Source organism: Miscanthus floridulus, chromosome 9, assembly GCF_019320115.1.
Source record: "Miscanthus floridulus cultivar M001 chromosome 9, ASM1932011v1, whole genome shotgun sequence".
Taxonomy (NCBI): Eukaryota; Viridiplantae; Streptophyta; class Magnoliopsida; order Poales; family Poaceae; genus Miscanthus; species Miscanthus floridulus.
In genome coordinates, this window is record NC_089588.1 from 30,540,334 (window position 1) to 30,684,512 (window position 144,179).

General features: G+C 47.1%; 4 protein-coding genes and 1 pseudogene across 7 annotated transcripts in view; 1 reads left to right on the forward strand and 4 right to left on the reverse strand.

The window, feature by feature from the left end:
• LOC136483613 (protein CELLULOSE SYNTHASE INTERACTIVE 3-like) overlaps positions 1-3,529 on the reverse strand; it is a 10,763-nt gene extending 7,234 nt beyond the window's left edge. Inside the window, exons 1-3 of the mRNA XM_066480724.1 lie at positions 3,336-3,529; positions 1,235-1,362; positions 1-1,076 (exon numbers count right to left, since the gene is read on the reverse strand). The exon at positions 1-1,076 is cut by the window's left edge and continues 1,976 nt beyond it. Coding sequence (XP_066336821.1) covers positions 1-1,076; positions 1,235-1,317 — 1,159 coding nt within the window. The 5' untranslated portion in view covers positions 1,318-1,362; positions 3,336-3,529. The remainder of the gene's footprint in view (positions 1,077-1,234; positions 1,363-3,335) is intronic.
• A 17,746-nt stretch (positions 3,530-21,275) lies between these two features.
• Positions 21,276-26,627, forward strand: LOC136481646 (eukaryotic translation initiation factor 2 subunit gamma-like; annotated as a pseudogene).
• A 998-nt stretch (positions 26,628-27,625) lies between these two features.
• On the reverse strand, positions 27,626-33,567 carry LOC136483614 (SWI/SNF complex subunit SWI3C homolog). 2 transcript variants are annotated; one of them, XM_066480726.1, is made up of 9 exons: positions 33,420-33,567; positions 32,795-33,328; positions 32,138-32,703; positions 31,107-31,461; positions 30,912-30,976; positions 29,381-29,472; positions 29,088-29,158; positions 28,839-28,981; positions 27,626-28,373 (listed from the first exon to the last, which is right to left on the reverse strand). In XM_066480726.1, the coding sequence occupies exons 1-9, from the start codon at positions 33,445-33,447 to the stop codon at positions 27,888-27,890; spliced, it is 2,340 nt and encodes a 779-aa protein (XP_066336823.1). In that variant the 5' UTR covers positions 33,448-33,567; the 3' UTR covers positions 27,626-27,887. The 2 variants fall into 2 exon arrangements, with proteins under 2 accessions (XP_066336823.1, XP_066336822.1); XM_066480725.1 differs by having other exon boundaries at positions 30,912-30,985.
• A 20,050-nt stretch (positions 33,568-53,617) lies between these two features.
• LOC136481647 (protein ACCELERATED CELL DEATH 6-like) lies at positions 53,618-77,707 on the reverse strand. The gene is made up of 3 exons (XM_066478977.1): positions 77,396-77,707; positions 55,188-55,697; positions 53,618-55,083 (listed from the first exon to the last, which is right to left on the reverse strand). Exons 1-3 carry the CDS (start codon positions 77,616-77,618, stop codon positions 53,819-53,821), a joined length of 1,998 nt encoding a protein of 665 aa, XP_066335074.1. The 5' UTR covers positions 77,619-77,707; the 3' UTR covers positions 53,618-53,818.
• A 7,695-nt stretch (positions 77,708-85,402) lies between these two features.
• Positions 85,403-98,369, reverse strand: LOC136481648 (ankyrin repeat-containing protein At5g02620-like). Of its 3 annotated transcripts, XM_066478980.1 has the most exons (5): positions 96,768-96,825; positions 96,546-96,689; positions 87,799-88,308; positions 86,943-87,694; positions 85,403-86,334 (listed from the first exon to the last, which is right to left on the reverse strand). In XM_066478980.1, the coding sequence occupies exons 3-5, from the start codon at positions 88,298-88,300 to the stop codon at positions 85,651-85,653; spliced, it is 1,938 nt and encodes a 645-aa protein (XP_066335077.1). In that variant the 5' UTR covers positions 88,301-88,308; positions 96,546-96,689; positions 96,768-96,825; the 3' UTR covers positions 85,403-85,650. The 3 variants fall into 3 exon arrangements, with proteins under 3 accessions (XP_066335077.1, XP_066335076.1, XP_066335075.1); XM_066478979.1 differs by lacking the exons at positions 96,546-96,689; positions 96,768-96,825 and adding an exon at positions 98,039-98,369 and having other exon boundaries at positions 87,165-87,694; XM_066478978.1 differs by lacking the exons at positions 96,546-96,689; positions 96,768-96,825 and adding an exon at positions 98,039-98,369.
• Positions 98,370-144,179: the final 45,810 nt, after the last annotated feature.

Genomic DNA, 144,179 nt, shown 5'->3' on the forward strand with positions numbered 1-144,179 from the left:
ATTTACCATCACAGCCATCAAAAACCATCAATGAATAAGCAAGTGCTCCAAGAATGTCAGCAAGGGGAACAGGTGACCGGGGTGCTTGGCAGAGCTCACCAAGGTAAAGCAACAGAGAAGTTGTTCCCCCACAAATATTTGATAAAGCACGGACAGCATGGCTTTGTAGAGAATGACATGTCTCACCCTGCATGCATTCTTTTGAGGGCGCTACAACAGCTCCAATCAGAATAGGAAGGCCTCCTGCATCCACCACAGCTTTCTTTGCAATACCAGACTTGGAAGACAGGGCCTCCAAAGCATCAGCCGCACTTTCACGAACAGAAATGATATTATCTCGGTTTAGAAGGTGAAGGAGAGCCTTAACAGCCCCAGCATCTATAACTTTGGGGATGCTATCACCAAAAGCAGAGATAAACCGTGCCAATAGAGAGGCAGCATTCGACTGTGAAGCAGCATTCTTGGATGAAAGAAGACCAGTAATAATTTCAACACCTCCAGCTTCAAGTGTGGCCTTCCAGTAACCATCTTTGTCCCCACAGAGATTCCTTAAAGCCCCAGTCACAAAGCCCTCAACTACTCTATCTTGGCGAGACCTAGGATTAAGCAAGTCCCACAGAGTTGGCACAACACCTTCAGTCACAAATATTTTCCTGCCTATGTGATCATCTGAAAGCCCACCAGAAGACACTTCATAAATAGCTTCAGCAGCAGCCTTCTTCGCTTCAGCAGATTCAGACTTCAAAAGAGAGATTAAGGGTGGTATACAGCCTCCTAAGAGGACCCTCACACGCAGGTCCTCTTCCTTACAGAGTGCACTAAGTAGAGCTGCAGCATTTACTTTTGCTGCAGATGACCCAACTCTAAGGGTAGATATAAGTAGTGGCATTGCCTGAGAATGGCTACCTATCAAAATCCTTGCCTCCTTTTTTGCTCTGGCCAGTTCAAGTAACCTTCTGGTTGTAGCTTCCTTCCCTGATGGAGATACCATGCTAGCATGGAGGTCTTCCAACAATCGAGCAACAGTGGACATTGCACTTTCAGGATCATCAACTTCTGCCAGGTCACCTTTTTCCCTGTGGAACAACAAATAAGTAACAAGTTATATACTATAGTTAATGTTCAAAAAAAATTTATTTCAAACTGCAACTAGTCAGCTAATCCGTACTCATATGAGTAAGCTATTTCAAAACATTGGGAATGAGTAACAGGTTAAAACAGGAATATGTTATACCTTGATATAGAAGACGATGTTGATGGTGCGGGTGAAGTTGGTTCTCTAGAGTCTCGAGGTTCTGACGAGTTGAAATTTGCCATGATTAGATCTATACCAGCTTTACACCTTGAATTGTTTTATAATTCCTACAGGATAAAAATGGAAGTAATTAGCATAATGAATAATAGTGCCAGCCTGTGTCATTTTTGCATTGACATAAAGGAGAAAGAAGGAAGCAAAAGGAAAAGAGGCATTCCCACTTAATCGTGCAATTACCAAGAGAATAATGAATTAATGTCCGTTTCAAAGCATGCAGCCAGATCCTGTGGAATAATGCATTAATGCATCATAGCACAGTCAGATCCAGTTCTAACAGCAAAACGAAAAGGAGATAGTAGACCCTCTCAAAAAAAAAAAAGGGGATAGTAGTACCATAGCTTAAACATAGTTCAAGGAAATACTACAAAATTCAAGATTGAACCAACAAACTCTCTTGTGACCGTGGCTAAAAATTTCAATCCAAATCTTCTACAAGATCTTCAATCTCAACTACAAATGCATTAATTTTGGTCCATGTAAAACATGAATAAAAGGTTCTTTTTAACCTCAAATCATCAAGTTTCACAAAATCTGGCACGCCGCTTCTGAGTTCTGACAATGAGATGTAGTTGCTTTTATAGGAAATGATCACCGGGAAAGTAGTCAAACACATGAAACATACACGATAACCAAAAATCATGTGAAATGGAGGCATGAAATGAAATTCCACGCATGGTAGGTTCCATGGTAGGCTGGTGGCTTATATCATATGTTGTATCACAGCCACCAACAAGCCCACCATTGCATGGATGGGAAATGAGTCACGTGCAACCACTTTTACGTGCAATTGTATAATCATGCATCCAAACAATCTGATACAGTTGGATCATGACTTGCACTTGAGTTGTACTCAAATGTTTGCACATGTAGCAGCACTCACAAGTAAAGGAGATGAGAAGCACAAGCCCCAACGCTTCCTCCAAGACAGTCCTTTCAAGTAGAGTGTTAGATTTGTTATGGGACAGAAGGTATGTGGATGAGACTTATTGAACTATCTGTAGTTATACGTTCATCAACCAAGCTACTGATTCCACAGGCAACACTTCCTCTTATATACCTTAACTTCAAGAGCACTATGACTATGACAGAGCCAATCCCCCCAATTCTTGAGAGACAGCAATCTCGAGCCCTCACTCACCCAAATTCATGAGGCTAGAAGGCAGGAGCAGCATCTATCCTGGACTCTTTCATTCTGTATTTCTTTCTGTAGATTGTACCATTCTAACTAACCAAGGAAAAAGACTTGTACATTTCCTTAGATGAGGGCAACCGCACCGACAGACACCTTCAGGAAACAAACAAATATACCTTCGCTAGCTATAGAATTCCTGTCCAATTGTGCCTTCCCCCTCCTGAATCCCAACCATCTCCTCCCTTAAATCACTCCACTCTGGCACAGTGCCAGTGACACCCACACCCACCACCGTCCACCGAATCGGTCAGGATCACAGAAACGGCCAAACATCAAGCCCTCCTCCACCTCACCCCTACCGACAGAGCCCCCAGGCGTGAGATCTCGGCCGCCGCATCCAACATTCGGCTACAAGAAAGTCCAACGCGCGTACCGTCGCGCGTTGAAGGTACAGCGCGACCCCCCGACGCCGGGTTAGTGGTGGGGCGGTTGGGCTCCGGGGGCTGATCTCTCCCCCAGACCTTCAATCCCCGGCGGTGGGTAGGTGGGGCGGCGGGGCGCCGCCGGCCGCGGGTGGCGGATGCGGCTGGTGGGCGTAGTCAGGGCGGGAGCAGCACGTCGGGCGGGCCAAGGGAGGGCGGCGAAGCAGTGGCGGTGGGCGGCGGGAGCGCTGGCGGAGGCTGGGATGGCGGTGGTCGGGCGCGAGGACAAGGGCGACGGCGACGGCGAGGCAAGAAGAGGATGGTGTCGCGCGGCCCGTGAGAACCCAGACGGGTCGAGCTCAGCGAAGGCACGGTGGTCCCAGGCGAGTTGCTACAGCTACAATTGGGCGAGCCCGCCCCACACGAGATCGACGGACGGGAGATCGAGAAGGGAGCGTGGACTCACCGTCGGGGGGTGGACGGCGGTGCCCGGCGCCGGCGAGTGGCGCGCGGCGGTTCGTCTGGCTCCACTCGCTCGCCCACTGCGCTGGCGGGGGAGTGAGAGATGTGAGGAGCTGAGGAAGAGCGAGGACGGGACGGGGGTGCCTTTTTTGCGGGTCACTCCTGTCGTTGTCGCGTTATTTCGGAAATGGACAGCCACCTAGGTGTTCAAGGGCCAATTAATTACTGTCCACTTTGGCCGTGGACAGCTCCGATACGGTGTAGTACCTGTAGCACAACTGCACAAGTAGTATACGGAGTAACTTTCTTTGGAGGAAGCTCAATAGTCACATAGTAGAATGGTACGTAGTTCTTCAATACTTATTACTCTGTTCCACGATAACTTACATTCTAGAGTCTTCACGTTAATCAATGCTAGAAGAAAAAAAAACGTAAATACCCTTACTCCCTCCGTCGCACACCACGGCCATCTCCGCCTTCTCCACCGTGGACGTCCCATCGCTGCCGCCCTCACCATGCGGCAAGCAAGATCCGCGTCTTCAACTCCTTCCACATCGGCGCCGTGGATGAGGACGGCGCCAAATCGCCGCCGCCGCGCCATGTGACCCCTCCACACCGAGCAGTGTGGATGAGGGCCGAGCCGGATCTCCGCCATCGCGCCATCCGCGTCCCCTCCGCATCGGTCGTAGTGGATTAGGGACACGTTGATGAAGGAGAAGAAGGGGGAGGGGGCACCGACGAAGGAGAAGAGGAGGGGCGCCAATTAAGGAAGAGCATCTCAACCCCATATCTTATCCTCCAAGCAGTGCCGCCTCCACGCCAACGAAGGACAAGCGGAGAAAGGAGGCGTCGGATCTCGTCGCCCGTAGCCTCATCGGTGGAGGAGAAGAGGAGGGAGTCGCCAGATCTCGGCCACCTTAGCCGCACCACACCGACGGAGGAGAAGAGAAGGGGTGCGTCGGGGTGTCCGCTGGTGCAAGAGAAGAGGAGGGTGGCGTCGGTGCGGGTGAAGAGGAGGGCGGCGTCGATGCAGGTGAAGAGGAGGGCGGCGTCGGTGCGGGTCAAGAGGAGGGCAGCGCTGATGGAGAAAATGAGGAAGGGATGCCGATAATGGGAGGGGGCGATCGAGCGGATGGCCACACGCGATGCTGTAGTCGTACGGTTGTTAGGTGGGACCCACGCCTATAATGACGCTCTTTCTAGGACATCTTTGAAATGCTAGAACGGCGAATACTGTGGGACTGAGCGAGTACCATAGAAAAGATACTATATGGTATTTAGGACACATTAGTGATGAAGCAAAATGATCTAAATGATTCCTAAAACATTGATGAATAGTGTCAAACAGTATCATATAATACCTCCGCAATGCTAAACGGTTCTAACATGTCTTCTTTTTGGGGTTAAATTTTGAATAATATAAAGTCTTACTTTAGGGGACTAAGGGAATATGCCATTAAGCGTACGTAGGCATCGATAAAAATAGGACGATGGCTAAGTAACAACTCTCTCTCCATTCTAAAATATCATTATTTTGGTTTTGTATGCTAAATTTTAAGTTCACTCAAGTCTAAAAAGAGAAAAGTACAAACATCTGTTGTATCAATAGGTAAACTATGGAAATATATTTCATAATGAATTTAATTTTACATATGTGATATAGTCAACATCATTATTTTTCTTAAAAAATTTGATAAACTTAGTGTAGTTTGGTGACCTAGGACAAAACTAGACTAGGGATATTTATATTTTAGAATGGAGGAGTATATACAAAGTAAAACCTATATATATACTCACTTTTTTAGGGAAAAGATTATACTCGGTAAGCTACCCCAATATATTTTGCTGAACTCAAAGCACTAAACGGTGGTTTGTTGTCCCGATGATGATGATCATGGTCTCAGCTAGTAGAATAGTGAGATGAAGGAGTATAACAAGGGCAAAATATGAGTAAGCGAGGCATATGCTGCCATGGTTCCTGTTTGGATTTACATAGCTAATAATTAGCTGCTAAAACTTAGCTAAGATTGATCTAAATAGGCACCACTAATAACCAGCTAATTGTTAGTTAGGCACCTAGCTAACAACTATCTAAGGTGGATCTAAATAGGCACCACTAATAGACCAGCTAATTGTTAGTTAGGCACCTAGCTAACTATCTAACAGCTATCTAATCCTTCTAATACCAGCTAATAAATGCAAAAAGATATTGTTTACCCTCTCGCATATCTATATCTATATCTGTATATGTATCTGTATTTGCAGTGGCGGACCTAGTGGGTAGTCCATGTAGGCTCAGGACTACCTACAAATTTGGCCCAAAATTCTATTACTACTCTTCAGAACCCGGCCCATGGTCACTCTTGTCTCAGCCCAGGCTGAAGACACCGCAAATCCATGAGCTCTTCAAAAAAAAATAACGCGCCCAAGAGGGATTGAACCGGGGACCTCTTGTCTCGGGTTGCAGCGCGCTTACCAATCCAGCTACGAAAGTTTGTTGGATAGGTGATACCCGCAACCCTATTTAATAAGGGAAAACAGGAAAAAATACCCCTCAATTAATCACTCATTGGTATGCTAAATCATATCCTAAACGAATTTCTTTACCAGTACGGAGGGAGTATTTATGTAAGTTTTGAACCTTTTAAATGTATTATCGTAATTTGGTTAATTTATAGCTATGTTTGTCGAACTTTTTGTTTGGATTTTATAGTATTACACATGAATTTTTTTTACTAGAACTACCCTGGTCTTAGATCCTGGGTCCACCATTGTGTATTTGTATCTATATGCTCTGCTAATAACCTTACTTTTACCCTCCCACATATCTATATCTATATGCTCTGCTAGGGCCTCTAAAAACCGAAGAGCATTGTAGACAAAAAAAACATAAATATATTAACATTTTAGCTCTTGCATCCAAATAATACCTAGCTTGAACTATTAGCCAGCTAATATTAGCTACTTTTGAGAAGCCCATTTAAAGAGGCTACAACAACAACAAAAAATAGTGATAGATTCTCGATCACTCATCCGTGGACAGTAGCATATCATGAATCAAACCGTTGGTCCTACTAGCGAGGATGAACGAACTGATCTTTGTTTCATGAATGGATATAGGGGCTCCGTGTTCATCGTTCCATGCTCAGAGTCAAATAGGTATCATGTTCGTATTTCAAGTATACCAAATGCATCCTGATGAACTTGCTCATGCATATGGCCTTAGCAACCATGTTCCCACGAGGGAACGGGAACATGAACATAAAACGAAAACAACTTGGAGCGTTATTTTGTAACGTGGGTGGGAACGTAAATATTCTCGTTCCCAAAACGTGGAATATGGGGGACGTGAAACGTGGCCATGTTCCCCTTCTCAGGTGTGGATAGCTCGTGTAATTTTATAAGACTATGGGAAATAACGAACTTCAAATAATAGATGCAAAAGGCAAGCCTTAGATTTCATCTCCAACAACCAAAAAAATTCAAAGCAAGGTCTCTTCACAACGAAGCAAAGGGAGGGAGGGATGTTCTTGCTGGTAGAAACGACAAATCGTTGGTTGGTAGGCCGATTCCGTGTGATTAGCACGCCTCTCTTTGCTCTAACCTCGAGCATGATCGCGTGAATACCAGCAAAGCAAAGGGCCGCTTCGTAAAATGCGCCCCGAGCCTCACGCAGCGGGAAGGGAAGGAACGGCCCGCGCTGGCGACCAGCAGCCCCGTACGTACTGGACTGGTCGGTGAGACATCCCCCAACGGGTCTAAAACTGACATGTGGGGTCCACCTGGGCGCCCGTTGACGTGGGGACCGAGTGTCAGTGTCTCCTCTCGGGAATTCACTGGGCCGAATTGTCTGCGGAGTGGCCGTCAGGCAGGCGGCATGTGCGACCGGGAATGGTTGTCCTGAAAAGCTGTGGCCAAAGGTACGTTTGGTATAGCTTATTTTTATAGAGCTTTTCTGCAGAGCTGGTTATACTGTAAAGCTATGGCCAAAAGAAGCCGTGGCTAAATTAAGTTGGGTATTTGGCAACCCTGATTTTTTGCAAGAAGCTTGTGTGCCACAGGTGTGCAATGACCTATATGCTCCTGATGTGTGTAGCAGCTTGTTTTAATGCTGAATAAGCGTAGAATACATTTGCAATATCAGTTAATTGATATTTTCATTTGAATTTCCCACACAAATTTAAGAAAAGGAAAAAAAGGCACAATAGTTTAAGAAAAGGAAAAAATGGAACAATAATTTAAAATTACATTCTTCAGGTTCCAGGGCGAAAGCACATACGCCAATTTCTCCAAAATACCAAAAGTACCTATGCCCAGGCAAGTCTCTAACCTAGCTAAAGCATCTACATCAGTGCAATAACAATAGAATCACGAAAAGCACCCATGTCACTGTCATCTCTTAGCACACTTGAGTTAACCATGGAAGACTGTGAATCTCCTACACTATCTTCGTTACTATAGTTTTCAAAGTCTGCATCATGTATGGCACTGTCTCTAATGAAATTATGAAGAGCCATCATTGCGATTATGATTTTCGATTGCTTCTTTACTGAATACTTACGCATGTTCAACAGAATGCGCCATTTCATCTTGAGTACTCCAAAGCTACGTTCAATCACATTTCTAAGGGATGAATGTGCATAGTTAAACACCTCCTTTGATCCCGTTGGTCGGTGGTCATGTTGCCATTCAGACACATGATATTTTTGACCCTTGTAAGGTGCAAGAAATCCCTTTCTATTAGGATATCCTAAGTCGACAAGATAATACTTACCTACATTAACAATGTGTTAGTATAATAGATAATTTATACACAAGTACAAATAGTCTTTTATGTGTGGTGCTTGCTAGCTTTTTCCTCACGTGCTCGTAAAAGCACTGGCTCTGTGTGGACCCGGGTTGTCAGTGACAGCGGATGTATAGTTTTTGCCACTTGCCACAGACTGTTGTCGGGCCTGCTTGACAAACGGAATAACCTTTTTTTATATATAGTATATAGTATATAGTATATTATAACTTTAGAAGGGAAACCCGTAGTAATCTTTAGGAAAGGCCTAAAAATGCCCATGTCTCTTTTATGACATTTACTTGCCACATTTCTCATATTTAAATCCATTAGCTGCTAATAGTTAACGAGCTAAATAATTCACAGCTAATATTAGCTGCTATCACAACTACAAATTTGAATTCTATAGGCATGTTATATTATTGGTATGAATGAAATCAATGGAATATATGGATATACAACACATAGGTCTTGTTTGGATCATATGCGCCCTGTTCTGCAGCCCATGGCCCTGTACTTTTCAGCGAACGAATAGTATTTTCCTCAACGAACAGTGTTTTCCTCTCACAACAAAGAGGAGGAAAACACAATTCATTCGCTGAAAAGTTTTAAGTTCGGCCACTAAACTTTAGACCATAGCTCTTGAAGCTCCAAACATATAGTCTAAAGTGATCTCTAAAGTTTAGCTAATCTCACAAAAAAGTTATTAATTCATTAGACCACACAAGTGAAACTAAAATGATCTAAAGTTTAGCTATTAACTTTAGCCAACTAAACTTTAGACCATCGCATTCAAACAGGTCCATAGTCTTTCTAGTATCTAAAGGGTACGATATTGTTTTTTTAGTTTCGAACCGAACATGCTCTTCTATTGATACACCTCCATCGGTTGTTAACCCACAATGTTCACTACTTAACAAAAATACAAAAGATATGACGGAATATTTATGTTGATTAGTTCAATCGTTTGCTTGATCGTTGCATAGAAATAGGTCCAAAGTGGTATTTTGATACAAAGTTGAGAAAAATCATAATATAGGTCGTCTTTGGACAAAATCTCAATCAAGAACTGTGATATTAAAGCCCTGTTTGGATCAAAAAGATAGTAGTTAGCTACCAATAATTAGTTCCTTAGATCCAAACAAGTCTAGGTAATAGTTTAGCTAATTATTAACTGGGTACTCAACTAACAATTATTTCATTAGTTGAATCAAAGTAGCTAATAATAGTTGTGACCTATTAGCTAGATAACTATTAGTAACTAATGGATCCAAACAGGCCCTTAGTTGGGCAATATGCATGGATTGCATATTTGGATGATATATTAAGGTCCTGTTTTGAATCAAGGAGATAATTGTTAGCTACTGAAAGCTTTAGTTTGGTTTTGGTGAATTAATGAAACCCTAGGTACTAACATATGTGCTCTAAGTGAATATGAGATAGGTTAAGTACTTTTCAAGTGGTGGAGCAAATTATGAAGATCATGATGATGGTGGTGTGACCATGGTGATGATCAAGAGCTCGGACTTAGAAAAGAAGAAAGAGAAAAACAAAAATCTCAAGGCAAATGTGAAACTTGATTGGAACTTTTGTGTTTTGGTGATCGAGACACTTAGCGAGTGTGATCACATTTAGGATAGATAGCCATACTATTAAGATGAGTGAAACTCGTCGTGAAATGCGGTTATCAAAGTGCCACTAGATGTTCTAACTCATTGCATATGCATTTAGATTCTAGTGAGTGCTAACACCCTTGAAAAATGTTTGTGAAAATATGCTAATACACGTGCACAAGGTGAAACACTTGGTGGTTAGCACATTTGAGCAAGGGTGGAGAAGTCAAAACGGCGGAGCGAAAAACCCTCTCTCTTTCCCATTTAATGCAGATGAGACGTGCCCTGCCCGATGAAACGGCTCCTGATCAGACGGGACGTGGCCTTGGTATGGCCCACCACTACCGTACGCCAATCACTACCACACGTCGGGCACAAGAACCAAAGCGCCACCACACACAGGGGCGGCTCTCCGCATACCCAGGCAGGACTTAGAAAAAACCCAAAACGAGATCTCCGCCAGGAGAGACCGTCGGGCTTCCTAAGTCGATCGAACGGCTCAGGAAAAATACCGAGGGATAGGTAAGGAGCAAAGGGACGCCCTATGTAGGCCATGCCGACTCCATCACGAACGACAAGCATGGGTCCCGGTCGGACATTTCCGACTGGAGCTCTCCAAACCCCGTCACTCGAGTCATCAAGGTAACACTACCGACCCCCTCTATTTCTTTACAAATCATTTCATACATCCATACGTGCATTCATTCCATACGCCCGTACCCCTCGGACGATTTGGGCCCTGAACCGCCCAAGGGCTCGGGAACTAAGCATCGCACATGCAGCGAAATGCATCACAACGCTCCGTGTTGCGTCACGAAGCGGTAGTTGCCTCATTCGACATGAGCAACGACCGATCGGGGTTCGAAGGCCAGCCCACGAAGGGCTCGAGGCCAGCCCACGTCAAATAGAGCCAGGGGAGAAAAACACAGATGAGCCCCGTGCGGCCCTCGCCCAGTCTGGCAGACTAGGTCATCTCAACCTTCTCTTTCGATCCTAAGCCTCTGCCAAGCCCACAGAATCTCCATCGAGGGGAGGCCATTAGGCCACCCGGGTCGATCTTCGAAAAGACCTAGGCATCTGCCGGGTTGTAGGTAAAGGAGCAGTGGAATGTCACAAAAGGGCTATGCCGACCCCATCACGAACGACGGACCCGGATTCCACTCGATCATACCTGTTAGCGAACTCACCGAGCGCGTCACTCGAGCCCGAGCGATCGGGACAAGCGACAAAACTCAGCCCCTCCGGTTATGAGGAACCGAGGACGGGGTAACGCGCACAACTCAAACCGACCCCTACTAAAGCCCAAACGGGGCTCGGGGGCTCAAGACACCAAATGCCTAGGTCTGCGAACCCGAACTCGCCTATCTGGCTATGCTTCGACTGCACTCCAAAAACTACCTACGTCTGCGACCCCAAACTCGCCCCATCCGGCTACGCTTCGACTGCACTCAAAAAACTGCCTGGGTCTACGACCCTGAACTCGCCCCATCAGGATCCACGACTCCGACTCGCCTGATCCCACGGCGCGCACCGATGGCAGGATCAGCGAGCTCCATCTCGACCGATCCCTAAACTAACTAACTAACTACCTCAGCTGCGCGGGCTGCACCAAAGCCAGGATCCATGACTTTGACTCGCCCGATCCCACGGCACGCACCGACACCAGGACCCACGAGCTCCATCTCATCCGATCCCTAAACTAACTGCCTCGCCCGATCCCACGGCGCGCACCGACGCCAGGATCCACGAGCTCTACCTCACTCGATCCCAAAACTAAAAACACCTTGGTTGCGCAACAACGCCTTGGTTGAAAATTCTGTCTCGACTAAAAACACGCACGCACGCCCGCTAAATAGCCCCCAGACGATTCTGCTCGAATCGCCCAGGGGCTCGGGGGCTACACTCGCGGGTGCGCTCATGCGCACCTGCTGACAAAACAAAAAACCTCCCCCACAGGCAGCACAAACCCCCCCAGACGATTCTGCCCGAATCACCCAGGGGCTCAGGGGCTACACCCACGGGTGTGCTCGCGCGCACCCACCGTCAAGACAAAAAAATCCACCAGACGATTCTGTCTGAATCGCCCAGGGGCTCGGGGGCTCCTGTCGGGTTCATAAACCCGGGGTCCCTCATGGACCCGCTTCCCAACAAAGGCTCGGCCCAAGCAGACAAACGCGAAATTCATGGGCCGGCCCAGGTATCTAAACAATAGGCCAGAAGGGTGATCCAATCACCGACCGGAAGGTCTGGCCAAGGAGGAGCGACGCCCGTTTTCCGACTCTGGCCCACCTCTCCAACCAGAGGGCTCACTTCGGTCTCTAGCCCACCTCCGGACGGCCTCTCCGACCGGAAGGCCTAGCCAAAACACTACTTCCGACTCCGACCCCACGTCTCCGACCGGGGTACGCAAAAACCCTGCTCACTGCTCGTCTCCGACTAGCGCGATCAGAACTGACTAGGACCAACCAACCGGGGACGCCCGCTCAAAAAGGACTAGGGAACAAACAGAGAAAGCAAGGCAGAGCGCACAAGTCAAACCACGATACCAGGAACTGTACCCTGTACACCTGCAGAAATAGTACTCTACAACCTCCCTGACACAAACAATGTTGTAGGCGCTGACATTTTCCCTGCAGTATTGTGGGCGCCATTAACTCCCATACGGTAAGGCTCCCCCACATGCCCCTAGGCATTGATAGTGTTGTGGGCGCCGGTATTTACCGTACCGAGTGAACATGGTGAAATTCCTCACATGCCTCTGGGCATCAACAGTATAGCAGGTACCGACATCTGCCATACCCGAACAAAACGACGGAACCTCCCACATGCATCCGACATCCAATAGTGTTGTGGGTGCCTACCATCATCCTGTACCCGCCGGCGTGGGCAACAAGGCTCAGAAACATACATACTCTCTCCCTCTCACTTGTAAGGCCATCCCCTTCATCTAGGGATGTGCTCTCTCCCAAGAGACTTAGTTATGCCAGGTCGATTCAAGTGCTTCTAGATTCATTAGATCGATCAAGTTCACTAGCTCACAACCACAGAACCGCCAGGTTCGGACCTCAAGCACACGCTTGAACACTTAGCCCACAGTGGAGCTCCTGTCGCTCTCATCCCTTCCGACCAGAGCCAACCGGACCTCTTGTACCCCCCATCTTTCTTCTTCTCGTTTGTAACCCCACTCCAAACTTCGAGCACCTGAGCTCAGGAATAAAGTCACCAACCGACTCAAACTGGACGTAGGGCACGTTGCCTAAACCAGTATAAACCCTGTGTCATTGAGTGCTAGGCCACCTCCGATCACAACGTACGGTAAAACTACAAATATTTACTTATTGATCACTTTCTGCACCGACACTATTCACCCCCTCTAGCTATTAGGATCTTTTAGCTACTAATAACTTGTACTTGGATCAAAATAGATCTAGCTAATTGTTTGGCTAATTATTAGCGAGTACATAACTAACAACTTTTTCACTATTTAGACCAAACTAGCTAATATAAGCTAATATTAGTTGTGACCTATTAGCTAGATAATTATTAGCATCTAATGGATCCAAACATGCCCTAAGTTTCCTTTAAAAAGCTATTTTCCATTAAAAATATAGACATATGGGTATGAACTCTTCGTATTTTCAATTTGATTTGGCGAGAATCCTTAAACTCAGTGGCGGACCCAGCCAAAGAATGGAGGTACAGGGCGAACTATTAGACTGTAAAATTTTGGCAAAAAAATGACAATATACATATGAAAGTTATAGAACGACAAACAAAACTCAATATGGTACTTTTATTTGAGAGAGAAATCTGCAATAATACATGTCTGAATTAAAAATTATAGTACAAAAGCTATCAAGCGAAAAGATAAAGGGGAAATTTGCTGGAGGACATCGTAAAAACATGTAATTGGCCGGCACACACTGCAACGATGAGAATTTGCCCAGTACCATTACAAATTTGTGGTTGTTTGCTGTAACACACCGTGCCTATTATTTTATTTATTTCTCAGGTTTGAAGAGAGAGAAGGTAGGGGAAATGACTTCTTTACCCTTGTCTTCAACCTTTGGCCATATCGTTTGGCCGTAACACACCACTGTGCAAAAGTGGCTGGCTCACCCACGCCGGTGCACTGGCTGGTTGCGCCGGCCTGGGTGGCCACCGGCCACCGCCCCCCAGCCACGCTGGCCAAGGAAGTCGTGCCGGCTTGGGTGGCTGTGACACCCCCAGCTCCTTCCTCTCTGCTCGCCATGGCCGCCAGCAGGCCGAGCACCGCCGCCCTAGCTCCTTCCGTGCCTTGCGCCGTGCCTCCTCCGCCCAAGCTGACCGCGCCACCTCCTCCCTCGGCTCATGTTGCGCCTCCGCCGCCCCTTTCCCGGCCAAAACGGCCTCCGGAACGCCGCCGTCGTCGGGCCGCTCGACTCCACACCGGCGGCGCTCGTGGCCCCACCACCTCCGACCACGCCAGCGCAGGCCACGGGCACAAGAGGGTGCGCCCGGCGATGGGGGTGCTCCACCGCAGCACCCCGTCCGCGGCATGGCCTCCTCTCGCCGGAATCGCAACTCAGTGAACAGCAAGCCAAAGGTTGAAGACAAGGGTAAAGAAGTCATTTCCCCTACCTTCTCTCTCTTGGAACCTGAGAAATGAATAAAATAATAGACGCGGTGTGTTACGGCAAATAACCACAAATTTATAATGGTACTGGGCAAATTCTCGTCGTTGCGGTGTGTGCCGGCCAATTACATGTTTTTGCGGTGTCCTCCAGCAAAATTCCCCAAAGATAAATCAATGAAATGACATTATTGATCACTATTCACTAGTACTTGGTTTGAAGCAATACCTTTATTGAACAGACTTTTTTTAATGTTATTTGGGCCAGGATGATGTTTTTGGTCCGTAACTGGGAACTGAAGCCAATCTTTATTCTTCAAAACTCAGAAAGGTTTATGCATGTTTGTTCCTTGGCTTGGGTTTGGCTTTATCTGAATTGGATTTGAGGTGAACTGAGCTCTCTTCGGAAGAATAGTGTGAAAACCTTTCTTTTGTATGTAGGATATAAATAAAGGAAAAAGTTCATATTACCTTCTTTAATTTTTGCGAAAGTCTGCTTTTCCTTCCTGAACTCTAAAATCAGGTAAACCACCTGAAGGGGACCGTGACGCCTAAGAGGGGGGGATGAATTAGGCAACTTAAAGACTCTAACTCTCAACTATGGTCTCTTTTTCTATTCTTAGCAAAACCTATGCAAAAAGATAAACTATCTAAATGTGCAACTACGATTTTGCTAGTGTGTTGCTATCTCTACCGTAAAAAGAAGTTATGCAAACAATGTAAATGCAGAAGCTAAGGAGTAAGATAGAGATATGCAAACTCCCGTCGACGACTCCAGTACTTTTACCGAGGTATCGAGAAGCACGCAAGCTTCCCCCTGGTCCTCGTTGTAGCCCCTCATAAGGAATCCCTCGCAAGGGCAAAGCTCCCGGTTGGGTAACTCCGTGGATAGCCCCGTGCCTTCCCCACGCGCAAGTGGATCTCCGGTGTGCTTTCCGGCAAGCCTCTCCCAGACCGCTCCCCGTCGTCTTCACTGTCAAGCTTCCGGCTGAAACGCCGCGGGCCTTGTTCCCTCCGGTACATGGTGACGACCACACCACAAACACGGTTGGTGTGATCTCTCGCAATACTATAAGTCCCTCCGATGTACAACAATGGTGCACGCAAGCACCGAGTGGTAAGAGGTATGCAAACCTCACTAAACACTAGGCCTAAACCTAGAGCAAGCGCATAAGCGGTGGTCTAATCAACCTAGGCACTTCACAAACCACTTATGCTAATCACCTAATGAATCACTAAGCACTATGCAAGTGGAGATCACTAAAATGGTGTATCAACACCCTTGGTATATTTTCTCAATTCTCCACAACTCAAATGGCCAGTTAGGGGTTTATTTATAAGCCCCATGAAGAAAGTAGCCGTTAGGGGCGAAATCCAGCTTTCTGCTACTGACCGGACGCTGCTATCGTCCTGATCGGACGCGTCCGGTCGTCCCGACCATTGGAGCGTGCGCGTTGATCGAACGCACTGTCGAATTCGGTCATTGTTGATCGGACGCGTCCGGTCGAGCTGTCACCGCTCTGGAACCTCTCTAGATTCGATTGGACGCTGCAGTTCCTACATCCGGTCGATTATCCGCCAGCATCCGGTCAGTGCAGAATGTGTTGCCGAGATGATGAACAGTGCCATCGTCGTGTCCGGTCACTTTTAGTCCTCAGTGTCCGGTCGCTGCTGCTGACGCCTGCTGTTGCCGAGCATCTTGATCAGACGCGTCCGGTCACTATAAGGGCCACGTCCGGTCACCTCTGTGAAGCTCGTTGCTTCACGATCTTGCGTCTGGCTTGGTTTCCATCTTCGTGCTTAGACTTTGTTTGATATCTTGGATCCTCTCTTGTGCTTCCAGGGTTTTGCTTATGGTGTTGATCGTGGGATCATCATATCGTCTTCGTCCAAGTCACGTCTTGCACCCTATTGAACTATAAAATAATTACTTGCAAATTCATTAGTCCAATTTGGTTATGTTGGTCATCAAATACCAAAATCCAAAGTAAATGAGCGAAGAGTCCATTTTCCTTACACCACCTCCTTGAACTTTTGAAACCGTTCGTTTTACTGATCGGTTATAAGCGGTTTTCAAAGACGGTTTTATCTTTATCTTTTTTTTATTTAGGCTAAATCTTTAAAAAATTATAGTAAATCATAGAAAAATCATAAAATAGAAAATATAATTTTATTGGACTTCACATGAGTAGATCTACACTGTGAATATATAATATAGTATACTTTAGTACAAATTTTTTGCTGTAGCTTTAGATCTATGCTTTTTCTATAATTAATTCATAGCTACAGTTCTATGGTCCAATTGTGGTGAAATTTTTATGGTGGCCTAATTATTGTATGCCTGAATTATAGTAAAAAATTCATACTCATTGGATCATGTAACTTAGTTATAGATTTATAAATACTTTAAATACTTTTTAACGAGCATACACCTAAATAAATGTATAACTAAGTTATACATGAAAAACATAGATCTAAAGTTTTACTACAGTTCAAGCATACAATAATTAACCCACCATAAAAATTTCACCACAATTGGACCATAGAAATTGCAGTTATGAATTAACTATAGAAAAATATAGATCTAAAGCTACAACAACAAAATTGTACTGAAGCATACCATATTATATGTTTATTATGTAGATCTACTCATGTGGAGTCTAATAAAATTGGATTTTCCATTTTATGCTCTTTCTGTGATTTACTATGATTTTTTAAAGCTTTAGTCAAAATAAATAAAAAAGAAAAAGACAAAACCGCCTTTGAAAACCGCTTATAACTAGTCAAGGAGGTAAAACGAACGGTTTTAAAAGTTCAGAGAGGTGGTTTACCGGTTTTAGAGTTCAATCAGAAAAAGCAGGCTTTCACAAAAATTGAGAGACGAGAGCATGGACTTTATCCATAAATAAATCCCCTTCTTTTCCCTAGCCAGCCTATACGGGCCCGAAAAACAGCCTGCCAGGTTCGATCTCATCTCCCTGCTGAAACGTAACCAAACTCAATCGGCAACTGCATAAGATTGCCCGCAGCGTGCCCTTCCAACCGATGCTGAAACGTTCTCTCCCCTGACCAGGCATCGATTTGCACATGCTGAATACAAAAAAAGCAAGCATCGGTGATTCTACGTGCCTCGATACTTGTCATTAATATGTAGTTGCATGTGTCTTCTAGGTAGAGTAAAACGGATTGTTTCTTGCATTTTAAATGTTCAGTGGTCCCTACAGAATCGACGCCGAACGCTGTGAGCCGAAACAAGTTCTGGCATCGCATCCAGATAAAAGTTCCAGACCTCGGTAACACGGTGGCTAGTCTATCGGCCTGTTTAGTTCCAAAAAATTTTGTGCAGTATTCATCACATCGAATCTTGCGGCACATGTATAGAGTACTAAATGTAGACGAAAAAAAACTAATTGCACAGTTGGGTGAGAAATTGCGAGACGAAATTTTTGAACCTAATTAGTCCATAATTAGACACTAATTGCTAAATACAAACGAAAGTGCTACAGTAGCCTAAACCCAAAAAATTTTGCATCTAAACGCGCCCTAAGGCACCACCGCCGGCACAACGTGGAGCTCGACCTGGACTGTATGCTGGGTAAGGGTGGCCCACACATCAGCCTACGGAATTTTTTATGGTAATATAATCGCACAAACAATCAGCCTGTTCGTTTCGGCTGAATTGGCTTATAAGCCATAGCTGAAAGTACTGCTGGTTGGTTTGGTGTGAGAGAAAAATACTACTCAAGCCGTAGATTATAGATCAGATACGAGCGAATAAGCCGAAACAAACAGGCTGAATGTAGCCGTATCAGAACTGTCCAACCCAACTTGACGCTCAAGTAACCCGCGGCACATAAAAACACCCCCGATTTCACCTGATGACTTTCAATTTCAACGTTCAACTTTCAAGCGCATACAGCCGCAGCCCTGCACCAAGACCAAGGAGGCCACCTCGAGTCGTCCAGATGAGCCCAACTGGCGGACCAGCAGACCCCGACACGTCCACACCACCCCGCACGCCGCACCAGCACCAGCGCCCGCCGCCAGCCCGCCCCCGCTGCCCGCACTAGCCGTCACCGCCCAGCCCTACTAAAACCCCAGCCATCGCCACCTCACCGTCCGAGCCCACCCCAGCCGAGCCTTCCTCCTCCTCGTCGTCCCCGACTCGCGGCGCCACCACCACTGCCGCCGCTTACGGCCAAGGTAATAAATAGCATATAGCGGGTTGGTAGCGGATTGACGTCGAGGTAGCGGATTGCAGTGGATGATAAGTTCCAATAGAGGCACTTGATAATCTCACATAATTTTAAATACATATATCATAAATAATGAGTATAGATAGACATTTAATTGCACTCAAAGAACTGATGTCTCACATATTTAAATTAATAAAACAAACATGGTGTTCCACGTATTAAATCATCACATTAAGAGTTTGCAAAGAAACATATTATTTGCTTCCATGCTACTGCGGCTTGCTACATGCAAATGCGGCCCGCAATATCTCTTGCTATTTAGAATTGCAGCCGCAAAGTTTCAGGCTGCAAAGTTTGGAACGCCACCTCGTAGCGGTAGCGGCAATGGGATGCTACCGTTGGGGCTGCTACCACCGCTATTTATTACCTTGCTTACGGCCTACCGGCCCCGTCCGCGACCGCCCCAGGTGAGAGCCTCCTCGTGGACCCCTCCCAACCTTACCGTCCCGATGGGGCCTCGCCGCAGCTGTGAACCGCTGTGTGCCTGTGTGCGGCGTGTGATTCTGATTCCTTGTTGCTTGCGGTACCTGGATGGGTTGATTTCGTTCGTTTTGATTTGGTTTTGGGAGGGTGTCATCGCCGCATTGGTGGGAACTGTCGGAGGCGATGCGGTGCGGTGTTTAGAATTGGTTGGGATGATGATTTTTTTTAAACAATGGCAGGAGCTCCGTCTTTCAATTAAGACGAATGAAGTTTATATACAAGCAAAGGTAGTCAAGCGTGGCGCCAAACACCACGAAAGGTTACCCACCCACGCAACGCGGTAGAGTACACACTACCATGAGTCATTGTTGTTGAGCATAGTTGCAAAGCAGCCAGCAGCTCCAACTTCCCATGGCAAAACACCGACGACCCATCCTAAGCTGTCAGACCAACGGACCCGAAGCAGGAGGCTGCAACAGGTCATCGTTGCCGAGCTCAACGGCTCCGCGAAGAGCAGCTCCGACTTCCTGCCTTGATCCCACACCCCGCTCGCGGCGATTGCCGAGCCTCTAAAGCTGAAAACCCAGCCGTCGGAGAAGGAGGGTTCGACACGCGTCATCGTTGCCGAGCTACATCCCCCTATGCAGCAGCTCCGACTTCACGATGCAGAACTCGCCGTCTCGCATCAACTGGGCGCCGAGAGGCGGAGGACATCCGCCGAAGGAGACATCACGGCCGAGATGAATTTCCACAGCGATGCCTTCAGGAAGGGTACGACGCCGATTGTGTCGCCGTCGCTTGTCTAGGAATGGACCGGGTTTTCACCCGTGGAAGACATGGCTGGGGCACAAGAACATGACGCCCCCAACAAGGAAATCGGCGCCCACAGGCGTCGCCGTCGCCAAGGCTTTCGCCCACGGTGCCCCTAGCACATACGTCTAGCCAAGATGCTGGACCGTAGCCTGTCGCCACCGTTGTCACTGCCATCCCGCAGAAGCTTCTCCAGAGGGGCATCGACGCGCCGGCTGCTCACAACAGCCGCACAGCTGCGTCGGCCGCCACCCCCTCCGATCAGGCAACATGCAGAATTGGACTTACCCTGCCATGCGCGTCACCCTGCCGCACGCCGAAGCCGTCGCCAGCTACCATCGCCGGCTCAAGCACCCGCCGTCGACGCTGCCGACCTCCGCCAGCCACCGTCAGGCGCATGCCCCACCACGGGCGCCGCCCTCTGCCCCGGGGGCATCGGATCTGGCCGTGGCGCCAGACCCAGTGCCCTAGCAGGCGCCGCCGCCTCCACGCCATGGTCGAGGAGGAAAGGGGGAAGCAGAGGAGGAAGAAGGAGCCCCCGCCACCGCCCGGCGCCTGCACGGGCACTACCCAGCGCCGCCGTAGCCGCAGCAGGTTGCCCCGCCGAGCCCCACGTAGCTCGCGTGAGGGCACGCCCCCACCGTCCCGCTACAGCGCACGCCGCCAACACTGCCGAGCGCGAGGAAGAGGAAGAGGCCCGCCCCAGGCCGACGCAGCCGCCACCGCGCACGCCCCTGGGCGCAGTGCCCCGCACCACGGGCGACGTACCCCGTGGATCCGGTGACTACGCGGTGTCTTGGACAGGAGTCGCCGCCACCGTCGCCCAGCGCCCGCCCAGGCGCGGCCCGCCGGAGATCCTTGCGAATCCGGTCCATGGACCGCCGGATCTGGTCGCCGAAGCGAGGAGACCGCCCCAAACCGCCGCTGAAGATGCCGGCGCCGCCACCAGCCACAGTGACCTCGCCGAGCCCCAGGACACCGCATGCAAGCTCGTCCTTGACCGTTGCAGCTTCCACCGCGAAGAAGAGCCTCGCCGCCGCCCTCCCGGCAAGCCGCACGGCCATGCCGGCGGCCCGCTCCGCCGACAGCGCGGCTGGAGAGAGGGAGGGAAGGAAGAGAGGCGGCTAGGGTTTGGGTCGCCTCCCGTGTCGCCTGCGTGGGGGCGACGCGGGGGCCTTCGGCTTCTAAAGGGCATTTTTGGTTGGGATGATGATGAATTGATGATGGTTATATATGTTATTGTTCCAGCTGTTGTTGCTGGTTCGGTCACTGTTGTGGCTGTAGAAGTAACTGATGACAAGCTTTATGTTCTTACTGACACATTGTAGCTCTGTCCCCCGAATTGCCCCTTGTTTCTCTGTTGGCGGGAACAACGATCTCTGTACTGATTTTTCTTCTTTTTTATTTATTTTCAGGGCCCAGTGTTACTCAAACAGAGTCGAAGATGTCGCGCCGAGGACTGATGGAGCAGGACCTGAGCAAGCTCGACGTGACGCAGCTGCACCCTCTGTCGCCAGAGGTGACTTCACGCCAGGCAACGATCAACATCGGTAATGCATTGCTGCTTATGCTGTTTCTGTAGCGTCTTTTTTATAAGGCAGTTTTTGTGGCATTGCATTGGCATTAGTGTTGTGGTACCAGTTTGTGCCTATAAGGCCCTGTTTGGATCTTAGTGGATTATAGTAATCTAGATTATGAATACGATTATAATATTCTGGATTATAGATTATAACAATCTAGACTGTTTGGATCCCTGGATTATAGTGGGTTGATTATTGTTATTAGAGTACAAATGATGAATAATGCCCTTGCGTGCCTATAACAATCATGCCATGAGTGATGTTTTTCTGATTACTGCTGTAGTACATAATAGGATGTTACATCTGCTCATTGAAATCTTAATTGGGCTGTAGAATCTGAATTTTTTACTTGACTTTTGGATACAGTATCTTGCTTGTCTATCTTCAGTCTTATTTTGCTTACGTGAAGCAGTGAAGGAAAAAACTGCTGCTCTAATATCCTAGGTTTATGTGCATATTCTAAGTAAAATATCTCTTTGGAATGTGCAGGTACCATTGGGCATGTGGCCCACGGGAAGTCTACAGTTGTCAAAGCAATCTCAGGTGTACAGGTAATAACTAATATTGATACCATTGAATCATCACATGCTGACATGGATGTCTGTTTGTTCCTTTTACATGTGCAGTAATAATCTACATTTGATTCTGTATCTGGAGATATATTTGTTTCATATATTATGTCTGAGTTGATCATTTTCCTTCGGGATTTGCAGACTGTTCGTTTCAAGAATGAACTGGAGCGCAATATAACTATAAAGCTTGGTTATGCTAATGCAAAAATCTATTAATGTGAAGATAATAGGTGCCCACGACCAATGTGCTACAAGTCAGTCAGTCATAGAGATATCTCTTTTATATTTATCCCAATGTTTGTCATTCATCTGTTGCAAATGATTTAGCTGCAGCTCGTAATTGTGGAATGTCTTCAAGGATAGTGTTATGTGGCTGGTAGGATTGAGAGGGAGAGACGGCGACGGTCGGCTACAGTACGCACGCACTGTTTACGCGAGGGAGAGAGGGCAGGGACGGCTGGCTCCCAAGGGAAGCCAGCAACTTAATTATCGCTTTCTTCTTGCTTGACTATAAATGATACAGGGTTCTCTTTTTTATAGAGATGACTGACTTAACCCCTAAGAAAATATCCTAACCGAATCAATCTAACATATCTCTTTCCTATGAAAGCCAAACCAATCTAATCTAATCTGTTCACGCGCTACAGTACCATGTGGGCCCCTGGGCTGGCTCCACTTGCCATAACACTACTCCGCCCCTCCAAAATAGCTCGTCCTCGAGCTGTGGCGATTGCTGGAGCAGAAGACCTTGCAGTCCAGAGAAGATCGCCATGGCAGACCTGCTGCAGGAGACCAATGCTGCACTTGTAGCCGAGGCGGAAGGCATATGGTTCCCCAAAATCAATTCCGTCCCATGGGATCTGCTTCTGTATTGGTGCACGATCCATACCTTCCTCCTCGAGGTGCCAAACTTGGCTGCTCCATCTGATCTGCCTGGAATCGAATCCGCCCGGCTCGAATCCATGGAGCATCTGCACGTGGAGTCGATGGTGCCCTCCATGAGCAGCCACCCCTGCTATGGGTGCAGGAGAGCGGGGCTGTGCTGGAGGCGTACTCCAAGCGACCGATGGAGCTTTGAAAGCCTGATGCTGAGCCGGCGGAGAATAAGCGCATGCAAACAGCCACGGCCCTGCTCGAGGGATCGGTGCTGCGGCTCGTAGAGGCAGCGACAAAGGCACCATGTCCGCCAATGTCGGTGCATGGATGATCGCCTGCATTGGTGACACTAGTGCCTGCGGGGTTGTTGGCGAAGCTGGTGATGAGACTGCCGGAGTTGTGGCAACCGGGGCCTTCATTGGTGATGTGACCATGGTGGGGGAAGAGGAGCGCAACGACGTAGCTGACACCATCGTTGTTGGTGATGGCGCCGATGCAGCAAGTGGCGTAGCAGTGTGGAACTGCACTGGCACCACTACGGCTGCCGATGGTGCTATTGGCGACGTCGTTAAGGACGGCGGTGCAGCAACCACAGCGGAATCAATCCGATCCGATTCGGCGAAGTGGACGGCCGTTGGTGCCTCGTCGAAGCCGCGCAGCTGGTTGCAGTCGGTGATCTGCATGAGCTCCTCCATGTGCAAGGCGTGCTCGAGAGTCTCGTCGGCGGCGGTGGCATCGACAAGATCATGCTGATCTATGCCATCCACAGCCACGGACCCCCTGTTGCAGCACAGGGTCCTCCACCACGGCTACGGCTGGGGTGCATAGGGCCCGACGAGGAAGGCTCTGATGTCCGCCATGGCCTGCCCTAATTCCAGGATTGCGGCCGTCATCTGCTCCGGGGTGAGGATGAGGGCGGCGGGAGACGACGGCGCCGGGGCAGAGGGCGCGATCACCCCTGAGGACGCCAGCGCGCCCAATGCCGGCGCGCCTGATGTGTGGGGCAGCAGTGCCGACGAAGACGCTGGTGGCGGCGGGTGGGTGTGCGGCGGCGGCGGGTGGGAAGAACTCGGTAGAGGGCTGGACATGATCGAACCAGAGATCTCTGATACTAGATTGTTATGTGGCTGCTAGGATTGAGAGGGAGAGACGGCGACGGTTGGCTACAGTACGCGCGCACTGTTCATGCGAGGGAGAGAGGGCAGGGACGGCTGGCTCCCAAGGGAAGCCAGCAACTTAATTGTTGCTTTCTTCTTGCTTGACTATAAATGATACAGGGTTCTCTCTTTTGTAGAGATGACTGACTTAACCCCTAAGGAAATATCCTAACCGAATCAATCTAACATATCTCTTTCCTATGAAAGCCAAACCAATCTAATTCTGTTCACGCGCTACAGTACCGCGTGGGCCCCTGGGCCGGCTCCACTTGCCATAGCAGATAGTGTTTTCATATTGTGTTATTGTTGCATTTCTAGTGTGATTGTGTGATTTGTGAATGGGGAGTTAGTTTAGGTTTAAAGATATAAGTAGTCTTAAATGTTCATGTTCTTGACAAGGAAGCACCAACGAATTCACTCTTTCTAGTTCGTATCTAACAATAACTTGCTAGTGTTGTGATAGTACTTGTAGCTCTTTTTTGAACCTTGCCCAGAATCAATCATGAAAAGCTGTTATTTTGGTAAACGAATGAGAAATCAGAAATAAATACTATCAATTTCCTTGAGTGAAATGTTAAAATTGTTGGTACTTCCTTTTGTTGGAAATCTAAGAACCTGAGGTGGCCTTGTGATCTTGTGCTGATTTCTATAATAATGTTGAATATGGCAGCTTTTCAATACTATCTATGGATATCGCTTTGTTTACGCTGCCAAATGCATGTATTGTCCTGAATTTCAAATGTCAATGCTATCTGGTGATCCGCTAGAAATATTGTCCCTTTGTCAGATGCTTGCATGTGTTGTGAGCCTCATAACTTAACCCTTGGGGCTGCCACATGTATACTGCATATGTTATCATGTTGATACTTTTCATCTAACCATTTTGTTTGTTATATATACAGGGCTTATGGCAGTGGCAAAGAAGATAGCCCTCTCTGTGACGTACCAGGTTTTGAAAACTGTAGGATGAAACTCCTGAGACATATTTCATTTGTTGATTGCCCGGTATGATGAAACTTTTCTCATATCAGTTCTGTTTCACATGTCTACTTAGGGTTCAGATTCACAGATTCAGATCAGTTGCTATGCTAGATGTCTGTATCTTTTGCACAAAATTTTGGACTCTGTTTGCCTCCATCAATGTTGTTAATTCCTTCATGCTGCAACAGCATTAAGCGATGTAATATGCTATATGAATCATTGTTCCCTCAGACTGACATGTTGATTATCAGTATATTTTTTTTCTTTGAGAAGTAATGAAAAAGTTCATTCTCATTAAGCATTTGACTAGCAGTCTTACCAGCTTCATTATACAATGTTTCTTACTTTGACATTTCCATAACGATATATTCATCTTGTGAACAGGGGCATGACATTCTCATGGCTACAATGCTTAATGGAGCGGCTATCATGGATGGAGCACTGCTTCTGATTGCAGCAAATGAGAGCTGCCCACAACCCCAGACATCTGAGCACCTTGCAGCTGTTGAAATTATGCGTCTTCAACATATTATCATTCTGCAGAACAAGATTGATCTTATCCAGGAAAGTGCAGCAATGAACCAGCATGAAGCAATCCAGAAATTTATACAGGTCAGAGCTGCTCCTTGTCTCTTAGATAACAGCAAGTATTTTATGAAATTCAGTTTGTCATGATTATATTCTTGTGCTCAGGGAACAATAGCTCAGGGTGCTCCTGTGGTGCCAATCTCAGCACAGCTCAAGTACAACATTGATGTTATCTGTGAATACATTGTGAAAAAGATTCCTATACCAGAGAGGAATTTCACCTCTCCTCCCAACATGATTGTAATTCGCTTTTTTGATGTGAACAAACCTGGTTCAGAGGTTAATGATATCAAGGGTGGAGTAGCAGGTGGCAGTATCCTCAAGGTATGTAATTTGATATCTAAACATACAATAATCCATATTTGCATGCATTATTTCGTTCTGTGGAAGTACATGATGACTGAGTTCCTTTGTGAAGGGAGTCCTGAGGGTGAACCAGAAAATCGAAGTGCGCCCAGGCATTGTGATGAAGGAAGAAAGTGGCAGAATCAAGTGCACACCCATCTACACGAGGATCGTGTCCCTGTATGCTGAGCAGAATGAGCTCCAGTTTGCCGTTCCTGGGGGCCTAATTGGAGTTGGAACTACCATGGACCCGACACTGACTCGTGCTGATAGGCTGGTCGGTCAGGTCCTTGGTGAAGTTGGATCGCTGCCTGATGTTTACATTGAGTTAGAGGCCAGTGATTTCATATCTTTGGGACCACCAATGTACCATATCCGATACCTCTGTTTGCAGGTGAACTTCTTCCTCCTCAGGAGGCTGCTGGGCGTGAGGACAAGTGGAACTGAAAGGGCAAGCAGGGTCTCAAAGCTCACCAAGAGTGAGATCCTGTTGCTTAACATTGGATCGATGTCTACAGGAGCCAAAGTTGTCGCTGTCAAGAATGATCTTGCTAAGCTAGCGCTCACCACTCCAGTATGCACCAACAAGCTCGAGAAGCTGGCCCTCAGCCGGCGCATTGAGAAGCATTGGCGTCTCATTGGCTGGGGCACAATCCGGGCTGGCATTACACTCGACGTCCCACCCTGCCCGCTCTAAATCTATATACTCCCTCCGTATTAAAAAATAAAGGCCTTTTGAATAAGGCTTGGGTTAAACATTAGGAATATAAATCATGAATAACTTTTAAGTTGTTGAGTTTGGAAATGTGAAAGCCATATAAATAAGCTCTAAATCTATATACTCCCTCCGTATTAAAAAATAAAGGCCTTTTGAATAAGGCTTGGGTTAAACATTAGGAATATAAATCATGAATAACTTTTAAGTTGTTGAGTTTGGAAATGTGAAAGCCATATAAATAAATTTGTCTTGAAAAATACTTTCATAAAAATATATATATATCACTTTTTGATAAATATGTTTATAAAAACAAGAGTCCAAGTAATACTTTGGAGACCGTGTCGCTGTCCAAAACAACTTTATTTTTTAGTATAGAGGGAGTACTAAATACACCACACGTTTGACGATTTGACGCAAAAAATAGAGTTTGGAGATGTGGCAAGGTATAGAGTTGTTGGGAACGATTTTTGTGAGGTGGAGAAGAAAACCTGAAACCAAATAATAATAATTGTTTTTGTTTGCAAATCTGTGCCCCTGCCATCTTATAGATGAGCTGATAAATTGTGTTGAATAAGTTTTCAACCAGTTGGTTTAATGATATGCTTGAATTTAAATCGTGTACTTTTCATGGTAAGTTGCTGATGCTGTGCAGGTTGACATGAATTAGTAGTTCATCTGTACAGTGATAGTTGATGTTTCCGTGTCGTTTTCTCGTTTTACATAATTCAACTTATACTTTAATGGCCGTCATTTTCTCGTTTTACATAATTCAACATATCCTTAATGGCCATGAATACATATGGCAAATATTACAGTGAATCTTTTATAGTTCTGATTAACAGTAGATTAAATATTTCAGTTTGGAAAAAATGAGTACCATTTTTAGATTTTTTTGAAAAAAAATACCTTAATAACACCATAAACTTATTGAGTTGTTATATACATATATTCAATGAAAAAGTACTCAGGGATACATAGGAATAAGATCATGTTCAAAATATAAATTTATTTTGACTGGAGCAAGTATTTTGCATCTCCCCTGCACTGGGAAGAAGAGGTGGCCTGGTAACAAAGGTACACAAGGGCGCAGCAATATGGGGACAATATAGGACCTAATAAAAAACTTATATGACAAACACATACATCACATAAATGAATTACAGTGATGTGTTTATAAATGATATAACGCTACATCTGACAAATCTAAGCTGAGTAAAAAAATTCTTATGAACAATTCCCCTATCCTGCACTAGAATTGTTTCCAGAAGATGATCTCAGCAACTGATGGTGGTTAGGAGCAATCGAATTGGGCATGCCAGAGTTGAACATGATGTTTGATGCCTGTTGCGATGGTTGAGTCTGGATGGCTGAGAGTGGTAGGCGAGGGCCGAAAGAGAGCATCTGTGGCCGCTGATGTAGGAACGGCATCTGAGGCATCTGAGGATGCCCATGCCCCTGCATGTTGTTGGCATATGTGGCTGGCATGCTGGTCTGTGGCATGGAGCCTGGCACACCGACTGGTCTGGGGCTCATGCCTGCTGGATTTGATGGCATGGTGCTACTGCCCCCTGGTAGACCGCTTCCGGTGGGACCTAATAGGGCTGACCTCATCCTGACTCGTTCAGCTGAAATCCTCTGTCTAACCCTTTCTACTTGCTCACATTCCTTCAAGAGCAAGGTCTCAACTTCCGCAAACTGCTTCAGCTTCAACTCCAATCTCTTTAACTGCAAATTAAGTGTTGCAATATCAATAAGCCATCCTCAGCAAACAACATACTAGAGTAAGTGTGAATAAGGGTCTATCAAAACAACTACCATGCTGGTACCAGAAAATTTAACCCTACTCTGACTTGGATCCAGCAAAAAAGCTCACTCATACTATATACTATCAAGCTAGGCTAGGAAACAAAACTTAGTTCCAGGAGTGCCAGACTGCTTTTCTAATTTAATTAAACAGGCAACTCAGATATCAAGGGACCCGAAAGTCTTAGCCGACTTCTAGAACCTAATACCAGTTTTCATCTAACGATAAGTCAGATGTGAAGGGACTCAAACAAGTCCAGCGCCAACATGCAACAACAAATGGTCCAGTTCAGTAGAAATCTACCACACCTAAATCAACGGCTTGACTCAGTCACAACAAATGGAGACAGCTGTGAATGCAAATCAGATGGCGAAACCCATACTAACCTGATGATTTATTACAGTAGCAGCTAGCCTTTGAACTTCACGTTCCTCTTGATCGGCAAAGAGCTTAGACTTCATTGCTGCTGCTGACAGACCAAACATGGCAGCATGTTTCACATTTTCTGGAGAAACGGATGGTGAAGCACCTGTTTGGAAAATTAATGATTCTTTTAACATTCATGTCTAGAGTGAACTAATCAGGATTTTGCTAGCAACATTGACTGTAGCAGGTATTAAATACAAAGCAGATACCATTATGGTTCCGAAATTTTGGATTTGTACCATTGCCCATACCATCAGCATGCATGCCTTCTGAAGTCACCCTTCAATGCGTAGCAAAGATAAGTCATACTTAGCTCTAGCATGATAATGCAAAAAGGAACTAGAAACAAATGAAAGGTCTGGATAGTAGACACGACGGGGGAATTTCTGCCTCACGAATGAGGAAATGTTGAATATTTGAACTTTGAAGTAATAAAGCATTTACTAATGTATCTGAACTAAAGCATTCAGTAATAATAAAGTAAAGAATAAAGATGGCTAACCTGGAATCATCATCTCTAGTCAAAAAAGATAATGCTGCATGTGCGCATGATGCTGCAACTCTTGGTCCAATTGAAGAGGCCAAAAATGCAACCTATAATATTTATAAAGCGTTAGACTGCATACATGCATACATGCATACATACAGAACGAACAGAAGCCTGACTTTTCATTGTTATGTCATGAAGCAGTGAAGTGCATAGCGCATAGCCCTATGCCCCTATGTACGCAGTCTTACAATATGAAATCATTGTTATGTCAAGAAGCAGTGAAGCAGTGAAGTGCATAGCACATAGCCTCTTTCAGGTTTGACCTTAAGATGGCAAGGAAATTCCTGGGGAACTAGTTTAGGGAAAGGATGGTGGCAAGAATAATGATTTCATATTCAAACTCAACCTAGAGGAAACAGGAACATCAAAAAATCAGGATGCTGACGTCTGGTCTTACAGGAAGCCAAAAATGTAACCTACACTACCGTTCTAAATTGAAAGAGCATCTACTCCAAGTAGCAATTTAGGCTTTTATTTCCAAAAATTTTCTGTTGATAAAACTTTAAACAAAAAAAATGCTTAGTGAAACTTAAATATAAATGCAAATATAGATGTCATGTCAAAAGAGAATGTCAGGCAACCATTGGTGCTGCCGACTACCAGAATAGCAAATTATACTTCTATTATGTCACTTAAGCTTGAATGGCAAATCCACTTTTCTCAGTTCAATAAATGGCGCACTGGTTCTCCAAACAACAACAACAACAACAACAACAACAAAGCCTTTAAGTCCCAAACAAGTTGGGGTAGGCTAGAGTTGAAACCCAACAGAAGCAATCAAGGTTCAGGCACGTGAATAGCTGTCTTCCAAGCACTCCTATCTAAGGCTAAGTCTTTGGGTATATTCCAACCTTTCAAGTCTCCTTTTATTGCCTCTACCCAAGTCAACTTCGGTCTTCCTCTGCCTCTCTTCACGTTACCATCCTGACTTAGGATTCCACTACGCACCGGTGCATCTGGAGGTCTCCGTTGCACATGTCCAAACCATCTCAACCGGTGTTGGACAAGCTTTTCTTCAATTGGCGCTACCCCTAATCTCTCACGTATATCATCGTTCCGAACTCGATCCCTTCTTGTATGACCGCAAATCCAACGCAACATACGCATTTCCGCGACACTTAGCTGTTGAATATGTCGTCTTTTCGTAGGCCAACATTCTGCACCATACAACATAGCAGGTCTAATCGCCGTCCTATAAAACTTGCCTTTTAGCTTCTGTGGTACCCTTTTGTCACATAGGACACCAGACGCTTGCCGCCACTTCATCCACCCTGCTTTGATTCTATGGCTAACATCTTCATCAATATCCCCGTCCCTCTGTAGCATTGATCCTAAATATCGAAAGGTATCCTTCCTAGGCACTACTTGACCTTCCAAACTAACATCTTCCTCCTCCCGAGTAGTAGTGCCGAAGTCACATCTCATATACTCAGTTTTAGTTCTACTAAGTCAAGAAAAAAAAAAGAAGGGCGGAGCTACTCACCAGTGACATGACCGGATTAGAAGAATTAATGAATGGAAGCTGATTTCCTTGTTGAATATTTTGAACTGGAGCTCCTAAGAACACACTTATCAATATTAAGCCATAACTTACAACAGGAGCAAATTACCAAAAGCTAAAAAGTAAATGGACAAAAAATGAATTCAGCTGATAGGGAAACTTAGTGATGTAAAACACCTGAAGTGCTGCCATTGGAATCTGAATGTTGATAACCATTGCTTTGTGGTCGAAATGGAATGGGTGCATTAGGTATCTCAACATTCTCTAACAAACCATCTTCCACTGGCAACCGAATAAAATGGTAAATACATTGTGCCTTTGATTTTGTTCCAACATGACCTGCAATGTCATCCCAGTTGTCATTGTACTTCTCAATGCCTTCCAACAGCAACAATGTTTCTTCATCAGTCCATTTATCACTATCATTTTCTGATCCATCATTATCCCCATCGACTCTCTGGAAATCTAAGCTAGAATGCCCAGTAATATATCTCGCATCATGGAAGCAATCAGAACATAGAAAAATATCTGCCTGCTCAACCAGTTAAAACACACTTGTTATTGCTAACGTTTGTCGCACAAAATAAGAACAGAGGAATCACAATAATACATTCAAATGGGTAAAAACCCAATGGAGTTCAAAGAGTTATACTGCACAGCAAAAGCAGATAGCCTCGCATCAAAATTGGACACTTAATAATATTTGTAACTAAGGGTCTGTTTGCTTTATAGGGCCCTGAAGCCATGCCATAATTTTTGGAGGCACCAACCAAACAGCCCCTGAATGTTCTTTTCCCAAGTACAGTAGTCAATCAACTAGTAGAAACATTAAATTGTTAATACACGTTTTCAGCATGTGCTGCGTATCCAAGGTTTAACAAAAAAAATGTGAGTAAAATAATAATAAGTAGGCAAAACCCCAAAACAAGAAATAATTAGGGTTTAATTAGTCTACCACACTCAACCAAAACCTAAGCAATAACATGCTAAATTGTGAAGCAAGACTACCTCAGCAGCTTACTGTAATGTAGAATCAAAACCTTGGAGGAAGGTCCTATTTTTTAGCAGGAGTGAAATGGAAGTGCAACTTCCAAAATACAGATACGGATTCTCTACACAGAAGTGCAACTTCCAAAATACAGATACAGATTCTCTACATAAAACATTTAACATAAAACATGTAAAATGGATGTTACAAAGAAGCGCACCTCCTTTCGTGACCGGTAATGTAAACTTGGCAAAGGCTGTAAGCAATAATTGCAAGAGCTCTCAGACAAACGCTCCCTGATCTTTGCATCCAAGTCTGCAAATGCAGCATCAAAATCCACAGCCTCCGAGTTCGACGAAGACGCTGCCATAGAAGAAATGTCCTCCGCTGGGAGGCTGCATTTTGGCCGGTCAAACAAAATTAGACCATCGATTGATTTCAATGGCGCTGTAAGCAACTGCAGTTCCCCTGTAGGTTCCTCTCTTAGAAGCGAAGTTGCCATCCTCAGGCCACGGTGCACAGACCCAGCCGCAAGGTAATTGATGATACCCCAAGTGTCCAGGAACCTAACAATCCTACTCAGATCATACAGTTCAGCTGTGCTCCCAACAAGCCCCTGGCACTCAGCAAAAGCAAGCCTCTTGCTTGGGTTCTCTAAGTATTTGGCAATGACTTTATTCCTTAACATGACATACTTCTCAGGAGTGTGCCCTGGAGACTTGCCTGTAAAGAAGTGTGGCACTACCTGCCTTTCCAGCCTATGAACTGTCCCCGGGGAGAACCAATCTATAAATTACAAAGCAAAATGCATAGGTTACTTAAATTAGCGCATTTTTCTAGTACAGCTCAGTGATCCATGTTTACGCAGAGAGCGAACCTGAGTGCTTGGGAACCACATGGAGGCGACCCTGGAACTGCTTGGGCACCCCGTGCCCCTCCATGAGGGGAGGCGGCGTGCACACATACAAGGACGGCTTGTCGGGGTCTGTCACAAGGGACGGGTGGTCCGGAAGCACCCCGGACAGCACCTGCAGCTGCCCGTGCGAGATGTTCTCTAGCACCGGCAGTGCCACGGTCGGGACATCGCCGGAAGAAGCGGATCGCTCGGCCTCGAGCAGCGCGAGGACGGACGGATGCGGCCGGTTGACCACGCGACGCTTGGCGGCGGGGAACCCAGAGATGGCCTCGGCCGAGGGCAGCACCTCGGCCTCGCGGAGGCAAAGCGCGGCGGGGTCCTCGGACGCCGCGGGGGCCTCGTCGTCGTCGCCGGCCCCCGCCGCGCCGTGGACGGCGGCGACGTCCTCGTCAGCGGAGTCGGAGTCGGAGGAGTGGTCGGCGGCCGCCGAGGTGGAGGGCTTGGACGGGGACGTGTCGGGGTTGCGCTTCCGCTTGCGCCATTTGAGGCGCGAATCTGGGGAGTTAGGGTTACCGAGGCGGAGGCAAGCGTTAGGTCCGGCGGTAGAGAGTTTAAAGGGTTTCGAGAGGGGGATGGACGCACGGACCTGAGGTCGACGAGGCCTTACGCGGCATCGGCGGCGGCGGGGACGACGGCGGCGGAGGACGACGAGGCGCGCGGGAGTGACGGGGAGTGCGACGAGACGAGACGCGGGCGTGGTCGGAACGAGTCGACGGGGAAGGAGGTGAAGCACGTGCGAGGGAGGCTGCTCTTCTCCCAGCGACGGCATCGCCTAACCACTTCGTCGCACGCACCCAACGTTCCATTTTGCGGCCCAGTGGGCTTTGATTGATTAGAAATGGCCCAAGTCCGCGCGTGGGAGGTAACCGAAGCTGGCCTGCTTCGATTATTCATGCACACTGATGCGTTGTGGGCTTGTGTCCTTCTGAACTGTTAGAAGGCTGAGAAAAACTGCAAGCAAGGGTTCCTTGTTTCAAATATCGGTTGTGATAATTTGACGACCTGTTCCGAGCAATGATTTTAAATAGCCGAACCTAAGACTAGGGATGAAAGCAGATCAAAGCGAAGGGGACAATGCTTTTCCCGTACCTTAATCCAATTTCCTTTGTTGGATTCAGATGGGAGCGGATAATACACAGTTGTAGATATGGATTTTTTTCGAATGCCGGAATTCATACGAAAATAGAGTGAAATCAGATCTGAGACCAATTTAAATGAATAATATGTGCATAAATGGAGAAGTATATGCTTGTTAAGAATTAATTTAGTAAAGAGTCAATAACAAGCAATAGACAGTAATCTTCCATTACTTTCCATGTTGTTTTTTTGAACATGGAAGATATCTCCATTACTCATAAACCAAGGTCAAATCTTTGGCTACAAGCGACCGAATACAAAATGGAATACTGTCCAGAACTGGATCAGTACCCTGACTCAAACTCGCCCAAAGGGCAGCTAAACTGTGGGCTACCATATTACAAGATCGAGGGTTATGAGCTACAGCATAAGCAATGAAATTGCTGACCAAAAAGTTCTTCAATTCCCATATAAGACCGCTCGCCGAGCACCGATCAAACTGATGAGTTCACCGCCTGAATCACCATCGAAGCGTTCGTTTCCAAGGTCACTCTCTGAATCCCCAAAGTCGGCAGCTCTCTGCACGGCGTGCAAACAAGCACATATCTCTGCATGGAACGCCTCCCGGCCCCCATGTTTGCCACAGCCGTACCTGGAGCTGATCACTCCTCCATCGTTGCCTCTGATTACATTCCATGTTGTGGCTATACACAATTAACACTTAACAGGATATCCTTACTCAGAAATGATAAGTTATTAGACTATATATAAGTAACAAGAGCAACTCCAAGAATCAGTGGCGAACCCACGATTTGAAATAAAGGTAGTCTTAGTGAAAATTTTCATATTCAATATGGTAAAATAAAAAAATCAATAACAAGGATATCACTACTACAAAAAGCATTTTTAGGGACGGCTGGTAACCCTTTGTAGGGGCGGTTTGCCCAGCCGCCCCTACGCAAGGGTCTCTACAAATCATGCATTTGTAGGGACGGTTCCCAGGCCGCCCCTACAAATCGATTTATAGGGGCGGCTCGTATTACCAGCCGCCCCTACAAATCGATTTGTAGGGGCGGCTGTAGTACCAGCCGCCCCTACAAACAAGTATTTGTAGGGGCGGTTCAATCTAGAACCACCCCTACAGTACGATTTTCCGCAATTTTTTTTTTAAATTTACAATTCAAAATCACGTTGCCGAACGTCCCACGACCAACGTTTCGAACCGCGTTCGCGTTGCCGAACGCCCCGCGACCAACATTCCGAACCGCGTTCGCGTTGCCGAACGCCCCGCGACCGCGACTACAAGCACACGAGTATTCTATAAACTACAATTACAAGTCCAATTCACAAGAATATATACAATCCATCATTAAATATATAAATTACATACACATTGTTATCAACGTCCTAGAGCTAGCCTTTCAGTCTCACGAAGGTGTTGGTACTGAGGATTTATACCTAACTCAGACTCTCGGTCATGGTAGGCGCCTCTGACGTGTACAATCTGGTCCAATATGAAGTTGCAAAGGTCGCCGACGAGCTCTAAGAGTTGGTCATCCTTGTATGGGTCTCTTTTCATTCCTTTCTCTTCTCTGCCACTACAAGAGAACAAGTTTCGGTTTAGTATTTCATACCATTTACGAAGTTTTTATACTACGGATGAAGAGGTTCAAACTTACCCTTAAGGGGTGTCTCCTGTAGGCACCGGTGTTACTCATTATAGAACATATATAGTATTCCACAATGTACACTCCCAGGCTTCTGCTTGGGGCACTGTGTGTTTTGCATATGAAAATGTTAAGTAATGCTTTTGACAGCCATGTAATGGAGTACTGAAGAAGTAAGTTACACTTACCGCACATAGTATTTTTATAGCCAGCTTTTTCCTTCCTTGCTGGATCATGCCTTCCATGATGATTAGTGACATAGAACCTAAATGCCATGTTCGAATTATTTTAGCAAATACAACTTGTTAGTATCCAAAAGTGAACGTTACAAGTATGTATACAAACATATAAGCTAATGAGGATTGTCGATATGTATACGTCTTGAGAATCGATATGAAGTCTTTGTATGTCACCGTGTCCTTATCTAATGAATCAAAGACCCATGCCATGCTCCTCCCGACATCGACGGCTATACAAATCCAGTGGTTGCTGCATGGATTTAATCATAGAACTAGATAAGCTCTTTTGCATCGAATAAAATATATCGAACAAAGCTTTAAGTATAGAGTTGAGCTTACTCGAAGTTGTATGGTAGCCATATAGTAGAGTGTTGTTGGAGATTTTTGAAAGCCAGGGCAATGTATGCCGTAACCTTAAGGGACTCTTCCCTTAGTTTCGCCGTACGGATGTGCTCTTTCTCCCTGAAGAGTCTTTGCAGCAGCTAGCTCTTTGGCATCAAGTGTCCACCGTTTAGGGTAATTGAAATTTGTTTGGGCTATAGCTTGAGGGTCCACATACCCGGCTTTCACACTTGGCATTTGTTTGACAATGTGCACTTGCATTCTACAAATCACGGCGTGGGTTAGTTACAACAAAATTCAAAGATTACATTCATATCATATCGGGAGGACAAGGACTTACAGGCACCACGTGCGAATTAGATTCATCTCCATTTCTCCCAGGTGAAAGCATGTTTGCATGTCATTGAAGTCAAAGACAATTTTCCCGGCTGAGGCTTCCAAATGTGCCGGTGGGAAAGCATGCTTGTATGATATTTATGCTCGTTGGGAGAACACGCAAGTACCAATCATGGAACCTTCTCATTCCAAGTGGTAGGCGCTGGATGTCCCGATTTGGTAGGAAGGGCTTGCCTCTTTCATATGTTTTCAGGGCAATCCTTTGACCATTTGATGGCATCAACATTTGGATACTGCTTTGCAATTTGGTGGAGTTTGCTAGTGACGGCCTCCTCAGAACCCCATGATGGGACTTTTTTAACTTGGTTCTCAGGCTTGAACTGGTCATGGGAATACCACTTGGACACCGACGAGACGTCTTTGATCGGAACATAAACTGGCCTTATGGTGATTGGATGCTTCTTTCGAAGTTCCCATACAGGCACGTCCTCATCTTCTTGTGCTGCAGCTTCTTTCAGGAGGCACTCGTTGTTCATGTATCGGCTGTGCTTGTTGAGAAGACTGTGGTATCTCATGATGCACTTGCTCGGTACGAGCTGGAGAAGGTTGTGGCATCTCATCAGGCACATGCTCGCTAGGAGGCGGGGAAGAATGTGGCATCTCAGGAATGTGGGGGTCACGAGACGGTGAAAATATCTCCCCGACCTCAACAACTCGCTCCAAATTTGGGAGAGGGGGAGGCGGCGAAGAAGCAGTCAATATAATGTCCCGTTTGTGCTAGAGGATGAACTGTCCCATAACGTCTCCGAGTAACACCAGCCCTCTGGGAGTTGCATAGTCTATCCTCCACTGCATGAACTCGGGCTTCACTGTATGCACCTCGACCCTAGTGTAGTCCGGAGGTATCTTATTATTGTGGTGTAAGCCACCAGGAGGATGTGCCACACCCGTTGCCACCTCCATCACAGTGTTCTGTCGGCCGCTGAGAAACACCAAGGTGCAACTAGTTGGTTCCCGTATGCGATCGACTGGGGTTGTGGCTGCAGTGGAACCTTGGCTGCTAGGAACTTTCGGAGGGCTGCCAACTAATGCCAATTCTCCCAGCGGTGTCTCTAATATCCGTGGCTCTGTAGACAGTCCTTGCTCCTCCAGTGCCTTTGCAACTAGATCCTTCACTTGGAGCTCAAGACTAGTCTCCCGGTCTCGGCCATGTTTCTTGTACATGTGCCTGTCCTCTTCGAATCCTTGCTTCCAGGTCGTCCTTTTCCCTAGCTCCCCTGGTATGGCCTGTGTGCTCCTTGTTTCCTAAGCCAAGGCTAAGCTCATCCCTCTCTCTAGAAGGATTGAATGAGCCCTTCTCCTTGTCTTCAGCATATTTCAGTATCCTTGATACCGCCTCTTGGGTCTCTGGCTTATCAAACTTAAGATTACTACCGGATGATTCTGTACTCCTCGCATATATCCAGTTCCTTGAGCGTACCTTCAAATTCGTCACATCAATATTCCTAGCAGTTGCGGCCTCTTCGTCCATCTTCCTAAACTATTCTTCCTTGGCATAGTAGCCACCGGGGCCTAGATGATGGTGGTGTTTGTTCCTCTTCGCCAGCTCGGTGTTACGGGCACTAAGCTCTAATGCCTCCGGTGAAGTCTTCTGAGCCACGAGCTCCTCCCATTGACTAGGAGTTATTTTGCCGAACTTGTTGAATGGAGTTAACCCCTTTTGGATATACTTCGTGTTGAGCTCCGACCTCCAACGTCGGAATGACTCTCCCATCATCCTAATAGCATTTTTTTACCAATTCGTGCTTACCCTCCGGAAATCTAAAATTGACCTTCGGCTGCCTATCCCATAGTGCATTCTTTGTGTTCTCTGGTACCTCTTTCCAGTTAGAGATTGCTGGGTTCAATTTATCTCTTACTAGGGCCCCGATCGCATTACGGAATTTTCCTCTTAATTCTTTCGGCTCAAGGATCTCCCCTGCTGGCCCGACCTCCGTTATCACATATCATGCCTTATCTGGATATAGATTTCCTTTTCTATCCCCTCGTTTCCTCTTAGGCTTGGTAGTCGTGGTTGTGTCTTGAGTTTGTGGAGCAGAGGAATCATGATCCGTCTCTGTGGCTGTTGCCTCTGCTCTCCTTTCCTCTACTCCATCTTGTCCAGCGAGATGTCGTGGACGTCGACGTCGTCTTTTCCGAGTTTTAGGAGGGACCTGTGTATATGATAGTTCAAAGTGTTAGCAGAGGTAACACAGCCAAAGCTTTAGCAAAATTTACAAGCTAAGGCTTTTTCCCTACCTCCTCGTTCGGGTCAAAATCCTTGTCCAAATCTTCCTCCGTTGGCCTCCTTCTGGCTTCACGTGGGAAAGGATCCTCGGGACTTTCATATCCCTCTTCTGAGTCATCATCATCATCATCCTCTTCTTCTTCGCCTTCAGCAGCCTCTCCTGCTCTTCCTTCTGCTCCCCCTTCCTCCTCGTCACACTGCTCCTGAGTAAGCATCACTTCTAGATCCTTTTCTAACTCGTTATCGAACTGCTCCTGAGTTAGCTGGTCCTCTAGTGCTTGCTCCTCATTGGTTGGGTGCTCATCATGCTCGGAGCATCGGGCTGCACTGTCTGGTGTCCTGCGACATTATTTCGCGCTTTGTTCTAATAGATGCAAGAAAGTGTGCTTTAGGTACGCGAGAAGGTATAAGAAATCAAAAAGGGCTATAAACCAAAGTAGTCCTATAAAACAACAATATATCAAAAAAAGAGTAGTAGCAGTGGTAGAGGCCTCAGAAACATGTCAATCATCATCTGATCTTGAACTTGGAGCATCAAGGCATCATAACAGAGAAGAGAGGAGAAGGTAATGTAGGGGCGGCTGCTAATGATGCCAAGTTCCTCACAAGTTCTTGATCATTCAGCTCATATTCCATATAATGTATGGACTTGGACAATTTCATCATCGGCAAAACAAAGGAGAGGAGAGGAGAGGAGAGGGAGATTTGGCAAAAAAACCAACAGCTGCTTAGCAAACAAAGTGCAGCAGCTGATGGCAAAAGACAGGACAACAAGTCCTGGGCGAGTCCTAGGAGATTTGGCAAAAAAGCAACAGCAGCCAACAGTTAGTAGCTAGAAGTAGCCACTTAGGAGTAGTAAGTAGAAAGTAGTTGAGTAGAGTAAGTGTAGCAGTAGAGTGGTAGTAGTAGAGTAAGAGCAGCAGCCACTTAGGAGTAGTAGTAGGAGCATCACTGAAAGAAGAGCAGCAGTAGGAGTAGCAAGTACAGGGAGGAGTAATAGGAGTAGTAAGAGGAGGAGTAGTAGGAGTAGTAGGAGGAGTGGTAGTAGTAGTAGGAGGAGTGGTAGGAGTAGTAGTAGTAGTAGCAGCAACAACAGCCACTACACACCAGCAGTATATAAGCAAAAAAACAGAGAAGGAGTAGTAGTAGGAGCAGGAGGAGTACTAGTAGGAGTAGTGGTAGGAGTAGTAGTAGTAGTAGCAACAGCCACTACACACCAGCAATATATAAGCAAAAAAACAGAGGAGTGGTAGTAGTAGAGTAAGAGCAGCAGCCACTTAGGAGTAGCAAGTAGTAGTAGTGAGTAGAAAGTAGTAGAGTAGAGTAAGTGTAGCAGTAGAGTGGTAGTAGTAGAGTAAGAGCAGCAGCCACTTAGCAGTAGAGTGGTAGTAGTAGGTGCTATAATGACAGATTATATATCAAAAAAAGAGTAGTAGCAGTGGTAGAGGCCTCAGAAACTATGTCAATCATCATCTGATCTTGAACTTGGAGCATCAAGGCATCATAACTAAGAAGAGAGGAGAAGATAATGTAGGGGCGGCTGCTAATGATGCCAAGTTCCTCACAAGTTCTTAATCATCAGCTCATATTCCATATAATGTATGGACTTGGACAATTTCATCATCGGCAAAACAAAGGAGGGGAGAGGAGAGGGGAGGTTTGGCAAAAAAACCAACAGCTGCTTAGCAAACATAGTGCAGCAGCTGATGGCAAAAGACAGGACAAGTCCTGGGCGAGTCCTAGGAGATTTGGCAAAAAAAAACAACAACAGCCAACAGTTAGTAGCTAGAAGTAGCAAGTAGTAGTAGTAAGTAGAAAGTAGTTGAGTAGAGTAAGTGTAGCAGTAGAGTGGTAGTAGTAGAGTAAGAGCAGCAGCCACTTAGGAGTAGCGAGTAGTAAGAGGAGTAGTAGGAGTAGTAAGAGGAGTAGTAGTAGTAGTAGGAGGAGTAGTAGTGGTAGGAGTAGTAGTAGTAGCAGCAGCAGCAGCAGTAGCCACTACACACCAGCAGTATATAAGCAAAATAAAAACAGAGAAGGAGTGGTAGTAGTAGAGTAAGAGCAGCAGCCACTTAGGAGTAGCAAGTAGTAGTAGTAAGTAGAAAGTAGTAGAGTAGAGTAAGTGTAGCAGTAGAGTGGTAGTAGTAGTGTATTTTTAATTTTTACTAAAACTTGAGGATCATCATAATACTGACAAATGACAATGTAAGAAGAATAATATAAATGCAAATAGTGCATAGCTCCTACTTGCGTAAAGCTGGACAGCAAGCGACGGTGCAGAAAACCAGATCAGGACACTGCTACCGTTGGGCCTCGACAAGCAGTGCCGGTTTCCGCGCTCCTACTTGTGTGAATCAAAGGGGCCAAGAAGAACAGTTGTCTACTAGATTAGTAGTCAGGAGAAGTGGGCGGGTGGCTGCCTATCCGGCGGGATGGCCGAGCACCGAGGACGTAGCCACACTGGCCTTTGCCCTAGCGTGGGAGGAATCGCATGGCCCGGCCACACGGTCATTGACCATTAGCAACAAGCCAGCAACTAAATACCTGAGGCCGATTTTTAATAGGTAAAAGTTTATAACATTCTTAAATCTAAACTCTATTTTATATTGTCATATCACAAAGTTCAGAAACATTGATGACCAGAGTTCTTCTCATAAAACAAGAGGTAGCAACCATATATTAAAGTATTATTAAACACACATGGGTTGCAGCACATAATCTAATGTCTCGATACGAGTGGCAGTAGAGAATGACAGTTATGTTCACCTTAAATTGAAAAAATAAAGTAACTGATCGGTTACTCATTGTTGGGAACTGAAGTTTCTAAAAAGTGAGGAATTAAATTGGATGTCTTGGTAACAGCGTAATGCAAGCAGGAATATAGACAAGCCACTGCGTTAAAAAATATAGACAAGCCACACCTCAATCAACCAATGGCACGAGAAAAAAATTGTGGTTGCAAAGAACATTGAGAAGCATGCAAACTCTTCAATGAAGTCAGAATCAGCAATAATAAGCACATAATGAAGTTTAGTAGTGACTAAAAGAAACATCAATGCATAGCACGTAATACTCATCATCTTCATATTAGCATGTATCAACTAAAAATTACCAGATAAGAACCAAAACAAATTGATAGAGCTTTGGGATCAGGGAAGGTGGCCTCACAAATAACTGCATTAAGTACTAGTGGTAACACTATAAGTGCTATTTCTTCCTGTATATGAATGACATCAGCATAAGAGGAGAACATCCTATGTAAGCCATGCAATCAATCAAGTCAACTTATAAAAGCATCTATTTTCTTCTGTTTCATTTCTATACATCAAAAATAAAAATGCTTCAAGCATGGGCCACTGGGTCAGGGCATCAGGTATATTGTTATCAGGCTGGGATTATCCAAAAGCAGCACAAAAAATTAGATGCATCCATAAAAAAAATTAGGTCAAGTGCAGACACATCAGCAAGAGCTATCTATCAGCCCATGCCTCCATTATTCAGCTACAAATGCATTTGGCTGACCGGGTTTGTTGTTACTTGAACTAGTTCAGCGAGTAAACTGTGCATCTCCCATTTTTTGGTAAGCTGACCGCTTGAGCAGAAAGGAAGATATGATTAAATGTGAACATTAGGTGCTAGCTCCAATTTGGACATGTGATGGAAACACTGTGATTTACTGTATAATTGATTGATGATTGGTTTTGGAGGAAGATACATTACTGCCCAATCAAGACAAGGCACTGGCTGGGCATTTCATCAAGCATATGCAAGGCGTCAGGCGATGGAACCTAGCTACCAGAGTTCGTAGAGCAACCAGAGTTCGTAGAGCAACCAGAGATCGTACTTCATAGAGCAAGCAGAGTTCGTAGAGCAAGCAGAGATCTGACACTTACCGGTCCAGATGGACGATGTGCACTGGCGTACGGGGGCAAGACGCCGAGGGTCAGCGCGCGAGGGCGGGCGCCGGGGGCCGGGACGCCGGGGGCGTGCAGGGGCGGGACGCCGGGGGTCAGCGCGCGGGGGCGAGCGCCGGGGGCTGGGCGTGGGACGCCGGGGGTCGACGCGCGGGGGCGGGCGCCGGGGGCCGGGTGCGGGACACCGAGCATCGAGGGCTGGTGTGGGTGGGCGCGGGACCGACGGCGAAAACCCTAGGCGCGGGTAGCCTGACGGCGTCGGAGGAAGAAGACAACGCCCAGACGATGACTCCCGTGCGCTTCTTCCTATTTATACTCGGTACTATTTGTAGGGGCGGTTCCTGATCCAGCTGCCCCTACAAATGCATTTTTAGGGGCGGTTCCTGATCCAACCGCCCCTACAAATATTTTCTATTTTTTAAATTATAAATTCTATATTTTTATATCATAAAAACACAAAGTAATATAAAAAAATTGTGTATATGCACAAATATAAAATTTTGTATTATTCTATATATGAAGAAATATATATATAAACAATTGTAGTCAAAACAATATAGCAAACAAAAAAACAAAAATTAAAATTTTGATTTTTAAAACTTCAACTATAATTTTATGACATTAAATGAAATAAAATGAAAATGTTGTAAACATAAAAGTTGTATAACTCATCAACATGTACAATTTTTATTTTGGTCATCTTATCATGTGACTTTGTTTGTATGATTCAAATTTTGAAATTTAAATAATTTCAACTTAAAACAATATTTTAAAAGAGTAAATGATTTCAGATGAAAAACTCATGAATATCAAAGTTGTAGAACTCATCAATATGTACAACTTTTATTTTGATCATATTTTTATTTGACCAAATTTGAACAGTTGAAATTTTGAATTTAACTAAATAACAACTTCAAACAAGATTTTGAAACCTTAAATGATTTCAACAATAAAAGTCGTGAACATAAAAGTTATTGAAATCCTCACTATCTACAACTTTTATTTTGGTCACTTCTTCATGTGACAAAGTATTAGTAAACATTGTTCATAAATTCACATATGACTCATAGTTTCATGAACTATACGAGAAACATGTTGATTTGTGAATAATGTTTACTATCACTTTGTCAGATGAAGAAATGATCAAAATAAAAGTTATAGATCTTGATGAGTTATACAACTTTGGTATTCATCACTTTTTCAGCGGAAATCATTTAATGGTTGAAAATCTCATTCGAACTTATCATTTTTTTAAATTTAAAAATTTGAAGTGCTCAAACTTTGTCAAATGAAAAGAATGACCAAATCAATACGCTAACTTAATAGGGCAAGATTTTAGAAAATTTTAGGAAAAAAATCATCATATTTGGAGTTAGTATGAGGGAGAAAGACTAGTTACAAATTTTAACAAAAGATTAAAAAGAAAAATCATAGCTGTTCATGATGATCAACGATGAACAAGTGTGATTTCTTTTTTTAATCTGTGGCTGAAACTTGTAACTAGTTTTTCTCCCTCATACTAACTCCAAATATGACGATTTTCCCTAAAATTTTCTAAAATCATGCTTTATCGTTTTAGTCTAGTCATCTATCTTTGTCACTAATTTTGAACAATTCAAATTTTAAATTTCAGAAAATAACAGCTTCAAACCTAATTTTCAAACACTAAATGATTTCAGCTGTAAAGGTGATGAATATAAAAGTTGTATAACTCATCAAGATCTCCTACTTTTATTTTGGTCATTTCTTCATTTCATAAAATGTTAAGTGATTTCATAAAGTTTTAGTAGTAATGGAGTGGATGTTCAAATAGAGTCATCTGGATGTTGCAAAGGGTAGTCTCACACACATGCATAAAATATAGTCCCACACACATACAAAAATATGTAGTCTTAAATACGTACATAAATATATAGTCTCACATGTATGCATAAATGAAGTCTTACAAACATACACTTACACAAACACTACACGTTCAACAACTAGCTAGCCCGCTGTAACAACTTTTCCCTTGATACCTTTTCGTTCCTATGGCATTATGTCTTTGGGGAGGTTCTTTTGCACAACACTGATCTTTTTAGGAAAGTCTGTGAATAGCGGCATCTCATCGTAGTTATTGTAAGCTTCAACATCGTCCACGCCATCAACTCCAATAATGTGCTGTTTTCCGGAGGCAACCACGTGCTTTGTCTTCTTCTTCGGGGGGAGGTTACTTTGTGGGTCAGACATATAGAAAACTTGTGTGACACATGAAGCGAGCACCCAAGGGTCATCTTGGTAGCCTAGATTCTCGAGGTCCAGGACTCTCAATCTGATCTCGTTCAGTTGGTGTTGTTTGATCCAGCGGCATCGAAATAGGGCCACCGTTATATCCCTTCCATAGTCAAGTTCCCATATCTCTTCAATGATGCTAAAGTATTGGATCTTTCGCCCCAATCCATCGATAGCCTCTATTCGAACGCTGCTGTTTTGGTTCACATATTTACTATCCTTTGCGTGGGTATAGTACGTATACCCATTGATGTCATAAGCATTCCAAGATGTCACTTGTCTCGATGGCCCCTTCGCTAACCTACTGATGGTAATAGAGTCTATGGTTGCTCTAGGCGGTATGTTTTGGTCCTTCAACCATGTAGTTAGTCGTTGCTTGTGTTGTTTCATGACCCAATCATCCGAACGGCTATTTCTCTCCGCCATAATGATAGCCAAGTGTTCATCAATGTACGGTTGCATCAGTTGTGTACTCTGCAAGACACTGTAATGCACCCGACTCACCTCTTTGTAATCATGGTCGATGAACACTTTTCTACCACTGGTGCCCTTCCTAGCCAGCCTACCATTGTGAAGAGAATCGGGTTTACCAATCCCTTTCTGTACTTTTAGGTACTCTTGACAGCACTCGATGACTTCTTCAGTACTGTAACCCTCTATCATGGAGCCTTCTGGGTATGCTCGATTATGCATGTATCAACTTAGAACCGACATGAACCGCTCATAGGACCACATTTCATGCAAGTAGCAAGGGCCCAATGCCTGTATCTGATGAACCATGTGAATCATGAGATGTGGCATTATATCAAAAAAGCAGGAGGTAAACACATCTCCAGTTGATTTTGTGTCTTCACCACAAATTCATGTAGGTCACTCAGCTCTTGCTTGCCAGTCGTCTTCTGTGAGATCTTCGAAAAGAAGTAGCACATGCGGGTGATGGCCATTTTCAAGAACTCTGGCCTTATAGCCCTGATTACAATAGGTAGAAACACTGTCAGCATCACATGGCAATCGTGAGCCTTGCAGTGTGTTATTGACAAGTTCTTCATCGACACTAGCTTCTTCACATTTGCTAAAAACCCAGTCGGGACTTTGATCCCCCTCAGGAAAGTGCATATAGCTCTCTTCTCGTCTGGTGTTAGGTTGAAGCACGCCGCGGGCAGAGTGTATTTTCCATTAGCCTTAGGTACCGAGTGAAGCTGTGGCATCACGTTTAGCCGCACCATGTCTTTCCGTGCTTTCAGACCATCCTTTGACTTGCCTGTGTCCATCAAGGTAGCAATGAGACTCTCAAAGACATTCTTCTGCACGTGCATAGCATCAATGGCATGGGGGACCTCCAAGTCTGGCCAATAAGGCAGATACTGAAAGAAGATCGATTGTTTTTTGAAAGGTACTCCTTCGATAGGAGGTGTGCTTCTATCTCTGTTCGTCCCATCCAGATTCTTCTTTCCATAGACGACGTGTATGTTTTTCACCATTCTGTACACGTGTTCTCCGTTATGACGTCTCTCCGGAGGGGGTTCAATCTCCGGGGCGTTGTCATAAAATCTAAAGAACAATTTGCTATGGTACTTATGACTTATCTTTAAGAAGCATCGGTTCCTTAGGTAAACTATCTTCTTGGATGCATCCAGGTACACCCATGTAGTACCATCCAAGCAAACCAAGCATCCCGTCTTCCCTTTGATCTGTCCGGACAAAGCAAACAGCGTGGGGTAATCATTGGTAGTAACAAATATTATTGCTCTACATATGAAGTCCTTCTTTCGGAACGCATCGTACATCTGCTCCCCATGCCTCCATAGCCTCTCCATTTCTTGCATCAAAGGCTCGAGGAACATGTCTATATCAATGCCTGGTTGTTTAGGGCCAGAAATAAGAATAGTGAGGAGAAGGTACTTTCTCTTCTGACACAACCATGTTGGGATGTTGTACATGGTCAAGATCACTAGCCATGTGTTGTGGTCGCTCATCCTCTCATTGAAGGGATTCATTCCATCGGTGCTCAAGCCAAACCATACATTCCTTGGGTCATCGCTGAATTCTTTGTGCTTCTCATCAAACCTTTGCCACTGACTACAATCAGTCGGGTGTGCAATCTTATCATCATCCACCTTGCGCTCATCATCCCACCATGTCATGAGTGCGGCTTCTTTAGGGTTTAGGAAGATACGTCTCAAGCGGTCGGTCACTGGCAGGTACCACGTTACCAAGGTAGGAATTCTTCTCTGCTTTGCATCATTGCCTAATGGAGTGTCCTCTGGGGGCTGAGATTCTTGTACCACCTTTTTTGTACCCTTCTTATTCCTCTTTTTCCCCATGGAGGCTTCATCCCTGATGAGGACATGACACCCATGCATATGACCATGTTTGGCACATGGTATGGAGGGGTAGGAGGCTAGCAAGGGTGTCCAAGTCAAGAAGGAGGTCCGAGGCTAATTCGGTTCGAGTCCCCGAGATGGAGGCCCAAAGCAACTCAAGTTTGAGTCTGCCTCGGCCTCCAGGACCAGTCTGCCTTAAACTGGTCACCCAGGACGTATCCGGACTCTGTTTTCGATGATCCACATATGGATGGAAAGCTAATTGGATAAGGAAGCCAACCCAATTGGTTTCACATTAAAAGCCCTTCGGAATCAACAGGAATTGTCGAAACAAGTTGGTGTCCAAAATCTGTCAAGGTGTTGCGACACCGTCTTTTGGTCCGTTGGACCGTGTATCGTGTTTGGGCCCATTAGGGGGCGCGTCCAGGAGGGGTGACGCCCAAGACTCTATAAATACCAGCCGTCGCTCTCCTTAGGGTTTGGGTTTTGTTTAGTTCTTGATTTCCTCATGAAACAGATGTCGTTTTACTGCAACTGTCGCCGCCAAGGCCGCTTGCTGTGAACCAGGGCCCCAGTTCTTGATCTTGTTCGCCTGTGGCGATTAGTCCTTTCGAATAAAGACTTGAACTCTTTCTCATTATCATAAGCCTCATATTTATTTGCAATTTCAGATTGCGTTTATCTCGTTTTTGCTTATGTTCTCGATTCGCTTGTAGGAAAGCCTTCTCGGCGAGGTCAATCGCGTTTGTGTGGTTGATAACCAACGGAGCAGTGGTGTAACGGTTGTGGGGGTCCGAATCAATCTTGGTTCGAAGCCTAGATCGTGAACGTCGAGTCTCCACCAATCGACGTTATCATACCTTTTGGAAGATCGGGCCTAGTCTACATCCAGTGGTATCAGCGACCTTGTTGCCCGTTAGGTATAACTTTGTTTTTCCCTTTAGATTGTTACTGTTTTTGCATTACCTATAGTCCACAAAAAGCTAATAAAAAATATGCATCGTCACATATTCCTTGTCCTATAGCCTCATTGTGCCGTGCAATTTTGTCTCTGTTTCGTGTTGTTGAGTTTGTGCCCTAGGTCAAGTTCTGGTTGCTGGTTTTAGATCGTTTTTGAGTCCAGTTTGTGTTTTCCCCTTTGTTTTTCATCATAATCCATGAACATCTCCAAGTCTTGTTGAGTTTCCTTTGTATTCATCAAACCCTAGTCCACGCCATCTTATTTGTTACACTTGTCTTCACTGTTTCCATCAAATCCTTGCTGCCGTGACCAATTTTTGCGTGCATTGTTTCCGTTTTGTCCTCTAATTCGGAGTCCGTTTTTAAAACTGGTCTAGTTTTCGCATACGAACTCGGATTTCGACGTTACATATATCAAAATCGATCAGAAAATTTGTTTGGATCCGTCCAACCCCCACTTTTTCGGGGTCGGAGATTTTTATTTTGGTCAAAAAGTGATCACAAGATCCTCTTTTCGTGGTCACAATGTCTTTGTCGATTTCGAGCACGTCTTCTAAAATTTCCACAGGCCCCGTCTTTCACTTGTTTAAGCTCATATTTTCTATGGTTACTTCTTTTGTGCTCCTAAGTGAAGAAAAAATATCAAAAAAAAGAAAAAGTCAAAGAATCTCAAAAAAACAACGACAGCCCAAAAATAGAGAAAAAAGAGAGGGGCAAAAGTGGAACAATATATAGAGGGGCACATAGAGAGCGCCATTTGAGCTGTGTTTGCGTGTGCTGATTTCTACCTTGTTCCTAATCATATTCTTGCTGTTCACATCACTTGATACATCTGGTACTTGGAACGTGAGTAGGCCAGCAACTAAGACAAGTACTTGGGATACTTATTTAGCTTTGCTATTCAGTTGCGAATTTTGCTATTCCTTGCTACTATATTGTGCATGTCCAAGCTCCACTTTCTTCTAACCAAGTACATGTTTGCCTTGCAACTGTTACACTCAAGCTACAACGGTATCACAGTCACCGACCGATTGCACCGCCTGCTGCTTTGGTAAGAACACTTGTAAGACCGTGGTAAGACGCTTGAGAGTTGAGTGCCTTATTTTTTCCTTGTCCACAACCTAAGTAGTTGATAGGGATAATACTTTTATGTTGTCTTTTGCTGTCTTCTAACAATGACAGGTTGTTCGTATCCACCGACTTATAATGGTATAGGTGCTGATGAGTACATGGAGTGGGAAATTGCCATCGATAACATATTTGCTACTCGCTTTATGTGTTCAAGGAGGAAGGTAAAAAATGCAGTTAGTGTTTTGCGACATTCTGCTTTTATCTTGGTGGGAGTCTTTAGATCCTTCTGGTAAGCTTCAAACTTGGAATGATATGAAAGATCTTATGAGAGAAAATTTTGTTAATCCATCTCTTGTAATTAATTCAAATGCTGAGGTGCACCATTTAGAGGATGAGTCTGTTGTTATTCCTCTTGCTATGACTAACCTTCTGCAGGATAATGTATATAAGCGAGAGGATGACATGAAAGAAAATGAGGAACTTACAACCTCATATGCAAATTCAGAACCATCACTTCACAATGCACCTATTACTCCTGCTGAGAACACAGGTACTGCCCATGGTGCTACACTCACGGGAGGTGAGAATAGTTTTAATGTACTAAATTCTTCTAGAAACCATGCTATCATAGAGCAATTGTTAGTGGAACTCTCTCTTGATTCATCTCTATCCCATGATAATTTGCTTGAAGTTCCTTATGATAAAGATGAATTGGTTGATGATGCCTCAGTTTTACATGTTTTGGAACCAGTCACTTATGCTGAAAATAAACATGTTATTCATATTGCTACTAAAACTGATGAGTTCAAACTGTTGTCTTCTTTACATACTTTGGGTTACATTGAATTTGATATTTTGTGTAACCTATATTGTTTGGAGGAGAGCCTATTTAAATATGTTGATTTGTCTTGGTTTTCTAAACATACATATCATGTTATTGGCAAATATAACAACAAGGGACAATATATGATACATCTAGTATACATTCGTAGTAATATGAATTCTCCTTTTGTTGTACAAGATTATGATCGTTTAGAGGGCAGTCATAATAATACAAACATTTTCTCATGTTCCTCAAAGAAACAAGTTCACTTTCAAGAAGGGGAGCATTGTTGGTTGCTACCTATGTCTGCTAGATCATCTATTCCTACATTGTCTTTGGTTAGTTCTAATCTTTTGTAGGATAGTGTTGACATACATCGTGTGTATTCGGATCATGGAGTCGACATGCTTGCTGAAATTTTTATGCGAGATGAAATGCTATAAACTTGGAAACATGGTCACGTTCCTTCTCATAATTATTTCAGTCCCCTTTGTTTTTGCAACCCCGTTCTCCTTTATGTTGTGCAGGATCAATTTCAAGCACAATCGACGCCGAGGACGGCTTTTCATCAAGAAAGGGAGGATGATGAGGACATGACACCCATGCATATGACCATGTTTGGCACATGGTATGGAGGGGTAGGAGGCCAGCAAGGGTGTTCAAGTCAAGAAGGAGGTCCGAGGCTAATTCGGTTCGAGTCCCCGAGGTGGAGGCCCAAAGCGACTCAAGTTCGAGTCTGCCTCGGCCTCCAGGACCAGTCTACCTTAAACTAGTCACCCAGGACACATCCGGACTCTGTTTTCAATGATCCACATATGGATGGAAAGCTAATTGGATAAGGAAGCCAACCCGATTGGTTTCACGTTAAAAGCCCTTCGGAATCAATAGGAATCGTCAAAACAAGTCGGCGTTCAGAATCTGTTAGGGTGCTGCGACACCGTCTTTTGGTCCGTTGGACCGTGTATCGTGTTTGGGCCCATTAGGGGGCGCGTCCAGGGGGATGACGCCCAAGACTCTATAAATACCAACCGTCGCTCTCCTTAGGGTTTGGTTTTTGTTTAGTTCTTGATTTCCTCGTGAAACAGACGTCGTTTTGCTGCAACTGTCGCCGACAAGGCCGCTCGCTGTGAACCAGGGCCCCAGTTCTTGATCTTGTTCGCCTGTAGCGATTAGTCCTTTCGAATAAAGACTTGAACTCTTTCTCATTATCATAAGCCTCATATTTATTTGCAATTTCAGATTGCGTTTATCTCGTTCTTGCTAGTGTTCTCGATTCGCTTGCAGGAAAGCCTTCTCGGCGAGGTCAATCGCGTTTGTGTGGTTGATAACCAACGGGGCAGTGGTGTAACGGTTGTGGGGGTCCAAATCAATCTTGGTTCAAAGCCTAGATCGTGAACGTCGAGTCTCCACCAATCGACGCTATCATACATTTTGGAAGATCGGGCCTAGTCTACATCAGTCTCCACCGTAAAGGTCATTGTTCTTGTACCGGCTGGCCCCACACTGGGGACATTTATCCAGTGACTTGAACGTTTCGCCATGAAAAAGTATACAGTGGTTGGGGCATGCATGGATTTTTTCAACCCCCATTGTCAATGGACTTATGACCTTCTTTGCTTGGTATGTGTTGGTGGGAACTGAGTTTGGTTGTGGCAGCACCCATGACAGGAGATGCAATAGATCATTGAAACTACAGTCTGACCAGCCATACTTAGCCTTCAGGATGAGCAGCTCAAGCACAAAATGTAGCAATGTCCAATGTGTCGGACAACCCTTTTCAACACCATACACAGTCTCCTTCGATGTTTTTGTCACCCTTTCCAAATTTTCTAGATCTTTCGGGCTATTTAGTAAAATCTCTGGTCCAAGGGCTCGTATCATGTCCTCCAAATCATCTTCATCCCCGACACGTGCTCCACCATCATTATTGGCACCACCTTCGTCGTTACCATCCCAACCACCAGCATCACCACCTTGTTCATTGCCAAACTCGAAATCCATTCGTGCATCAAGCTCTGCTGAATATTGGGACCGGGATTCTATGGTTTCGTCATCGTATTACTCCTCATCCTCGTCGTTAACAATAACCGTTTCACCATGATGAATCCACACTGTGTAGTCCTCAACAAATTCTCGCATAATCAAATATGATATGATGATAGTCACATCTGTCCATGCCATACGGTTCTTTCAATCTTTACATGGGCAAATAATTGTATTGTTATTCTCTTTCAATGTCGTTGCATGCTTCTTTGTGGCTTCAATAAATTTATCCACCTCTTCACGGAAACCTGCCTTGAACCTTAACGAATCATACATCCAAGAGTTCCTATACTCCATCTTTTACAACAACAACAAAACAAACATTAAAGGACTACTTATTCAGATATATATAAAAATGAAACAAATTAATAATTACTTGAGAATAATTGTATATACTTCAGATATATATGAATATAAATCTAATATAATTACATGAAGCATACAAACACACCATGGTAAATGAAAATTAATTAATGGCCCATTTATCCATAAATAATTAAAATATATATTTATTGATTACAATAAACAATTTCAAAGACAACAATTAGCAACAATTATACTTTACCCAATATCTTTCATACAAACCCTAGTCCAATTTCATCAAACATAAATTTACAAAAATGAAATTAATAAAAAAATCAAACCTAGATCTAGATCCATATGCACATGAAACATCCATAAAACTAACTAATTGTTCACTAAAATCAAGAAACATGGACCAAATAAGGGTATGATCTTGTTTCCCTCCCAAATTTACCCTAGTACATTTAAAACTTGGGTCTAATTTGCTTCATAAGTAGCTCAAGCACCATAGAAGAGAGAGAAAAACAAAACTCTAATTACTCACTAACCAACCATTAAAACTTCAAAAAAAAGTATGGAATAGCATTTTCTTACCTTCTACAACCTCTCCACCAAAGGATTTGAGACCAAAATCTTCCCCCCTTAGTAGAGCAATTTTTGGGAGGTGCCCAAGGCCTCCCCACCTTTCTTTCACGGGTTGGAGTGAGTGACCCGAGGAGGAAGAAGGTGCTGCATCTGTTTTATATGGGGGCATTTGTAGGGGCGGCTGGTGATTGAGCCGTCCCTACAAATCGGAGCTATAAATACAGGGCCATTTGTAGGGGCGGCTCAATCACCAGCCGCCCCTACAAATAACATTTCTAGGGGCGGCTGGTGATTGAGCCGCCCCTACAAATCAGACCCCATTTGTAGGGGCGGCTCGTAACACCAGCCGCCCCTGCTGTTCCATTTGTAGAGGCGGCTATTGTCTAGGCACCTGAGCACGCCACTGTAGGGGCGGCTCCATCACCAGCCGCCCTTAAAAAATCGAACCGTTGCTAAAAATCATTTTTTACGTAGTGTATACAACACGACTATGAATTAACCAAATTGCGACAACACATTTAAAAGGTTCAAAACTTACACAAATATACATACATAAGATAAGGTCTTACATAAACACGAGACTACAATACTAATTCTCATGTCTAAGTTGCCCTTTTAGATTTAATGCACACCTCAACGTAAAATCCTTTACGACTGCGGCTTTTTACTTAGTTCACGCTACAGTAAACAGCCGCAGCCACAGGGCTGCGAAGAAGTGTAGCCGAGCAAACTCAGAGTGTCTCTAGCTAGCTAATCAGATATGCGTTATTTCTCTCAAGTCTCAAGAGGACTCCAAAAACGAAAGACACCAGGAAACTTGCAACTGAAAAGAGGCAGAAATTGAGCACGAAAGCGCCGGCGAGCGGATACTGCCGCTTGATCGCATGCCTTCCTTTGGAGTGAAAGCACTGCCACTGAAACCTCAAGATGGTGCGCCACGTCGTCGCAGGCTTGATCCAGTTCGCGATGATGATTTGCACGACACTGATAAACAGGTATATAATCGTCAAGACGTTACGGATGCCGGCATCCGCCGCGTACAGAGCCGCGTAGAAGGCCATCATCAAGCTGAGGAGCGACACCCACATGCACTGCAGCGCCCTCACGAAGCTCTTCCACGAGCGGCCGTCGGCGGAGTGCGACGCCGACGCCGACGCCGCCTTCCCGTAGATGAGCAAGATCACGGCGACCACGGCCGTCGCCAGGGCCAGGGTGTCCAGGACGAGGAAGTACTTGAACGAGGCCCTGCCCGCCGACGAGAGGTTCGACTTGCCCGTGTTGCCGTACCCGCCCGGCAGGTTGAACCCCGCGGCGAAGGCGGCGCTGGCAATCAGCTGCGCCACCACCGCGAAGCTGTCGGACGCCTTCCCGATCCTCTCCACTACGTGGCGGTCGCTCCACTGCGTCTTGTTGCAGTCCTGCCTCTGCGGCCGGAGCAGTGCCCCGTAAGCGAACAGCGTCACCACGAGGCTCACCGTGGTGAAGAAGCTGGTCGATCCCTCGACGAGATCAAACGGCGTGCGCCCGTCGTGGTTCAGGACGTCGGCGCGCACCTTGCCCTCCCGGAGAAGGGCTTCCGCGACGTCGGGCGTCCCCGCGGCCACCGCGAGGTGGAGCGGCGTGTTCCCGTCCCTGTCCTGCGCGTCCAGGAGCCCCCGCGGGCAGAGCTTGGGGTTGTTGATGGCGAGGGACACCACCGATGAGGAGCGCTTCTCCCTTGCCGCGGCGTGCAGGAAGGTCCCTCCGTCGCCGTCGCGGAGGTCGGCGGCGTCGGGGCAGCTCTTTAGCATGTCCTTGACCACGCCGTGGTGCCCCATTCGCGCCGCGACGTGGAGAGCCGACAGCCCGCTCGAGTCCTTCTTGTACACCGTTCCCGGCGGCCCGACGCGCAGGATTGCACTCACGATGCTGCGATCACCGTCCGACGAAGCAAAATGGAGCGGGCCGCTGCCGCTGCTGTCGACTTGGTCGGCCAGAGTTGGCCTCCATTCCAGTAGCAGGTGAACCATTTCTGCAGGCAACGCAAATGCTGAACACATTAGTTCACTGCATTATTTGTTTTTTCTTTCAGTAATCCTTATTATGCAACCATTAAGAATCCAACAAGCAACTAACCTGAGCTCTGGAAAACGGCAGCGTGCAGAGCATTCTGTGCGCTTGGCCCCATCGATGACGCGTCCTTGCACTTGGTAATAATCGCTCTGACTGCTGGCACCGAGCCGCTGATTACTGCCAAGTACAACGGCGACACGCCGGCGTTGTTCAGCTCGGCCGCCGGTTCTGCCGCCGCCGAGACCAGTACCTCCACCGTAGCGCCGTGCCCGTGCCTCGCCGCCAGGTGGAGGGCCGTGTCCCCTGCATCATTCTTGCACCCCACAATGTTCACGCCACGGTCCCTGGCCAGCTCGACGAGGACCGCGACTGCCCTGGCGTGCCCAGCCCTCGCCGCGCAATGCAGCGGCGTGTCCTGCGCCGAGTTCTGGCGAGAGAGGAGGCCCTGATCCCTGAACCTGAGGTAGAGCTCCCGGATCAGCTCATGGTGCCCTTGCTCCGCAGCCACGTGTACAACGGTTTTCCTCTCCGCAGTCAACTCAAGTATGTCGCACTGTCCGTGCATAACAGTGCCTGAAACGGGTACTAAGGAAATTAGAATTTTAACTGAATCCGTGTGTCAAATGACGAGCTCAATTGAGTCAGGTTATAAATTCGTCGGCTAGGTTAGGGACTCTGGTTTTCCCGTGCCTTGTTTGGACACACTTGCATCTTAACGTGTGTTGGAGTGGATTGAGGTTACTCCAACACACTTGAATTAAGGTAGATACAAGTGTATCCAAACAAACCTTTATTAGGGTATATATAGGAGGATGCCAGAGGGAGGCAAGGACACTAGATAGGAACCGCTGGTTGTACCTACTATACAAGTATACCAAAACGTTTCTAACAATTGCCGACTAAGAGCAACTCCAGTAGAAGCCTTCGAATCATGGTTTCTACTTTTGATTTGAGGCCCTCTAACTTTGAGGACATGATTTTTTTTGCATCTACAATATAAGGAGCTCTCAAATCTATTCTAATAGACACTATTGGCACATGTGACCCACTCGTCATTCCCTAATCTTCCCTCCTAAGCTACGCGAGTGTGTGCGGGAGGGAGGAGAATAGTGGGGGAGATGGATCTGACGGTGTTTCTACATGGAAGAGGAGCCGTTAGGGGAGTAGGCTAGGCAGAGGCACGCCATTAGCGGAACCGAAGGGAGGACGACAACAGGAGAGTGGGAGGGGTAGCCACTTGGGGAGGCCACACGGAGCGTTGGATGGGTGGGAGGGGCATCAGACAACAGGCGCACCAGGTCAAGAGGAGTGTCAAGAAGCATAGCAAGCACTCGGGCGTGCACGGTCTAAATTGGTCGGGGAGATAAACGACTGAAACTGAAAAGTAAGGTCCTCGTCTAGATTCCTAGGAGAGTTTAAGAGCCTCCTACTTTTAGGGGTCTGTCGGTACAGAAAGTGACCAACTAGTGAATATTTGTAGTTTTGCTGTACATTGTGATCGGAGGTGGCCTAGCACTCAATGACATATGATTTATACTGGTTCAGGCAACGTGCCCTATGTCCAGTGTGGGTCGGTCGGTGACTTTATTCCTGAGCCCAGGTGCTCGAACTCTGTAGTGGGGTTACAAACGAGAAGGAGAAATGTGGGGTGTACGAAAGGCCCGGTCGGGTCCGACCGAAAGGGCCGAGGGCGACCAGAACTCCACTATGAGCTAGGTGTTCAAGCGTGTGCTTGAGGGGTTTGTGAGCTATCAATCTAGTGAGTCTGAACTTGAAGAATAGACCTCCTTTGCTGGAGGGAGCGCATCCCCTTTTTATAGATAAAGGGGATGGCTTTACAGGTGAGAGGGAGAGAGAGTACGGATGTTACTAAGCCTTGTTGCCCAAGCCGACGAGGGTAGCGATGATGGTAGGTGCCCACAATACTGGTGATGTCACTGTAGAATGTTAGGTGCACATGGGAGGTTTGTGTTAGCTTCTTCAGGAAGGGTGGATGTCGGTACCTGCAAAATACTATTGGTATGTGAGGAGCCCTACCCTGTGTACCAGGTATGGTGAACTCTGGCGCCCACTATCGATGCCTAGAGGTATGTGGGAGGCTTTTTGCCATATGGGAGCCCAATGGCGCCTACAATACTGTAGACACAAATGTCGGCGCCTACAATACTGTTTGTGTCAGGGCGGTTGAGGAGCACTGTTCCCACAGGCGTACAGGGTATGGTCCCGGTATCGTGGTTTGACTTTGTGTGCTGCCTTCTCCGTTCGCCCCTGGCCCCTTCCGAGCGGACGCCCCCGGTCGGATGGCCCAGTCGGTCCTGGCCGCGCCAGTCGGAGAAGAGCGGTAAGCAGGCTTCCTACGGGTCCCCGGTCGGAGTCGCGGGGTTGGAGTAGGAAGCAGCGTTTTGGGCCAGGCCTTCCGATCGGAGAGACCGCCTGGAGGCGGCTGGTGCCCGAGGCGAGCGCTCCGGTCGGAGGTGGGCCGAAGAAGTTGATGAGCGGGCGTTCATTCTTTCGGGCAGACCTTCTGGTTGGCAACCGGACTGTCCTTCCGGCCCGTCGTATTTTTAGACTTTTGGGCCGGCCCATGAACTACATGCTGTTCTCCTAGGCCGAGCCCGGGCGTGGAAGCCAGTCCCCGAGGGACCCCGGGTTTGTGAACCCGACAGGAGCCCCCGAGCCCCCGAGCCCCCGGGCGATTCGAGCAGAATCGTCCGGGGGATTTTTGTCTTGCCGGCGGGTGCGCGCGAGCGCACCCGCAGGTGTAGCCCCCGAGCCCCCGGGCAGTTCGGGCAGAACTGGCTGGGGGGTTTTCTGTGTTGTCAGCGGGAGAAGTATTTTGCGTTGTGTCGGCGGGTGTGCGCAAGCGCACCCGCGGGTGTAGCCCTCGAGCCCCCGGGTGGTTCGGGCAGAACCGACTGGGGGTGTTGCTTCGGTGGACGTGTGTGTTTTTAGTTTTGAGACGAAATTTTGTTTAACCTTGGCGTCGCTGTGCAGCCGAGGGGATTTTTAGGCGTGGGGATGAGACAGAACTTACTGATCCTGGCGTCGGTGCGCGCCACGGATGGAGATAGCCTGGTTCGGATGCGACAAAGCTCACTAATCTTTGGCGTCGATGCGCACTGTGGGATCGGGCGAGGCGGAGCCGCGAACGGACCCAGGCGTCGGTGCGCGCCATGGATCGAGAGAGTTAGTTTAGTTAGTTCAGGAATCATACGAGCCGAAGCTCGTGGATCCTGGGAGCGCAGTCAGAAGTGAAGCCGTTACGCGAGTTTAGGAGTCGCGGTCCCAGGTTTTATTGGAGCGCAATGAAGCCGTCTGAAGCCGTTACGCGAGTTTAGGAGTCGCGGTCCCAGGAGCCATAGCCGGATGTCATAGATCCTATCGATGCGAGTTCGGGGTCGCGGTCCCAAGAGCCGCAGCCGGATGTCATAGATCCTGTCGACGCGAGTTCGGAGTCGCGGTCCCAAGGTTTTTTGGAGCGCAGTCGGAAGTGAAGCCGTTTTAAAGCCGAAGCGTAGTTAGTTTGGTTAAAGATCGGACGAGGCGATGCTCGCGGATCCTGGCATCGGTGCGCGCCGTGGGACCGGGCAAGTCGGAGTCGTGGATCTGGCGAGTTCGAGGTCGCCATCCTTGGAGTTTTATCTTGAGCCCCCGAGCCCTATTGGGCCTTTCATGGGGGTCGATGTGAGTATTGTGCGTTACCCCATCCTCGGTTCCTCACAACCGGAGGGGCTGAGTTTCGTCGCCTGTCCCGATCGCTCGGGCTCGAAGACTAGCTCGGTGAGTTCGCTAATGGGTGTGATCGAGTGGAATCCAGGTCCATCGTTCGTAATGGGGTCGGCATAGCCCTCTTGTGACATTCCACTACTCCTTTACCTGCAACCCGGTAGATGCCTAGGTCGTTCAGGAGACCGACCCGGGTGGCCTAACGGCCTCCCCTTCGATGGAGATTCTGTGGGCCTGGTGAGAGGTTTAGGATCGAACGAGAAGGTTGAGATGACCCGATCTACCAGACCAGGCTAGGGCCGCAAGGTGCTCATCTACGGTTTTCTCCCCTGGCTCTGTTGGTTGCCCTATGTTGAATGAGGCAACCGCCGCTTCGTGACACAACACGGAGCGTTCTGGTGCATTTCGCTGCACGTGCGATGCTTAGTTCCCGAGCCCCCGAGCGGTTCAGGGCCCAAATCATCTGGGAGGCGCGGGCGTATGGAATGAGATGCGCGTATGGATGTATGAAATGATTTTATACTGAAATAGAGGGGGTTTTTGATAGTGTTTACCTTGGCGACTAGAGTGACGGGGCTCGGAGAGCTTCAGTCGGAAATGTCCGACCGGGACCCATGCTTGTCGTTCGTGACGGAGTCAGCATGGCCTACATGGGGCGTCCCTTCGCTTCCTACTTGTGTCCTGGTGTGGATACTGAGCGACTCGATCGACTCAGGGGGTCGGTTGGTCTCTCGACGGAGATTTCGTTTTAGGTCTCCCCTGGCCTGGGGGAGCGGGGAGCTGTCCGCGTGCGGTGGTGCTTCGGTTCCTGTGCCCGTCGTGTGGTAGTGGTTGATCGTGCGGTAGTGGTGGGCCACGGCCAGGCCATGTCCCGTATGATCAGGAGCCGTTCCATCGAGCAGGGCGCGTCTCATCGGTTCAGGGCACGTCTCATCTGCATTAAATGGGAAAAGAGAGAGAAATTCTTGCTCCGCCGTTCTACCTCCCCCGATCGGAGCATCCTTCTTTAACCGCTGTTCCCTTTCCTTTAAGTAGGAGCAGGGAGAGGGTTTTTGTTTCGTTCTTTTGCCTATTCCTCATCTGCCGGCACCTTCTTTCTTCCTTTTTGCCGTGAGCGTTCCTGAGAGCCGTGGAGGTTTCTAGGGAAGAAGGGGAAGAGAGCGAGGGAGAAGAGAGGAACTCACCGATCCTTCGTGATTTGGAGCAAAATGTCTGATTGGCGGTCGTCCACCATGAAGAAGTTGGTGCTGGAGGCTTTCGTCGCGAAGGGGTTCCTGCCGCCGCAGGAGGTGGCACACTGGAGGGTCCCCGGGAAGGAGGAGTTCCCGCAACCTCGTCCCGATGAGGTGGTTTCTTTCCTCACTTTCCATGAGCGCGGACTAGGGTATCCCGCGCACTAGTTCCTGCGCGGGCTCCTCAACGAGTGGCGTCTGGAGCTACAGCACCTCAACCCGATGGGGGTGTTGCACATCGCTGGTTTCGTCACCGTCTGTGAGGCTTTCCTCGGGATGGAGCCGCACACGGATCTCTTCTGGCTTTTCTTCTCCAGGAGAGCTATGGCGGACTAGAGTTCGGCTGAGATCGCACCGGTCGAAGGCTTCACCCTGCAGAGGAAGCCGCGTGCGGGAGGCTCGTATCCCGCATACACCCCATGTGACTCCAACCGGAGATGGCATGGGGAGTGGTTTTATATCCGGAATCCGGTGGGGGCGCCGTTTCCCGCGTTTACCGGCGGGAGGCCGGTGAAGCAGAAGAGTTGGTCGTGGGGCTGCGCCCACATGGAGAAGCACAAGGTGGGGGTCATCGAGGAGGAGCTGCAGAAGCTTGTAAGGGGCGGCCTCGACGGGGTGCAGGTGTTCCGCACCCTTTACCGCCACTGGGTTACGCCGTTGGCGGAGAGGACGCACTCGATGTGGACGTACGGTGGCCGGTCGGACCCAGACCGAGCGTCGCCGGAGGATCTACCGGACGATGAGATCTGGAGCTGCATCGGCCGAGTGCTGCAGCTGAGGCCCGGAGAGACGGTTGAGGGAAAGCCCATACCGTTCAATGCCTCGATCGTGCCCACACTGATACGCTCTTTGTTCGTGCTCTTTCTCTGCTCCTTTCCCTTTTCTTTGATTTTGGTTCAATCGTTCCATAGGGGCTCGGGAGGTACAAGTCCCGACCGCACCTTCCCAAGGGTCCGGAGGGCCGGGCCCGGCAGGCCGTCCGGAAGGAGGCGGCTGACGCCCGGAAGAAGAAGAGAACCCAGGAGGTTCAGCGGAAGGAAGAGAAGAAGAAGGAGGTTGCCCGGCGCACGAGGTGATGAGGACATCACTTCTTCAGAGGTACCTGCTGATCCTCCAACCGTCATGCAAGGTCCAATGACCCGGGCTCGAAAGCGACAACTCAATTTAGAGGTGAGCTCGTTCTTAAGCGATACTTTTCACACTTTTGAGAATAGACTACTACCTAATGATGTTATCTTGCTTAGGAACATTGGAGAGGGTCATGAAGGACTTAGAGGAAGTGGTGGAGGTGATGATGACCAGCAAGGACGTCCAACACAAGCCGGAGGCCCAGTCCAACAAGAATTCGAGTCTGCCTCGGCCTCTAGGACCAGTCTGCCTTAAACTGGTCACCCAGGATGTATCCGGACTCCGTTTTCGATGATCCACATATGGATGGAAAGCTAATTTGAAAAGGAAGCCAATCCAATTGGTTTCACATCAAAACCTCTTCGGAATCAACAGAAATTGTTGAAACAAGTCAGCATCCAGAATCTGCCAGGGTGCTGCGACACCTTCTTTTGGTCTGTTGGACCGTGTATCGTGTTTGGGCCCATTAGGGGGCGCGTCCAGGGTAGGCGACGACCCTAAGACCTTTATAATCATACGCCGCCGCCGTCATTAGGTTTTGGGTTTTGCTTAGATTATTCTGTCAAGAACAGTTTCGTCGCCTACCCTGGACTCGCCCTGTGAGACCCCAACTTCGTGAGATAATCATTCATCTACAATTTGGTTGCGTTCTTTCTTGTTCTTGCTTGTGTTCTTCGTTGCACAGGCAGGGATTAGCCTTCTTGGCGAGGTCAACCTGGTCCGTGACTTGGTTGATAACCAGAGGAGCTGTGGTGCTAAGATTGCAGGGTTCCATCTTTCGATCTGAAGCCGAATCGGTGTGTCATTCTCCGCCACAACGATAGTTACCATCACCTGACAGAAAATTAGGATCTCCGTCTCCATTATGAGGGCCGGGGAACGTAGGAGCGACGTCGAGTCGGAACTCGCGTCGAACGATCCTATGGACTTGGACGACATGGTCTTCTCCGACAAGGAGGAGAGTCGGGAGGTCGTTGTGACCTCGGCGGTGCGTCGCGACCCTGCAGTGACGTCCGTCGGTGAGGAGCAGGAGGCCGCACGGCGTGCGGAGGTTCCTGCATCGAGGAAGCGTGCAGCGAGTGCGGACGCCGTTGGCAAGCGAGCAGTGAAGCGGATGCGGTCACCGCGCCTCTTGGTGGTGCCGCCGGTCCCGTCGTCGCCTGCAGCGGACGCGGCTGAGCGAGCCGGGCGGTCCGAGGAGCGGAGTGGTGCTGGCGTGGCGATGGGACCGGCGCCAACGCCAGACTTGCAGCCGGAGGAGGCCCCGCCTACCATGGGTACGGTCAAGCAGCTCAGGCGGTCTGAGGGGCAGACTAGCGCCCGGTCGATACGCGACTCGTAGTCGGAGGACGCCCCTCCTGCTGCTCCGGTCGGGGAGTCCCGAGCCAGAGGTCATAGCAACCCATAGGCCGGGCAGGAGCTGGTCGGGATGACTCTGACCCCGTCTGAAGTGAGGGGGCGCAGGTCGCAGCCTAGGAGCGGCCCTCGTCCTGTAGGTCCGTGGTCGTTGGAGTCTGCCTTCTGGGTCGTGCCGCTCGCCACCCGGTATGTTTCCTTTTGTTGCTTCTTCGATTCTTGCTGGCCGAGTCTTTTTGGAGTGTGGCTTACCCGTGATTTTTGTCAGCGGCTAGGGGATGCCAGGGTTGAGCATCGCCCTGACCCCCGTGCGGGAGGTTTGGAGGCCCACTCTACAGCATGTAGCGGCGAGCGAAGGGGGGAGCAGGGTGGCGGCGGCGAAGCCTTCCCTTCCGGGGGTGGTGCCCCTAGGGGTGGCTGCTGATAACGTGACAGCGGCAGCGATGTTGTTGGCGGCGATCCTGGTGCCGATGGCGGGGGTTGCGTCGGAGGTAACCCTCGCGGCCCCTCCTCCGCCGGTCGCGATGGAAGAGACGAGGGAGGGCGTGCTCCCTTCCTCGCCGGGTGGAGGGCTGCACGACCTATCCTTGCCGTCAAAGCCGAAGGCGCTGGAGGGAAGTGTGGCCGGGATGGAGTTGGGATGCGCGGTGGCATCCTGCGTGAATGAGGTGGTGGAGATTCTGTTTGACGACGAGGCAGATGCCGTGGCAAAGCCACCGGTGTCGCCGCGGGAGTTGGAGGTGTCGCCGCGGGAGCTGGCGGTGGTCCAGTCGAAGGCTGGGCCTTCCGGCGGTTCGTCGGAGGGTGACCTAGAGTGGCCCTTCCCAGAGGACCCGTCAAAGGCGAGGTTCGTCCTCCGGGATTCCCGGGAGTGCCATCTCTGGGACATTTTTGGGGGGTAAGGGCATGCCACGGTGTCCGAGCTCACCAAGCTGTCCGCGAGGCTCGAGAGCACCCGGAAGCAGGCTCAGTTCTCCCGGCAGTTGGTTGAGGTTGACCTATAGCTCACCACGGAGGTGAGTTTCTGGTACTCACCCTTACCCTTTGAATCTTTCGTCGGTTGTTTTTAGCATGCCTGTTTTTCATAGGAAATAAGGAAGGTGTCGTCCCGCAAGTCCTACTTCCTTCGGGTGGAACATGCCCGGACGACCGAGCTTGAGCATCGGGTGGAGTCTGCCTGCCGTGAGTCCCAAGTCCGGGCGGCCGCGGCACGGGTGGAGGGACAGCATGCGGCAGAGCGGGCAATTGCTGCCGAGCAAGGGCTCGAGGCGGCGAAGGTCCGCCAGGAGGAGACTGAAGCGGGGCTGTGGACGTCCCTGGCGAATACTGAGGCGGCGCTTCAAGAGGCCTTGGCGGCCCTTGAGCCAGAGCGGGCCGCCCTGGAGAGGGCACAGAAGGCCCTGGAGGTAGAGCAGAGGACCCGGTCGGAGGCAGATTAGGAGGTGCTCGCGCTCTAGAGCCAGGTGATGGGGATGGAGGACGCGAGTGCTCGGCTGCACGAGTAGGTGGCTCGGCAGGCAGAGGATTTCTCCACCCTTGAGGCCTCTCGCATCGGTGCGTACCTTTTTGTTTTCTCGTGGTGTTGATTTTTCCCTCAGCCTGTTTCTAAGTTTGTCACCCTTCCTCCAGAGCTGGGTGAAAAGGTGAAGGCACTGGAGCGAGACCTAGAGACGTCCAAGGTGAGCTTCAGCCGGAACGCTGAGGAGCTAGCCAAGTCCTGTGAAGAGCGACGTGCTCTCGAAGGGGAACTCGACCAGATCCGCAACGCTGCCCGGCTTGTCATCTCCGAAATCTTCGGGTCGGCGCCAAGTACCAGCGCACCCGCGGTCTAGCTGGCGAAGGTCCTGGACGTGGTCAAGGACCTTGTTAGGAGCGGGCTATTTTATGGAGCGTCGGGGGTGCTGACCTCGGTGGTGACGCACCACCCGAACCTAGACTTCGACGCTATCTGCAGTGGGTATGCTGAAGGTCTGAGCATGGAGGACATCTAATCAATCGGGGTGAGCTTGCTGCCGTACGTGCGGTCGGTGTCAGAGCAAGTCTCCGCCGAGTGGGTGATGGACGTTCGCCGTCAAGACATGGCCCGAAGCATGCGTGGAGAGAATGCTTCTGAGCCTGCGGATAGCCCGGAGCCTGGTTCAGGGGGAAATGTCGCCTCGGCCTCGATCAAGCCGAACGTTGTGCCACTAGGGAGTGAGCAGCCTACGCCTTCGTCGGCCGCGTCGCCAGCAGATGCCGTCGGGTCGGTTTAATAGCTTGCATAATATAAGTAGTTAGTAAACATAAAAAGTTTTAAGTTCGTGGGGGAGCCCCCCGTGTAAGACGTTCGTGGTGTGTTTTAATGTCTGCAATCGGTTTTTGTTTTTGTGATGGAGTTGCTCCGTTCGGGGAAGCTTGTTCCCTTTCGTTCCTTAGTTTTCCCTCAGCATAATTTTGTTTTTTACTTCTTTCTTTCTCATACCTGCCCGTTTGTCCCGTAGGTTGCAACCTTGTGAGCCCGGGGCGTGGCCCGTGAGGCTCGGCTGCTCGTAACCATAGGAAAGGGCGGGGTGCGATCAGTCGGAATGTTTTAAAGCAAAGCTACGTAAGGCAAATCAAAAGAATGAACCGCCCTTCTGTTCGGGTGGGAAGGAGTTTTCTCCATACGACAGTGAACAAAACAGAGAGGTAGTATTGCCCCCTAGTGGAGCCCCCGAGCGCCCCAAGCCGAAAAGTGTTTGGGTCGGGGTGCTCTTACAGGAGCGTACGTTTAGTGAATAATGGTAAGACTGAAACTTAGGGAAAGGAAAAAATGACATAGCTGTTCCAAGCATTCGGAGAGAACGTCGTCGTCGTTGTCTTTCAGTCGGTAGGCGTCCGGTCGGATCAATTCAGGCTTCAGTCGTCTGGATCCTCGCCCAATGTGCCCCCTTCTTCTGTTGCCTTTTTCGTTCCTTGGCCTACAAGTCTACCTTAGCAGACGCTTGAGGAGCTGGCAGTCCTTGTAGAGATGGTTGACGGGATAGTTGTGGTTGGTGCACGGGCTTTCCATGAGCTCGTGGAAGTGTCCTGATCGGTCCTACTGGGGCTGCGTGCCCAGGTGATCGGCTGCGGCGACCGACGCGGAGTTGGCCGGTCGGCGGCGATCCTTTCTGTTCTTTTTTTACCTCTGCGTGGAGGGGCCCTCGTCTTGATCCTGGCATTTGGCCTTTCCTTTGCCGTGGCCCCCATCGAAGTGCGGTGAGAACGGCGCTTGCTGGGGGAGTCGGGCAAAGGTCGGTGGTCCTGGGCCATCAGTGCTGGGACTCCGGTCGCCGCTGCACGTGCCTTGGTTTGGTCCGAGCCGCACGTAGATAGGCGGTTGGTGCGAAGCGGTCATCAGGTCAAGATGAGGTGCCATTGCGGCCTCATGTGCCACGCTCAGCGGTTGTTGCGGTGATAGAGTGTAGTGCCCCATCTGCTGCGTCCCTGTTCCTCAGACGGGGAGCGGGGCCGCGAGTCGGCGTCGCGATACGGAGCATTCCGCTTGCTGAACGGCGGCGGTCTCCACCAGTGCCCGGAGGTTCCGGTGGATGGCCCGTTTGCGAGGGTCGTTCGGCTCGAACAGGCCGCACAGGAGCATTGCCGCGGCGGCAATGTTCTGACTGGCCCGAGCGAACTGTGGGGGATCGGTCCCTCTATCCAGGGTGTTGCGCTGGACCTGGCGGGCGCGACCCCGAGCGCCGTTCGCCGGTCCACGCGCCCGGGGCGCGGCGTAGCGCACCGAGCGTGCTGTCGCAGTTGGTGGCTGATGCGGCCACTATAGTCGTAGTTCCTCCTCGTGCTCATGTGTGAGCTCGGGGGTCTCCGTATGAGGGTCCGAAGGGGCGTGAGTCCGTGAGGACTCCGTTGCCCCTGGCGGCTGTTCCGAAGAGTCCGTCATGGTGCACTCCCTGGGTGCCACATCGCCGATGCTGGAGCCATCACTCCCGATGTCGTCGTCCATGATGTCGAGGAAACAGGTGGGACCGTAGCTCGCCATCCCCACGAACTCAGACGTGGGAGGAGGCGGCGCCATAGTCTTTTGGAGCCCCCGGGCGTACGCGTCCACGAGAGACACGAGGCCGTAGGGGAATCGGTTGTACGGTGGCCGCGATGGGGACAACGGTAGCCCTCCGGGTATTTGGCGAAAGATAGAACGTAGTAAGTAAATAACGACATGTATATTACTCACAGCGGGGTTTGAGCAGAGAGTTTGCTCGGAATGAAGTGCAGATGCCGCGCCGTTGAGATCGCGCGTCCCGGAGTCGATGGAGGATGTCTCTTCGACGGGTGCCGGGTCGCGAGTCTCCTCGCGGAGGTGGAGTACGCCGAGCTGGTCGGCGACGAAGTCCAGGCTTCCGAAGAGGAAGGCCTGGGATGGCCAAAAAACGAGTGGAACCCGCATCCCCGCAGGCGAGAGTGCGGGATACTCCAGTGAGCCGAGGCGAATCGTATCGCCCGAGCCCGCCACAGTGGGGGTGGCGGAAAAATGGGCTATCCGATGACCAAAAAGTGTTGAACGTACAACGTCTTCCCCACGGACGGCGCCAACTGTCGGTACAGAAAGTGACCAACTAGTGAATATTTGTAGTTTTGATGTACATTGTGATCGGAGGTGGCCTAGCACTCAATGACACAGGATTTATACTAGTTCAGGCAACGTGCCCTACGTCCAGTGTGGGTCGGTCGGTGACTTTATTCCTGAGCCCAGGTGCTCGAAGTCTGTAGTGGGGTTACAAACGAGAAGAAGAAAGGTGGGGTGTACGAGAGGCCCGGTCGGGTCCGATCGGAAGGGCCGAGGGCGACCGGAACTCCGCTATGAGCTAGGTGTTCAAGCGTGTGCTTGAGGGGTTTGTGAGCTATCGATCTAGTGAGTCTGAACTTGAAGAAGTGGACCTCCTTTGCTGGAGGGAGCGCATCCCCTTTTTATAGATAAATGGGATGGCTTTACAGGTGAGAGGGAGAGAGTACGGATGTTACTAAGCCTTGTTGCCCAAGCCGACGAGGGTAGCGATGATGGTAGGCGCCCACAATACTGTTGATGTCATTGTAGAATGTCAGGTGCACATGGGAGGTTTGCGTTAGCTTCTTCAGGAAGGGTGGATGTCGGTACCTGCAAAATACTATTGGTATGTGAGGAGCCCTACCCTGTGTACCAGGTATGGTGAACCCTGGCGCCCACTATCGATGCCAGAGGTATGTAGGAGGCTTTTTGCCGTATGGGAGCCCAATGGCGCCTACAATACTGTAGACACAAATGTCGGCGCCGATAATACTGTTTGTGGCAGGGCGGTTGAGGAGCACTGTTCCCGCAGGCGTACAGGGTATGGTCCCGGTATCGTGGTTTGACTTTGTGTGCTGCCTTCTCCGTTCGCCCTTGGCCCCTTCCGAGCGGACGCCCTCGGTCGGATGGCCCAGTCGGTCCTGGCCACGCCAGTCGGAGACGAGCGGTAAGCAGGCTTCCTACGGGTCCCCGGTCGGGGTCGCGGGGTCAGAGTAGGAAGCAACGTTTTGGGCCAGGCCTTCCGATCGGAGAGACCGCCCGGAGGCGGCTGGTGCCCGAGGCAAGCGCTCCGGTCGGAGGTGGGCCGAAGAAGTTGATGAGCGGGCGTTCGTTCTTTCGGGCAGACCTTCCGGTCGGCAACCGGACTGTCCTTCCGGCCCGTCGTATTTTTAGACTTTTGGGCCGGCCCATGAACTACATGCTGTTCTCCTGGGCCGAGCCCGGGCGTGAAAGCCGGTCCCTGAGGGACCCTGGGTTTGTGAACCCGACAGGGTCTAAGTAGGAGCCCTACTTGACCTGTGTTTTTTACCTGAGCTTTCAAAATATGGTTTAGGAGCCTATTGGAGGAGCCTACTAGAGTTACTCTTATTTGTCATTCCACTGCCAACTCATCGAACAACTATCCTCGAAGCTTGCCCCTGCTTTAGTATCCAACTCTCTGTTCTGTCTCATATTCACCCTTATCCGCTTCTAAGCCACCTAACTACATGCTTTTTATTTTTCTAGAGAGTTATATTTCTTTATTAGTGCGTTATAGCTAGATGATGATTATCATGGTAGCTCCAAAATGAGTGTCCAAAAGTAATATTAAGATTGATAATAACAGACATTTTGCCTTGGTGTTTTATTTTTTTTAGAAAAGTTAAAACAAATAAATAAAGGTTAAGATATAGAAAGATTTGAAATTTGCACAGTAGCAAAAACTTTAATTTGGTTTATTTCAAGGTTGATGCAATTTATTTGTTCTCACCTAAAATTATAAGATTCTTTTATTTTAAAGAAAGGTGGCGTGTCCCGTATTTTTTGTGGCGCACTTGTGTCGCCGTGAAATCAGTTATTGTAAGTACAAGTGTTAGAAGGCATCACGACGGGGACATGCTTGGAAAGTCTCTTTGACGTTGCTTTCCCAGAAGAAGCCATCTACGTTTGATTTGAATATTGACCGTTCAAACACCCAGCAAAGTCGCCACACGGGTATAGTTGGTCAAAAGGTCCGTGGGCCAACGGTCCGGGCATGGCATTCTGGCTCGGCCTAGGTATGGCATGGTCCAAAGGCCATCTGGCCTGTGTCGGCCCAGCGTGCCTAAGCTTCGTCGCCACGGTGTGCTGATCTGGCCCGGCCTGACGAGCCAAGCATGCTGTGCCGCCCCGACCCTCATCGAGTCCTGCCCTCTGTGGGCCCGTACCATGTCAGGTCGAGCGGCGCATTTGGTTGTCTATACATGGTGTACGATTGCAGGCGGGGCAAGTTGTTATCGTAACCAGCCCCGTCCGCCCCGCAAAATTTCCCTTTGCGGCTGTTGTGGACTAACTACAATTTTTTTTGGTCCAACGCGTTTGAACCCACCAAGCCCGTTGGGCAAGAGACAAAGCCGGCTAAGAACCCGCAAGGCCCGCAAGAATCACAACAGACGAACGTCGTATCGCGTGCCGAAGACGTTGCCCATGATGTTGTTGAGAGCGGCGGCATGGAGGTGCGGGCGGCGGACGACGGTGCCAGAGGTTTACTGCTCGGCGGCGACGGAGTGAAGCATGGTCTCCACGTCGCCCCGGCGTCCTGGCTCGTGCACGGCGACGCGGCGCGGGGAGAAGAGTGTTGGAATGTGATCGGTTCGGCTAATCCCGAACTTAATTACGGGATTAATTAAGAGTTAAACTTTCGGTCCACCTACTCGTCACTTATTTTCAACTAAATAAGAACTGCCGTGATCGGCGGCAGCCCTTAGAATTCTAAGGGTTTGGCCTCTGGCCCACGGCGCGATTATAAATAAGAGAGGCGCCCCTCGCGTCACGCTCTCTCTAATCCACATGACTTTTCACATAACCGATCACTTAGGCGCTGGAGGGTCTAGGAAGGTCCGTTTCCTGTCCAGGTCAGTGCCGGTGGCAACCAGAAGGGCGCTGCTACCTGGCACGTCGAGTTCGTCACCTGCAGAGGGTTCCCAAATCCTCGGCCGGTGATCTTCCGTCATCTACGTCATCACCAACAACTGCATCACCACCGGAGGCGCTGATGGCGACTGCCAACACTGGTCTGGCACTGGTCTCGTTCGGCTGGTGCTAAAAAAGAGCTGGCTGATTCATCTCACAAATTCCTCCAGATTCATCCAGATTCCTCCAAGCGAACGGGGCAGTAGTATTTCCGCATTATATGAGTTGTGGTCATGTGTTAGACTATGTATCAGATCATGTGTACATGTGCTACATGTTTTATGCTAAGATTAGATTCAACAATCGGTATCAAGAGCCTACTTAGATCTACCATGACCCTGTTAAGTGCTAGTTCATGATTAGTTCATGGGCCATTTGTTGGGCAAATTTTGTTTTAAGTGCCGAAATTTGAGTTTTATTTTTTCCATAATTAAGTTTCATTTATTATTTATTATCAACGCATTATTTAAGCATTTTTATTAAGTTTTGAGTTAATTAGTGTTACTTTCCATTATTATGAATTTATTTTCTATTTATTTAAACTTGCACACTGAGATATAGATCCACCCTGTACTTTTAAGATGGTCTCTGATTAAATAGAACCAACGCAGAAGTTTGATCGGAGATTTCGCTCATAATTAATTCTGACTAACGTTGATTTAATTATGAGCTATTTAAGATGAATTTCATTTGTTTTCTGCCCAACGGTGATGCAAATTGAAGTTCTTAAGCATGATTTTATTTCTAACCAACGTTGACTTAATTTCAAGCTTTTAAGTTAACATCTTTTCTGTACAGTATTAACTGAGACATTTTTGATATAATTTTCCAGTGAGCAATGTTGCGGGCCTCGTTAACACCATCGATCCCATCAATGGCACCAACTTTCCTGTATGGAAGGAGAAGGTGTTAGTCGTGCTCGGGCTCTCAGAGTACGACCACGCACTATGTGAGGATAGGCCTGTTGCACTCGATGAAAATGCAAATGCTGATGCATTAAGAGAGTACCAAACTGAGGTTGAAAAGTGGGAAAAGAGCAACATGATTGCTAGCATGATCATGAAGGCATTGATCTCGCCTGGCATAAAGGGAGCAATCCCTGATAAGAAGGAAGATGGTGAGGAGCTGACTGCAAAGGAGTTCTTGGCCTCTGTTGAGGAAAATTTCAAGAGCTCATCTAAGACTTATGCCACCACTCTCATCATGAAAATGTATACCTCACGCTATGATGGGCAAGGTGGGATTAGAGAACATATTATGAGCATGTGTGACATGGCTGCTAAGCTTAAGGCACTTGGTATGTCTATTTCTGAGGGCTTTCTTGTGCATTTTATTATGACTTCACTGCCAGCTCACTACACCCTGTTTAAGATAAGTTACAATACTCAGGAGGGGAAGTGGAGCATTTCTGAACTCATCAGCTATTGTGTTGAAGAGGAAGAAAGGCAAAAGTCTGAGAAGAAAGACATGGCTAACCTTGTTGCTTTTGGCAAGGGAAAGCATCAGGCTGATGCTAGCAACAGCAAACAGCCTAAGAAGAAGTTCAAGCCAAATAAGAATAACAACAATAATAACAAAAATAATAATAATACTAAGAATTTTGGCAACAACAATGGCAAGAACAATGCTAAGAATCATGCTCAAAATAATGACCCTAATGTTTGCAGCTTCTGTGGCTTGCCTAAACACTTCCAGAAGAATTGCCCCAGCTTCATGGAGTGGCTTAAGAAGAAGGGTAATGATTTTATCTCTTTTGTTGATGAATCATTTTTAGCTAATTATTCCCCTGATACTTGGTGGATTGACTCAGGTGCCACTGTGCACATTTCCAATTCATTACAGGTGTTCAGTACGATGAGAACTATAAGAAGGGGGAGCGAAGTCTTAGAGTCGCTGATGGACACGAAGTTGAAGTCAAAGGCATTGGGAGCTTCTCATTAGACTTAGCTAGGCTTCAATCTTCAGCTTGATGATGTGCTTTATGTTCATGGTCTTAAGAGGAACCTTATTTCAGTGTTAGCACTAGATACTTCTGGATACATTACTAAGTTTGGCAATAATAAATGTGTCATCGAGTTTAATTATATTTAGATTTTTGTCGCTCCTCTTGTTGATAAGCTTTATATGATATCTCCTGATTCTATAATGAATGTGTGCGATAAGTCAAATAAGCGCAAGTGTAATAATGAGACCTCGTTGAAATTATGGCACTGTCGTTTAGCCCATATTTCGAAGGGAGAATGGAACGTCTCATTAAAGAAGAGATAATCCAACCATTAGATTTTTCAGACTCAGAACAGTGCATCGACTGTATTAAGGGAAAATTCGCTAAGACAATTAAGAAAGGAGCTACTAGAAGTCCGGGTCTATTAGAAATAATTCACACTGATATATGTGGGCCCTTCCTAGTAACATTAGTGGATGGTTTTGATTCTTTCATTACATTCACAGATGACTTCTCTCGTTATGGACATATTTACCCCATCTGCGATCGTTCTGAATCATTAGAAAAATTTAAGATATATAAAGCTGAAGTGGAAAATCAGCACAATGTTAAGATCAAAGTTGTAAGATCAGATCGAGGTGGTGAATATTATGGGAGACACGCTCCATATGGCCAAATCCCAGGACCTTTTGCTAAGTTCCTCGAGGAGAATGGCATAATTGCCCAATATTCAATGCCGGGCGAACCTGAGCAAAATGGAGTGGTAGAGCGTCGCAACCGTACTCTTATGGACATGGTGTGTAGCATGATCAGCAATTCTAATTTGCCAGTTGGTTTATGGATGGAAGCATTAAAGACAGCAGCACACATCCTAAATAGAGTTCCTAGTAAGTCAGTGCCCAAGACACCTTATGAATTGTGGACGGGGAGAAAGCCTATACTTAATTATCTGCGTGTGTGGGGTTGTGCTGCTGAAGCTAAGTTATTTAATCCACAGCTAAAGAAATTAGATCCTAAGACCGTGAGCTGTCAGTTTATAGGATACCCTGATAATTCTAAGGGATATTGTTTCTACTGTCCTGATCGTCATACTAAGTTTGTTGAGACCAGGCAGGCTGTGTTCCTAGAGGATGCAAAAATCAGTGGGAGCTCACAGAGGCGTGAGGTTAATCTTGATGAGATACGGGCCGAATTACCTGTACCTATGACTCAAGAAACAACACCAATAATACATGGCTTGTGCGAGAAGTTAGTGCACCTTCGCCTCAAACTATTAGCATTGAAATTCCTGTTGAGAATCCTAATGTGCAAATTGATGAACCACAGCAGGATGAGACAATAGTTGAGAATGAGATTCAGGCACATGAGCAGACTCAAGCCTCAACTGACAATAGTTGAGAATGAGATTCAGGCACATGAGCAGACTCAAGCCTCAACTAGTCGTGATCCCTAATGAACCCGTAAGGAGATCACAGCGGGAGAGGAGATCTGCTATCCCAGATTACTATGAGACTTATCTAAGTGAAGATCTATATGATGTTGGGAAAGTGGATGATCCAGCTTCTTTTAAAGAGGCAATAGCACATAAGAATTCAGATAAGTGGATTGAGGCTATGCAAGATGAGCTTAAGTCTATGAGCACTAACCAAGTATACGAATTAGTTGAAATTCCTGATGGGGTCAAACCAGTTGGCTGTAAATGGGTCTACAAGACAAAGCGTGATTCCAAAGGAAAAATTGAGAAATTTAAGGCTAGGCTCATAGCAAAAGGTTTTACACAAAAGAAAAGGGTTGATTACAATGAAACTTTTTCCCCTGTCTCAAAGAAAGATTCGTTTAGAATCGTCATGGCGCATGTAGCTCATTATGACTTAGAGTTACATCAGATGGATGCTAAGACTGCATTCCTAAACGGAGACTTGCATGAGACAATTTTCATGGCACAACCGGAGGGTTTTGTTGTGAAAGGCAAGGAGCACAGAGGGTGCAAGTTAAAGAAAGCTATTTACGGACTTAAGCAAGCGTCACGACAATGGTACTTGAAATTTGATGATGTCATTAAGAAATTTGGGTTCATTAAAAATCAGAAGGATAATTGTATCTACATTAAGACAAAAGGTGGACGATTCATTATCCTAGTACTCTATGTTGATGATATCCTATTAGCGAGTAATGATAAGAATATGTTATATGAGACAAAGAATTTCTTGTCATCTAATTTTGACATGAAAGATCTTGGTGAAGCCTCTTATGTTCTTGGCATTGAGATACATCGAGATAGGACCAAAGGAGTATCAAGATTATCACAGAAAGCATATATTGAGAAAATGCTTGCAAGGTACAATATGGATAAGTGTTCTGCCACACCTTACCATTGGCCAAGGGTGCTAAATTTGATGATTACCAATGTCCTAAGAATAAGTTGGAATTAGATGAGATGAGAGATAAGCCATATGCTTCTGCCATCGGAAGCCTTATGTATGCACAAGTTTGTATGCGTCTAGACTTGGCGTACGTATGCTTGGCAGATATCAGAAAAATCTAGGCTTGGTCCACTGGAAAGGTGCTAAGAAAGCTTTACGTTATTGTCAGGGCACCAAAAATTTAATGCTCACATATAGGAGGTCAGATACTCTTGAAATTGTGGGTTATTCAGATGCCGATCTAGGAGGGTGTGTGGATAATAGGAGGTCCACAACAGGCTATATTTTGACCCTTGCTGGAGGAGCAATTTCCTGGAAAAGTTGTAAGCAAAGTATTGCAACATCGTCGACGATGCAAGCTGAAGTTATTGCTTGCTATGAAGAGCTAGGCTGTTTGGCTTAAGAATTTTGTCCCGGGCCTATGAATTGTAGACAGCATTTCAAAACCTCTTACTATGTACCGCGACAATCAGGCTGCAGTACTATTTTCCAGTAACAACAAACCAATTGATGGGTCAAAACATTTAGACCTAAAGTACTATGTAGTGAAGGATAGAACCCATGATCAGACTATTAAAGTTGGGCACATAAGTACTAAGCTAATGCTCGTGAATCCGCTTACGAAAGGCTTACCATATAACCTGTTTAAACAACATGCACTAAGTATGGGTTTAGTGGAGAGCCTCTGAGACTGGGTAATAGGGCCATGTACTCCCAATAAGTAATAAGTGTTCTAACAAGGTATTACGGTGAACTATGGGTAATGGGGTCCCGATGGCGATTAATGCTGCTGACGACGCATTGGTCTGGTCTTGCTGTGGTACTAAGTGTGAACATAAGTGTAAAGCGAACATTAGTTGCATAAGTGCATTAGCCGTTCGATCAAGTGGGAGAATGTTGGAATGTGATCGGTTCGGCTAATCCCGAACTTAATTATGAGATTAATTAAGAGTTAAGCTTTTGGTCCACCCACTCGTCATTTATTTCCAACTAAATAAGAATTGCCGTGATTAGCGACAACCCTTAGAATTCTAAGGGTTTGGCCCCTGGCCCACAACACGATTATAAATAAGAGAGGCGTCCCTGGCGTCACACTCTAATCCACGTGACTTTTCACATAACCCATCACTTAGACGCTGGAGGGTCACATAACCCATCGCTTAGATGCTAGAGGGTCTAGGAAGGTCCGTTTCTCGTCTAGGTCAGTGCCGGTGGCGGCCAGAAGGGCACCGCTACCCGGCACGTCGAGTTCGTCACCTGCAGAGGGTTCCCAAACCCTCAGCCGATGATCTTCCGTCATCTACGTCATCACCGACAACTGCATCACCACCGGAGGCGCTGATGGCGACTGCTAACACTGGTCTGGCACTATCTACTTAAGTATTTCCACATTATATGAGTTGTGGTCATGTGTTAGACTATGTATCAGATCCTGTGTCCTTGTGCTACATGTTTTATGCTAAGATTAGATTCAACAAAGAGGTGCGTGGACACGAGGTGGCGCCAATACTCGCCGTTGGGCATGAACCTGATCTGAACGCCGCTCATCCCGGCGTCGTTCGGCAAGGAGAAGGTGGAGCAGTTCTGGTCCGAGGTGCCCAATGAAGCGCGCCAGGCAGCCCGCCGAGGTCGCGCCCAGCTACGTCTTACTCGCCAGCGAGCAGGAGTCGTCCTACATGACTGAACAGTTCCTCCACGTCAACGGAGGCGTCATGGTCAATTGGTAGACAGAAGCTAGCTAGACGACGACCTTGAGGATCACCGGCGGCGCGGCGGTACGAGGTGTCGCCATGGGATGCGAGTCCTTTGGGGTGTGCGTCGTCGTGTCCAAGTCGAAGGGAATGCAGCAGAGCGAATAGACTACGTACGCACGTATGCGGGCTTTTGCGGGTTTTATGATCAAGGCTGCCAAGTCCACGAAGTATATGACAGCAGCGAGTGTGGGCCAGTGGTCAGCTGCAAACCCGCTTAATCAGTTTTGCGGCGAGCTTTTTGTGGGTTAGCGGTTGTCCACAGCCCACCCCGCTTGCAAGCATACATGGGTGTCTTTCTTCATACCATGCACTACATGCAATATTTACTGATAGAGGTGCTGTTTAGATGGTGGCTAGAAAGATCTGCTTGGACCAAACAACACTCTCAAGCATCCAATTTTGGATGTCTGGGTCAATATTTCTTGCCTAGCAAGGCAACGCCTGTCACATTTCCATCCATACAAGCTTAGATTCTATAGATTGTGCATAGTTGAACAGTCCACGATTGTGACAGTGTCCTCCAGACAACAACTCCAAATTTTGGCTGCGAAAACTACTCCCTCTCTTCCAAATCGTAAGATATTTTATCTTTTTCAAATACATAGTTTTTGTTATATGCACTTAAATATACACTATGTCTTTAGATATATAGTAAAAATTAAGTATGTATATAAAAAAAGTCAAAACGTCTTATAATTTTTCAACGAAGCGAGTAATATATTTAGCTGCTAAAAACCAGTAAGATTTTATTTGAATTCTAAGCTAATATGTCAGGCTAGTGTGACTCCATTAATGTAATAAACGGATGTGTGAGCACTAGTGGCAACAGAACACTCAAATTTTAATATATATATATGTTTCCTTTCCTTGTATGCCAACGTACTACTATTCATCATGAAGAGAAAAGGAGAAGATTAATGTATTACTCCCTTTGTTACAAAATATTAGGGATTCAGTGCTCAAAGTTTGTACCAAATAAAAGGTATTCTAGATCCTCAGCCCCTCTATCCTTTGCCTTTTTTGACAGAAAATATTGAATCTTTTAAACTTATTAATAACGTCACCTATAAATAACCAGCTAGTAATTAAGGAAAATAATAACTAAACTACTTCCATCATCCTAATTAGTGAGGGACAAGACGTGGTCTTTTGTCAGGATTCTTATATTACTGCTCAGGCGTAAAATTCAAATATTAATTCTGGGAGCCAAATGAAGAATTGGAAGCAGAAAAGAAAAAAAAAGGGTCAGGGGGCTGTTTCGTTAGTTATTACCAGTGTCTCGACAGTCTATGGCAGCCGCGGGGTGTTGTTGCAGAAGCCGCGCCGTGACCTCGGCCATCCTCCCTTTGTAGACGGCGCGATAGAGAGAAGGGCACATGTTGCCGACGACCATGCGCTCATGGTCACACTGCGTCGGCGGCGTTGCCTTTGCAGATGAGCCAGCTGGCGAAGCACCGGCGGCGAGGTGGATGGACTGCTGCTGCTGAGGATCCATCCGGCCGGCCGGTGAAACGGTTGGCAGCTCGCTGCGCCAAGCGAGAGTGGGAGATGTATAGTATATGGTCTTTCACTCTTTCTTGTGGAGAAACACGGGCAAGAGAACAGGTGCCGCACGCGCCTTGCAAGATGGCAGATAATGGACATGGACTAGTCCACTACTAGATTCAGGTTCTTTGCCGAGGGGCCAAATTGCTAAAGATGGCAACGGACACAGAATGCCCGCATGCCCGCGGGCATGGAACCCGATGGGCAAGGATACGGGCACCACTTCTTGCCCGCGGGCACCATCCTGAACCCAGACGATAGTTCTTCACGGGCAAAGAAATTTGCTATCCTCGCCCGCTTATCCGCCAGACCCGCTCCACAGGTCTGACATGGGGGACCTACAAGCAAATATATGTATATATACACGATTTGTTGTGAATATGTATCTTCGTATCTCTTGTAATGCACTATGATTTATGTATATGCTCAACCTGGCGGGCACACGGGCATGCCCGCGGGCATTTCATGCCCGCGGATGGAGGGCACGGGCGTGGTTTGTTGCCCGTGGCAGGTCGCGGGCGCGGGCACGGGCGAGAGATTTAGCTAGCGGGCGCGGGCGTAAGAAGGTAGTATCCGCGGGCACCACGCTCGTTGCCATCTTTACAAATTGCACTCGGCAAAGAACACACGGTAAAAAATTGATCGGCAAAGACCTCTTTGCCGAGTGTCTTTTATCGGGCACTCGGCAAAGAAAAGTGACCGTCACGGCGCCGGCCCCGTTGACGGTGGCTTTGCCGAGTGTCAACCCTTCAGGCACTCGGCAAAGATTTTTTTATTTTTTTTTAAAAAAATTTCTTTGCCGAGTGCCCCCTGGCCGGCGCCCCATGTGGAGATGTCCTGGTTTGTAAGCATCGTACGTGATAACGTGCATCAAACCTTCTCAAATTTTTATCATAGCCTCCACATACGATATCACGACATCTCAACAAGTTTCATGATTTTCGGACTTCGTTTGCTTTTCATAGAATTTAAAAACACTTCGCACGTAAGTTCGCGGTCATGTTTCATGAACAAGATGTCCGAAATTTCGGGTCCGTTTCTGGATACGGCCTCACACTAAACTCAGTAACATGACTATCATTTTTTGAATCATTAAATTCCATTATTCGTACCACGTCCAGTTCAAATTTATATTTTTCGAAAAAATTCAAGTAAACGAAATAAAGTAACTAAATATATAAAAAAGACATAAAAAATCCCCAAATTCTAACTAGGAGTTCCTGGTACTTTAAAAGGGCTGCACAAAAATTTTGGAGGCCAAAAAAAAAAAACTTTGCCGAGTGTCGGGGCATGGCACTCGGCAAAGGGGGTCTTTGCCGAGTGCAAAGAATAAGGCACTCGGCAAAGAGGGTTTTGAATTTTAAAAAAATTTCCTCTTTGCCGAGTGCCTTCAAGGGGCACTCGGCAAAGACATTTCGAAAAAAAAAAATCTTTGCCGAGCGCCGTGTCAGGAGCACTCGGCAAAGTATTTAAAAAAAAAAATCTTTGCCGAGTGCCAGATCTGGGACACTCGGCAAAGCTTTTTTTTTTAAAAAACCTTCTTTGCCGAGTGCCTAACAGCAGGCACTCGGCAAAGAAGGACGTGGCCGAACACCGTTACGCGGGGCAGCCTATGCCGAGTGCCGTGCTTTTGCCGAGAGCCTGGCACTCGACAAAGAGCTCTTTGCCGAGTGTAATTCTTTACCGAGTGTGGCACTCGGCAAAGAAGGTCTTTGCCGAGCGTTCGATTTTTGACACTCGACAAAGATCCCGTTTACAGTAGTGACTGTCCGTCCAGCCGGCTAAAGTCACATCTTTGAGGGAGAAGAGAAGCTACTACGCAGGTAAGGAGTGGACCACAACACTACGCATACACCATGCATCAACTCATTCATCTTACTAGCCAACACACTGGGGGTTTCACACCCCGTACGTACTTGTCGTAGACGACGGACCATGACTCCATGAGAGAAGGAACATCGTCGTATAGCTTTCTTCATGGTGACACGTGTGTGACTAGGAAGCGTTAAGCGAAATATCACTGGACGGTCACATGATACCTTAGATTCATTCATGGATGCTGCGCGTACGCCCAAGTCCGTCGTCGCCACACCGTACCGCGCGTACGTGGCACTCTGGCAGCCAAGTTACTGCATGGTCAAGTACTAGTCTGCTAGCTTAGGCAGAGAGAAATTACGTACCCAAGAAAAGTACGCCGGTAGCCACGCGTGGCCGTGCGTCGTCGCATGATGGCATTGTTCAGACTTCAGACACACACGTACGGCCATGCGTGCACCACAACTACAAGTCGTCGCCGGCGAGTCAAGTGCATCCAACGGCCGTCCCTGCGTGATAACCTGACAGTGATATATAGCTCATACAACCGGCTGACGTTATTTCCTGAACCTACACATGTATGGTGTATGCAGGTCGATCGGATAGGAGGTGGTTGTGACAATCAAAATTGTCCAGCACGGATGATGATTTGGGAAAACTGGCCTGGTAATAAGGCCGGCGGTTTGGATAACTTTAGAGCAAGTATTATGGAGCCAGCAAGGCCGGCGGGGAGCACAGCCACGTCAGAAAAATCACTGCTGGCGGAGAGAGAAAAGGAGAGAGAGAGTGGAGCGGGCGGCTAGCTAAACGTCGACTGAAAGCCGGCGGATGCGCGCGCATGCAGCTTCATTGGCTGCGCTACTGCTGCACTCACCGTTGGTTGGCTGCATGTGTTGTGTCAATGCTGCTGCTGCATTAAATGTTGTCCACGCTGGCGTTTATTCAGCCGGCAGCCGGCTGAACCATAATACTTGCTCTTATCAAATTTCAAAATGGATTTCGTTATTACATTTCTCTTTTTGAGATGATTTAGATATATAAATAAAACACATAATTTAGAGTCTGAATGACAGAGCCACAGCTTCGGAAGGATCGATCCAAGCCTCCAAAACCGGCCATTGCATGTTAACCCGAGTTAGGAGAGTTGTATGTTGGCACGGAATTTATATGAGTTTCCACTCCTATAAGGACAAGGCTTCTCCACCTATATAAATATGAAAGGCCACGGCAGATGGAGAAGAATCTAATCGCACAAACCAATCTAGAATCACTACAACAAAATGGATTTTTGGAGATAGCCTCATTTTATTATTTACAAAAGGAGGTCCAAAATTATCCGGGTCTCCTAAAATACCTTGTGAACATCAAAGGCAGCGGTTGTTCTATTTTGGGAGACAATTCACCTCTGTAAAATACCTCTGTAATTTGGGAGACAGGAGAAAGTCAAGTGTTTGGACTTGAGATTCTCAAGGATGCTGAAAGGCAAGTGCAGACTATCAGAGAAAACATAAGAGTGGCACAGTCAAGACAGAAGAGTATGTAACACCCGGAGAAGGAAATTGGTTTTTGAAATAGAGGATTATGTATACCTAAAGGTGTCACCTATAAGAAGTGTGAGAAGGTTTAATATGAAAGGAAAGTGAGCTCCAAGGTATATTGGACCTTTCAAAATTTTGGAGAGACGTGGAGAAGTAGCTTATCGGTTGGAATTGCCTGAGAGCTTGTTAGGTGTACATGACGTGTTTCATGTGTCTCAATTAAAGAAGTGTTTGCGTGTACCTGAGTAGCAGATACGGAGCTTACAGTTAAGGAAGATCTCACCTATGAGGAATTTCCAGTAAAGATTTTGGAGATGGCAGAAAGGGTTACAAGGAGCCGAGTTATAAAGATGTGTAAGGTTCAGTGAAATCGGTATACATAAGATGAGGCAACTTGGACAAGAGAAGAGGATTTGAGAAAAACATACCCGTAGCTCTTTGAGTAAGCATCGTCCGAATCTCGAGGACGAGATTCATTTTAAGGGGGTTAGAATTGTAACACCCTAAAGTTTACAGTTTTGAAAATAGAATTAAAATACTTTAATTATGAATTTTTGGTGCTCATGAAACATAGTAAAATAATATTTTTCATTAAATTAAAATTCATCATAAGGTAGCAACATGAATGTGCATGCATGCTGTGGCATATTATTTTTGTATTGAGTGGTTTGATTCAAAATTCAAAACAGAAATTCAAAACTCATTTGAAAATGGTTAGAAAAGAAAGGACAAGAAAAAAGAAAATGGAAATCTTCACTCCTCTCTCAAACCCTGATGATTACAACTTGAACCCAAACACGCATGACGGAGAGTTCTATCAACAAGAAGAGGGGCTACCAGGGATGCTTGAGATATACTTAACCGGAGAGATCAAAATGGAAGCAGACGAGGAATGGGTTGTTGACGAGGACGCTGCAAATGAGGTGCATGATCCGAAGGACTTGGAAATGCTTGACGGACTATGACTAGGCAATGACAACGATGAGGATGAGGTTGTTGAGGATTTGGACAATCTTGATAGTGATGACGATACCTATCGTCCAGATAATCCCGATCATGAAGAATATTAGAAATACATGTAATACTATGTTATTTTGTAATTACATTTTCTTTATTTTGCATCTCTTACTAAGTACGTCTCGTTTATCTGTACTTACTGGTTTACTCTTTTTAATTGCAGGTGATGGGGCCCACTAGAGGAGCTGCCCCTCGGTTTACGCCAACCGGAGGGACATGGCGGTGGCTGAGGAGGCGGAGGCATCAGAGAGGCCGAGGAGGCCGAGAGGTAGGCCTAGGCGGGAGCCATTGACTGACCACGGGCGCAGCTCCTCACACGACTCTGTGCACGACGACGACCTTCAGCACACGGTGGACGGGGACGGGGGTCCACGGACGGAGGACGAGGATGCGGTTCCAGCGACGGAGGACGAGGAGGCGACGATGGTAGGGGGTTCCACTTCCTCTGGTACGTCGAAGCCCTACCAGCGAGGTCCCGCAAAGCTCCCGAAGCGACCGATACCTGTTGAGAGGCGCCCACTGATTGCACCCGAGGGCGATAAGTAAGTAACTTCATATGTTCTTCATTTGATATGTTGAAAAATCATAATAACAACTAATAACTATTGTTGACCACTTGTGCAGGAACTGGTTGCTTGTGGACCAGGCAGCCCCGGCACGCAATGTGAATGGCATCCTGGGACTTCTGTGCAAGGAACACTTCCCTGACCTGGTTAGGAAAGGAGATCAGGATTGGGAGCCGGCCTAGACGTTCGACCACTATGCCCTCGTGCAGGATGCTCCAGATCATAATGGCATCCGCTGCAGAAACAAGGCAGATCGGGTGATTAGAGAGTTGTGGGTAAGTCTTTCTTGCACTACATTCCTCAATTCCTCGCATCCATTGGACATTCTTGAAATAAAATAATGGATACCTCATGTCTTTATGCAGGACTTCTTTAGAATCCAGGACGGACAGGAGGAAAGTGCGTATTAGGTGGCTTACGCTTCCTGTAAAAGGCGTGTCACGGACTTGCACTACGAGTCCCGCCTCCAGGCCCACATAGACTACAACGCCAAGTTCCTACTCAGGCGTGTCAACAAAGAGGAGGCAAGACGGATGACGCTGATAAGGGAGCAGTACATACAGGTAAATACAAAACATGAATATTTATTTCTTTTGAGATTAAGTATGCCTAATTTGATCTTCTGATATGTCGTCTACTTGATGTCCGGTAGGCGATTCCAAGCTGGTGCGCCACCCACCCCGATTGCTGGGAATATATTGTGGACACCTGGTTGGACGGGGACTGGCAGAAGAATCACGAGGAGGCCCGCGACAGGCGTTTGCAGATGCCAGGTGTACCTCACCATCAGGGCAGCCGCAGCCTCAGCAAATATGCAAAGGCATATGTAAGTCTTCGCCATTGCTCTAATCTAGCCGCGCTCAATTCTGCATCATTTCTAACCACATGTTGTTGTCTTTCTCGTAGTCGGATGCACACGGTGGCTAGCCAGTTGGTCAACTCAAGGCATATGCTCTGGCTCACATGGGCAAGGCGACCGCCGACATCGAGTACGACCCAGATGCCCCGCTTAAGGTGTACACCAACTCCAGCGTCCACACCCGCCTCTCTTCGTACACGGAGGCGGCAAGGTCAGTCCATGGGCCGGGCTACGATCCGAGAACCGAGGAGCGCCTTGATCCTCAGCTCATGATGAGGGTGGGGCAAGGCAAGAAGCATGGGCGGTTCTGGATTGGCGACGGCGTCCTCGACACGGCCTCTACTCCTCCTCTCCACCAGCTCTGAGCTGCGAGCACGAGCTCAAGCGTGCCCATACGCCAACGGCCGACCGCGGTGTCGCTACTCCAGGTAAGCATTCCTGTTTTATTCGTCGTTCTTTGACTTTTACATACCTTATCTATGCATTATTGAAACATTGTGGTCAAATGCTGCAGGCCCAGGTGCAGGAACTGCAGGCCGAGCGGGAGGCCGAGCGGCAGAGGCTACAGGCTTTGGAGGCCCAGCGAGAGCAAGATCAGAGGCAGATGGCTGAGATGATCAAGTTCATGCAGCAAATTGGCCAGCAACAAGGTTGGGCGATCCCACAGACGCTGCTTGCTCCAGATCCACCTCCACCACGTTCTGATTCTACCCCGGTTAGTATAAGTACGAAGTTTTACTTTCTATGCTGAAACTTAGAGAAACCTAAAGAAACCTAGTGGTGGTGGTGGTGGTGTGGTGTTGGTGGTGGTGGTCACGGTGTTGTGGTGCTCATGGTGGTGGTGGTGGTGGTGAAGTGTTGGTGATGGCGATGTTGTGTTATATATATATATATATATATGTATATATATATATATATATATATATATATATATCTTGTTTGCAATGATGGAAGACTAAAAACAAAAAAAATGAATTTTTTTCACTTCTTTGCCGAGTGTCATGACCATGACACTCAGCAAAGCTGGGAATCTGGGACACTAAGCTTCCCAGCTTTGCCGAGTGCCATGGTCAAAGCACTCGGCAAAGAAAATTCAAAAAAAAAACTGCTTTGCCGAGTGTCTACCTACAACACTCGGCAAAGAAAATCCAAAAAAAAAAGAAAACAAGCTTTGCCGAGTGCCAGATGCAGGCACTCGGCAAAGCATTTAAAAATAAAAAAAATAAAAAACACATTTCTTTGCCGAGTGCCGACGCGTGACACTCAGCAAAGGGGCCGTCACCGTGACTTGGCCGTCACGGTGGCTTTTCTTTGCCGAGTGCCGTCGTGGCACTCGGGAAATCCTTTGCCGAGTGGCCGACATACGGCACTCGGCAAAGAAGCCTTTGCCGTGAAGGGATATGCCGACAGCTCTTTGCCGAGTGCAGCACTCGGCAAAGGCTTTGCCGAGTACAAAGCCTTCTTTGCCGAGTGCAATTGCACTCGGCAAAGCACGCGCCTGCTGTACTGTAGTGTAAGACCGCTCGCCCAGCACCGATCAAACTCTGATGAGTTCACCGCCTGAATCACCATCGAAGCGTTCGTTTCCAAGGTCACTCTCTGAATCCCCAAAGTCGGCAGCTCTCTGCACGGCGTGCAAACAAGCACATATCTCTGCATGGAACGCCTCCCGGCCCCCATGTTTGCCACAGCCGTACCTGGAGCTGATCACTCCTCCATCGTTGCCTCTGATTACATTCCATGTTGTGGCTACACAATTAACACTTAACAAGATATCCTTACTCAGAAATGATAAGTTATTAGACTATATATAAGTAACAAGAGCAACTCCAAGAATCAGTGGCGAACGCAGGAAATAAAGGTAGTCTTAGCGAAAAATTTCATATGCAATATGATAAAAAAAAATCAATAACAAGGATATAAAACACGGCTATGAATTAACCAAATTGCGACAACACGTTTAAAAGGTTCAAAACTTACACAAATATACATACATAAGATAAGGTCTTACGTAAATACAAGACTACAATACTAATTCTCATGTCTAAGTTGCCTTTTTAGATTTAATGCACACCTCAGCGTAAAATCCTTTACGACTGCGGCTTTTTACTTAGTTCACGCTACAGTAACAGCCGCAGCCACAGGGCTGCGAAGAAGTGCAGCCGAGCAAACTCAGAGTGTCTCTAGCTAGCTAATCACATATGCGTTATTTCTCTCAAGACTCAAGAGGACTCCAAAAACGAAAGACACCAGGAAAGTTGCAACTGAAAAGAGGCAGAAATTGAGCACGAAAGCGCCGGCGAGCGGATACTGCCGCTTGAAAGCATGCCTTCCTTTGGAGTGAAAGCACTGCCACTGAAACCTCAAGATGGTGCGCCACGTCGTCGCAGGGTTGATCCAGTTCGCGATGATGATTTGCATGACACTGATGCACAGGTATATAATCGTCAAGACGCGACGTAAGCCGGCATCCGCCGCGTAAAGAGCCGCGTAGAAGGCCAGCATCAAGCTGAGGAGCGACACCCACATGCACTGCAGCGCCCACACGAAGCTCTTCCACAAGCGGCCGTCGGCGGAGCGCGACGCCGACGCCGACGCCGACGCCGCCTTCCCGTAGATGAGCAAGATCACGGCGACCACGGCCGTCGCCAGGGCCAGGGTGTCCAGGACGAGGAAGTACTTGAACGAGGCCCTGCCCGCCGACGAGAGGTTCGACTTGCCCGTGTCGCCGTACCCGCCCGGCAGGTTGAACCCCGCGGCGAAGGCGGCGGTGGCAATCAGCTGCGCCACCACCGCGAAGCTGTCGGACGCCTTCCCGATCCCCTCCACTACGTGGCGGTCGCTCCACTGCGTCTTGTTGCAGTCCTGCCTCTGCGGCCGGAGCAGTGCCCCGTAAGCGAACAGCGTCACCACGAGCAGTGGCGGAGGACGGAAATAATTTAAGGTATGGCCAAGTCGATAATGAATTCGAAGAAAGAAAAGTAAAATTAAAAATTACAATGGTTTAAGAGCACAATTGGTATAAGAGCACAAATATCAAATGATCTTAATATCAATCTTTGCTAATTGCAACGTACATATACGAATAGTTTCTCTTTGCTTTTGGATGGCTTCTTTAACTAATACTAATATTCACCATTTCACTATGCTCCAAAAATTTCACTATGCTCCAAAAATTAACTAACCAAATTAATACTAATATTCACCATTTCACTTTACTTTTGGATTACTTGTTTAATTAACGTTGGGAAGAGGAGAAGGGCAGACGGCACTACTGTCTACGGTAGCTATAGCAGCCACCAGCTGAGCTGGCAAAGCGCGGGTGCGGATAAGCCTACTCAGCCTGTTCGGTTAGTGCTGATACGATCGTATATGATCGTGAATTATTACTGCTGGCTGGTTTGGTGTGAGAGAAAAATATTATTTTAGCTGAAAATTTATGATCGTTTACGGCTAAGCGAATAGGCTGACTGCCATACCCACAAGGCCCAGATCTGAAATGAAGGTAACGGTTCGTTTGGTGAGTCATGAGTCGTCGTCGTCTTCCTCCCTCCGTTCTTCCTACAGACTCGAACTCGCCGCTTCCATGGCTCACGGCACAAGGCTGGGCAATTCAGGGTAGAGATCCACGGCAAAGTCAAGGTATGGCGAGCGCCATACCTTGCCCTACCGAGCCCTCCGCCCCTGACCACGAGGCTCACCGTGGTGAAGAAGCTGGTCGATCCCTCGACGAGATCAAACGGCGTGCGCCCGTCGTGGTTCAGGACGTCGGCGCGCACCTTGCCCTCCCGGAGAAGGGCTTCCGCGACGTCGGGCGTCCCCGCGGCCACCGCGAGGTGGAGCGCCGTGTTCCCGTCCCTGTCCTGCGCGTCCAGCAGGAGACCGCGCAGCGTGCGTCTCTTGATGACAACAGACACCACGGAGGACTGCCTCTCCCTACACGCGGCGTGGAGGAAGGTCCCTCCGTCGCCGTCGCGGAGGTCGGCGGCGTCGGGGCAGCTCTCTAGCATGTCCTTGACCACGCCGGGGTGCCCCATTCGCGCCGCGACGTGGAGAGCCGACAGCCCGCTCGAGTCCTTCTTGTACACCGTTCCCGGCGGCCCGGCGCGCAGGATTGCACTCACGATGCTGCGATCACCGTCCGACGAAGCGAAATGGAGCGGACTGCTGCCGCTGCTGTCGACTTGGTCGGCCAGAGCTGGCCTCCATTCCAGTAGCAGGTGAACCATTTCTGCAGGCAACGCAAATGCTGAACACATTAGTTCACTGCATTATTTGTTTTTTCTTTCAGTAATCCTTATTATGCAACCATTAAGAATCCAACAAGCAACTAACCTGAGCTCTGGAAAACGGCAGCGTGCAGAGCATTCTGTGCGCTTGGCCCCATCGATGACGCGTCCTTGCACTTGGTAATAATCGCTCTGACTGCTGGCACCGAGCCGCTGATTACTGCCAAGTACAACGGCGACACGCCGGCGTTGTTCAGCTCGGCCGCCGGTTCTGCCGCCGCCGAGACCAGCACCTCCACCGTAGCGCCGTGCCCGTGCCTCGCCACCAGGTGGAGGGCCGTGTCCCCTGCCTCATTCTTGCATCCCACAATGTTCACGCCACGGTCCCTGGCCAGCTCGACGAGGACCGCGACTGCCCTGGCGTGCCCAGCCCTCGCCGCGCAATGCAGCGGCGTGTCCTGCGCCGAGTTCTGGCGAGAGAGGAGGCCCTGATCCCTGAACCTGAGGTAGAGCTCCCGGATCAGCTCATGGTGCCCTTGCTCCGCAGCCACGTGTACAACGGTTTTCCTCTCCGCAGTCAACTCAAGTATGTCGCACTGTCCGTGCATAACAATGCCTGAAACGGGTAGTAAGGAAATTAGAATAACTGAATCCGTGTGTCAAATGACGAGCTCAATTGGAGTCAGGTTATAAATTCGTCAGCTAGGTTAGGGACTCTGGTTTTCCCGTGCCTTGTTTGGACACACTTGCATCTAACGTGTGTTGGAGTGGATTGAGTTACTCCAACACACTTGAATTAGGGTAGATACAAGTGTATCCAAACAAACCTTTATTAGGGTATATATAGGAGGATGCCAGAGGGAGGCAAGGACACTAGATAGGAACCGCTGGTTGTATCTACTATACAAGTATACCAGAACGTCTCCAACAATTGCCGACTAAAAGCAACTCCAGTAGAAGCCTTGGAATCAGGGTTTCTCCTTTTGATTTGAGGCCCTCTAACTTTGAGGACATGATTTTTTTTTGCATCTACAATATAAGGAGCTCTCAAATATATTCTAATAGACACTATTGGCACATGTGACCCACTCGTCATTCCCTAATCTTCCCTCCTAAGCTATGCGAGTGTGTGCGGGAGGGAGGAGAATAGTGGGGGAGATGGATCTGACGATGTTTCTACATGGAAGAGGAGCCGGTAGGGGAGTAGGCTAGGCAGAGGCACGCCATTAGCGGAACCGAAGGGAGGACGACAACAGGAGAGTGGGAGGGGTAGCCACTGGGGGAGGCCACACGGAGCGTTGGATGTGTGGGAGGGGCATCAGACAGCAGGCGCACCAGGTCAAGAGGAGTGTCAAGAAGCGTAGCAAGCACTCGGGCGTGCACGGTCTAAATTGGTCGGGGAGATAAACGACCGAAACTGAAAAGTAAGGTCCTCGTCTAGATTCCTAGGAGAGTTTAAGAGCCTCCTACTTTTAGGGGTCTAAGTAGGAGCCCTACTTGACCTGTGTTTTTTACCCGAGCTTTCAAAATATGGTTTAGGAGCCTGTTGGAGGAGCCTACTAGAGTTACTCTTATTTGTCATTTCACTGCCAACTCATCGAACAACTATCGTCGAAGCTTGCCCCTGCTTTAGTATCCAACTCTCTGTTCTGTCTCATATTCACCCTTATCTGCTTCTAAGCCACCTAACTACATGCTTTTTATTTTTCTAGAGAGTTATATTCTTTATTAGTGCGTTATAGCTAGATGATGATTATCATGGTAGCTCCAAAATGAGTCTCCAAAAGTAATATTAAGATTGATAATAACAGACATTTTGCCTTGGTGTTTTATTTTTTTAGAAAAGTTAAAACAATAAATAAAGGTTAAGATATAGAAAGATTTGAAATTTGCACAGTAGCAAAAACTTTAATTTGGTTTATTTCAAGGTTGATGCAATTTATTTTAAAGAAAGGTGGCGTGTTATTTGTTCTCACCTAAAATTATAAGATTCTTTTATTTTAAAGAAAGGCGGCGTGTCCCGTTTTTTTGTGGCACTTGTGTCGCCGCGAAGTCAGTTATTGTAAGTACAAGTGTTCCAATAGAAGGCATCACGACGGGGACATGCTTGGAAGTCTCTTTGATGTTGCTTTCCCAGAAGAAGCCAGCAAAGTCGCCACACGTACGGGTATAGTTGGTCAAAAGGTCCAACGGTCCGGGCATGGCATTCTGGCTCGGCCTAGGTATGGCATGGTCCAAAGGCCATCTGGCCTGTGTCGGCCCAGCGTGCCTAAGCTTCGTCGCCACAGTGTGCTGATCTGGCCCGGCCTGACGAGCCGAGCATGCTGTGCCGCCCCGACCCTCATCGAGTCCTGCCCGTACCATGTCAGGTCGAGCGGAGCATTTGGTCGTCTATACATGATGGGTGTACGATTGCAGGCGGGGTAGGGTGTTAACGGAACCCGCCCCGCCTGCCCCGCAAAATTTTCTATTGCGGCTGTTGTGGACTAACTATAATATTTTTTGGTCCAACATGTTTGAACCTACCAAGCCCGTTGGGCAAGAGACAAAGCCCGCTAGAACCCGCAAGGCCTGCAAGAATCACAACAGAAGAACGTCGTATCGCGTGCCGAAGACGTTGCCCATGATGTTATTGAGAGCGGCGGCATGGAGGTGCGGGCGGCGGACGACGGTGCCAGAGGTTGACTGCTCGGCGGCGACGGAGTGGAGCATGGTCTCCACGTCGCCCTGGCGTCCCGGCTCGTGCACGGCGACACGCGCGCGGGGAGAAGAGTGTTGGAATGTGATCGGTTCGGCTAATCCTGAACTTAATTATGAGATTAATTAAGAGTTAAGCTTTTAGTCCACCAATTCGTCACTTATTTCCAACTAAATAAGAACTGCCGTGATCGGCGGCAGCCCTTAGAATTCTAAGGGTTCGGCCCCTGGCCCATAGCGCGATTATAAATAAAAGGAAGTGCCTCTGGCGTCACACTCTCTCTAATCCACGTGACTTTTCACATAACCGATCACTTAGGCGCTGGAGGGTCTAGGAAGGTCCGTTTCCTGTCCAAGTCAGTGTCGGTGGCAACCAGAAGGGCGCTGCTACCTGGCACGTCGAGTTCGTCACCTGCAGAGGGTTCCCAAATCCTCAGCCGGTGATCTTCCATCATCTACGTCATCACCGAGAACTGCATCACCACCGGAGGCGCGGATGGCGACTGCCAACACTGGTCTGACACTATCTACTTAAGTATTTCCGCATTATATGAGTTGTGGTCATGTGTTAGACTATGTATCAGATCCTGTGTACATGTGCTACATGTTTTATGCTAAGATTAGATTCAACAATCGGTATCAAGAGCCTACTTAGATCTACCATGACCCTGTTAAGTGCTAGTTCATGATTAGTTCATGGGCCATTTGCTGGGCAAATTTTGTTTTAAGTGCCGAAATTTGAGTTTTATTTTTTCTAGAATTAAGTTTCATTTATTATTTATTATCAGCGCATTATTTAAGCATTTTTATTAAGTTTTGAGTTAATTAGTGTTACTTTCCATTATTATGAATTTATTTTCTATTTATTTAAACTTGCTCACTGAGATATAGATCCACCCTGTACTTTTAAGATGGTGTCTGATTAAATGGAACCAACGAGAAGTTTGATTGGAGATTTCGCTCATAATTAATTCTGACCAATGTTGATTTAATTATGAGCTATTTAAGATGAATTTCGTTTGTTTTCTGCCCAACGGTGATGCAAATTGAAGTTCTTAAGCATGATTTTATTTGCATGATTTTATTTCTGACCAACGTTGTCTTAATTTCACGCTTTTAAGCTAACATCTTTTCTGTACAGTATTAACTAAGACATTTTTGATATAATTTTTCAGTGAGCAATGTTGCGGGCCTCGTTAACACCATTGATCCCATCAATGGCACCAACTTTCCTGTATGGAAGGAGAAGGTGTTAGTCGTGCTCGGGCTCTCAGAGTACGACCACACACTACGTGAGGATAGGCCTGTTGCACTAGATGAAAATGCAAATGCTGATGCATTAAGAGAGTACCAAACTGAGCTTGAAAAGTGGGAAAAGAGCAACAGGATTGCTAGCATGATCATGAAGGCATCGATCTTGCCTGGCATAAAGGGAGCAATCCCTAATAAGAAGGAAGATGGTGAGGAGCTGACTGCAAAGGAGTTCTTGGCCTCTGTTGAGGAAAATTTCAAGAGCTCATCTAAGACTTATGCCAGCACTCTCATCATGAAAATGTGTACCTCACGCTATGATGGGCAAGGTGGGATTATAGAACATATTATGAGCATGTGTGACATGGCTGCTAAGCTTAAGGCACTTGGTATGTCTATTTCTGAGGGCTTTCTTGTGCATTTTATTATGACTTCACTACCAGCTCACTACACCCTGTTTAAGATAAGTTACAATACTCAGGAGGGGAAGTGGAGCATTTCTGAACTCATCAACTATTGTGTTGAAGAGGAAGAAAGGCAAAAGTCTGAGAAGAAAGACATGGCTAACCTTGTTGCTTTTGGCAAGGGAAAGCATCAGGCTGATGCTAGCAACAGCAAACAGCCTAAGAAGTTCAAGCCAAATAAGAATAACAACAACAATAATAATACTAAGAATTTTGGCAAGAACAATGGCAAGAACAATGCTAAGAATCATGCTCAAAATAATGACCCTAATGTTTGCAGCTTCTGTGGCTTGCCTAAGCACTTCCAGAAGAATTCCCCCGGCTTCAAGGAGTGGCTTAAGAAGAAGGGTAATGATTTTATCTCTTTTGTTGATGAATCATTTTTAGCTAATTATTCCTCTGATACTTGGTGGATTGACTTAGGTTCCACTGTGCACATTTCCAATTCATTACAGATGTTCAGTACGATGAGAACTATAAGAAGGGGGAGCGAAGTCTTAGAGTCGCTGATGGACACGAAGTTGAAGTCAAAAGCATTGGGAGCTTCTCATTAGACTTAGCTAGGCTTCAATCTTCATCTTGATGATGTGCTTTTTGTTCCTGGTCTTAAGAGGAACCTTATTTCAGTGTCAGCACTAGATACTTTTGGATACATTACTAAGTTTGGCAATAATAAATGCATCATCAAGTTTAATTATATTTAGATTTTTGTCGCTCCTCTTGTTGATAAGCTTTATATGATATCTCCTGATTCTGTAATGAATGTGTGCGATAAGTCAAATAAGCGCAAGTGTAATAATGAGACCTCATCGAAATTATGGCACTGTCGTTTAGGCCACATTTAGAAGGGGAGAATGGAACATCTCATTAAAAAAGAGATAATCCAACCATTAGATTTTTCAGACTTAGAACAGTGCACCGACTGTATTAAGGGAAAATTCGCTAAGACAATTAAGAAAGGAGCTACTAGGAGTACTGGTCTATTAGAAATAATTCACACTGATATATGTGGACCCTTCCCAGTAACATCAGTGGATAGTTTTGATTCTTTCATTACATTCACAGATGACTTCTCTCGTTATGGACATATTTACCCCATACGCGATCGTTCTGAATCATTAGAAAAATTTAAGATATACAAAGCTGAAGTGGAAAATCAGCACAATGTTAAGATCAAAGTTGTAAGATCAGATCGAGGTGGTGAATATTATGGGTAGCACGCTCCATATGGCCAAATCCTAGGACCTTTTGCTAAGTTCCTCGAGGAGAATGGCATAATTGCCCAATATTCAATGCCGGGCGAACCTGAGAAAAATGGAGTGGCAGAGCGTCGCAATCGTACTCTTATGGACATGGTGTGTAGCATGATCAGCTATTCTAATTTGGTAGTTGGTTTATGGATGGAAGCATTAAAGACAGCAGCACACATCCTAAATAGAGTTCCTAGTAAGTCAGTGTCCAAGACACCTTATGAATTGTGGATTGGGAGAAAGCCTACACTTAATTATCTGCGTGTGTGGGGTTGTGCTGCTAAAGCTAAGTTATTTAATCCACCGCTAAATAAATTAGATCCTAAGACCGTGAGCCGTCACTTTATAGGATACCCTGATAATTCTAAGGGATACCGTTTCTACTGTCCTAATCGTCATACTAAGTTCATTGAGACCAGGCAGGCTATGTTCCTAGAGGATGCAAAAATCAGTGGGAGCTCGCAGAGGCATGAGGTTAATGTTGATGAGATACGGGCTGAATTACCTGTACCTATGACTCAAGAAACAACACCAATAATACATGGCTTGTGCGAGAAGTTAGTGCACCTTCGCCTCAAACTACTAGCATTGAAATTCCTGTTGAGAATCCTAATGTGCAAATTGATGAACCACAGTAGGATGAGACAATAGTTGAGAATGAGATTTAGGCACATGAGCAGACTCAGCCTCAACTAGTTGTGATCCCTAATGAACCTATAAGGAGATCACAGCGGGAGAGGAGATCTGCTATCCCAGATTACTATGAGACTTATCTAAGTGAAGATCTATATGATGTTGGGAAAGTGGATGATCTAGCTTCTTTTAAAGAGGTAATAGCACATAAGAATTCAGATAAGTGGATTGAGGCTATGCAAGATGAGCTTAAGTCTATGAGCACTAACCAAGTATACAAATTAGTTGAAATTCTTGATGGGGTCAAACCAGTAGGCTGTAAATGGGTCTACAAGACAAAGCGCGATTCCAAAGGGAAAATTGAGAAATTTAAGGCTAGGCTCATAGCAAAAGGTTTTACACAAAAGGAAAGGGTTGATTACAATGAAACTTTTTTTCCCTATCTCAAAGAAAGATTTGTTTAGAATCGTCATGGCGCATGTAGCTCATTATGACTTAGAGTTACATCAGATGGATGCTAAGACTGCATTCCTAAACGGAGACTTGCATGAGACAATTTTCATGTCACAACCAGAGGGTTTTGTTGTGAAAGGCAAGGAGCACAGGGGATGCAAGTTAAAGAAAGCTATTTACGGACTTAAGCAAGCGTCACGACAATGGTACTTGAAATTTGATGATGTCATTAAGAAATTTGGGTTCATTAAAAATCAGAAGGATAATTGTATCTACATTAAGACAAAAGGTGGATGATTCATTATCCTAGTACTCTATGTTGATGATATCCTATTAGCGAGTAATGATAAGAATATGTTATATGAGACAAAGAATTTCTTGTCATCTAATTTTGACATGAAAGATCTTGGTGAAGCCTCTTATGTTCTTGGCATTGAGATACACCGAGATAGGACCAAATGAGTATCAAGATTATCACAGAAAGCATATATTGAGAAAATGCTTGCAAGGTACAATATGGATAAGTGTTCTGCCACACCTTACCATTGGCCAAGGGTGCTAAATTTGATGATTACCAATGTCCTAAGAATAAGTTGGAATTAGATGAGATGAGAGATAAGCCATATGCTTCTGCCGTCGGAAGCCTTATGTATGCACAAGTTTGTACGCGTCTAGACTTGGCGTACGTAACCGGGATGCTTGGCAGATATCAGAAAAATCTAGGCTTGGTCCACTGGAAAGGTGCTAAGAAAGCTTTACGTTATTGTCAGGGCACCAAAAATTTAATGCTCACATATCGGAGGTCAGATACTCTTGAAATTGTGGGTTATTCAGATGCCGATCTAGGAGGGTGTGTGGATAATAGGAGGTCCACAACAGGCTATATTTTGACCCTTGCTGGAGGAGCAATTTCCTGGAAAAGTTGTAAGCAAAGTATTGCAACATCGTCGACGATGCAAGCTGAAGTTATTGCTTGTTATGAAGCGCTAGACTGTTTGGCTTAAGAATTTTGTCCCGGGCCTATGAATTGTAGACAGCATTTCAAAACCTCTTACTATGTACCGCGACAATCAGGCTGCAGTACTATTTTCCGGTAACAACAAACCAATTGATGGGTCAAAACATTTAGACCTAAAGTACTATGTAGTGAAGGATAGAACCCATGATCAGACTATTAAAGTTGAGCACATAAGTACTAAGCTAATGCTCATGGATCCGCTTACGAAAGACTTACCATATAACCTGTTTAAACAACATGCACTAAGTATGGGTTTAGTGGAGAGCCTATGAGACTGGGTAATAGGGCCATGTACTTCCAATAAGTAATAAGTGTTCTAACAAGGTATTACGGTGAACTATGGGTAATGGGGTCCCGATGGCGATTAATGCTGCTGACGACGCATTGGTCTAGTCTTGCTGTGGTACTAAGTGTGAACATAAGTGCAAAGCGAACATTAGTTGCATAAGTGCATTAGCCGTTCGATCAAGTGGGAGAATATTGGAATGTGATCGGTTTGGCTAATCCCGAACTTAATTACGAGATTAATTAAGAGTTAAGCTTTTGGTCCACGCACTCGTCATTTATTTTCCAACTAAATAAGAATTGCCGTGATTGACGACATCCCTTAGAATTCTAAGGGTTCGGCCCCCTGGCCCACAACGCGATTATAAATAAGAGAGGCGTCCCTGGCGTCACACTCTCTCTAATCCACGTGACTTTTCACATAACCCATCACTTAGACGCTGGAGGGTCTAGGAAGGTCCGTTTCCCGTCTAGGTCCGTGCCGGTGGCGACCAGAAGGGCACTGCTACCCGGCACGTCGAGTTCGTGACCTGCAGATGGTTTCCAAACCCTCAGCCGGTGATCTTCCGTCATCTACGTCATCATTGACAACGGCATCACCCCCGGAGGCGCTGATGGCGACCGCCAACACTGGTCTGGCACTATCTACTTAAGTATTTCCGCATTATATGAGTTGTGGTCATGTGTTAGACTATGTAGAAAATCCTGTGTACATGTGCTACATGTTTTATGCTAAGATTAGATTCAACAAAGAGGTGCGTGGACACGAGGCGGCGCCAATACTCAGCCGTTGGGCGCAAACCTGATCTGAACGCCGCTCATCCCGGCGTCGTTCGGCAAGGAGAAGGTGGAGCAGTTCTGGTCCGAGGTGCCCAATGAAGCGCGCCAGGCAGCCCGCCGAGGTCGCGCCCAGCTACGTCTTCCTCGCCAGCGAGCAGGAGTCGTCCTACATGACCGAACAGTTCCTCCACGTCAACGGAGGCGTCATGGTCAATTGGTAGACAGAAGCTAGCTAGACGACGACCTTGAGGATCGCCGGCGGCGCGGCGGTACGAGGTGTCGCCATGGGATGCGAGTCCTTTGGGGTGTGCGTCGTCGTGTCCAAGTCGAAGGGAATGCAGCAGAGCGAATAGACTACGTACGCACGTATGCGGGCTTTTGCGGGTTTTATGATCAAGGCTGCCAAGTCCACGAAGTATATGACAGCAGCGAATGTGGGCCAGTGGTCAGCTGCAAACCCGCTTAGTCAGTTCTGCGGCGAGCTTTGTGGGTTGGCGGCTGTCCACAGCCCGCCCCGCTTGCAAGCATACATGGGTGTCTTTCTTCATACCATTGCACTACATGCAATATTTACGGATAGAGGTGCTGTTTAGATGGTGGCTAGAAAAATCTGCTTGGACCAAACAACACTCTCAAGCATCCAATTTTGGATGTCTGGGTCAATATTTCTTGCCTAGAAAGGCAACGCCTGTCACATTTCCATCCATACAAGCTTAGATTCTATAGATTGTGCATAGTTGAACAGCCACGATTGTGACAGTGTCCTCCAAACAACTTCTCCAAATTTTGGCTGCGAAAACTACTCCCTCTCTTCCAAATCGTAAGATATTTTATCTTTTTCAAATACATAGTTTTTGTTATATGCACTTAGATATACACTATGTCTCTAAATATATAGTAAAAATTAAGCATGTATATAAAAAAAGTCAAAATATCTTATAATTTTTTCAACGAAGCGAGTAATATTTAGCTGCTAAAAATCAGTAAGATTTTATTTGAATTCTAAGCTAATATGTCAGGCTAGTGTGACTCCATTAATGTAATAAACGGATGTGTGAGCACTAGTGGCATCAGAACACTCAAATTTTAATATATATGTTTCCTTTCCTTGTATGCCAACATACTACTATTCATCATGAAGAGAAAAGGAGAAGATTAATGTATTACTCCCTTTGTTACAAAATATTAGGGATTCAGTGTTCAAAGTTTGTACCAAATAAAAGGTATTCTAGATCCTCAGCCCCTCTATCCTTTGCCTTTTTTGACAGAAAATATTGAGTATTTTAAACTTATTAATAACGTCACCTATAAATAACCAGCTAGTAATTAAGGAAAATAATAACTAAACTACTTCCATCATCCTAATTAGTGAGGGACAAGACGTGGTCTTTTGTCAGGATTCTTATATTACTGCCCACGCGTAAAATTCAAATATTAATTCTGGGAGCCAAATGAAGAATTTGAAGCAGAAAAGAAAAAAAAAAAGGGTCAGGGGGCTGTTTCGTTAGTTATTACCAGTGCCTCGACAGTCTATCGCAGCCGCGGCGTGTTGTTGCAGAAGCCGCGCCGTGACCTCGGCCATCCTCCCTTCGTAGACGGCGAGATAGAGAGAAGGGCACATGTTGCCGACGACCATGCGCTCATGGTCACACTGCGGCGGCGGCGTTGCCTTTGCAGATGAGCCAGCTGGCGAAGCACCGGCGGCGAGTTGGATGGACTGCTGCTGCTGAGGATCCATCCGGCCGGCCGGTGAAACGGTTGGCAGCTCGCTGCGCCAAGCGAGAGTGGGAGATGTATATGGTCTTTCACTCTTTCTTGTGGAGAAACACGGGCAAGAGAACAGGCGGGGCCGCTACGTGAATATATATATTATATAAGGTGAAACCGCGCCGGTTGTATGAGGTGAAACCGCGCCTCTTATCTCTCCGTATGGTTCACATGCGCCTCTTATCTCCGTAGCCACACCGTACCGCGCGTACGTGGCACTGTGGCAGCCAAGTTACTGCATGGTCAAGTACTAGTCTGCTAGCTTAGGCAGAGAGAAATTACGTACCCAAGAAAAGTACGCCGGTACGTAGCCACGCGTGGCCGTGCGTCATCGCATGATGGCATTGTTCAGACTTCAGACACACACGTACGGCCATGCGTGCACCACAACTACAAGTCGTCGCCGGCGAGTCAAGTGCATCCAACGGCCGTCCCTGCGTGATAACCTGACAGTGATATATAGCTCATACAACCGGCTGACGTTATTTCCTGAACCTACATGTATGGTGTATGCAGGTCGATCGGATAGGAGGTGGTTGTGACAATCAAAATTGTCCAGCACGGATGATGATTTGGGAAAACTGGCCTGGTAATAAGGCCGGCGGTTTGGATAACTTTATCAAAATTCAAAATGGATTTCGTTATTACATTTCTCTTTTTGAGATGATTTAGATATATAAATAAAACACATAATTTAGAGTCTGAATGAGAGAGCCACAGCTTCGGAAGGATCGACCCAAGCCTCCAAAACCGGCCATTGCGTGTTAACCCGAGTTAGGAGAGTTGTATGTTGGCACGGAATTTATATGAGTTTCCACTCCTATAAGGACAAGACTTCTCCACCTATATAAATATGAAAGGCCACGGCAGATGGAGAAGAATCTAATCGCACAAACCAATCTAGAATCACTACAACAAAATGGATTTTTGGAGATAGCCTCATTTTATTATTTACAAAAGGAGGTCCAAAATTATCCGGGTCTCCTAAAATACCTTGTGAACATCAAAGGCAGCGGTTGTTCTATTTTGGGAGACAGTTCACCTCTGTAAAATACCTCTGTAATTTGGGAGACAGGAGAAAGTCAAGTGTTTGGACCTGAGATTCTCAAGGATGCTGAAAGGCAAGTGCAGACTATCAGAGAAAACATAAGAGTGGCACAGTCAAGACAGAAGAGTTATGTGACACCCGGAGAAGGGAATTGGTTTTTGAAATGAGAGAATTCCTTATTTGACACCAGACAAATGACCCGTTCCTTTCTTGGCCCTCAAAAAATTTTCGTTCCCTATTTGACACCGAGTTCAACTTTCATTCCTTACATGACACTCCGTTGCATTTTTCATCCGGCCACCGTTAACTGCGCTGTGAAAAGACGATTTTTCCCCTGTGGGCCCCACCACCCTTCTCCATCCTCTCCTCCTCCAGGCCGCCGCCGCTAGGTCCACCCGAGCTCGGTCGCGCTCCCGTATTGCGTCCGCACATGCTCCGGCGTCCCAGCCCGCCCACCCCGTGCCACGCGCGCCACGATGGTTGCTCCGCTCACGCCCCGGCGGCGGTTGCCCCGGTGGCCTCCCCTTTCCGCCGCGCCTCCGCAGCACGGACGGCGCGGTCTCTACGGCACTGCTGGCCCGAGCAAGCGCGTTCTTGTCGAACTCGTCCACGTCGTCGTCGAAGAGGAAAGCCGCAAGCTTCCGGAGGGCAGGGGTCCGCGCCGGGGTCAGCGACCCGGCGGAGGAGCTTCGGCCACCGCGGCGGCCGACGTGGGCTCGACGGCGGACGCCGCGAGCGGATGAGGAGGAGGGAGAGAGAGGAGGCCGCGCCGCTCGCGCCATGGTGGCTGTGCCCGCGCCCCGGTAGCCGCGGCGCTGGCGCCCACGGCGGTAGTGCCCCAGCGGCCGCGCCCCTCGCCGCTTCGGTGGCCGCGGCGCTCGCGCCCGCGGTGGTAGTGCCCCGGCGGCCGCGCCCCTGGAGGCTGTGTTGCTCGCGCCTGCTGTGGTCACGCCCAGGCGGCTACGTCAGTCGTGCCCGCGGCGATCGTGCCCTGGCCGCTGTTGTTGCACGGAGAAGGGTGGTGGGGCCCACAGGGGCAAAATCATCTTTTCACAGCGCAGTTAACGGTGGCCGGATGGCAAATGTAACGGAGTGTCATGTAAGGAATAAAAGTTGAACTCGGTGTCAAATAGGGAACGGAATTTTTTTGAGGGCAAAAAAAGGAACGAATCATTTGTCTGGTGTCAAATAAGGAATTCTCTCTTTTGAAATAGGGGATTATGATACCTAAAGGTGTCACCTATAAGAAGTGTGAGAAGGTTTAATATGAAAGGAAAGTGAGCTCCAAGGTATATTGGACCTTTCAAAATTTTGGAGAGACGTGAAGAAGTAGCTTATCAGTTGGAATTGCCTGAGAGCTTGTCAGGTGTACATGATGTGTTTCATGTATCTCAATTAAAGAAGTATTTGCGTGTACTTGAGGAGCAGATACCATTAGAGGAGCTTACTGTTAAGGAAGATCTCACCTATGAGGAATTTTCAGTAAAGATTTTGGAGACGGCAGAAAGGATTACAAGGAGCCGAGTTATAAAGATGTGTAAGGTTTAGTGGAATCAGTATACAGAAGATGAGGCAACTTGGAAAAGAGAAGAGGATTTGAGAAAAACATACCCGCAGCTCTTTGAGTAAGCATCGTCCGAATCTCGAGGACGAGATTCATTTTAAGGGGGTAGAATTGTAACACCCTAAAGTTTGCAGTTTTGAAAATAGAATTAAAATACTTTAATTATGAATTTTTGGTGCTCATGTAACATAGGAAAATAATATTTTTCATTAAATTAAAATTCATCATAAGGTAGCAACATGAATGTGCATGCATGCTGTGGCATATTATTTTTGTATTGAGTGGTTTGATTCAAAATTCAAAACAGAAATTCAAAACTCATTTGAAAATGGTTAGAAAAGAAAGGAAAAAAAAGAAAATGGAAATCTTTACTCCTCTCTCTTTTGGCCTGGGTGGCTGCTCAGCCCGGCCTGCTCTTCTCCTGCTTCCGGCGGCCCAAGCCGTGGCCTAGCTCCCCACTCCTTGCTTCGCGCTGGCCCATTCTCCTCTCCCGCGTGGGCCTGTAGCGCCCCAGCCCAAGCCGAAGCCACCCGCGCTCTCCCTCTCTCAATTTGACTACCAGGCTGGCCTCGCTTGTTAGCGTCCTTGTCGTCCCCTACCTTGCGATGTGCCCGCGCCAGACTGTGCTCCGAGCCGGGAGTCCGCTGCCGCTTTGCTTCTCGCTTGGCGTGCTGCCCACCCCACCCCATCCTTAAAAAGCGCCCCCGTTTCGCATCTACACGCCGCCGCCTTTGCTCTAGCTCCGTGCCGCACGTATGCTCGTTTCGGATCTCGCCTTGAAGCAGAGCGCATCCGCCACCGCCGCTAGACTCCTCCCCATCGTTAAGCCATCTCTGTCCGTGCCAAGTGTCGAGGTGAGATCACCGTTCCCTCCTCTTTCTTCCTGAGTAATTTTCGTGGAAAACCGAGGTCCCGAGCCCCTTTTTCCCGTTTTACCAGCGAGCTCCCGCCGTCGGCCATGGACGCCCGCCGCCTTGGTCCTGTTCCTGCCGGCGGAATAAGCCTAATCCTTCTCAGTCGTTCATCGTGTGATCTGCGGTCCAGATCGGGCCATACCCTTTCTATGGTAATCTTGTTAAAGAGCCCCTCGGCTTTCGGATATTTGCGCCCGCCGTCCCTGGTTTCTTTCTAAAGGACCCTTGCGCTTTTCTATTATCGAACCCGCGGTCCATTGTGTATCCCACAGATTATGCCTTCTTCTTTTAAAAGCGTATTTTATTCGGTTGACTTCAAAAATATGTTTTTAGTTATTTACAGTTTTGCCACTAGATTTATTTAGGCTATAACTTTGTCGTTTTAACTCTGATTTGACCCGTTCAACTTACGTTAGGTTCGTAATTACATAATCTACGTGTTCATACTACTATTAAGTATGTTTTCAACTTTTAAAATTCGAGGTTAGATTTAATCTATTATTTTACTAAGGGAAATCTTGTTTAATTTATAACTTCTCTGTTTTAACTCTGATTTGAGTGATTCTCGCGTCTGTGTGCTCGTAGAATCACATAGAACAGTTTTAAAACATTTTTAACTTCTATTTCTACTATTTGGTGTATTGTTCTAATTAGCTTATATTTGTTTGCTATGCATGTATGTATAGATGCCTATGTGGTGCTGTTTGATCTCGAGTAGATAGTGAGTTTTGTGTTGGTGATCTAGAGCAACTCTTTGAAGATCAAGACCAGCAGCGATACATTGAATTAAGGCAAGTATAATATGAGGCTCCTTGTTACCTATTCACTTTAATGCAATCTCAATTCATATTCATATGTTAATGAACCGCTTGGAGTCTATTTACCTTGATATTGATTATCCTGTCCTTGATTTACCTATGGGTTTTGCATGTGGGTAGTATGCTCAGTTTGCTCCAACTAATATTGATTAAAGAATACAATTAAACATATATGCAACATGGTATTAAAAGATGTTTTTTAGCAATATGGAACCAAGGGGAATAGAGCATTGGGCCTTTTCTTATGGTGCTCTAGTTTCTCTCCATAAGGACTCATCTTTAAGTGGCAACCCAGGACTTACAGTACAACTATGAGGACCACATGGCTCTGGTCTTAGTCCAGTACCTTGCTCTTTCTAGTTTGCAGCAGTTTACCGAAAGGGCAAGAGGGGCATACCAGGCTGGGTATGGGCCTCATCCCTAGGGTGTGTACTATGCTGCGTGCATTAGTGCCACTTTTGCAGATGACTCCATAACACTTGGGAGATGGAATCCTTAGCGGCTGCTCCTTATTAGAATGACTAGGGAAAAGCTTCGTAGTGTACCCTACCTGCTCACCTTGGAAGTGTTTTGGGAGTAATTAACCTGGGCATATGGGCAACACGACTCATGGTGAAAGTGTACAACCTCTGCAGAGTGTAAAACTGGTATATCAGCCGTGCTCACAGACACGAGCGACCTAGATCCTTACTAAATAGTTGGTTACTTGGATTGTTTGGGTTATGATTAAAATTGCTGATATCGCTAATTATTCATATTCAGGAGCCTAAGCATAACTTGGCAACTTATGATTAATAATAAAATATGACAAACTAAAAGTGCTTACCGTAGTTCAGCCGTGTCAAACCTTTTGAGCCTGCATCCCCTCATGTTATGCTTGCTAAGCGGTAGTAGCTTACGCTTGTTTTATTTCAACACTTTGGTAAAATCCCAGATGGGTACCAGATGGAGGTTCTTCAGTGGAGTTTTTCAAGAGGTGTTAGGCTTGCGATCAACTAGTTGACGATTCCTGTGGTGTTGGAGGCTTCACCAGAAGAACAGAGTTATAGTATATACTGTAAAGTAAGACCATGTCTTTTGTAACAAATATTTATGCGCTATGTAATAAAGGCATTGTCTTTGATATTACCCCTTCATTTGTAACTATATGTGTGAATTGAATTCCTGGGCATACATATGGGGTGTATCTGATTTTGTCCTTAAAACCAGGTGCTATAGTGATACCACAATCTGGCCTCTACTCCACTGGACCCTCTTGTATAGAGCCTGTCCAAGAGTTCTTACCTCAACACTGGGTGCAGATTCAGCGGTCTGTCCTCATGTTCCAGATATACATAATCAAAATATACAACGACATAGTGTTCCATTACTGGTTGTGAACATAGTTCAGTTTGCTGTGGGAACACCCGACCCCTTGCTACCTCCATCTGATAACCTCCAGGGTTGATTACTAGGCTACACGGTGTTGGCTCTGTCAGAAGGTCCACAGTATCTGAATCTAGAGTTCCCTCAAGTCAATCGATGTAGTCTCTTTCGACTGCATCCGAGGCTGAGGCACAACTGCTCTTCCGGCCACCTATAGGGCTAGGGGTGTTGGAAGGCGACCTCAAATGCACTCCTTGGTCACGTAACATGGCCATGATATCATGTGTGACCTTCTTGGTAACTTTTGCTGTCACTTGGCTTCTAACTTCTTCTTTGATTGATTGCTTCCTCTTTTTGTACATGCCAGCGCAGTCCGGCCAATGCTTCCAACCACTATAACTAGACACACCATGCACGCGGCCTGTTTGTTCTGGGCTGACCAAGACCTCTGTGAGCACATCCTTTTCCCTAACCAAAGTGAGCCCTGAAGACTCAAGGGCTCCTTGCTTCTCTATAATTTGCTTAGATACACTTTCAGCTGAATCTTTCAACCAATGAATCTCAGCACTTCCTTCTGACTTCACCAAAGTACTCTGTGCACGCAGCCAATTCCTTGGGCGGCCACTTGGAAACTAGTCCCAAGGATTACTGATGCCTTGGGTGTCTAACTCCCTGTCCTCCTGCTCCCACTTTGTGGCTTTCCGTTCATACCCTACTGTCCCCAGGCAGTGGTCATGCAAGTTCCTCTCCCAAAGCTTCTTGTACTTCTCACTTGCTGCCTTTGCTTCTTCGTTGTCCTTTAGTTTCACAAATGCTGCCCAATCTTCTTTCGGTATGTATGTGTGCTTCACCGTTGCATCCAACCCTGTGTTGATGAAATTGCGTGTAAGGTCGCTTTTGTGGGTTCTCCAACTCTTGGCTACCATGTGCATTATCTTCTTAGATGCAATAGCCTTCAATTCTTCTGGAAACTCCAACCAAGGCTGGACACACTCATCAAATATAGTCATCTTGTCTTGTTCATTTAGTGAATTGAATGATGGCAAGACCAAGGAGATTCTTTGTCTAGCAATCAGACCAATCAGCCTCCTCGTTCTTATCTGGGCCCTCTTCTTTGTAGGAATCCCAATCGGACTGAGCTCCGTGATGGTTAGCTTGTCATCTGGCCACCGGGTGACTATCCTCTTTCTTCTCAAGGGTTGATGAGGAGGTTCAGATTGTTGCGCCTCTACATTAGCATCTCTCTGTTCATCCTCTACAGTAGCATCTCCCTCTTGGTCCCTTACATCCGCATCTCTCTCTTCCTCCTCTTCATTAGCATCTCTGTTGTGTCCCTCCTCTCCACTGTTAGTTGGTTCTTCATCTTCATTTAATGATGATGTCGTAGATGCGTGATCAGACACCTATCAAAGAAAGGTGAGTAAGGTTCTGTACTCAACAGCTAGCACTAACAAAGCTAATAATAAGTAGGGTTTGTATATCACAAAGCTGCAGCTTACCATTTTGATCTGTAGTCAACAGCTGCACTCACAACAAGGCTTCAGCTGCAGTGCTAGACAACAAAGTTCAGAGCAACTATGTCAGCAGCAGCAAAGCAAACAATGAGGGGCAGTAGCAGATTATCTTTCAAACTGCTTTGCAAGAGAGACATGAATTTCAAAATGATATATATCAGTGCGGTATTCCTATGTAGCAGAATCGAAAAAGTGCCTGAAGACATTTTACTGCAATAGAGCACTATTCCTAGTGTACCATAGAAAAAGGCACATCTACCATACACCTGCAGGATAACATGTTTTAGAATTTCAGTCTTTCCCTTTCAAGCTATAGAGTTTCACATTCAACAATTCAAGTTCACATAATTCAGTAAGACGATGATTCAATTAGAAAAGCTATTCCCTAACAAGTATCCATGATACTAGGATCCAATACTTGAATACTTGTACACACACTTGTAAATTAGACTTGCTAATTGACAAACGTGACATGAGCAGCATACATACAGATTCAAAGTAGAGACAAGATCAGATTAACAAAAACAGTGTTCCACTCTCAATTTCTCAATATTTAGTAAGACCATGATGCAGTTAGATCATACAATTAACCAAGCAATTTAGCATCAGATTATATTAATTGCAGACTGAAAGAACAAGTATTTGTTAGGACATATAGCTTCACCTATCCATAAAAAATCCCTCAATCAGAAACGAAAGAGACTAGATAATAGCCTTTCCTACTACAAATCCTTGGCTATTGCAAAATCACTAAGCTGCTACATCTAACTGAAGAAAATCCATGTTAGAACTCACCAGGTGGGGTCGAAGGAGGAGGCTAGCACTGTCGGAGAGGACGAAGAGGTTGCTAGCAGAGGAAGATGCCGTCGACCTGCGGCGTTTGCCCCGCTCACAGTGCCTCTGGAACGGCCACCGCCACGCCCAGCCGCTTTGGCGACGGTGCGTCATGCCCTGCTGGAAAGAGTTAGAGACAATGGCAGAGGACAGCCTCGGAGACGGTGGCTGTTGGACCTCAGTGAACGGCGTCGGAGATGAAGGCGAGCGGACGCTGGCGCGCGGATGCGGACGGTGGGCGGATGCGGCAGCGGTGGAACCCTAGAATGCGGGGACCGGACGGGGACAAAGACGGAGGCGCGCGAATGCAGCGGCGGCGTGAACGGCAGAACCCTAGAATGCGGGGAATGCGCGGATGTGAATGGATTTGGGGAATGGTTGCGGGAAATTTGGAAAAAAGGGCGGGCAAAAGGAAAAGAAAGAAGGCACGTCTGTGATAAGAAAAAAGGTAAAAATTTTGTCCCCCTTGGGAATCAAACCTGAGACCTTTGGGTCCACAAGTAAGGGTGTTACCAGTGCGCTATGATCGTGAGTTCAATCATAGCACAATTCTAATTCTAAAAAACATAACACATTTTGTTTTTGCCGGTGAAGAGTTTGGAAAAAAAGGGCGGGCAAAATGAAATTTCTTACTACAGACTCGTGTAGCTAAGACATGTCTGTAGCAATAAAAAAAGCAGGGCAAAAAATTGTGTCCCACCGCAAAGCAAAGATTCAGTTCAACAAACACACAGGCCAATTTCAACAAACACACACACAGGCCATTTCTCACATCTTACAAAGCAAAGATTCATTCCATTCATTCAGCATTCTTATACAGTAGTCATTCATTTCATTTAGTGGATTGTTTTAGACAACATTACAACAATGATCAAGATCATTCAACATTCTTATACAACAACATGCACATGACAACAAAGATCACAACTCCTACAAACACATAGGCCACATTCATCCACCTAGTCACTCTCTATCCCCTAGCTATGCTACTCATATCCACCCTCTGGGCAGACACTAGATTGGTTAAGTTCAACAAAGCTACTTGAATTTCCCTCATGCCATCCATCAATCCTGGTCCACGGCTTCACCTGGGATTGCTAGCTTCCACATGAAGAAATCACACTGGCCACTACCCTGCTCGGCAACAAGAACAGAAGGTAGGGATGAACCCTAGCACCAATTTGAAACCTCCCAAATCGACCCCAAATCAATGAACATAACTTACCCAATCGTGATTCCTGCAAGTGTAGAACTGCTTCAGTGGATTGTTTTGGGTATGGGAGGTCCACTCCACAATGGTTGCTGTCTTGCAGAACAGGCACAATGGTTGCGCATCTCTTGCTCCCCACGCCCGCGCAGATGCACTGGATGATGAAGCGGCGCTCAAGCCTGTCGCCATCTTCTCAAGATGGACGAGCAGCCGAGAACCAGCACCTACCGCCGCACCCACACCCGCACCCGTACCTGCCGCCGCCCCACCGCCGTTCTTGTCGTGGAGAGGGGGAACTAGGAACGAGGGCGAGAGGGGGATGGGAATGAGAGTGAGAGGGGGATGTTTCCACTCAGCCGGCGGAAATCATCAAAATAAGGGTCGTGGAAATTAATTAGTACAGATGCGTGTTGCCAAGACGCGTCTGTAGTAATAAAAAAGTCGCAAAAAATTGTGTTCGACCCTGGGATCGAACCTGAGACCTCTAGGACTAGAAGTAAGTGTGTTTCCATTGCGCTATGTAAGGAGTTCAAACAAGAAGTGGTTTTAAGGGGTAAAATAGGGTCAGTGGAAATTAAATTGATTGAAAGATTGATGAACAAGTGTGAGTTCTCTTTTTAATCTCTGGCTAAAACTTGTAACTAGTCTGTCTCCCTCATACTAACTTCAAATCTGATGATTTTTTTCCTAAAATTTTGTAAAATCATGATCTACCCATTTATTGTGTTGTACAACTATTATTTTTTGTCATATTTTCATGTGATTGTGTTTTATCATTTCAAAATTTGAATTTCAAGAAATGGTAACTTCAAACAACATGTTGAAGCAGTAAATAATTTTAGCTGAAAAAGTTATCAACAACAAAGTTGTACAACTGATCAAGATCTACAACTTTTTATTTTGGTCATTTCTTCATCCAAGAAAGTGGTAGTAACATTATTCACAAAATCTACATATCTCTCTTATAGTTTACGAAACCATACGAGAGATATGTAAAATTTGTGAACAATGTCACTATCACTTCAGATTCAAAGATATGTAGTTGTTACTTCCAACGCGTGTAGTCAAGATGCGTCTGTACTAGTGCGTCCCTTCAGATTCAAATCTGAACTGGTGTCCCTCCATTAATAACCGCCGCCCACTCACAATGCACTTCACCTCGTTCACTTCGCCACCCTCACACTCCACACGCTGCACCTCCGTTAGCCTTCCTCAGCACCGCCGCCCTCCACCCCTCTCACCTCCGCTCTGCCGCCACAACCGCCGCAACCCTTGGAGATGATGAGGCCTGAGAGGCGCCACTGCTGAAGGGACCTAGGGACTGGGCGGTTCGCCCCTTCCTCTGCGGTCGTGCCCTCGTCGTCAGTGGGGGTGAAGGAGGAGGACGCCCTGGTGCACCCACCGGGGTTGATGAAGAGGCATGGGATCGCTTTTGGGAAGAAGGCAGTGCTCGCCTCTTCCTCGGCGGTGAAGAGAAGGGCACACACTCTTCCTCGGCAGTGGCGCCCTCTTCCTCACCATCGGGGAGGTCGGCGGTGATCAAGCTGGCAGCGCCGAGGAGGAAGGAGAAGAAGCCGACAGTCTTGCTAGAGGTGGATACCTCATCGAATAGCGAACCACTGGTGGGGAAGTGCAGCCACTGCTTCGATGATAATGGGAAGACGTGCCATCGTTGGATGCGCACCGGCCTCAAATGCGGCCAAGTCCGCGGTTGAAGCTCCAATCCTGGCCAGGTAAGCTCCAACCATGGCCTACTTATTTAGGGTTTCAATCCCCATTCATGATCAGTGCTTGGCATGATATGCTTCCCTCTATATGCCTGTGTTTGTGTTTATTTGTGCTGGGCAATTTGGTCTGTCAGTCAACTCTATTGTATCATGATTATGGCTAGAAGCTCTGTTGTAATTCTTCTGATATGTTTGTGCTAAACTGATTGTGAACATGCATGTCACTGCCTAGGTGCTGGTGGATATGAGGCTGCTATTCTTGTGCAGTCTATCATGTTTGCTCTGCTGCTTGTGATCTAGCTTATATATATTGTGCTATATAAATTACAGTTTCTGTAATTGTGATCTAGCTGATTTAGGGTTTCAGTGCTATTTAAATTCTCTGCTACTTTCATATTTGGTATGTGCTATGATGCTACTTTCATGAACAAGATCATATATTGCTGCTTGGAATGAATTGCTGCTACTATTGTAGGAATGAATTTCTCTGCTGTTGGATCACTGTCACAATTACTAAAATTGGCATGTGTTGGTAACAGATGGGTAGGCATGCAGCTCAGGATACTCTCCTTACAAATTACATTAAGACTGTAACTGATGTACTATGTTTAGTATCCTTTGCTTAGGTTTTTATTTTTGTTGCACAGACTTGTGCTTGAGAAACTTGACTACTTTGTTTGGCTTGGGCTGTTATTTTCTGTTATCTATAAATTTTGGTGTATGTATGAATAGCTTCATAAAGTTGACGACTCTGTTTCTGTGCATATATGTAGGATCCATCTTTTGTGGTCCCTCCAGCTACCATGCATGAGGCCTTGGAGGAAGTGGTTATGAAACCACGATAGTTACAGCTCACTAGTATTCTCTGGACGCTTGAAGACGTCAAGCAGTTGCAGAACAAGCAGGCTGTGGAAATGGAAGAATTGAAGAAGAGGCTGGCTGAGAAGGAGGAGAAGGGAGGTACTAAGGAGATGGTGGACACCATGGGTGGCCAGCTGGCGGCCGTGTCTCAGAAGGTGGAGGGTCTAATTAAGGTGGTGGACGACGTCCTGGCTAAGAAGCCCAACTGAGCATGCCATTGAAATGTGCTGCACATGACCTAGAGCAGTGATGACCTTAAGTTACCTTAAGTTGCCTAATATATGTACTGTGTGGTGATATGCTGTATGGACACCGACTCATCTATGTGTGGTGACATGCTGTATGGACTCCTTAAGTTAATTAGCTATCTATGTACCGGATGCTCATATATGGACACCTTAAGTTGATTAGCTATCTATGTATATATATGTTATATGTGGTGCCTATTTGTGTTGTTCTGATGACCATAGCAGCCACTAGATGCTGCTGGTTTCATGTATGTGCTATGTGCTCATATACTAGATGCTCATATACTGGATGCTCATATGCTGCTCATGTACTGGATGCTCATGTACTAGAACAGTGCTCATGTACTCAGGAGCTCATATGCATGTCATGAGAGATCAAATGAAGTAGTTTTGATAAGCAATTCAAGGAGTTGTGGGCCTAACATTACAAAGAGTTGCGGGCTCATGTCCTAGATGACATGAACTTATCTAGTACAATTTACATCTCTTATTCTACAGTTTACATCCTAGATGACATGAACTTCTCTCATTAGCCAGAATCCCTTCCTAAAAGTTCATGATAGTAACATCACAATGTAAGTAATAAGAGCGATAAAAAATATATATTGTTAACTAAAAAATGAGACTGCACATTGTTCAAAAACTCACATGAGCATCTTTTTTGCGTACTGTTGAAATTTTTTAACGACTATTGGAGGATTCCACAAGTGCATAGAACTATCATGTAGCACTTTGCTCGGTCAGTACCGAGTGTCAAATTTATAATTTATCCCACAGGAAGGTAGAAGGCTAGAATCTATACAGGACTAGGATTTGCTAAAGATAGGTTCTAAGTTGATCCCAGGTAGGTGGCCGATAGTGAAGCATGAGTGTAAACTTCCTACTATTAACAAGCTAACCAGAGATAGCTAGGTGTGAGAGCGAGCGATTTATCTTTCTAGTAACTAAGGGTAAACAAATAACTAGGATAAATGCGATAGTACTTCAGGGCACAGCCCGCCTACCAACTAGGAGAGTTAAATACACAAGGTCTGTCACGAGTCCTATGATTTAATAACTAGACCTATCGTGGGAGAATACAGAGGATGGACAAGGCTGTCACCAATTGCCACCTACCCCAATCTATCCGGAGGCCTAGCCGTATCCACAGGTAATCTATAGCCTAAGCACCACGCTTAATCTATAGGCTTACTACTTTGATCCAAGCTCCGATGAAATGAGAACAAAGCACCCTAACCAGGATGGTGTAACCAATACTAACGAAAGACTACTAATGATAAGATAACCTATGCTGCTAATGCTAAACAACAAGCACCTAAGCTCACTAATGATGAACACTAATGACTAAGTACTTAAAGTAAAGCAAGCAGTACTAGAATAAAGTACTGAAATAAATATTGAATAAAGTAATGCAGAAATGAAAGAATTACAAAGGAGCTATACCAGACCCAGAAGACTCTTCCGGGTACCGAGAGAAGCTCCGCTCTTGCTCTACTCCACTACTAGACTACTACTCTATAGCTAAACTAATCTAGAAAGCTTAGAGAAGCTTGGAGAGCTTGGAAATGAATGAGACTTGATGGGGGCGTCTTCAACCATCCTCCACACCCCTCTATTTATAGTGTAGAGTGATACTTGTAGGCAGTGGCAAGGTTGGTGGCCACAGGGGGGCGCCGCCTGGCCTTGGTGGGGCACTGCTCGGCCCTCTGTTCCACCGCCTTAGCATCCAACGGCGATGGTTGGCTCCCAATGGCGGTTGTGAAGCTAGCACGTGGTGAAACTTGGCCGGTAAGTCGGTTGGTGAAGCTTCATCTCAATGACAATGGGCCCATGGATCCATGTGCTCTCCATCGTGGCCGTTGATCAAACTGACTTGAATTAACGCGTCCCATTGGTTGAGGAGGTGCTCCCATGGATCACTGACATGGCAGGGTGCCAAAGTGGCACCAGGTGGGGCCGGGCGGTGCCTAGGTGATGCCGGCCGGTTCTGACCTATGGGCCCTCGGCCCCCTATCACGTCCACTTGCTTCCTTGGTCCATATTTGTCACCATTTTGGCCTATTTTTGCCATATTTCTTGCATACAAATAATTCTACAAGCACAAGGGGAACTAGGTGAAATTTAAACATAAATCTTCACATGCGATGATGATTTTCCATGCTTTTGGGTGAAACGTTGATAGTAAAAACTGGTGTAGTGACCGTCAAGAAGCTCCCCCAAGCTACCCCTTTGCTGTCCTCAGCAAAGATGCAGGTTTAGCATAGGATAGTTTGTTGGATTAGGAGTTGCGTACAATGTAATGCCCTGCAAAAACTCATACAAACAAATACTATATCTTGAATTGAACATGTTAACACTTAGAAATTTCACCATCAGTCTTAGCAATGTGGGGCTTATAGCTTTCACCTTAATACAAGCAAGTGCAAGAGAGTGTTGCTAGATAGATACTTTTTGCCAACTTGATTTAGCTCAAACTTTCTAGAGGTTTTCAAATGATTTTGAAAGAAAACTTGCCTAAGTTCCTCAAATGGTACACTCAAGTCACTCAATGGTGTTTGAAATCCTCACCAAGGCCATGAATGTTAGCCTTAATTTCTATCCTAAAGCTTATGTGGAGCTCAAGGTAGGGGTAAAAGCATAGCTTACTTGAATTGAATATATTGCTAAGTCAAACACTTGGATCACAAGGAGCAACAGATCATACAAATTGATCAAGATGTGCATGTGTGTGACATATTTGGTGGAAGTGGTACCCCTTTGAGAAGTTTCACTTCTCTAGCTTGTTTTGAGAGGGCATGGCTACTTTCTTTTTCTCACTCTCTTGTTCTCTCTCTCTCTCTCTCTCTTTTGAACACTAGAGCTTTTTGCTCTTTTATTCTCTCTTACTTTTTTCAGTAGCCCATGCCTCTCTTTTGATGTAAGATAGCTAGAGAGGTAACTTTGATTCTCATAGAGCAATAACAAATGAAATGCATATGTGGTTGCGTATCCCCAATGTAGGAATAGCATAAATATTTGGGTGTACGTGATCTTGATCAAAAGGCATGAAAAGTTTCTCTACTCAGACCAACAAGGCTTGAAAAAGCTCAAAACAAACAAGCAACTTTTATGATGGCTTTATCATGTATGATTGTGTAAGTAAATATTTGGCTCTGGTAGGAATTTATGACCATTGAGGAACTTCTAGCAAGCGAGTTTTAGCATTTTGCAAAACAAGACTCCAGGTTGTCTTTACTATTCCTCAGATAGGTTCAAAGATTTACTCTAATCATGACTACAACACATCACACAAAAGCCTATTCTTGGTTCTAGCATTTGCAACCCACGAAAGCATTCAACTTAAGATGAACTCTAAGTTTATCATGCTCAAAACTTAAGAAGTATAAGGTTGTATGACAAGCTTTTGCAAAGTATCACAGAGCAACTATTCATCATCTCTAATTAATTTTGTCATCATTTTATTAGAGCAGAGTTTTTCTCAAAATAATTTAAAGGCACTCCTCTCTACATTCTATGATCATGAATATTGAAACAAAAAGCAAACATGAATGTAAAGAGAGGGTTAAAGATTTTCGTACCTGAGAGGGGAGAGATGTCTCCCCCAAGCTTGCCTTTTGCATAGGTTGGAATGTCTTCTGGCGGCTCTTTTGATTCTTTTCTTTATTGACTAACTAACACTACTAGAATGCAAATAAATGACTAACTAAACCTATAACTACAAGATAACTTATTCAGCAGGGATGCTACTGAATTTTATTCATTAACATTAAATATTTTTTATATGTGTTGCTTTAATGCATATCTATCCTATCAAGCATTAGCTACTACAAACTTTATTTATTAACATAGAGTAGCTAAATGCAACTAACCTATCATGCAATGTAAAGCAACTTTATTGGAAGTTTAAATGCGATGCAACTAATGAAATGCAGTAAAAGAATGCAAGGAATAGAAAAACTTACCTTTGTGTCGAGCTCAAGGTCATTCGCCCTTGGGTGAAGGTGTTTCCTCTTGTTCCACCTCAGAGGCCTTGCCAGGATCAAGGTCAGGGGATGACGAGTTTGAGGACGGGTCATTCTTTTTATGCCATCTCTTTCTATTCTTCTTCTTCTTGACAGGCTTCTCCGATTCTTCAATTGGCTTTGATTTCTTCATCTTGATTCTCTTCGGATGCTTCTTCTTTTCCTGTTTCTCATCAAAGAGGGGTTGTCCAGAGGCAAAAGCAAATATTTCTTTTCTTCTAGCAAAGTGGAATTGGATTTGTCCAAAAGCCACATATATGCAAGCATTTGCAGTGTGTTAGGAAAGGACAACCAAGGATTAAAGATGTATCCTCGGCGTTACCCATGTCTACGATCATAAAATCAGTAGGTACATAGGCACTCCTAACTTTAACTAATAAGTGTTTAGCTACTCCCTCGAGATAACGGGTGGATTGATCAGCCAATTATAAGTAAACTGAGGTTGATGCTAGGGGCGTATAAAACAACTTATCATAAGTTTCCTTAGACATGATGTTAATACTCGACCCTAGATCACAGATGGCATTATGAAAAGTGTGGGGTCCTATGGAACAAGTAATGATGTGGTTCCCAGGATCATCTTTCTTAATAGGAAATCCGCAACCATTCTCAGAGAAGTCATACATTGCCATAACAAGGTTGGCTATCTCCATTGTTCCCTCTGGTTTGTCAGGAATTCTATCTTTTTCATAGGATGGGATAGCAGCAACAATTTGAGCTAATTGGGTTTCTATCATCTTATTAAAACTAAGTTGGTTCTTTAAGACAGAAGAAAATTCATCCAATTTAGCATTTATGTTTTCGAACATCTTGTCATGAGCATGTAGTTTCTTATTAATACTATCAGTCATTCTACCATTGATATAAACAAGATCTTTCAAGAAAGCATAAATATTATTACCTTGATTATTCAAACGAGAAGAGTAATAATTATTACCTCCCTAATTGTTGGAGCACTGATTCTAGCCTTGATGTTGTGGACGGAACCTATTGATTCCTTTACAATGAATGATGATGAGCTTGTTTGTGATATGTATTCTCATTTAAATCTAATTATCAATGAGCTCCATTCAATAGGATTAACAAAGCTAGATGATGCAGACATCATGAGAAAGATCATCTCCGTGCTACCACAAAAGAAATATGCAAGCATCATCACCATCCTTCACAACATGGAGGACTTGTGCACCATGACCCCGGGCATAGTCATTGGCAAGATAGTGGCATTTGAAATGTCACGTAAGATGGGTCCAGAAGAAGCCTCTTCATCGAGCAAAGGCAAAGCTCTCACATGTAGCGAGAAAAAGAAGATGAAGGGCAAACAAGTTGAGACAAGCTCAAGCTCAAGCTCCTCAAATGAAGAAGAAGAAGAAGATGAGGATGATCATGATGATAAAGATTCAAGTGATGATGATCAATCTTCCTCCTCCACCTCCAACCTTGATGAAGAATCAATCAAACTTATCAACAAGGTGGAGAAGATGATCCAAAGGCTCAATGTCAAGGGTGTGCCCATCTAAATTCAAGATATCATCTTCACTAATCAAAGAAATGAGCAAAGAAAGAGAGGATGCTATGGATGCGGTGAGTTGGGGCACTTTGTGGAAGTTTGTCCAAACAAGCCCACACCCAAGACAAAGAAGAAGACATGCAAGAACCAAGCCCTCACATCAATAAGGTCATGGGATGATTCTTCAAGTGAAGAAGAACACCATCACAAGAGGAGAGGGCGCAAGCACTCATCATCAAGCTCTTCTCGTATGTGCCTTATGGCACGAGGTAACGAAAGCTCATCCTCTAGTGAGAGTGATAGTGATGATGAAATGCCTTCTTATGATGAAATTGTGCAACAAAATCTTAATTATGCTAAAGTTTGCACTAGTAAACAAAAGAAGCTCGAAAAAATAAAAGGAAAGCTAGATAGTTCACAAGAAGCATATAAAACTTTGCTTGAACAATATAAGAACTTTGCCAATCTCAATATTGAACTATCTACTAAAATTGAGCAACTTGAGGCTAATGCAACAACAAATGCATGCACAATCAATAATGAGCAACTTATAAAGAAAAATGAAAATTAAAAGAAAAGTTAGCTAGCTCACAAGATGCTTATAAAAGTTTGCTTGCTAAAATAGAAACCATGTGCAAACATTGTGATGAGCTAACTAATAAAGTTGCTAATCTTGATGCCCTTAGTACAACCCCCACCAAGGCATCTAAAAAGAAAAGTTATATCTTTAACATGTTTAAAAAGGATGCCTCTACTTCTTGTAATGATTTATGTTTAGACTCATCTTTGTGCAACTAAGTTTGTGCTGAGAAAGTTGTTGTAGATACATGTACACAAGAGGTAGCAAAGGAGAATGAGCAACTCAAGCAAGAAGTAGCTCGCCTCACCAAGGACTTGACTCAAGTGAAAGGCAAGGTGAAGCAAGGCCAGCTTCATCAAGATAACACCGTCAAGGGAGTGAAGAAGCTTGGTGAAGGACAAACCATGGTTTGCTACATGTGCCACAAGGAAGGTCACAAGTCCTATGAGTGCAAGGTGAAGAGTGGGGAAGGAGCAAAGAAGAAAGAGAAGAAGCAAACAAGCAAGCTCTCCAACACCTACACCAACAAGGTGGACAAGAAGGCCTCCACACCATACTTGTTAAAGAAGAAGAAAAATGACAAGGTGGTGGCAATCAAGGTGAACAAGCAAACCAATAGTGGGGTCAAACGCTTTTGGGTGCCAAAGGAAATCATTTCCAACATGGAGAGCACCAAGAAGGTTTGGATCCCAAAAGTGAAGTGAGAAGTCCAATGGACTTCGGAGAATTTGGAGACTTGGCAAAAGTATGGGTGCATTTCATGGGGTGCATCATGATGGACAAAATCATTACCAAGTGGGTTAGTGAATACTATGGACCCAAATTCCCCTTCCCATGTTAGGTAACTAGATTCAATTTCCTTCAAGTAGTATCAATTTGCATTTCCTGTAAGTGGTATTTCTTACAAATTGGTATCTTTAAGCATCTAGTTACTTATCATGCCTATGTTTGCATTTGCATGCTTATATCTTTTGTCATGCATACACTAGGTATATCTTATGGTAGGCTTGCTCGGTTTCATTCTTAACCCTTGGAGCAAACCTACATGGTTTAAAATTGTTTAGGAGCATGGCACATAGCTTGTCCTTTGATTGTTCATCTAATATGTGCCAAAGTCCAAATTGTAGATAATTTCTCCTGAATATCATCTTCGAAAATGATTCTCACATTCATGAGATGTCATCTTACAAGTGGTATTTATTCTAAAATTAGTGTGCATGACGTCTACAAGTATTCCACACTTGTGTGCACAAATTTAGGGGGAGGTTACTCTACAAGTTGGATGCTTTGAGACTAACACCTTTTCAAGCTTATCATGTGTGTAGTAGTCTCATTGCAAGGAAAATAGAGTCCCCGGAGTTAAGCATCATACTTTAAATATCCACCACCTATTGCAAGTGGTAGAAATCAAATTGGTTTCCACATGTGGTATTTCTAAACCGATATCATCATGTTGATTTTATTTTGATATTTATATGCTTTCTCCATGCATTATATAGATTAAATTCCGTTGAGCAACAATTTGCCAAATATGCATATGCCTCGCTTTCTACCATATGTATGCATATATTTAGGGGGAGCTTAATCTATATAATGTGAGAGTAAAATTTTGTGACCTATTCCACTCTACACACAAAGGATCACAAAGTTTTTCCCTCCCTTGTGCTACTAATGTCTTCCTTTTTGGTGTTTGATTCCAAAGGGGGAGAATTTAGAGGACCAAAAGCAAGCATTAATTTGTAGGGCCATAAGCTAGATCATAATAATTTACAAGTGGTAATGGTCCGAGAAAGGGAGGATAGTGGATTATGGATTAGTCTATGTAATGAGGAGAATTTGTAGGAAGCAAGGCTTAAATCCATAATGCCACATGGGGACATTTGCAAGGGCAAGATAAGTTTCTATATGGGCATCCTTTAGTCTTACAAGTAGTATCTTTTAGCATCATATAAACTTGCCCCTTGCATTGCATCCTAGCAAGTAGGTAGTTTTCAAATTTCGAAATTCTATTGTCTGCTTGCTTTGGTCGTGTTGTCATCAATCACCAAAAAGGGGGGAGTTTGTAAGGAAAATGGACCCTAGGCCCATTTACTTTGGATTTTAGTGTTTGATGACCAACACAACCAAATTGGACTAATGAATTTACAAGTGATTGTTTTGTAGTTCAATAGGATGCAAGACGTGACTTAGACGAAGGCGACGTGATGATCCAATGATCAACACCATAAGCAAGACCTTAGAAGCACAAGAGAAGACCCAAGATATCAAGCAAAGTCCAAGCATGAAGATAGGAACCAAGCCGTATGCAAGATCACGAAGAAACGAGCTCACAGAGGTGACCGGACGCTAGACCGGACGCTGGAAAAGTGACCGGATGCTCCGATCAAGAGGCTTGACAAACAGGCGTCAGCAGAAGCGAACGGACACTGGACCAGACGCTGGCAGCATTTCGACTGAATGTAGAATAGCAGAGTCTGGTCGAGTATAGAGAGGTTCTAGAGTGGCAAAAATACGACCGGACGCTGGCAGCGTCCGATTAGTTGATCGTAGCTCTAACGGTCAGGACGACCGGACACGTCCGGTCAGTAGCAGAAAAGCTAGATTTCATCCCCAATGGCCACTTTCTCAATAGGGCTTATAAATATAACCCCCAATCGGCCATTTGAGAATGGTGGAGCTGAGGAAACATACCAAGGGTGTTGATACACCATTTTAGTGATCTCCACTTGCATAGTGCTTAGTGATTCAGTAGGTGATTAGCGTAGGTGCTTTGCGAAGTGCTTAGGTTGATTAGACCACCGTTTATGCGCTTGCTCTAGGTTTAGGCCTAGTGTTTAGTGAGGTTTGCATACCTCTTACCACTCGGTGCTTGTGCGCACCATTGTTGTACATCAGAGGGGCTTGTACTCTTGTGAGATCACACCAACCATGTTTGTGGTGTGGCCGCCACCGTGTACCGGAGGGAACAAGGCCCATGGCGTTTTGGCCGAAAGCTTGATAGCGAAGACGGCGGGGAGCATCTGGGAGAGGCTTGCCGGAAGGCATGTCGGAGACCCACTTGCGCGTGGGGAAGGCCCGAGGCTATCCATGGAGTTACCCAACCGGGAGCTTGGCCCTTGTGAGGGATTCCTTGCGAGGGGCTCCAATGAGGACTAGGGGGAAGCTTGCGTGCTTCTCGATACATCGGTAAAAATACCGGAGTTGTAACAACCCAAAAATCCATACACCCAAAAATACCAACTACAAAATTTTTCTTAAAACTCCCATATGATGATGAGTGTCATGTATAGTAACCCAACCTAAGAGATGCATTAGGTCTAACCCAAGTCAACACATAAGCATGACATGACATTAGTTAATTGTGTTTATTTAAATTCTAACAAATAAAGTATTGCATACATTGTTAATTCCAAATGTGATTTGGATTTCCAATTGAGTTATGATATGCTTAACAACTCCAATGAATTTGGTGCACCAATTTTGAATTCAAATTTCAAAACCAAATTTGAAATTCAAAACAATGGAGAAAAACAAAATGGAAAAAGAAAAACAAAGAAAGAAGCCTCACAGCAGCCCGGTCTGCTCGGCTTCGCGGCCCAGCTAGCCCGGCCTACCTAGAACCGTGCCCACCACTTCCCCCAGCGCGCGCGCATGCGGCCCACGAGCTAGCCCAGCACGCCACGCACGCCCGCACGCCCTTCGCGTCGTCTGCTGTCGCTGCCTGCTGAGCCCCACCCATCAGCCTTCTCCTATTCATCTTCCCTGTGCCCTCACCGCAACCGTCTCTGACCAAACCCCAACAACCCTGGCAGGAGCGGGCCAGGGGGTCACGCCCAGGGCATGGCCCTGTCTCCTTAGCACCGTGCCCATGAAACCTTGCACCACCGTTGGATGCATCGCATGTCTCTCCACCGATCGATCGCCGTTCGCCAGGGAAGCATGGTGCTCGGCTATAAAGCCAGCCTGCACGCCGCTCGCGCCCGACGCCTTAGCCTCTCCCTCAGCCACCGCCACCGCTTGGTGGCCCAGCAGTCGCACCGCACCGAGAGTATAGGGCCGAGAAGGAGATCGTGGGAGGAGGATTGGAGCCCTGCATGCTGCCGAAGTCGCCGGAGCCGAGGGCGACGCCGTCGTCGTCATCACGGTCGTGGGTCGGCATTGCACAGCTTCCAGAGCTACATGGCCGCAACTCGTCATTGCACCGCCATCCCCTCTTCCACAACACCTACGGTGAGCCCCCGGTTCTTCCCCTGCTCGCCACCGGACCTTGCTACTCCGGCCATGGCGCTCCATACCTTGAGCGCGTAGGCCAAGGCCATCTCCGGTCTCAAGGCACACAAGCACAGCACACTCACGCACACACCGCGACCACCTCCGAGCCCTTGGACGCTGAAGACCCTCCAAGCCCCATGGACACCAAAGCAGAGCACTCGCTCACCACGCTCGCAACGCCACCGTCATGGTGTGGCCACTGCTGGCGCACCCAACCACCTCCGAGCACCAGACCACCGGCTAGAGCCACCGACCACCATGACCAGTACTGTTGGGAGTGCCTGGCGCCTCCCTGACTCGCCCGCCCTGTTCGCTGGAGCCACGGGAAACACCCGCGACCACATCGTGACCACCCCGCTGGAACCCCATAGTTCACCGTGCGCCTCACCGTCGTCACCATGTCGCCGTGGCCGCCGGGGAGCCCCTACCGGCCACCTGGAAGCACGAGGCCCCGCCTTAAGCCCGTGGGTCCGTAGAAGCTTACACGCCCCATCAGGGCGCTTCACCGTGGCCGTAGCCACCTCACCAGCGCCGCCGTCGTGCCTAGAAGGTTGCCGCCATGGCCGGCACACCACGGGACCCCGCACGCTGTGGTAACCCCACCAATGAAGACGCCGAGGCTCGGCGGAGCTTCCACCCATGTCAATTGCACACCAGCGTCGCCACGGAGGCTCATTAGTGAGCACGCCGCCGGCGGGAGCACAGCCGTGGGAGAAAACAGGGGAGACTCCCCTCGTCGGCCATCCACGCCTGCACTCGGTGCACGTGAGCCAAGCTAAGAGAAAAGACGGTGGACTCGGTCCACCATGGACCCTGTCTTAGGACTATGGACCGTGAACATGGGTCCACCGTGAGCCGCGCTCACGCCCACAGCCAAGAAATGAAGCCCAGTAAGAGCCCAACTGCACCACGTGGCAGCGCCATAGCACGCCACGTGTCTAGGTCAGCCCGGCCCAGACCGGCCCAAATCCAGCCCTATCCAGGCCCAGTTGGAACCTGGCCCGTATTGACCGTTGACCGGTCAACATTGACCGTTGACCTGGCCCCACATGTCAGTAGCACAGACACTCTGGATCCACATGTTAGATGGTGACATCATGCTGACATCACGTGGGACCCACACGTCAGAAGCCAACACAGCCAGGGTGACGTCATGCTGACGTCACGATGACATCAGCTGCTGACATCACGATGACATCAACTGCTGACGTCAGCAGCCCTGGCCCCACATGTTAGTGACCCTGACCGTTGACCATTGACTCACCATTGACTGACGTTGACTTTGACCGGACCCCACCTGTCAGTGACCCAATAGCCTCTGGCCCCACCTGTCGGAACTGACGACGTTGATGACGTCATGCTGACGTCAGCTGGACCCCACCTGTCAGCACGAAACCAAGACGATGACATCATGCTGTCTTCATGTTGACGTCAGCATGCCACGTGGACCAGCCACTGCGTGACACGTGTCAGCCCAGGATTAATTCAGCCTTTTTCCATTTTCAGAAATGATTTAAACTTCGGAAATTCAAAACTAATTCACACAACCTCGGAAAAATACGAAACTAGGACCAAAATTCATCTAAAATCAAGCTCTACGCAATGAACCCATGTTTGAGTGCTTTTGGCTCTTTTGAATTTTCATTGCTTCTTTGTGCTATTCTATAGAGTCGCTAACGCGACTATAATGCGATCGTTTGCAGATTCAGAGGAGAACCAGACAGACGAGGATCATGAGTACCGTGAGGAGTACGGAGACGACTACACTGAAGGTGCCACATCCCACCCAATCTCGTAGCACCTATTACGCATGGCTAATATAGAACTGCTATTGCTTTACCTTATTGTTATGATCACACTATGATAGGACTTGCATAGTAGTATGCTTTTTTGATGGCCTTTACCTTGACGCAACCTTGCCCCTGCTCACCCAGCTGTTAGGCTAGTCACACACTCACTACTATACTTCATTGCTTATTACTTCTACTACGCTTGCACTATATTGATGCGTGGTGGAAACTGGTGTTATCTGGACTATGGGGAGAGTGCTGCGTATGTGACTTAGGTGCATGGAGGGTGAGGGTTGTGTTGACCAAGTTGGAGTATACGATGAGCCTGGGGCAAGTCATGCCGTGGGGTGCTACCTGGGCACCCCTGGAATGGATACCTGTGGTGGGTAAACGATATATGAGGTGGCCCTGGGTATGAACCTATGATGGGAGGAGCTCGGGGTGGAGGTGCTATGGTGGCACGATAAATGGAAACCCTGATGAAGACATTCTAGCTTGGTCATCCCTAAGGACTTACTAGTAGTTAGATTCACCGGGAAGCCTTACGTACCACTCGCCCTATATGGTGCGGGACGGCCGGACTACTTGGTAGGATATATTGCCACTACTGCTAGGTTGATAGCGGACAGTGCGAGGGAGGTACGGGGCATGGAGGATCCCCCACACCCTTCCGAGACATCATGGAGACCTTGTGGACCCGGCTCATGACTCATAGTTTCAGCCACCCCAGACTAGACTTGGGGTGTACCAGGGTTGAATGGTAGAGTGGCATTATCCTTGGCTAGCAAGCGGCCGGAATCAGCCCAGTTGACGACGGTCAGCGAGGAAGGCAGATCTTATGGTTATGTAAAACCCCTGTAGAGTGTATGGTTGATCGATCGATACATGTGCCGACTTGTCGGCTATGGACCTTTCCTGGGTTTCGCTTAAACTAGATAGTGAGATGAGTCCTTCTTTTCTCCCCCTAGGAATGAGTGTTCGGTCGTAGCCAGGGGCTACAGGCCTTGAGACAGTGCCGAGAGGGAGTTGGCCTGTCGACTGAGCGATGGTATGGTGATGGTGGTATATCGATCCCAGGATCGAAACCTGGCTCTAGAAGGGGAATGGGGTGGAATGTGTGAGGGAATGGTGTTAAAACTTGACCAACTATTATTATATATAGCTGATATGTTACTACATAGGAAACCCCAGCCTTATAGGTTCCTTTGATTATATCCAACTTGCATCCAATTTCCACAAAGCAAATGCTCATAGGGTTGGGAGTGGCCAGTACAAATCATACTGATAAATTTTGGCACACAGGATCTGCTGAGGAGTATAGCTCCGAGGAGTTTGACGGATGAGGGGTTCGTGCCTACGCTCAAGTTTGGCGATCTTATCTTCAAGCTGTTCTGAATGAATGCTACTTTTGATTCCGCCAATGCGGCGATGTAATAATTTATGTAATTCTGCACTACTTGTACTCTGATATTATCATTGTATGGATGTGATATTTGACTGGAATTTGGGTAATATGATCTACAACGGTCTTATTACACTTCGACGCTGTGGATTTCCCTTCGCGGAAATCGGGGTCGCTTCAGTTGGTATCAGAGCCATACTTGACCATAGGACGAAACCCTTAGAAATGGACGATAGAATAGGACGTGAACAACCCTTCTTTCGGTTATATACCGACCCTGCATTTACTTTTATGCAAGGCTTATCTATTATTGACCTGCTAACACCTGATTCCTTAAAACATGCAGATGGCAACAAACGTCGACTGGCCGCCTCTAGGACCGCTACCTCTAGACCACGCCAAGCTTATCTTCGACCTACGTGAGCTCGGGGGTTTTGCACAGACCCTCTACCGAGTTCTCATCATGTTAGGTGTCCCCGACGAGCTTGTCAAGGTCACCTGCACCGGGAAACCAGCTCAAGAAGGAGGAATCGAAGGACCAATTGTCGCCTTAGTCGAGTTCCCAGCTAGCACTACCTTGCCTTCTGTCCCAGCTTTCATCGAGTTGACTATAGAGGACATAGTCGAGGAGGGACTGCAGGCTATCTCACACAAGGCACTTCGCAGAGTCATGAGGGACCACTACGAGCACCTGAAGATGACAGAGTTCCATCTACTTCCCCAGGCCCTCGACCTCAGCCTTACCCCTAGTGAGCAGAGTTTCGTAGCCGACAGAGTTATCCTTGCCGAGGAGGACAGATGCCTTCACGTCTCGGCTATCCACCTATTGGAGCAGGACAGGTACGTGACCCAGCTGGAGCAGAGGAGACGTCAGTACTAGGCCCTTCTATGGGAGCACCAGGAGCGAGACTCACAGGGAGCACAGGAGCGAGCTAGTCTACTTGAGATAGTTGCCAAGCTACAGGACGAGCTCAACCGTCGTGATGAAGTCCATAGAGCTGAGGTCGCTGACTTACAGGACAAAGCAGCCGACCTAGGCAACCGGAACTGCTACCTCGACAGCAAGGTCTTGGAGTTGTAGAGAGAGTTGGACGACAAGAAGGCCGAGTTCAACCGTAGAGGAGACAGAGAGAGATCCAAGGGGATTGACATGCTGAAGATCCAGTCTCAAAACAAGACCATGACTCAAGATCTAGAGGAGTTCAGGAAGAAGGCCGTTCGTAACCAGGGTCACCTGATCGAGGCACTCAGGTAGAATGAGTACCTATAGGACAAGTGTGAGAGGACTCGACAAGCTTCACAGAAGTCTGACAGGAAGCGCCTCAGGGAGATGAAGGGTATGTGGGATCAGCTACCCAAGGAGGTTCGCAGCAAGACGAAGCCTAGGATAGAGGAGTTTGAGTTAGCCCCGACTCACCTCAACCTAGACGCCTACCCTACCCTTCCTGGAGCCAAGCCTACTAAGGAGCTCGCCGAGGCCCTGAAGTACGTGTCCTAACTTCATAAGTCTAACGAGGTGATCGAGATCGAGAACAGTCGTATCCCAGCTGCGGTGTATGAGTTAGAGTAGATGACCCTGTGTGGTCATGAGTCATGTCAGTAGCTACCATGAGTTGTACCCCATGATGTACCCCTTATGAGATGCATTATGAGACATTTGCGTAGTACGATTCTCGCACGTCTTCAAGTGTAGCTACTAGAGATGATGCTATGTAATAAAACCCATGTAATGAATGTTTCGGATCTTATTGCATCTTTATGAATCTTAATGCTTCTTTGTAATGAGTGTTGGATAGTATAAATGATTTTCTTTAAATCATCAAAATCATATAATCATATTGAATTATAAGCACTTATGGCACAAGCACTAAAATTCTCTATGATCCGTGTTGCAGATGCCGAACCGCCGTTCTAATCGCCTAATGAATCGAGGATGTGCACCCACCCCTGAACCAGTTGAACCCAATGGGGGACGTGGTGGCAACAACCGTGGCCGTGGCCATGGACGTGGAGGGATACCCTTCCACCTAGAGAATACTCTGCCACCTAAGGAGAACATTCCTCCACCACCACCATCGAACCTAGCAGAGGTGATGGCACAATAGACCCAGCTTCTTGCAGCTCTTGTTGAAGGAGCAAACCATCGTCAGGGAGGTCAGCAGAATGACTTCCAAAGGAAGCTAGAAGGATTCCTGAAGCTAAGGCCACCTACCTATGATGGCACCGACCCTGACCCGCTTGTAGCCGATGACTGGCTCAAGGAGATGGAGAAGAAGCTTGATCTCACTACTTTCACCGACGATGAGTGTGTTGGAGCAGCCACACACCAGCTCACAGGTGCAGCACGTGCCTGGTGGGACAGTTACAGTGATTCCCATGAAGACCCTGCCAACATCTCGTGGGATGAGTTCGCCGAAGCATTCACTGAGTATCACATTCCCAAGGGTGTCATGGAGGCCAAAGCTGAGGAGTTCCGCAACATCAAGATGGGAAAGGATAGGGTGACTGAGTACACTACTCGTTTCACCAACCTGCTTCGCTATGCACCTTCCTATGTTGTGAACTCTGAAAAGGAGAAGCTGTACTATTACCACAAGGGACTTAACCCGCACATCAAGCTGAAGTTTGGCGGTATTGAGAGTAACACGTTGCGTGCTCTGGTGGATCGCTGCATCCAGATCGAGAAAGATCATGCTGAAGCTGGAGAGGAGTACAGGGAGAGAAAGCGTAAGCCTAAGGAGTCCTTCCATGGCCGTGATCGCAAGAGGTTCCATAGAGATGCACCATCCAGGGAACGCTCCCGCCACAACAGGGATGACAACCCTGGATCGAGTAGAGGTAGTGGAGGCTACACCGCCAAATACTCCTGCCCTGCTCAGGATTGTTACACCTGGGACCGTTATGTTCAGGACCGCAACACTCAGGACCGTTTCAACCGTCCCCGCTCAACGAATGAATGCCCAGCATAGAACCGCCCCGCACCAAGCACTAGAAATTGGAAGGCACCCGCGCCAACCCCTACAGGCGGTACGCCTTTCACCTGCTTTGCTTGTGGCCAACCAGGTCACAAAGCCGCTGAATGCCCTCAGAACTCAGCTGCTCAGAAGTCTCAGTTCAAGGGATCTGCTACTTGTGGACATCTCAACCATCTGGACACCGAGGAAGCACAAGCTACCCCTGATGTGGTGTACGGTATGTTTTTAGTTAATGGCAATACTGCATTAGTTCTATTTGATTCTGGAGCAACTTGTTCTTACATATCATCCAAGTTTGCACGAGAACATGATCTGCCTATAACCCCGCGTGAAAAGCCTATCATCACCAGCTCACCTTTAGGAGACCTAAAGTGCACCCACATCTGTAAGGGAGTGAGTCTTACCATTGAGGGTCTTATCTTTAAGGCCGACCTAACCCTGTTACCTTCCACAAACCTAGATGTCATCTTAGGTATGGATTGGTTAACCCTTCACCGAGGTATCATATCATGTTCACCTAGATATGTCCAAGTGACCCACCCATCAGGCCAAGTCATTAGATGTGAACCCCAGTCCAGAAAGTCCACCTCTATCTTGTGTGCCCTTAAAGCCAGTTCAGAATCACAGAGAGAGGAGAAAATAGTTCATGATGTGCCTGTGGTCAGAGACTTACCCCGATGTATTCCCTGAAGAATTACCGGGTATGCCACCAGACCGTGATGTAGAATTCATCATAGATCTTTGCCGGGAACAGGACCTATTGCCAAGAGACCCTATCGCATGTCAGTTGATGAACTGGCTAAACTCAAGAAATAGCTTGATGAGCTCATCTCGAAGGGATATATCAGACCCAATGCTTCACCCTAGGGATCCCCTGTTCTATTTGTTAAAAAGAAGGATGGCTCAATGAGAATGTGCATTGATTACCAGATCTTGAACGCAGTCACCATCAAGAACAAGTACCCCCCCTGCCAAGGATTGATGATCTACTTGATCAGCTTTGAGGGTGCCAAGTATTTCTCCAAGATTGATCTCAGATCTGGCTATCATCAGATGAAGATTCGAGAGAGTGACATCTCGAAGACAGCTTTTGTGACTAGGTATGGGCAGTTTGAGTTCACCGTGGTATCCTTTGGACTCATGAATGCTCCCGCATACTTCATGAACATGATGAATAAGGTTTTCATGGATGAACTGGATAAGTTTGTGGTGGTATTCATTGATGACATCCTGTCTATTCGTCCACCGCTGAAGAACCATGAACATCATCTGAGAATGGTACTTGAGAAACTAGCCCAACATCAGCTCTACGCAAAGCAGCAAATGCGAGTTTTGGCTATAGGAAGTTGCCTTCTTAGGCCATGTACTATTAGCTGAAGGTGTCACGATTGACCCAGCAAAGATTGAAGCTGTGAAAGAGTGGGACCAACCCCGTAATGTGACAGAAATCAGAAATTTCTTGGGATTGGCTGGATATTATCGCCGATTCATTAAGAACTTCTCCAAGATAGCTCATCCAATGACCAACCTTCTGAAGAAGACTAAGGAGTTTGAATGGACGCCCGAGTGCGAACAAAGCTTCCAGAAATTGAAACAAAAGCTTACCACAACTCTTGTGCTAGCATTGCCTGATATCAGCAAAGATTTCGTAGTCTATTGTGATGCATCCCTTCAAGGACTTGGTTGTGTACTAATGCAAGATGGGAGAGTGATAGCATATGCGTCTCGACAGTTGAAAGAACACGAGAACCGTTACCCAACCCATGATCTTGAGTTAGCAGCAGTTGTGCATGCCTTGAAGATCTGGAGACACTACTTGATAGGCAACAAGTGTGATATCTATACGGATCACAAGAGCTTGAAGTACTTTTTCACTTAGGAAGATCTAAATATGAGGCAACGTCGATGGCTAGAGTTGATCAAGGATTATGACCTGGAAATTCACTATCATCCAGGAAAAGCTAATGTAGTCGCAGATGTTCTTAGTCGCAAGAGTTACTGTCACACCTTGATAATAGAATCCATACCACCTGAGCTCAAGGAAGAGATTGATGGTTTCCAACTAGAGATACTACTGCATGGCTTACTGAATGAGCTCCGCATATAGTATGATCTCACTGATCGCATCCGCTAAGCTTAGAAAAGTTGCGAAGAGATCGAATATCTCCGTGGTCTAATGAAACTAGGCTACAAGACCAACCACCAAGGAGATGAACAAGGAACCATCTGGTTCAGGAATAGAATCTGTGTTCCATCTGACCCAGTACTACGAGAGGAAATTCTATTAGAAGCTCACGATTCCAAGTACTATATTCACCCTGGAGGTTCAAAGATGTATCAAGACTTGAAGAAACACTTTTGGTGGAAGGGCATGAAGATAGACATCGCAGGACATGTGGCATGTTGTGACACCTGTAATAGAGTCAAGGCTGAACATCAAAGGCCTGTAGGTTTGCTAAAGCCTCTTGACGTTCCCGAGTGGAAATGTGAGAGTATATCCATGGATTTCATAGTTGGATTGCCCCGTTCATAGAAAGGCAATAATTCCATCTAGGTGATTGTTGATCGTTTGACCAAGATTGCTCACTTTGTACCAGTTAAGACCAAGACCAATGCCGAAAAATTAGTAGATCTATATGTTGAGCATATTCTAAGACTGCATGGAGCTCCTTCTAGTATTGTGTGTGATCGTGGTCCTCAGTTTGTGTCCCGATTCTGGGAAGCTCTGCACAAGTCCATTGGAACCAAACTTGATTTTAGTACTGCTTACCATCCACAGACAGATGGACAGATAGAGCGAGTAAATCAGATATTAGAAGACATGCTTCACGCTAGTGTACTGAATTATGGCTCTGATTAGGAGAAATGCCTACCCTATGCAGAGTTCTCTTACAACAACAGCTACCAAGCCAGTATCAAGATGTCACCATTTGAAGCTCTGTATGGCAGACCTTGTAAGACACCTTTGATGTGGTCCCAACCGGGAGAAAGGTCATTCTTTGACTCCGCTAAGATTTAGGATGCAGAAGAAGGAGTTGCGCAAGTAAAGGAGAATTTGAGAATTGCTCAAAGTCAATACAAGAGTTATACTGACAAAAGGAGAAGAGAACTTGAGTTCAGTGTGGGAGACTTCATCTATCTCAAAGTATCCCCACTACATGGAACTGTCAGATTCCATGTGAAAGGAAAGCTTGCCCCTAGATTTGTTGGCCCATACAAGATTTGCAAGAGGATTGGAAAGCTCGCCTACAAACTTGAGCTACTCGAGGAATTGATGGGTGTACATCCCGTATTCTATGTCTCTCAGCTACGCAAGTGTTTGAGAGTGCCCAATGAAGTAGTTCCAACTGATACACTTGACATTCAAGATACACTTAAGTATAAAGAACATCCTATCAGAATTCTGGGCAGAGATACTAAAGAGACCCGAAGCAAGACTATTCCTATGTGCAAGATCCAATGGAGCAACCACACAGAGAAAGAGGCAACATGGGAGAAAGAGTCTGACCTCCGGCTACGATATCCTTACCTCTTCGAAGAGTACGTTATGCTTTAATCTCAGGGACGAGATTCTGTTAAGGGGGTAGGACTGTAACAACCCAAAAATCCATACACCAAAAAATACCAACTACAAAATTTTTCTTAAAACTCCCATATGATGATGAGTGTCATGTATAGTAACCCAACCTAAGAGATGCATTAGGTCTAACCCAAGTCAACACATAAGCATGACATGACATTAGTTAATTGTGTTTATTTAAATTCTAACAAATAAAGTATTGCGTACATTGTTAATTCCAAATGTGATTTGGATTTTTAAATTGAGTTATGATATGCTTAACAACTCCAATGAATTTGGTGCACCAATTTTGAATTCAAATTTCAAAACCAAATTTGAAATTCAAAACAATGGAGAAAAACAAAATGGAAAAAGAAAAAGAAAGAAAGAAGCCTCACAGTAGCCCGGTCTGCTCGGCTTCACGGCCTAGCTAGCCCGGCCTGCCTGGAATCGCGCCCACCACTTCCCCCAGCGCGCGCGCATGCGGCCCATGAGCGGGCCTAGCACGCCGCGCACGCCCGCACACCCTCCGCGTCGTCTGCTGTCGCTGCCTGCCGAGCCCCACCCGTCAGCCTTCTCCTATTCATCTTCCCCGTGCCCTCACCGCAACCGTCTCCGACCAAGCCCCGACAGCCCTGGCAGGAGCGGGCCAGGGGGTCACGCCCGGGGCATGGCCCTGTCTCCTTGGCACCACGCCCACGAAACCTAGTGCCACCGTTGGATGCATCGCACGTCTCTCCACCGATCGATCGTCGTCCGCCAGGGAAGCATGGTGCTCGGCTATAAAGCCAGCCCGCACGTCGCTCGCGCCCGGCGCCTTAGCCTCTCCCTCAGCCACCGCCACCGCTTGGTGGCCCAGCAGCCACACCGCACCGAGAGTATAGGGCTGAGAAGGAGATCGTGGGAGGAGGATCGGAGCCCCGCGTGCTGCTGAAGTCGCCGGAGCTGAGGGCGATGCCGTCGTCGTCATCATGGTCGTGGGTCGGCACTACACGGCTTCTAGAGCTATACGGCCACAACTCGTCACTACACCGCCATCCCCTCTTCCACAACACATACGGTGAGCCCCCCGTTCTTCCCCTGCTCGCTGCCGGACCTTGCTACTCTGGCCATGGCGCTCCATACCTTGAGCGCGTAGGCCAAGGCCATCTCTGGTCTCAAGGCACACAAGCACAGCACACTCATGCACACACCGCGACCACCTCCGAGCCCTTGGACGCTGAAGACCCTCCAAGCCCCACGGACGCCGAAGTAGAGCACTCGCCCGCCGCGCTCGCAACGCCACCGTCGTGGCGTGGCCACCACTGGCGCACCCGACCACCTCTGATCACCAGACCACCGGCCTGAGCACCAGACCACCGGCCAGAGCCGCCGACCACCATGACCAGTACCGCTGGGAGCGCCTGGCGCCTCCCTGACTTGCCCGCCTTGTTCGCTGGAGCCACGGGAAACACCCGCGACCACGCCGTGACCACCCCGCTGGAGCCCCGTAGTTCACCGTGCGCCTCGCCATCGTCACCATGTCACCATGGCCGCCGGGGAGCCCCTACCGGCCACCTAGAAGCACGAGGCCCCGCCTTGAGCCATGGACGCCCACACCGTGTCCCCGTGGATCCGTAGAAGCTTACACGCCCCATCAGGGCGCTTCACCGTGGCCGTAGCCACCTCACCAACGTCGCCATCTTGCCTAGAAGGCTGCCGCCATGGCCGGCACACCATGGGACCCCGCACGCCGTGGTAACCCCACCAATGAAGACGCTGAGGCTCGACGGAGCTTCCACCCACGTCAATTGCACACCAGTGCCGCCACGGAGGCACACCAGCGAGCACGCCACCGGCGGGAGCACAGCCGCGGGAGAAAACAGGGGAGACTCCCCTCGCCGGCCGTCCGCGCCTGCACTCGGTGCACGTGAGCCAAGCCGAGAGAAAAGATGGTGGACTCGGTCCACCATGGACCCTGCCTTAGGACTATGGACCATGAACATGGGTCCACCGTGAGCCGCACTCACGCCCACAGCCAGGAAACGAAGCCCAGTAAGAGCCCAACTGCGCCACGTGGTAGCGCCATAGCACGCCACGTGTCTGGGTTAGCCCGGCCTAGTCTGGCCCAAATCCAGCCCTGTCTAGGCCTAGTTGGAACCCGACCCGTATTGACCATTGACCGATCAATGTTGACCGTTGACCTGGCCCCACATGTCAGTAGCACAGACACTCTGGACCCACATGTCAGATGGTGACATCATGCTGACATCACGTGGGACCCACATGTCAGAAGCCAACACAGCGTCATGCTGACGTCACGATGACATCAACTGCTGACGTCAGCAGCCCTGGCCCCACACGTCAGTGACCCTGACCGTTGACTCACCATTGACTGACATTGACTTTGACCGGACCCATCTGTCAGTGACCCAATAGCCTCTGGCCCCACCTGTCGAAACTGACGACGTTGATGACATCATGCTGACGTCAGCTGGACCCCACCTGTCAGCACGAAACCGAGACGATGACATCATGCTGTCGTCATGTTGACGTCAGCATGCCACATGGACCAGCCACTGCGTGACACGTGTCAGCCCAGGATTAATTCAGCCTTTTTCCATTTTCAGAAATGATTTAAACTTCAGAAATTCATAACTAATTCACACGACCTCAAAAAAATACGAAACTAGGACAAAAATTCATCAAAAATCAAGCTCTACGCAATGAACCCATGTTTGAGTGCTTTTGGCTCTTTTGAATTTTCATTGCTTCTTTGTGCTATTCTATAGATGTCGCTAACGTGACTATAATGCGATCGTTTGCAGACTCGGAAGAGAACCAGACAGACGAGGATCGTGAGTACTGTGAGGAGTACGGAGATGACTACACTAAAGGTGCCACATCCCACCCAATCTTGTAGCACCTATTACGCATGGCTAATATAGAACTGCTATTGCTTTACCTTATTGTTATGATCACACTATGATAGGACTTGCATAGTAGTATGCTTTCTTGATGGCCTTTACCTTGACGCAACCTTGCCCCTGCTCACCCAGCTATTAGGCTAGTCACACACTCGCTACTATACTTCATTGCTTATTACTTCTACTACGCTTGCACTATATTGATGCGTGGTGGAAACTGGTGTTATCTGGGTTATGGGGAGAGTGCTGTGTATGTGACATTGGTGCATGGAGGGTGAGGGTTGTGTCGACCAAGTTGGAGTATACGACGAGCCTGGGGCAAGTCATGCCGTGGGGTGCTACCTGGGCACCCCTGGAATGGATACCTATGGTGGGTAAACGGTATATGAGGTGGCCCTGGGTGTGAACCTGTGATGGGAGGAGCCCGGGGTGGAGGTGCTATGGTGGCACGATAAATGGAAACCCTGATGAAAACATTCTGGCTTGGTCATCCCTAAGGACTTACTAGTACTCAGATTCACCGGGAAGCCTTACGTACCACTCGCCCTATATGGTGCGGGACGACCGGACTACTTGGTAGGATATTGCCACTACTGCTAGGTTGATAGCGGACAGTGCGAGGGAGGTACGGGGCATGGAGGATCCCCCACACCCTTCCAAGACGTCATGGAGACCTTGTGGACCCGGCTCATGACTCATAGTTTCAGCCACCCCAGACTAGACTTGGGGTGTACCAGGGCTGAATGGTAGAGTGGCATTATCCTAGGCTAGCAAGCGGCCGAAATCAGGCCAGTTGACGACGGTCAGCGAGGAAGGTGGATTTTGTGGTTATGTAAAACCTCTGCAGAGTGTATGGTTGATCGATCGATACATGTGCCGACTTGTCGGCTATGGACCTTTCCTGGGTTTCGCTTAAACTAGATAGTGAGATGAGTCCTTCTTTTCTCCCCCTGGGAGTGAGTGTTCGGTCGTAGCCAGGGGCTATGGGCCTTGAGACAGTGCCGAGAGGGAGTTGGCCTGTCGAATGAGCAATGGTATGGTTATGGTATGGTGATGGTGTGGAGATGGTGGTATATCGATCCCAGGATCGAAACCTGGCTCTGGAAGGGGAATGGGGTGGAATGTGTGAGGGAATGGTGTTAAAACTTGACCAACTATTATTATATATACCTGATATGTTACTACATAGGAAACCCCAACCTTATAGGTTCCTTTGATTATATCCAACTTGCATCCAATTTCCACAAAGCAAATGCTCATAGGGTTGGGAGTGGCTAGTACAAATCGTACTGATAAATTTTGGCACACAGGATCTGCTGAGGAGTATAGCTCCGAGGAGTTTGACGAATGAGGGGTTCGTGCCTACGCTCAAGTTTGGCGATCTTATCTTCAAGCTGTTCTGAATAAATGCTACTTTTGATTCCGCCAATGCGGCGATGTAATAATTTATGTAATTCCGCACTACTTGTACTCTGATATTATTGTTGTATGGATGTGATATTCGACTAGAATTTGGGTAATTTGATCTACAATGGTCTTATTACACTTCGACGCTGTGGATTTCGCTTTGCGGAAATCGGGGTCGCTTCAGGTGTCATCGATGGGAGTTTGCATATCTCTACCTTGCTCTTTAGCTTCTGCATTTACATTGATTGTATTACTCCTTTGTGGTAGAGATAGCAACACACTAGCAAAATCATAGTTGCACTTTTAGATAGTTTATCTTTTGCATAGGTTTTGCTAAGGTTAGAAAAAGAGGCCATAGTTTTGAGTTAGAATTTTAAGTTGCCTAATTCAACCCCCCTCTTAGGCGTCACGGTCCCTTCAATTTGATCTCGGACCGTCACCCTAGGATTCTTAATGATGTAGGTGAACATATAGATGGGTTCCCATCTCTAGTACACAGATGGTGCATGAGACATTTTGCCGCTAATTTCTGGCGGCCTCAGAGAAAGAAGGTGGTTTGTGACAAGGTAAAGGCTCTATGTTGTGTACGTACATAGCACCAGTTCAAGGAGACAAAGAGAGAACTAGACTAGATGCTAAATGAAGCGGGCAAGGCCTAGTTAGAGGCGCAAATGGAATAGAAGGCTAAGTGGGCGTTAGCATATGACGAGGGCGATTTTAGGTACGGCACCATGACCACTAACTCGTCAGATTATTTCAACCGTGTATTCATCGGAGTTCGATCGTTGCCTATGTCTAGAATTGTTGAGTTCTCCTTTCACAAGTGCAACGAATATTTTGTCAAGAGGTGGGAACTTGCACAGAGGAATATAGCAGAGCTTAGGCGATTTGGAACGACCAGAGCAGAACATTTGAAGGAGGCAAAGGAATTGGCCAAGCAGTATACCACCGAGCCGTATGGACCTCGTCGGCATGTCTTTAGTGTACGGGGGAAGGGTGGCAAAAGATTGCGTGGCGAACGTTATGGTGGACAAAACTACCAAGTTGATCTTGACAAAGTAGAGTGTAGTTGCAACGTCCCTCAGATCATGCATGTCCCTTGCTCTCACATGATCATGACCTATAGGGTCCATGGATATGACTTCGAGGGTCTCCCATATATGTTACCCTTGTATCTCCGTTCGAACACGTTTAGTATTTGGGAGAGAAGCTTTGAGACGTACCTTGACTCGACAAAGTGGCCCCCTTATCATGGTTATGACTACGTGCTGAATCCGGATCGAATGAAGGTAGGGAAGGGTAGGAGGAGGAAGAAGCGACTCAAGGGGGACATGGACGCTATAAAAGACATGCACAAAGGGGGAGGCTTCAACGAGACCCGTGGCAGGAATTTATGCTCCATTTGCAAAGAACCGGGTCACAAGGCTAGCAGACGGAGAAGACAATGGCAGCAGGTGCATATAGCACACATTATATTGTACTAATGTTATTATTTTCTATGCTTTTAAATTCTACTATGTTAGTACCAATTGATATATTCATCTATTCTCTCATTTTGCATAATAATGTATTCAGGTTCCTTTTTACATTTACTTTGCTTTTATGCACTAATGTTCTATCATATTGTATTCATCATAATGTTTGTTCTAACACATCCATTTCCATTTTTGAACCAGGATGGGGGATCATCATCCATAGTACACCATTCTTAAACTACACTACGACAAGGACCACCGAGCCAGGCACTTGTCGGAGCTTCAGGAGCCCTTGGTGCCTCTCAGAGTACACACGCACTAGCTACACCGCTTGGACAAGCAATTCGTGCCATACATAGGGCGTGCCGGCTTCCTTGAGGTCGTCCAGGTCTACAACACTAGCTACAGATCCTCGACCCTGCACTTCTCACTGCAGCTGTGGATAGTTAACTTTTCTTTTAATTTATTGACCTTTGCTAGACTAATTTGTCTCATTGTTTTAACTAAAACATTTCTTTTTAAATCGACAGGTGGAGGCCGGAGACCCACACCATCCACCTTCCTTGCGGCGAGATGACTATCACGTTGCATGACGTGATGCTTATTTTGTGTCTTAGCAAAAGAAAAAAAATATGATTTCATGCTTTCCACAACAATAACCAACCTCATCATAGTCAACCATATGGCAGCAATAATGGCCTATTCTAAGCTCTGAAGGGACTAGGCCGTAGTTGAATTTAACACCTCATTCGCACATGACAGGAGGTGCTTTGTAAATTACCCTTTCTTTCTTCTTTTTCTTTTCCTTTGGCGGCTCTTCTGGCCATTGATTCTAACCATAGAGCCACTCCTTGAAACGACACTTCTCCATTGAAAACACCTAAAAAGGTGACATTAGTACATGAACATATATAGCTCAACATTTCAATAGATACACTTTCCACTTACTTCATGTTTGTTTGGACACACAAACTCTAATGTATTCCTAGGGTTTATCATAGCTCGATCTCCGTATTCGGACGGAGGAGATTCCTCGAGTTGTCTAACTACGAATAATTGCTTCTCCTTAGCTGTCATTGGTGGGGGGTTAGAGAGAGGTGGAACCCACCATTCGAAGTGCTCACATGGATGTCTGTCTCCACCTATCATCGAAAAGGTGGTACCTTGGGTCAAACTTGTCCGAACCATCGATCCACTGAAAGAAAAAGCACCTCTCATGGTCGTACACCACAAGACTCCAACAAAATATTAGTAACCTGATAACACAAATGAAGAAAAAAAAGATACAGAAAGAATTACTTACATTAAAACGACTGCATGTGTAGAAGCAATGAGCCGCTGTGTCAAACACGTCGGCTGGACGACCACAGTCACAGTTAGGGACAGGGAGGTCAGGAGGGACGGGGGCATCTTTGCTAGACCATTGGGGTATAATTCTCTAGGACGACCCCTTTTCTGCCAAAACTCCCGATACATGTCTTGCATATAACAAAACTGTTGTAATTTAACATAAATCAAAACATCGTAAATTAATGTAAAGGAGACCCATTTGCAATAAAACGAAGAAAATATAACCTACACTTATGAACAAAAATTGACCTTAGACTAAACCTAGTAAACATAGTTCAAACTAACCAATTAAACTTAACATTGACAATCATAATCCTTATCCTTCAATACAATGTTCTAATGAACTAATATTTCCCTCCAAACCCTAACAACCAATTGTAATCCTTGAATCCAGGGTTCAAACAGCTAATAAGAGCATCATTACCTTGATCAAGGCCGAGGAGTAGCTTGGGGGAAAGTAGGGAGGAAGGCAGCAAGGGAGGCAAGGGTGGCGGCCCCGGGCGTGGGGGAGTCGGGAGGTGGCGGCGCGGGCGCCTCTAGCTGAGTCGGGTAGACAGACAGATGGAGGGAGGCTGTGGTGCAACGGTTAAGTCGTCCGTCGCCGCGCCATGCACCGTGGCGCGGCACCGCCGCGCCATGATCTAGGGTGCGGCAGCCCAGCCACGTTAGCGGCCAACGCCTCGCCGTGCCACCATACATGGCGCGGCGGCTCGATTTTACCACGCCATGCGAATAGGCGCGGCCAAAAGTGTTGGATTTAAAAAAACAGTGTCATTTATAGAAATAGTTTAAAATATGGGTTAAAAATAAAAAAAAATCTGACCAGCAGGGTCGCACGCGCACAGCTGCCACTTCGCCGCCTTCTTGCGCTTGGGCTTCATGGCGGCCGCCCTGAGCTGCCGGCTGGGCTGAGAATCTCTTCAACGCCACTGCCGCCGCCAACCAACAAGGTACTATATGAGCTCTGCAATCTCCCATGGTCTTAGGTGATTTGTAACAAACCTTTTCCAATTTAAATATTTAATTAATTGTACCGGTTTAATGGCTAACACTATATGGTTCTCACACGACTGAAAAAAAAACAAGCAAACGTGGTATTGGATATATAGGTAACCATATAACAAGCTGTATGTCCTGCTATATTACATGGTCATGCTTACTATATCTCCTACGACTAAAAAGAATAAAGTGTAGACATTTTTTAGTGTGACATTTGTTTTGGTTCGTCCGTCTGTCCATGCCTGCAATCCCACGACATATCCCGCATGTTGCGTCCTTTGGTGCGATTCTCCTTGATTGAATATTGCCTGTCATGTGATAGAGGAATCATGGCAAAATAGGAAATATAAAATTATTGTGCTATCCATATACACATTGCATGTTTGCATGCTTGTCATGTGATAGAGGAATCATGGCAAAATATGAAGTAAAAAATTATTGTGATATCCATATACACATTGCATGTTTGCATGCACCAGCATACATGGCAACGAGCAAAAGGAAAGAGAATTAACACAGAAGGAAAGAGAATTAAGACAAAAGAAACATCTTTGCATTTTTTAGAACCTTGCCAAATCTGACTACATTTAATTACTTCCCCTCTTTGCATTTACAGAAGGGATAACTTTTTCCTCCTTTTATTTGGTTTCACGCTCACGTGTTCCATCGCCCTCGCTTGCTGTTTCTTGCTGAAATTGTTCTTGGGTCTGTTCATTTTGAATCATTTTCCCATATTCTAATTAAACTATAAAATTTTGAATTAGGATACGAGGTAAGACATGCAAACAGATATTTCAAAACTACCTGTAGAGTCCAAAGAACTTAATAAATGAATCCTTCTGGAGACAATGCAAATTCTATGTAATCTTTCATTTGGTGTAGTTAGTATTATTATAGTACCCGCATATATTCATGGGAAATAAATCGTCGACAAAACATGGATAGTTTTTGGTGCGACATTCCAACATGGGTCCATCGTCCTGCCAATATCATTGAGGCAGATCACATAAAGGATGAGAGTCCCTCTATGAGATTGCTCACAAGAGACTCAAACTTATATCTGGTCATGGTAATGTTGAATTGCTTTGCATCAAAAGCATCGGCAATAATAAACGGGGACATAGGTTTTAGTATGCATAGTGGAGGAAAACTCAACCTTGGCCTTCTCAACAGCTTTTCTGAGCCTTTACAGTGCTAACTTGTCCTTACTCAGATAGTCAAGAGGTGCACCATAAAATTATACACCACTAAGAAAAGTGTCACCATTGGTTGCCTTGACCTAAAAAATATGTTGAAATTAAGAATTACAACACCTAATTCAACATCTTGGAACAGACACTCAAGTGGATACCTTATTCTACCATATATGTCTATGTGGAATAGTCCTAAAGCCACATATATTTATACGGTGAGTATAACATACTTTATTTTAAAATTTTATGAGAGATTTTTTAAGACACGCAGTATTATCCATGTGACAGGCACTAATATTTACATATATACTCGAACCTGTGTGTACAAAATTATATGGAGATGCAGCGGAACTTATTCATGGATTTATTGGCGCATGAAAGAAATGGATATCGGGAAATTCTTTCTGCCGATATAAAATATTATCTTAGCCATATCACGAAAAAGTCTATACAGTAGAGTTTGTGAGCCTGCGACGCCGCGCTCTCCGTGACTGTGTTAATTTCACGAACTTTGATTTTTGAATTAAATATCACTTTAACGTCGGTATTTAATTTAACAGTATTATTATCTTATCGTGCGATCCGTGTGTTTTTAGTATAAAAGATTTAGTTGTCTCGTAGCAACGCACGTGTACGCTAATATTAAAAGGCAAAGAGATTATTTTGTCTGTCTTTTTTTTACGTCACAGAATACCCCTCCTGCCTCTTCTATATCTATTTTGTTTGTAACTCAAACTCATACGAGTTAGAACCACACGTGCTCATGCGTCTAACGAGGATACAAAGTCTACATAAATCTTTGAGCCGCAACGAGTATATCATATTCCAGTATGTATTGGAACAGGTGACGCGGTCATTATTAAATCTCCGAACCATAAGTTGTTCAAATGACCACGCAAAAAGGATTATGCTCCGGTGCATCGCACGGACATGTTTACTAGTTGTCTGGTTTATACATAATGTGGTGACTAATTAATTGTTTTGATATTACTTGTATTGGTGATATTCTCTCTTGAGATCTACGGCTTCACTTGATTTGGTTTGATTTTCAACACCCTTTTCACATTTCAGGTCCTGTTGAGTGCACCACCCTTGAACGAGCTGGGCTGGCACAGCATCACGCGGTCTGCAGCTAACGCAGCCCCCTTTCCCGCGTTTGGTGCGATCATGTGTGGTTGGGTGAAGCCAATACTGGAAGAATGTAAAGAAAGCTTCGCTCCTGCGTCCAGAGAAAGATCGGAGATGAAAGAGGATATAATCAAATCAATAAGGGATGAGTGTCAGAGGATACGTGACCACCTTGAACACTGTGAGTTTAAGTAGCGGACTAGTGGCCGGTTATTCACTTATTCCCATCAGGGCATTCAAACTTCAGGTAGTGGTTTTGGGAAGGCTCCATCTGGTGAACATTTTTTTTTCTCGAATACGCAATAGATTTGCGTATCATTGTAATTAAGAAGAAAAGTTTAACCGTACAAACGACATGCTTCTGAAGAGCGCGCTATGTAGTCTCACAGCTATTATTGGACCAACCTAGTAAACTGTTACAAACTTTGATATTACATAAATGGTATACAACCAAACTAAGAGCACCGCTGCAACCTAAGGAGCTGGGCATCGCCGCTGCTGGTTGAACGACCCTCCTCCATCATCCGAGAAGAGCGCTCTTCTACCTGCTCTACTGTTGGTCACTGGGAACAGCTCGTCCAGAGCTGCCACGTGGCTCGGCGTCAAGTTCCTTACGAATATGGTGTCACATGTTCCCTTGGACGGAGACCACACTAGAGCTGCCAACGGCACAATGCCCATCCTCTGCATGAGGAGTACCTAGCCCCGCTTGGAGGTCGGTATGTGCGCCAGCGGCTGGGCGGCAATCCGTCTGCTCCTAATTGGCAGGAACATTTTGGTTGTCGCCTTCTGCCGTGGTGGAGTGGTGATTAAGGGTGACCTTCGCTTGAGCTGCACCTCGTCGGTAAACCATGCGAAACGCCGAGTGGCCTCGCGCGGCGTGGGCGTCGCGTCGCTGGGGTCGGTCGTGGCTTGGCTATCTGGCTGGCCGTCCTTCGTCGGCATAGAAGGGTCGGGTGTGGCTTGGCCAACCGAATGGCCATCCTGCATCGGCATATAAGTACCCACCATGTGCTTGGCCTGCTCGAACCCAAGTGGCTAGACCTCACCATCCTCCCCAAGCGCCACAGCACCCGCGACAACGGGCGGTCCCATCAGCGAGGTGTGTCCTGCACAGGCGACGACAGAGGCGAATCCATCGTGCACTGAGTATACGCCACCGTAGAAGTGGTGACCACCAATGAAACTTGAATCTCTTGAGGGGCGGATGCCACAACATGCAGGCACCCAGGCATCAGAGTGACCGCTGGCCGGCTCGTGATGAGTAAGGCGGCAAGCTCGTCCAGCATCGGGTCGACTGAGATGAGCCAAGTGGGAGGGTCTGCGCCCACACACAGCGCCTCCGCCAGTGGATCTGGCTTGAGGACGCATCGTGCGGCACTCGAAGGATAGGCATTGTTGGTGATGGCAGGCGCGTCCATGCTGATGTTCGTCACTGGCTCACCACTGCGCCGCCGACGTCGTCTCCAACGTCAATGGTTGCCGTCAGCACCCCCCACGCCTCCATGTGCGGTCCCTTCCGAGGTCAGTGGGCTATCGAGCGGTGCGTGCTGGGATGCCGGTGGGATGTCAGCATGAGCTGAGTGGCGAGGCAGGCCACCACCCTTCAGCGCTGACTTGGACCTCTTGCAGTCCCTTGCGAGGTGGCCGAATCCATGGCACCCCAGGCAACGGCGTGGCAACCGGCAAGTTGCTACTCGGTGCGAGTAGGAGAGGCAGTTGAAGCATCTGTCGCGGAGCTATGCGGGGATCTTCCGAACTTGTGTGCACGGACCTAGGACATGGTGGGGCTTAACAAAGGTATCCGCAGGTGCCACCTCCTGTAGAGGTAGGATCTCCTGCCACCCATCGGTGTTGGGGGTAGAGACCCTTCTGCGGGCGCCGAGGCATCGGCGGGCATGGATCCGACCGTCCACGGGACGAGCAGTCAAGCCATGCAACAGCTAGGGGCGCGATCGGCTGTGCTTCCTTTGTCTTCGCATAGGTCCCTGTCCAGCGTCCGCTCCGCCGTGCCCTAGAACGACGGCTGAACAAGTTTGGGCGCGCACGGAGGACATAGTGGCCGGCTTTGCCTGACGATGAACGGCCTCCAGGTAGGTCGTGGGGTGGTCATCATCGGTCTCCTCGCCGTCGTCATCCTCCCAATGCTGGCTCTTCGTACGCCCTCCTGAGGAGCATTCTGGGAAGAACGGTGCCGCGACTCGTGAGAGGGAGGAGCTGGGGGCGCTCGGCGACGCCACGTCAGGGCCCCAAGGCCCAGACGTGGCCATAGCAACGTCGGCATCCAGCCCCAACGGCGAAGGGGGTGGGGAAATGCCAGAGCTGGCCCCCTCAGCCGTCAGCAGTGCGTCGGTGGCGGCGTCCTCAGTCCAACGACGGGCCTTGGAGCTAGCCGCCGAGCGTTCCCGCGGGCTAAAGGGCTGGAGGAAAGGAGAGAGCATGGAACGGTGAACTTGCAGCTGGGCTGTTGCACACCGGGCTCCCTGCTCTGTCCGGCCACGTCGATGGTTGGTGGGGCGCCCTGGACCCGCGTTGGGAGGCCGCGGCGGTGGCTCCATCCGGCCCCGACGGCGGATGGGGCGGGGGCGCTCTAGATTTGGCCTCCATGCCGGGCTACAGGAAGCCCACGGCGGCTGCGGCGTGGTCTGGCAGCGTAGGGGGCTTGGGGTCACCGATGCCGAAGGTGGCCTCCAGGGAGCTCGGAGGTGGCGATGTCTGCCCCTGGTGGCACACGGACTGTGGAGACGTGGGTGGCGTCAGCTGAGCGTCGCAGCCTGCGCGAGGGAGAGGAGTGGAAGGGGTGATGCGTGGTGGGGGAGGCGGAGGTGGAAGGTGGGCAGGGCCGGCCGCGGCAGCCTGCTCCGGCGCCAGCGGTGGCGTGGTCTACAACAGGGAGCGGGCTGAGGCGCCTCCAGATCTCGCGGGGGCCTCGTCTGTGGTGGGGAGGGGAGGGGAGGGGAGGGGGAGGGGGAGGGGGAGGGGGAGGGGGTGGGGGAGTGGGGTGCGGGGGGCGCCAGCGCCTGTGTGGTGGTGGGGGAGAGGCCGTCAGTGCCTTGGCCCGAGGGTTCGGCAGGAGCGGAGCGGCTCCCACGGTTGCATAACATGAGCCTTTGGTGAACATTTTACAAGATACTCCATTGATTCGTATAGGATATGACCAATCCTGTTGATTTAAGAAATGTTTGGATGGGTCATTGAAATAGTATGAATTTGTAATG

Coding starts and splice junctions, on each gene's coding strand:
- LOC136483614 (XM_066480725.1), bottom strand. CDS start 33,447: ATGCCGCGTAAGGCCTCGTCGACCTCAG. Junction 28,982..29,087: donor AAAATTTCGGAACCATAATG/GTATCTGCTTTG, acceptor TTTTCCAAACAG/GTGCTTCACCATCCGTTTCT. Junction 28,374..28,838: donor CTACTGTAATAAATCATCAG/GTTAGTATGGGT, acceptor CTTAATTTGCAG/TTAAAGAGATTGGAGTTGAA.
- LOC136481648 (XM_066478978.1), bottom strand. CDS start 98,261: ATGGATCCTCAGCAGCAGCAGTCCATCCAACTCGCCGCCGGTGCTTCG. Junction 88,309..98,038: donor GATAGACTGTCGAGGCACTG/GTAATAACTAAC, acceptor TACCCGTTTCAG/GCATTGTTATGCACGGACAG. Junction 86,335..86,942: donor TTCAGATCTGGGCCTTGTGG/GTATGGCAGTCA, acceptor CTCCGGCCGCAG/AGGCAGGACTGCAACAAGAC.
- LOC136481647 (XM_066478977.1), bottom strand. CDS start 77,618: ATGGATCCTCAGCAGCAGCAGTCCATCCACCTCGCCGCCGGTGCTTCG. Junction 55,698..77,395: donor CATAGACTGTCGAGACACTG/GTAATAACTAAC, acceptor TACCCGTTTCAG/GCACTGTTATGCACGGACAG. Junction 55,084..55,187: donor TGCCGTTTTCCAGAGCTCAG/GTTAGTTGCTTG, acceptor CGTTGCCTGCAG/AAATGGTTCACCTGCTACTG.